At 42.9% G+C, this 144,179-nt stretch overlaps 6 protein-coding genes across 7 annotated transcripts; 2 read left to right on the top strand and 4 right to left on the bottom strand.

Moving 5' to 3' along the window:
- Window positions 1–16,717: 16,717 nt before the first annotated feature.
- On the bottom strand, window positions 16,718–28,777 carry cldn19 (claudin 19). The gene is made up of 5 exons (XM_076096888.1): window positions 28,555–28,777; window positions 23,093–23,257; window positions 22,665–22,749; window positions 21,412–21,558; window positions 16,718–17,241 (listed from the first exon to the last, which is right to left on the bottom strand). The coding sequence occupies exons 1-5, from the start codon at window positions 28,775–28,777 to the stop codon at window positions 17,193–17,195; spliced, it is 669 nt and encodes a 222-aa protein (XP_075953003.1). The 3' UTR covers window positions 16,718–17,192.
- A 21,119-nt stretch (window positions 28,778–49,896) lies between these two features.
- p3h1 (prolyl 3-hydroxylase 1) lies at window positions 49,897–62,801 on the bottom strand. Of its 2 annotated transcripts, none has more exons than XM_076096800.1 (15): window positions 62,276–62,801; window positions 60,034–60,186; window positions 59,094–59,283; window positions 58,873–59,004; window positions 57,337–57,476; window positions 55,838–55,927; window positions 55,701–55,753; window positions 55,470–55,597; window positions 54,678–54,805; window positions 54,435–54,530; window positions 54,182–54,332; window positions 52,445–52,562; window positions 52,278–52,353; window positions 51,222–51,362; window positions 49,897–50,740 (listed from the first exon to the last, which is right to left on the bottom strand). In XM_076096800.1, exons 1-15 carry the CDS (start codon window positions 62,714–62,716, stop codon window positions 50,237–50,239), a joined length of 2,541 nt encoding a protein of 846 aa, XP_075952915.1. In that variant the 5' UTR covers window positions 62,717–62,801; the 3' UTR covers window positions 49,897–50,236. The 2 variants fall into 2 exon arrangements, with proteins under 2 accessions (XP_075952915.1, XP_075952917.1); XM_076096802.1 differs by having other exon boundaries at window positions 61,917–62,408.
- Window positions 62,802–64,442: 1,641 nt separating this feature from the next.
- On the top strand, window positions 64,443–67,915 carry cunh1orf50 (chromosome unknown C1orf50 homolog). Its single transcript, XM_076096803.1, has 5 exons — window positions 64,443–64,693; window positions 65,018–65,133; window positions 65,224–65,310; window positions 65,722–65,853; window positions 66,592–67,915. Exons 1-5 carry the CDS (start codon window positions 64,645–64,647, stop codon window positions 66,775–66,777), a joined length of 570 nt encoding a protein of 189 aa, XP_075952918.1. The 5' UTR covers window positions 64,443–64,644; the 3' UTR covers window positions 66,778–67,915.
- Window positions 67,916–68,852: 937 nt separating this feature from the next.
- Window positions 68,853–73,166, bottom strand: ap5b1 (adaptor related protein complex 5 subunit beta 1). The gene is made up of 3 exons (XM_076096799.1): window positions 72,893–73,166; window positions 71,674–72,471; window positions 68,853–70,924 (listed from the first exon to the last, which is right to left on the bottom strand). The coding sequence occupies exons 1-3, from the start codon at window positions 73,028–73,030 to the stop codon at window positions 68,999–69,001; spliced, it is 2,862 nt and encodes a 953-aa protein (XP_075952914.1). The 5' UTR covers window positions 73,031–73,166; the 3' UTR covers window positions 68,853–68,998.
- Window positions 73,167–73,746: 580 nt separating this feature from the next.
- nuf2 (UF2 component of NDC80 kinetochore complex) lies at window positions 73,747–81,195 on the top strand. The gene is made up of 13 exons (XM_076096898.1): window positions 73,747–73,955; window positions 75,094–75,168; window positions 75,263–75,339; window positions 75,566–75,627; window positions 75,713–75,810; window positions 76,175–76,248; window positions 78,395–78,488; window positions 78,744–78,806; window positions 78,936–79,073; window positions 79,163–79,303; window positions 79,970–80,145; window positions 80,741–80,876; window positions 80,966–81,195. The coding sequence occupies exons 1-13, from the start codon at window positions 73,833–73,835 to the stop codon at window positions 81,071–81,073; spliced, it is 1,365 nt and encodes a 454-aa protein (XP_075953013.1). The 5' UTR covers window positions 73,747–73,832; the 3' UTR covers window positions 81,074–81,195.
- Window positions 81,196–93,571: 12,376 nt separating this feature from the next.
- On the bottom strand, window positions 93,572–112,478 carry cdk18 (cyclin dependent kinase 18). Its single transcript, XM_076096844.1, has 15 exons — window positions 112,361–112,478; window positions 106,390–106,526; window positions 103,877–104,008; window positions 103,314–103,370; window positions 101,992–102,106; window positions 101,104–101,198; window positions 100,927–100,989; window positions 100,023–100,146; window positions 98,431–98,551; window positions 97,049–97,146; window positions 96,827–96,932; window positions 95,942–95,984; window positions 95,746–95,836; window positions 94,397–94,474; window positions 93,572–93,606 (listed from the first exon to the last, which is right to left on the bottom strand). The coding sequence occupies exons 1-15, from the start codon at window positions 112,476–112,478 to the stop codon at window positions 93,572–93,574; spliced, it is 1,413 nt and encodes a 470-aa protein (XP_075952959.1).
- Between the last annotated feature and the right edge of the window lie 31,701 nt (window positions 112,479–144,179).

The following is a 144,179-nucleotide window of genomic DNA, read 5'->3' as shown; positions in this document are numbered from 1 at the left end:
GAAAGGAGGTTTGGGTAGTGCTGCAGAGATCAGAGAGCATCATTCTGTCTTAAATCAGGGTTATGTGGAGGTCAGGAAGCGTCAGCGGGCACTACTCCTCGCTCACCTCAGTTTGAAAGAGCATGTAAAAGGAAAGGGAGTTAAAGGTTGGACTCTCCCAATGATGATGACAGCAACCTGCTGCTTTATTAAACCAAGCAAGTCTCGGTTCCGCACTGCCTGTGTTCCAGTACCTATTTTGCGTGGATTTGGTACTTCTCGTGGTATAAAAACAATAATATCAACATCAAATTAAAAACTATATATTTTAATTTACACAGCAATTTTAAAAAAATGTCTTCATTATTTTTGATTTACCCTTGAACAGTCTGGAGATCTAACTGCTGGTGCAAGCAAGTGCGCTGAGTGAAAAGCTTGCTTGCCTACGTCACTCAGGCGGCAACATCCGTTTCTGCCGAGTGAAGCCAATGCTTTAATGTTTCAAATTTTCCAACGCTGAAGTCGAGACTTCAAAACGGCAGTCCACAAACCAATGGGTGACGTCACGATGACAAAGTCCACTTCTTATAAGCAGTCTATGGTCCACGGTTTCAGCCGCCTTCAAAGAATAAACAGGAAGTCACAGAAATAGTTACATGCTGTTAGATCTGATCTGTAGGCTACTTGTAGTGTAGCTGCTCGTTTTGATATATTATATGAATAATCTTTATTATTATCAACCACACAAGATGTTTTAGATTAAAGCTTTGTTGCACAACATGAGACTGATAGCCAACAATCTATCGTCAAATATTACAATTACACAGAAAAACAGGAATTTCTATTTGTTTGTTGTCAAATCTAAGAGCCAATTAGCTCTTTGATCGGTGCGACAGCCAGGCGTTTCCCATCATGCATTGGGTCATACAGTCGGTTGTGAGCAACTGTGGCACCTGGCTCTAAAATCTGCGGCCGCCTCGATCTCGTGAGGTTATCGTCGACCACGTGTTCATGACGTCAGAGCAAGTTGGGATCAAGTCGGACACAAATCTAACCGGCATGCATTGTGCGCTGATCGCCGCTGATCGATTCTGCGCAGGACTGGCTCATCTCAAACGAGCCTAATGCTAGCTAGCAGAAGTGGCTGCAAGGGGCTAACGTTACCGCGGCAGGAGCTAACCAGATTCTCCAACAGGAGAAGTATTTGAACATGCCCGGACCAAGGCACGCTTTCCTGATAAGGTGAGCGCAGACACCTTAGTACTGCAGGCTCAGTCTGAACAGATAGCCACTGGGCTACAGCTCAAGGATTTCACACAGCGTACAAGGAGGCTAAGCGCCACAGGGAGCAAATGGCTTTGAACATGAGATTGATTGCCAAGGGGTTAAATGGAGGTGATATGGGTAGAATTCCACATTCCAAAGTTGCAAACATGCAGGAACATATTTCAGAAAACTGTTTGGATGAATAGTAAAGTGTGCACCCAAACTCAGTCTAATGCTGGAGGAGTCTACCAGTTTAAACAACAAGTCCCTTGATCATATAATTAGTTTAAGATTTGAAGCATGGCTTGATCCAGGTAGCATCATTCTGATCAAGGAAATGTCATTTTTCATTTGAAGTTAATTGACCCTGATCCAGGACCGTCACACTGCATATCACGGTCAAGGTTTCTTCCTTTTTTTCTCCCCATTAAAGGATTTTTCGGGGAGTTTTTCCTGTTCCGATGTGAGGGTCCTGGGACAGAGGATGTCGCATGTGTACAGATTGTAAAGCCCTCTGAGGCAAATTTGTTATTTGTGATTTTGGGCTATACAAAATAAATGTAATTGAAAATTGAATGGATGGCTATCAGAGGTAGCCTCAGCGTTTCCTAAAAAATTGCTACGAACAGAATGTTGAAAATAGAACCCTACCCAGACCAGCACTAATCTTTGTTGTAATCCTTGTTTTTTCGCCCACATGGAGACAAACCTCCACATCGAATGGAACATCACACACCTTTTAAGATTTTTTGTTGACATGGCTAATGTGTTAACATTACAGTTCCAGCAAATGCAGAGCAACATTATCATTGCAAGTCCAATATTTACTCGTCTTTTAGCTCTGATTGGGGCTCCACCAACTCCCGAGAAAAGTATCTGGCTCTTCAAATGCCGATTGCTCCACTATGCTCCCTAGCTAGTCTCTTGCTTTGCCTGTCTGTTGTTTGGTGTTGGGCAGGTAGTGTACACTGAGGAGTGGGTAAAACATCTGCCAACAACTGGAGCTGGGAATTACTTTAGGAGACTGAGCCAAAACTGTAAAGTTGTGGGCCATAAACACAAAACAGTTAGCTGAAAGAAAAAATTGCCTTTTGAAGCTAAAACATAAGCACTTCGACCAAAACGTGTTGGGATTTGAATACATGAGGAACACCACTGGGAAGCTACATAATATATAAAAACCTCAAAAAGAAAGATAAAAAAATAATGGTCCGGCCTGTTAATCACACCCATAGACACATAGACCCATGTGCAGTTAATCTCTCTCCAACCCTTTCCCTTTTCTCTGTATCTGGCCACTATCCCATCGCACACTCCAAGAAACACCCATCAGCTCCAATGTCACTGCAGACGTGTCTTCGGTGGCGTCGATAGTCGCCAAAATGACGCACTGCCGTTGCATTCGGAGTGGGGCTGAAAAGGTTGTTTCGATGAATAAAAGCATCGAGCATTCCCGACACGTAGCTGACGGCTCTGTGTCTCTCGGAGAAAAAGAAAAGTGAGGAACCAGAGGGGGGGGGAAATACAGCACATCAATTGGTCGAAAAAAAAAGAGAAAGTTTGTCCCTGACGCCTCTGTCAGAATGAACGATTAAGATATCTAATATGATGTTTAAAAGCTGCGGGGCAGGCGAGCTGATAACGGCTCGATAAGGCCTTTCTCGTCCTCGTGTGCTAATTAGCTTCTTGCTTGCTTTCTTTTTTTTGGGGGGGGGGGGGGGTTATCTATTTAAAAAGCTTTGAAGGAAGAGAGAGGCACCTGCATCAATCATAATTATTTTACTCATACTAAAATTAGCCAAAGAGAGGAGGAACGAAGTCTCCTTGAGAAAGCATGCAGGAAGAATGAAGGGAGGCTGGTGCGAAGGAGAGAGAGAGATAGAGTGTGTGTGTGTGTGTGTGTGTGTGTGCGTATGTGCGTGTAAGAGAGAGAGAGAGAGAAAGAGGGATGAGTTGAATCGATAAATATCACTCCGGCTGATTGGACTTAATTAGAGACATAGAGAGGCATTCTGGACGGGACTGGCTGGAATTGAGTTGGCCAAGTTGTCAGAGCCAATTAGGCCGCTGTATTATTGCAGCAGACAAGAAAACACACAGATTAGATTAAGTTCTGCGCCTCTCTCTCTCTCTCTCTGTGTGTGTGTGTGTGTGTGTGTGTGTGTGTGTGTGTGTGTGTGTGTGTGTGTGCGTGTGTGTGTGTGTGTGTGTGTGTGTGTGTGTGTGCGTGTGTGTCTGCGTGTGCATATCAGAAAGACACTGCTTCCAGGAGAAACATGGCCAGGTGAGTGTCCTCCTGTGGTTTGATAAACTGATACAACAGCAATAATAATCACTCACCGCTCATCACACACTGTTCCCTGATCACACAATACTCCAGCTGTCAGCTGCTGGGCATGCAGCTGTGGAGACACACTTTTTTTTAAAACTGGATCTCTGACTTATCGTGGGTTCAACTGCGTTCGTCTCCCCCCCCCCCCCCCGCGTGCATCTGCGCATGAACGCGTGCCAACGTTTGATTGCGGCAGGATGCAATCACTCTTGCGCGGTCGATGCAGCGACGGGACTCCTCTGAGTCGGTACTAACGCCGCAATAGAACCTGCAGAGAAGCAGACCTGAGTTCAGCCGGGCTTTGCGGTGGAAGCGTCGCTCAGAGTGTTGGCATACGGAACAATATGGCTTCACTTTCAATCTGCGTAAAGTTGGAATGGAGACGGGCCTTGTCCGTGGTCCAGCATGACAAGTGGGGCAAAGATTTAGATAATTATTCCCAAATCCTCAGGCTGTTGTTGGATTGCGTATAGGTGCAGTGTAGCATGGTAGGCTCTGCTCTGCCTTCAGCCAGCTAGAAAAAACAAGACGTGAGGAAATTAGATCTCAGGAAAAGTATCAAAGCAAAAACAGGAGAATGATGAGAAGAAAAGAAAGAAAGAAAGAAACGGGCATGAATTTTCAGTGCCTCCGTCTCTCGACGGACAGACTTCAAAGATGGGCGAGACAACACAGAGCAGATGCAGAGATGGCTTTATTTGCGATGCTGCCCAAGGCAACACAGCCGCAAGCAGCGGCGACATATCCTGTTTTAATTGTTGAGAAGTTTAAAGGACTTCGTTATTTTTACCCTCCTCTGGGTGGTACAACTAGCTTTTACTGTCCAGGTTCCTCTGGAGCTGGACTGGATGGAGCTGCTGATGACAACAAATATTTCACTTGCTTCTGACACTCAGTTTCGGGGAAACGCAATGGTTTACTCATGTTTTTGTTTTTTGTCTTTTACATATTGACATTAAAAGGAGCAACGTGTAAGATCTGGCCAGAATTTAAAACATTGAAACAATGAACTGTTACATGTGGACTGTACATAAGAAATGGACGCAGTCGTTGAAGCCTCGAGTTCGGCATTTCTTGCAACCACTGAACGTAAGTGACTATACTTGGACTGTGGAGGATTGATGCTTTGGTAGCGTATACAGCTCTGGTACCAACCTGTCAATCCCAAGATAGCCCCGCCCTAAAGCATACCCTGCTTTATGGTCTGTTTGACTCTAAATGGACCATCATTTACTAAATGAACATCATGCTGTATTGAAGAAGACTTGAAACTAGAGATTGAGACCATAAACTCATGTTTACAATGTTTACTGAGGTAATAAATCAAGAGAGAAGTAGAGTCATTTTCTCATAGACTTCTATACAATCAGACTTCTTGTTGCAACCAGAGGATGGCTATCAGGAAGAATGCAGGTTTAAGGCAGTTCCGTATTGCATCCACCACCTGCTAACATTATCAATAGAATGTGAAGAGGTTACAGATTTTGACGTTATGTCAGAGATGTCTGTGTATTGTGTGGCAGAGATATCTACTGAAATGAGCATGGTAACAAGCTAGCCCAGGTCCGTCCTGTCTCGTAATACAACTCTGTCGTCAGCCCAACACGAGAGGACGAAAAAGTAGAGCTGCCCCGAGGGCTTGTGAGATGGACCCAACTCCCATTCAGCCACGACAAACACCTGCGCGGGAGTCATAGCGGGTAGTCCCACGGGATCAGACCCCTGTGCTTCGGTTTGCACTGGCTGAATTCGAGCTAACTGAAGGTCCGTCTCGCGGAGCTGACTCCGTTCTCCTTACCGGCGACAGATGGTCTTGTGGGTCTGCCACTTGTAATAAACAACATACAAACTATTACGTACACAGACTATACAGCGCCGTTAGTGTCACAGTAAACACAATAAAGAGCGACGCAACATGTTTTTGCCGTGCTCTTATTTTGTTGGCTTTTTTTTTCTTCTAAATTTCCAAACTGATGGTCGTAAATCTAGATTGTAATGAGCCAGTTGAGGTGAAACGCTGCCCCCTATCTGTTTGGAGCATGTGACCAGATCTTTCACATTGCACCTTCTGTCCCTATCTGTGTGATTTGTAAACCTCTGACTCTGGCGACTACCAGTGGTAATATGAACAAAACAAAAAAAGATGCACTGCAGGGACACTGGAAATGAAAAGCTTACTCCTTACCATACACAGTGCCTTTAAAATGAAAGTTTGACAAATCCTCAAAAGACTGAATGTATGGGAAACAGTTCTCAACTCTACAATAATACCAACAACCTGATATTGACGTGTAGTCTTTCACTGGCAGACCCCCTCTGGTCCAAGACGTTTGGACTGAGGAGAAGCCCCAGACTGGAAATTGTTGCTTCTCTTAGCGAGTCTCCGATCAAAGGAGGATCGATTCCTCTGACCTTGTTCGAATCAAAGGCAGTGGTGCGGTGGTCCCGTGCAGCTTTGCTCCAACCTCCCCCTCCCCCGTCCAAATGAGGCTCTACACAGCGCTAACTGTGGTAACGATGATGAGGAATCAATAGGCGATTATGAGCCTCTAAGCCGCGCCGTTAGGAGATGGGTGAGGAGGGAGGATTGGGATGAAGCGCGCACCAGATCATGCTAATAATCACAAAAAGATGCAACTGACATTCACGCATATAGAAGGACAAAAACTGCCAATATTCACAAGCACACACCCTGCTGACTACTTACATGTGATCTTGCACACCACACACACTCAAACACACTGCTGACTTGTCACTGTGGCTCCGTGTTCAACTCCCACTACTAATCACTGGCCCAGCAGAAACTTCAGCAACCAAATCCCTCTTTTTATTAAAGCACATTTATTTATTTATATGACCTGAACCAATCTTTGTAAATTAAAAAAAAATCACTTTTAATTATTGTGAAACCTATTAACGCTCAATATTAATACGCAGAGAGCTTTCTGGATTCAGTATACATCCCTGAAAGTAATTATGGATATGATTTTTTTTTTCTCTCTTACAACAAGTCTTCCCAGTGAGGTGTGTGCAGTACAGGAAGACAAACACTGCCCTCTTCAGCCTCCCGGCAGCAGCTCGCCGGCAGCTGGCGCCGAGCTGCTGGCATTACCAATAGCAATCCGTCTGACCGTCTCAATACGGCTCCACTCTCTCTGTCCCCTCCGTCTGTCTCTTTGTCTCTCGCGCTCCCTCCATTTCTTTTCTCCACTGTGATGCGTTTGAATGTTTCCTCTTTATCTCGTGTCATCTCGACACTCGCTATCTCTCCTCGCCGCATCCGAGCGGCCTTAAATGGCAGAAAATGTCTTCAGATGAAGCCGATTTACTTCAGTTGGAGGGGAGGAGGATGTTTTTCTTTCTTTTTTACTTTTAAGTCAAAGTTGAGACGGGGGTGAGACTTCTCAAAGGGTAAACAAGAGAGGGGAGCAGAATGGAAAGTCATGGTGCAGTTATGAAGGCCATGCGTGGATAATGGGTTTGGATTCTTAATTCCAGCCAAGAGCAGGCCTACCCCCCCCACACACACACACACACACACATACACACACTCTCTCACACACACACACACTGCATTCGTGCATGATCAAGGCCAAAGACACACACTCCCAAATTTTTCCCGCGTTCCTCTTTTTTGGGAAGTGAGCAGATCGGTTTGAGAGTCGGTCCTTGAAGTAAAACATTTCTTAAGAGGTAAGTGTGTTTGTTTTTTTCCCATAGTTCCACGGCGCTGTTCATTACCCAGCATGACAGCTGCAAGATTACTACTATGATGTTTCAAGTTAAAGAAAGGCTGTTTCACCACAGGAGGAGATCATTTTTAACAGTTGAAGAAGAAATGTTCCTCATTAAAAGATAATGTAACTTCTTTGAAAACATTTGCCTTTAATATGTTTTAGAATACAGTAACCGTCTGAAAGTTATGGAAGTTGTCTCGAGCTCAGGATCGTTTTAATACAATAAATCTGAGTTGGATATAGAATAGAATAGAAATATACTTTATTCATCATATTTTATTTATTTTTTTGGGCACTTCCTTTTGAGGTGTAAATGTTCTTTCTTGCGTCTGTTTAACCACAGACAGACGTCTGTCTCCTCTCTTGTCAAAATCCTTTTTCATCAACATGTAGGTAGGTATACTTTGACAAAATGAGCATTTGTTAAAACAATCGTTCTAAATCTTGTCACCATAACATTTGTATTTGTTTGTAAAAAGAGTGTACACATTATTTTGGTCCATTTTTGTTGGTTGGTCTTCATGGTGTTTCAATTTCTTTTCATTTCATTTCCAGAAAAATGAATTCTTGGGGTTAAAATGCTGAAGCCTTTATTTGTTATTTTGTTTGAAGTCAATCAGAAACCGTTCATTGCCAAGTACGTGACAGTTAAGTGCAATAGTATAAGACATAATTTAATAATAAAAATATGAAAATGTATAATCAAATATGATAAACTGTCAAGTGTATAGTTGAAGTAGGAATGAAGAGTTCAGCAGGAATGTAAAAATATCTTCAAGATATTGATTCTTAAGAAACTGGAATCAACTCTAAAAAAAGCTCACCATGTGTACGTTTTTAATTACAGAATGTAGAGTTCTGAACTAGACTAAAACTCACACATTCAGAGAAGAGGCCTTTACACAGTGTGTGTGTGGGGGGGGGGGGGGGGGTTTCGGTACGGTTAATGTGCACGTCAATATCATTTTTTGAGCTGTTATTTTTGTCACAAATACTTTCCCACAGATATTATGCTGCAAAAAAGCTTTTTAAACTTTTTTTTCAAAACGAGGTTCATTTTTCTGAGCTTTCGCACCGCAGTAAAAAGGCATCAACCAATCACGTTGTGAGCTTTATTTTATTGTATAGTTTTCAGAACATTTCCCTGGGTGCTCTTAGTGTCATCTAACATATTTTCTAATGCATTGTCTTTGGAGCAGCTCCAGGCTTTATACTTGATGACGTCACACATTTGAGTTTCAGCACTCCAGTTTTTGGATTCGAGAGAGAGTTGTTCATGCTCACTAATATTTTTGGACCGTCTTAGACCAAAGGAATGACATGTATGACTTTTGAAACCCCTTTCAGTACATTTTGCTGATAATTCTGTACTTTTCCTGAAGTAACAGATCTGAACACGTCTTCCACCGCTTGTGTCGACTCGGTGCCACGAGTGTACGGCTCATTATCTCCGTTTAAAAGTCATTAATTCAGAGACGCTCTGCGACTGAACTCAAACACAATCCTGTCTGGAAAAATCAGCTGCACTTGTTCAGCTTTTTTGCCAAAGTCACTTCTGATATTTTTCATGAACTAAAATAAGCCGCCAATTGTTCCAGCAGCAGCGGACTGAAAGGACAGGATGAACAGAGGACAGACTGAGGACCTGGAGCTGCTGATAGCGCTGACGGGCCCGCTGCTGCTAATCGCTGCTGCTGGAAAGGACTGTTGGAGGGTAGGAAACACGTCTGCACACACACACACACACACACACACTCACACACACACACACACACACAACTTCTCATCTGCAAACACTGCTAATCCTCGTATGGTGACAGCGTGTAGAGCAACCACTAGGCTGCACTACTGTGCAGTTAATCTGTAAATAGTGTATTTTAGACATTATTCATGTTTTTTTTTTTTTTTTTCAAATGCCTTATTATTACTACTGTGAGGAATTTAAGTTTTAAAGCGCTCCTAGCGATGGATATTATGTGTTACAATATGTTTACTTGTAGAAAAGTTTAAACTAAAGGGAGAGTTACTGAATTTGTTGTGCACTGTGAGAGAAACCAAAGAATTTATGACACCGCCATAAAGTCAGAGAGGTGGGGATGTTGCTAGTTTCTGAGCACAGCCTTCAAGAAGAGGGGAGGAATTGGTCAAGGAAGTGGCCGACTGAAGTCCGAAGGGTTCAGCCAATCACTGAGCTGATCGATGGGCTAAGGAATGTGTAATATGAGACATTTCAGAGACGTTGGGGAGACAAAGAAACTGTGAATCCCCGGAGATAATCAGACCTCATCTGGACCATGAGGCGGACACACCAGTCTGTCGTGTGGTGCGGATGGGGCCTCTATTTCATGAAATATTACTATTGATAGTTAATTCAGTTTGTAAGTGAACTTTGTGTAGTACATTAAATATTGTTTTTAATTTTGAACCGGATCCAGCTCATTTTTCTGATGCGCGTGCGCAGTAAGAAGCTCGCAGCAGAAAACTACCTGCGGCCTGCAGGCTCTCTCATCCTTTGTTTTTAAGACTCAACACTACTTAATCATGATTATGACAATAATAACAATGCTTTTTGACTTGCACTGGCATGCTTGGTGTTCAGGTGGCAACGTAAATAAGACAGCTTCACACAGCTGTTAGCCAGAACCTCACTGCACACCACGCACTGTGGCTTTGGGCAATCTGCATTGCCAATTCAAGTGAAGGCCAGGCCCAGATAATTTTCATCATATCTGATGTCTGATGCTCACTCTCGGTTCCTCTTGTTTCACCTTGACTCCGCCATGGGCCTATGTGCTCCCCATTTGTCTGTGCTATCCCTTCCTCCTTTTCGGTCTCCTCCGTCTCATCTTTCTCTGACTCCTGCTCGATTTCTTCTCCCGGTCTCTCCCCAACGCACCTCTCCGTTTCTCTCACCTCCGATTCCTCTCTCTCTCTCTGTCCCTCTCCTCTTTTATGACTGATAGCTTCAGATGTCCCACCTGACAGTTTCCCCGATTTCAGCCAGTTTTAGCATAGCTGACGTTAGCTGCACAAGCTAGGCTAGCTAGTGTGTAATAGACTGGCGGCAGGAGCTGAAGTGCATTTATTTATTAAATTGTAAGTTTTTAATTTTAAATTCAAATCTTACAAAGGGAATTTTTATAATTCATGTTTTTATTTTGTGAAAAATCCCACTTAAATTTTTTTAAATTATATTTAATATGAATTATTACACCATTAGACCCCCAGGGGTGCACGCACCACACTTTGGGAATCCCTGGACTAAAGAATAGATGAAAATAAGGTTTTGCCAGAACAATCTTTATAAGTTACTTAAAAAATGTAATGAGTGAAACAGGTAGGGAAAAAAAGTTTGAATCATTGTAACAGTTACATTGCCATTGGATCCAGTTCCTTTAAAAATAAATTGCCAGGTGAAAAGGTGTTTTTTGTTGTAATACTCATTTGGGCCACGACAGGCTGAAGTGCCCCATAATCTAAAAGCATTCATGTTTTCTTCCCGGTGAGCTTGAATTTCTCCATGCACAACCCAAGGCACATTGTGTGTTAGCATTAAGATATGTCAACGAAAACATCTGGAAGAAAACATGAACGCTTTCAGTCCTATTTAGAACAAGTGGTGCACTTCAGCCTCTTTGTGGCCCAAACGAGTACTACAACAACAAACATACACACAAAATTACTTGCCACAACTTTTTTTTCTGCCTGCTGACACAGATGATAAAACTTGGAAAATTGATCCTTGCAAAAAGACATTGATGGAAAAAGTTTTTTAAAGAACTTAGAAAGATTATTCTCACAAAAAAAAACGTTTCACCTCCTAAATCCTAAACACAGGATAGACAACAATTTAGATCAGACTTAGATCATTTTTTTCCTCACTTGCCTTTCAGGGCTTCCGTAGTTAATAGTTCTTTGAAGTTCTATACCCAGACAGAGAATGTACTGTAATGTGTGCTGCAATTGGAGACCCAGCTTTCAGTCTGGTGTGTTTTTCTTGTCCCTCCTTCCCACAGCTGATGTCCTGGCTATGAGAGCAGCGTCGGTGGGGATGTGTGTTCTGTCCGTGGTCTCCGTCCTGATCATGATACCCGGCCTGAGGGGCACCACGTTGGTCCGCAGCGCGCTGGCTCGGGGCAGGCTGCTGCAGGTCTCTGGCGCCCTCTGTCTGTGCGGAGGTCCGTACTGCGGCTCCTCACTCATGACAAAAACAGCCGTAATCAAATCCAGCCTGAAGCAGTTTGTTGGGTTTTGTGGTTCCTGCACAGTGGGTGACTGCTTCGGATTCATATCATTCTCTGGTTCAACACATGTCCGCACGACTTCATTATTTACACTTTAACAGATGTAACGCTGAACTTCTGACTCGTGTATCGGTTTGAAAATGTGTATATGTGTGTGTATATTTGTGTGTGTGTGTGTGTGTGTGGGCATTTTAGGTGCGTGTGGTGCAGCTGGCCTTCTGTGGTATGGGGTGGACACTTACACCAGATACAGACAAGAAGTAGGTGTCATTGCACAACACTTATATTATATGAGTTTTTTTTTTTTTTTAAATCCAGCCACACCATTTTTTTTTTTTTTTTGATCGAGCCACTACCAAACCCATTTTTGTCTTTCCATTTCCAAAAATTGTTTGCTAATGTTGTCTCAGCAAAAGTACAGCCAAATTAATTTCCTGTCCAGCAGCCATTAAGCTCACCTTTCTGTCGCACTCTTCTAATAAATAACTTTCATATTTCAATATTTTCACTGCACAGACAATTCTAATTGTATCAGCACTGCGAATCAATGAAATCTAATTTATTCTCTTTCAAGATGCTCGTTATCAACAGCGTGTTGTGGGCATGTTAATTTTCTGGCAACATTTTGATAACAATAAACCCTTTTATTTCATGTTTACTGTTCCTCGGCTCCTGAATCTGCTGTGTGTCTGTGTGTGTGTGTCTGTGTGTGTATGTGTGTGTGTGTCACTAACGGTGTGTTTCTTTCTGGTAGGAAGAAACTGACGCTTGATGTCCAGCTCAGAAACAAACCTGCCAAGTCAGGCTGAAATAAGTTGAAAGAGCTGCGGTCGAGTTAGAGACTAACTAGATAGCAGGCGGTGGAATTCACCGAGAAAAAAAAAAGGTCTCACAGAGCGAGAGGATACGAGCCTGCAGCACAGGTTTAATGGTGTTCACTACGTTTTTTTATAAAATCAAGGTAGAGGTTCTTTTGAAATCGCAAAATCCATTTTTCCTGAAGTTCTCATAAGAGAGAGAAGAAGATAGAAAAAAATCACAGATAGAAAGTTTTCATGCCTTCAAGGCGTAATGTGCTTGCTTCATTATTTCTGCATCTTTCTTTTTAACAGGTGACTCTGGGGATGCCAGGGATAACGTTTGAGTTTGGACTCTCCTACTGGTTGATGGTGGGAAGTGTGTTCTGCTCTCTTACCTCAGCTGTATTGGCGATCAGGAGTGCGTCTCATATCTGTGATGCCATCTGGACGCAACCGAGACTCGGTCCGGGCCAGGAAGCCGGGACCAATGCTGTCGTGTCACAGCAGTCTACGTCAAACTACAAAACTTACATTTAAAGCTTTTTCAATAAAGTAGCTCCATGAAGTGCTGAAGTCTGCTCTCACTTAACTTCTAAATATGCAGCCCAGCCGCCAGGTATAAATGTCGTCATTGTGCGCTTCTGCAAACCACGGATACGTTGTGATGTAGTATATCGAGCTATCGTTAATGACGTGTTTTAAGTGGTTAAGTTACATGGTATAATAACAAATTTAACTAGCAAGAAAGTTCACTAAGGGTGGATGGGTCAAACAGCACAGGACTTACACCCAGGAGACCACTGTTCGTGTCACATGTAAAACCAAAAGTAAACATTGACCTAGGCTAGCCAAGGGCGGTGGATATTTATTTATGCGAGTTACGTTACATAACTTTAAGTAAGAAAGTCAGCGAAGGCCATTTGTGTTTTATTAATGGTCGATATGTTGTTGCGTCGTTACGTTGTTGCGTCTTTACGCTGTTGCATCTTTATGTTGTTGCGTCGCTGCGTTGTTACGTTACCATATTACCATGATGTGTTTTATTAATGGTCGTTGCGTTACGTCGTTGCGTTACGTCGTTACGTTGTTACGTTACGTTGTTACGTTACGTTGTTACCATGATGTGTCTTCTAAGCTTAGCCAAGTAGTTTAGTTGGCTAAACCTAACTAATTGTTTCATCATATTTACCACGTTGCATTGTGCGTTTCTGCAAGTGTGATACGAGGCTAATATGAGCCGTATTCATGAAACATATCCCATGGTTTGCAGACACGTAGAATGTCAACTTTTCGTCCTGGCGGCTGGGTTGCAATAAGAATGCCGAGTTTCATTATGAAAACATTTTACTTTTTTGAAATGATGTTTACAGTTTAGCAATAAAATAAATTCCAGAGTTTCCAGTCTGACATTCCTAAATTACCATGATGTCCAAGTCCCAATCGAAGGCGTTTCTCACACATCATCCATCATTCAAAGTGCTGAGAGTGGGAAAACACATTCCTGTTTTTACTATAATGGTTTGGTTTCTGCTGCAAGCTTCGGTTCAACGGGTTCATTGTGCATGTAACATTGGCTCCGTGTTACCACATATTCATACAGTAATTACAGTGAATGTATATCTTATATCAGTAAACTGTTATCTCTGATAAGAAGAACAAAAATATCTCTCAAGGAGCTTGAGCAGGAAGAGACAGATGCTGATACTGTACATGTGTTTAATTAGAGTTGTATGAGTGTGCTAAAAATCACGGTTCATGTGACATGTTTTTGTATAGTTTACATATTGGAGCAGATGTCCTTGTGGGAGATGTGGGGTTTTTTGCATGACAGTTTTAAACGGTGTGAACGGTCAGCGTTGCTGAACAGACTGTATAGTCATGGGTAGTCTAGGCGCATCCGTACATGTCAGGTGTATGTGAGATTTCACATCCGTACACCGTTCCCACCACTGGTGTCTTCAGTGTGTGTTTTTCTCAAACTACCTTATTTAAACTCAGTATACAAACTCATGGATAGTCTGCCTCGGTTGGTAAAAAGACAGCGGCTTTGAAACGGACTGTATATTTGTACTAAAATAATGTGGCATTGATTTAAAGTTCTTCAAATCATCCACATATTCAAGATCTTCCAATGTTATTTGAAGCTGATTTTCTTAAAGACGTGGTTCATATTTATTCAACCCTATCTTACGACAAATATCCACATGTCCATATTGAAAGTTATTGGTCGCAGTAATAATTCCATCTCTCCGTACCGGCCGTGAAGAAATCCCTTCCTAACGGGACTCCAATTTAAACACCTGTTCACACATATGGACTTAAAGTAGCAGACTCTTGTTGTTGTTTCCTGCACAATGTTTTTCCATTGAACTTGGAAATCGGCTATCACATGTTGGGGAAATCAAAATTGACATGATTAGTTGTCCACAGGACATTTACATAAAGTTGAAACATACATAAACTGCCATGTGCAAATAATGTAGAAAACAAGAATTTTAAAACACTGGAACAGGACATAAATGTGTTCTGGAGTTTTGCTGTATGGTCAAACATTGACACTGTTGTCGGATGACTGGGTCGACAAAGACTGTAACTTTGGAAGATTTGTTTGATTTGGCTTACCGCTACTCAGACTGCTAGAGCCTCATATTAGCTTCGGCTGAACTTTGGAATGCATTTTTGCCCAGAATGAAAGTTGTGTATTTTGTCTCCCATCTCTTACCTTGGAATATCTTTGGGCAAGTATTTCTTCATGGCTAGTATAGACAGGTGGAATGATTGCAACAAGCAACTCTTACAATGTACATTTGGCCATGTGTATATTGCATTAAAGGGTAACTTTAAAACAATATTTTCCAACGTATTTCCCAATGTTTTTAAGTTTAAGTGACTAATAGGGACAAAGAACTGTGAAATTGGTCCAGTATTGAGGGACAACGCTGAAGACGGCAGCTAAACGTGCTGCAATATAATTGCTCAGGGCAACTCCTCACCGTCAATGTACCTCCACTAAAAGTGCTTGTGATCGATATGAAAAAGGCTCAGATTTATATTTTAAGTGTCTGGCAACATTATGAAAGCCCTCCAATCATGTTTCTCAACCTTCCGCTTTCTGTTTGTAATTGTGAATTGTGAATGTGAATGTGAATTGCTGGAAGACAATGGTAGAAACGTGAGTGAGAGTTGGAGACAGTAGTGGCGGTGTTGTCAGAGTTTGTAAGCATAGCTTAGTGTTATCTAAAAAAAAAAATGTAATGTTATGGCTGAAAAATGTAGAGGATATCCACAATGTGGATGCGCCTCGAGTTCACAGAACGCGACTTCTCCGAACAATAACATACAGACCGGATCAAGCTAAAGGTAAAGAAAAAGGTTTTGATTATTTGTAGGGTTCTTTCCATAATGTAGTCGGACACTCACAACAAGCACTTTTAGTGGACGGGTAAAGAGTTGTACCGAGAGATTGCTGCCCGTTTAGCGGCTGCCGTCTGCAGAGTTCTCCCTCAATACTGGACCAATTTAAATTTCGTTAGTGGTAAGACACAGAAATATGGGGAGAAGGTTGAAAAAGACCCAAGTAACCCTTTATATGGGTCTGTAGAAGCTAATCCTTAATTCCAAGCTCGTGATTTAATAAAAGTTTTGCGGCTGAAACTCAAAACAGAAGGAAAAATCAAGCCTTGTTATCAACTGTAGCAGTGCTGAGTCCACTTGAGAATGTGCCACAGTCCAGTGGAGCAGAAGTGGAATTCCACGTCTGCAATTATTGAACAACGGGGTGCAAAAGAAATATTTGAGCTGGAAAAACAGAGGGACGAGCAGAGGAAGGTGTGTGTGTGTGTGTGGGGGGGGGGGGGGGGGGGGCAAAAGTCAGTCGAGGGTGAAAAGTACATGACTCATGACTCAAATCTCTTGGTTTTTTCATCTCTGTTTGCTTTATTCTAAAAGAAACAGACAGGGGTATACCGTAAATGAGATGATACACAACATTGAGGGGGGTAAATATTAGAGAAATGAATGGCGTGGTAAATAAATGCAGGCTTGAACGCTCAGCCAACGGGCGTTCCTTAGTACAGGAGACAACACAAAGTACAGTACATCCTTTAGAGTCCATAAGGCAACGACTCTGTCATGGCATTCACACAAAATCATATTGGCACTTAACGAAACTAAATGAACGCACTGGGTATATCCTCAATCCAGGCTACAAGGAAACAGGCACACAGCTTTAATACAAACAGTGGCACACAAGGCACTATGCTTCAGATCTATCGTACGTATGTCTTTGTTGTTTCATAAGTGGTACTGCAGAGTAGCTTCACAGTCATTTCCAGAAGTCCGACAATAGATTTTTTTTTTAAAGGCACACAGAACTGCTGGCAGGGGGAACTATGGACACGCACGTCCTTCAAGATGGGACGGGAGACTATGAAGAATCCATGAAGTCAGAAACAAACGTGTGCTCAAACATGTGTTATAAGGCACTGTAGTAAAACATTATACTGTATATGTAGTAAAAAAAAAAGAAAGAGGAATAGGGTAGGTGGTATATACACCCGGGCATTTTAACATGTTATAGACAACATACCCTGAATGACTGTCTCTCCCAGAGTCAGCAAAACAGACAAACCAGGATATCTAAAAGAAATTCTAAAAACTCCCAAAAATTTATTTTTTCTTTCTTTTACAACAAAGACTCTAATTTATGTTGCTGCAATGTGCTTGCCGTTGATAAATTCTTTTTTGTCTGTGTGTCTGTTTTGAAGTCCTCGGGGAGAGGGTTTTGTCTGTAGATAGAATCTAAACCATGGTAAGGCCAGAAGACTCTCCCAAACTACAAGTACTGCTCCCTTTTCTCTGGTGGGGTACTTTTAACATTTGGTCTGCAATTCAAAAGGGAAAAAGAACACGTTTCAGTCAAGGCACAGTTACAGCGCACAAAAGTAAACCCAAAAGACACATATTACAAAAAACACCCAGAGGTCATAGGATATAAGAGAAATCATAATAAATCAGCGCAAAACAAAAACAGTTTCAACTCATTGTTAACGTTTGGCCAACAGTAAGACAAAGGAGGACGTGGGAGGTGTAGTAGAGGGTTCACATGGAAACGGAGGAGGCCACCTCATTTCTTAAATAGAAGGTCTTAATCATCGTCCTTTAGGAGTCCATATTTACAGAAAAGGCTCAGAAGGTAGGGGACAAAAATGGGAGAAGACAATGCATCTTGGTTCCCACTAAGGTGCAGATGTAGTAATGAAGAAAGGGGAGTATTCTACTGCAAGAGGTCCAAATTTAGGGTCAAAGAGAAAAACGGGGGGAGGGGAAAAAAGGGGGGAAGACAGACGTTGGACAGTCGGGACAGTCCTCGATAAAAGGGCGGGGGGCTGATCAGTCGGGGAAACTAGTTTCACTCAACAACTCTGCCCTGAATTAGAGGAGAGAAGAAGACAGTGAGAGGAGAACAGGAGGAACAGGAGGGGAAAGAAGAGACACATCAAGACTGCTCAAATTCTCACAGCAGCTATGAAGTGTTAGAAAGAAAGCAGAGGCGCTTGATGATTATACAGATGTTAGCAGAAGAAAAGGGGATGGGAAGTCAATGAGAAGGAGCACGGGAGGTGATGCTACATTAGGCTTATAATGATGGACTGGCTGATGCAGGGGACACTCTTGCTGAGAGTTAGATGAGAAGATTAATACCACTCTCTATATCTTTATGGTAAATATGAAGCTAGAGCCACCTGAGCAAACTAGCTAGTTTGGCTAGGTTAGCTTAGTTTAGCAAAAGCAGGGGAGAAAGCAACTAGCTTGGCTGTGTCCAAAAGTAACAAAATCTACCGGCCAGCGCTATAATATATAATAAATAATATAATGTCTCATTTGTTATGGTTTTGTTGTTGTTGTTGTCTTCAGACAGAGCCAGGCTAGCTGTTCCTGCTGTTTCCATTCTGAATGATATGCTAAGCTAACCGTCCCCCTGCTTTTAGCTTAATATCTAACAGACAGATAAGAGAGTGGCATCGATCTTCTCATCTAACTTCCGGCAAAAAAAAACAACAAATAAGCATACTTCCTGAAATTTCAAATCATTGCTTTAAATGTATATTTTCATTTCTTTGGACATAGCATTACAGGTAGTTTTCTTTTAATCAGACTTGTTGAGCAATCCCTATTCAAAGCGCAGCTGCTAATGACAAACAAGTAATGCCTGACATCCCCTATTATTTAAAGGGCACAAGGAATTTTCTATAGGCCCACCACCCCCCAACCCAATCTGTCAGAGCACTCCACAAACAAGTGTCTACTAAGAAGAGAGGCCGTATGACCGGGAAACGGGGGGACTGGGAGCGTTTCTAAGAAAAGTTAATGGCTTTATTATCTGGAACAGTGATGGACCGCCTCTTTTAGAAACTCAAGAGCCAATTTAGGCCGACTGTTGAGTTTTACAGCCTCTACTGTGGAGGCACATTTTTTAAAACGTTGCAGACATCTATTGTAATGCATCCTCGTGGAGTAGTCAGTGGTTTGCAATAACACGTATAGATCTACTGCAGTGAAGTTAAACATGACATTTATACTATTCATAAGTCTGTTTTAAACATGCTAGCTTATAGTCTATCGTAAAGTAATGAAACTGTGGTGTCTTATCGCTTATGATCCCCAGTGAGATTAATACCTGTGTGGGAAGTACATGAATTAACTTATATCTTAGACATTGATTGATTGATTGGTTATACAAGAGAATATGAGATGAAGGTGTGTGTGATTCTGGAATGATGGTGTTAGTAGATGGAGCATGGTGATGAGAGCCTCCACTTTCTCTTGGTGTAGAGTCAAATGGTGGAATGACCATTAACAGCATTCATTTCAGTCAAACTAAGAAGACAACTTTTTTACTAACAATTCACCTCCACTAATGCGTGCAGTTCAGGTTGTGTCTTCATGCACAGCCCTCATCAAGTGGTTGTTGTGTAAAACGGGACTACGTAAGAACTAGCTTCTTTTAAAGTGAGGAAGCTCGTCAGCAGTTGGCTGCCCGAGACTTACATGGGACGCTGAACACAGCTGCTTCTTTTTTGTCACTGTGGTTAGTTTATTCACATGTAGGTTTCTCTTTATCAGCCCGTAGCTACTGAGATCATTTCCTCTTGAGTAGTTCTGGAGTTCTGGAGTAGTTTAACAACCGGGGGGAGTTTACAGTCAATAATTAAAAACTTCTTTAACCTGTTCTCACTCCCAACTCTTCAAATACCAATGTTCGGGCAGTGCCCCCGGACATCTGATATTGACGCATCGAGGCACCCTTTAGTGTCCGTGAGACACTCGGCACTAGGCTTTCAACTTCGACGAAACTGACGTAGTATTGAGAGCAAGAAAGTCTGCGTTGGGCGAGTCGGAGGGGAGGTTTAATTGGTCAAACAAAACAGGACTTTCCCCCAAGGGACCGCTGTTTGCGTGCCGTGTGAAACCAAGTCAACTTGACTTATTTTATCAGGGTTTTGCCACGTAACTTAGGAACCAACGCCTGTTACGTGACAACCACAGTTTGTTTAGTAACAAACATAACCAGTGGGCAACCTCCAGTTCAGAAAAGTGATGCCAATGAGGAAGTGCCTTAAGCATTCTCTCTACTGACCATCAGGATACCACTCCCCTGGTTGCAAAAAGATTGTATAGAAGTCTATGAGAAAATGACTCTACTTCTCACTTGATTTATTACCTGAGTAAACATTGTAGAGATGAGTTTATGGTCTCAATCTCTAGTTTCAAGTCTTCATCAATACAGCATGTTTATTTAGTAAATGATGGTCCATTTAGAGTCAAACAGACCATAAAGCAGGGTATGCTTTAGGGCGTGGTTAGCTTGTGATTAACAGGTCGCTACCAGAGCCGTATACTACATCTCCGCGCCACTCCTCCACAGTCCAATCGTGGTCAAGTTCGCTCACTGGTTGCAAAAAAACAAAATGGCGAAGGCCAAAATATAAGATGGTGATGGCCCAAATCAAGATCTTTTCCTAAGCCTAACCAAGTAGTTATGTTGCGTAAGTAAACCTATGTTGGAAGTTTATTTTGAAAAGAGACCGTATGCATGTAACAAGCGGAAAACTACGTTTTCTGTGAACATGGGAGTTTATTTTGAAAACCTCCAAAACGTATGATAGAGGGGAACCTATAGAGCGTCCTAGTTTGAAGCGTAGGGCTACTGCTGAGCGTCAGTATTTGACGAGTTGGGACTGAGAACATGTTGACTTGGTGGATATTTTACAGGGCGATTCCAGACTTTTTTTAACTCAGTGAGGAGGGGCTTAGACCTCTGTATGTCTAAAATTCTGACTACGGGCCTGGTCCCCATAACTGGAGAGTTGCACCACAGTACAACAGCAGCTATGCTGATAGTTTGAGCAGGAGAAGCTTTAGTACAGTGAATTTGTGGGCTGTACCTTTACACAACATAACTGCACCAGTGGAGTGTGAATACACAAAGCAACATGGAGACAAAGCACAGATGCAGCTCCAGCCAGGAAGCATAGGACATGCTAATAAAGTTCACTTTTGCAGTATTTCTAGCTCCATGTCCATTGTCTCTGGGTATCTGCTGTGACACACTTTACATTATGCCTTTAGATGTTTTGATTAGTTTCCCTTTCATTTTTATTTTAAAGTGGGTGACTCATAGTGTTGTGATTTTGGGGGTCAGATTAAAGCTGCTGCACTAATTTCAAGTAGATTTAACAAATGACATTGAGGCATTTGAGAGGTTTCCATTCACAATTGCAAGCTTTGTATCATCATATAAGTAAGCTGGATGATTGCTCGCAAATGATTTATTAAAGTTTGTAGTTTTTTTAGCCACCAAAATACATCCTACCGGTGCTTGTGTGAGTACCTGTGTCTGCAGAGTGTAAGTACTACATGATTGCATGTGTGTTTGATAGTCTTTTTGTTTTGTTTTATAATTTGAGGAAAAAGGGAGGGGGGGCGGTGCCAAGCGTGTCCGATGCTCTCTGTTTGGGTGGCTGCTGGAAGGGGGTGGGGTTTACACGTACTCCCTGGTTGTGGAAGGCTGTGATTGGCGGTAATACTGCTGCCCTCGCATCTCCTCTTTAGAGCAGGAGCAGCACAGCAAGGAGCCGCCCAGGACCGTCAGACTGGCCGCCGCCCAGCCCACGAACAGGGCCGAGCCGAACTCATACCTGTGCAAATTAGAGAGAGAGAGGACAGGTGTACAGGATGGCTGCGAGTGTACAAGGTTTTACTGTTTTTACTTCTTTCCGAGATGTTACAATGATTAGCTCTGACTCATTGGAAAGTCAAAAGCAATCCAAGAAATATCAAAGAACATCAAGCACGGTATGTAAAAGAAATAATAATCAAAATAATCTTGTATATTAATTATTAGTTTTACTTATGAATGCACTTTTCTGATTCTTAAAATGCACATGATAACTATAGTGAGAGTATAATACTGCCCCAACCGCCAATCACTATTAGCTTGTCAATTCTAGGACAAGGGATGGATTTTAATGGGATTTATTTTAATGTAAAAACAACTGTTGCATATACAGCTTCAGACAAAATATGAGGCTACTTCAATGCTGTTACTGGATGTAAACACTCAACAGATCCGCATTACTTTGGAGGCAGACGTCTTCCCTTTCTGTCAGCGTCTCTAACCTCTGCACAGCCTCTTCTCAGCAGCGATTCAAACCGACATCACTCACTTTGTCCCGTGAGATGGGAAATTACTCTAATGAAGTGGTACGTGTTAATCTGTTTTTAGTCTAATGTGCCTCACACTTGGTTATTTAGAACGACAGTTTTTAATAAAGGGGTTTCTTTTTGTTCCTGGGCTCAATCGTTCCTGGGATTATTTCATATGAGATGAATTCAATGTTGTGTTTACATGATGGTATCCAGTATTCCATAGACTTAAATGGAGGTTAACGCAGTAGATTGTGTCACGTTAATCCTGTGACAAAAACCACCAAATAGATAGTTTGATGGTTTATTTAAAGATTATGTCAATAAACTGGCGACATTTGCCCACTGCCTCAAAATACACATACACAGTCGACTGTATGCACAAAAATGCCATTTTATACAATTCGATATACATAATAATGACGGTAAGAATTTGATATGGCACATTCATGCGTCCATCAATTTTGAAATGAATCATTAACAAGGTTGCAATGCTTTCCGAGAGCATTTTAGGGGCCACGACACAAAGGAAAGGACAACTAGAAGTATTTAATCTTGCATTTATGAAGTTGAGTTTGTCAGCAGTTCCTTCACATACCTGGCGTTGGGCGGTGTGTTTGGGTTGAAGAACAGATAGGACACCTGAGTGGCATACCAGGACACGGACACCAGTGTACATAGACCTGTGGAGGGAGAACAGATAAATAAGCCTGACAAGCATTCACTGAAGCTACAACAACTCACAAACGAACTGTGGGGAAACCTCATTTGGTTAATTACCCCCCCCTCCCCTGGGCTTGTGGTTTATGTCTGTGGTCAGCGACTAATGCCTCTAAAATGTTCCTGTTTACAGCAGGGACTCGTAATTACAGAGAAGACCCCCACCCCCCAGTGAGAGATTCAGGCTAGAAAAACACCACACCACTTTTGCTAAATGTGCTGGTTGTGGGAGATGCTGCTGTATTTCTATATCATTATTGGTTGTAAATCAAACAGAGCGTTAACAGAACACAGCAGAAGTCCCACCCGCGAGCAGGAAGAGAGCTCCTCCGATCACGGCGATGCGGGTCTTGGTGACCGGGTTGTTGTCCCCCACCTTGGTGCACTTCATGCCCACCACGCTGACGATGATGCCGATGAAGCCCAGCAGCACGGACACCACCATGAGGGCTCGACATGTCTGGATGTGGACTGGATAAAGAAGAGGGATGAGGGGGGAGGCAGAGGGGGGCACAGAGTGGCGATACAATTAGAAGATATGGAAGAAAGGGAGGGGAGAGGGGGAGAAAGTGGTGAGGGAAAATATATTTTTAGTCCATCGCTTGAAATAAAGTGCACATTTCTGGACATTAAAAGTGACGATTATGAGGGAATGAAGCTGCACACGCAATGTGGGGTTGATGGGAGACCACATGCTTCTCTGGCAGGAAGCTCATCCACCACTGTCCTGTTCAGCAGGGTCATTCCTGCCTTGTTCGTTTCCAGAGGTCACTTTCTCGGCCAAGCTCTGGGACCTATTTTTTTTTTTTTTTAAATGATCCTGTATATCTTCTGTATAATTCCACTGTGGTTTTGCCTTCTCAAACATCCAATGCGCCGCCCACAGGGGCCTCAGCACCCACATAACTCAGTGGGAGGAACATATTTACACATTATTTACACACACACACACACACATACATATGTGCAAATGCACGATATCTGCACACTCACACACAATATCTGTAGGTGGAATAGACACAGATGAAACACACAACTCTCTCTCTCTCTCTTTCACTCACACACACACACACACACACACACACAGAGGAGCTGTAGGAGGGCCTGCTTTACATGTTTCACACAGTGGGATTAGTGTGGCTTTGTCACAAAGCAAGATTGTTTTCACGGGGCTGTCGCCAGGGCGATCAGACTTTGCTGAGGCAACGCAAAGCGCTTAATGATACTGTCAAAATACCGGTGGAGTGTTGTCTCATTTGCAACAAGCGAGGGGATTGTTGATGCCCCAGCGGCGGAAGTAAACAAGCAAAGTCTCGTATATCCCGATTCTGATAGCCGACAAAGCTGACAAATAATTAAAAGGAAACACAACAGAGCCTTTCGTGCAGGTTTAACAGCCAAGGTCTTTGGCATTACCTCCGAATAACAATGACTTGAAGTGTAAGCCAGTGTTTGTACATCGCAGGAGAAAGGCAAGTTTCAAATTACACCAAAGCCACAAACACAACATCACTGAATAGACTTAAACAGATAAAGAAAACAATACAATAGTTTGAAGAAGAGAAAATATGTCCACTCATTTTTTTCCAGAGCTTTCAACTCCAGTTCATGTTCTTCAAAGCTTTGTTGAAAAAAGAGTGAAGCTTTAAGGTTGTTTTTTTGTTTTTGTTTTTTCATCAAACTATTGTTTCCAAAGTTAAGAAAGAACTTTCCCTTTCAATTAGATTGAGTCGATTAAAATCAATATAAATATTGCATTCATCCTGAGCTTTCAATCACATTTCACTGTGTTCAAAACTCTGGAAAATAGCCATTAAGAAGCTTGAGCAACAATTTTTTATTTTGTCAAAACTATTGTTTCCAAGGTCAAGAATGAACGTTTGTGCTCCACTGGAATAGAATTGTTTGACAAAGAAACAATCAAACACAAATGAAGCCTCACATTTAGCTAGTAAGTGACCCTTGAGTTAAGATTTTATATTTCAGACAACTATTTCAAAGGTCAAGAATTATTGTCACACTCAAATACAATAGTTTGAATTAAAAGGAAAACTTAACTCAAGGTCCATTTACTGACTTTTTTCAGAGCTTTCAACAGCATCTCAGTCTTCAAAGTTCTAGACAAACATTGTTTGCAACAGTAGAATGAGAATAGAATAGAGAAGAATACAATAGACTAGTCTGAAAATACTTCAGCTTTTCATCGTCCAAGCTTTTGGGGGGAAAAAGCTAGCAATCGGACCTGTTTGTGAAATGACTATTTCCAAAGTAAAGAATAGAAACTCATGCTGAATCAGAATATAACAGAATGTGGCTTTATGTGTGAGGAAAACAGTCACTTCAAAAAGAGCTCTAGGGCAACAGCCTGAGCAGGAACCTGAAGTCCTCGTTTGTCATTGTGACAGAAATACACACACCATCATTCATGGTGCAGCATTGAAGTAGCATTTCAGAAGCTGATCTGAAGGGACTTATAATTGTGGGGGGGCGGTGGAACAATCTTTGAAGTCTGATTTATGGCTCTAGAGCTCCTTTTGATGGACTCTCTGGATAGTCTTCAACAGAGAGAGGTTTGATTTTCTGTTCTTTCATCCACTCTTGAGCATTCCTCTTTTTATTTCTGAGGGCGTTCGTGGGGGGGGTTCAGGCCGGTGCGCTGACCGGTTTCAGTTGGTGACGAACCAGAGAGACGTTCGGGGGCCTTTGGGGTAAAGGAAAGGCTAAAAGCAGGGAGGGAGGGACGCTGGCTCACCCACTAGGCCATCTCTCTCTCTCTCCAGCGGCCAAGGTTAGCAGTGCCAGCTACAAGCTTTCAACGAGTATGTGTGCTTGCTGGTGTGTGTACGTGTAGGCACTGTAAGGTCCCATTGTGAGGTCACTTGTCACTCTGTTGTACGTAATATCAGTTTGCCCACTCACTACACAACTATGAAACTTTCACTCATATCTGACAACCGCAGTCCTATTTTACCTCAAGCGCATACCTTGATTAGATGTTTGAGTGTATTACCGCACTTTATTCTCTGTTCACAGACAGAACAATGTGTCACGGTAAGTATACATACATACATACATACATACATGGAAGAATCCTGTATGTGTATGCTGGCAAGTCGTACTGCTGTTGCTATCAGGTCAACAAAATGCACCACATAGTTTAACTTTGTAATCTGTGAACATGTTTTATATTTGGTCATTTAAAAAGGCCTTTCTGGGGACAGGCATTGGAAATTAGCATTAGCTATAAATGCTGTGATACGTTGAATTGGATAATTCTTGTGCAATTTTCTCTGTTGTATTTGTCCGCATCAAATAAAGATGAAATGAATTAAATAAGAGTGGAATAGACGGCTGTTCATCGTCCACTCTGTGGCCACAGACGCGTCACTCTCGCTCTTCTGGACTTGAAGACATCAACTTCACACAATATATTTGCCATTTGTTGACCTGTTCCCATCACAAGTACCTTCCCATGAAAAAATGAGTGCGTCCTACTAACAAGTATAATGTGTGTATCACAGCCTGGTGTATCTTCTTCCTCTGTGCCATAGAGCTCCATTGTTGTCCAAAAACGATTACTTTTTTTGCAAAAACTATCAAAAACACATCAATTAGCCACACTGTTGCACTGGGTGACATTTTGCTTCATCACAAGGAACCCTCACACTGTAGTTTGTTTCTGAATCAGTCCCACAAACGATCAAATGCTCGCTAGAGCACCAAATGTGTATTAATCAAAGAAAGATTTGCTAAAAACTACAGTGCCCAGCTGTTTTAGGGAAAGTGCTGGGCCTTTTTTAAATATTGGTGAATTTCTTTTATTTATTTATATTCTTTTGATTTAAGTCTTCTGTTGGAACGAATGCGCTTGGACCCACAGACAGCGTAGGAAAGTCAGAAAGTATTGGGAGGCGGACAAACACATTGTTGTTTTTGGTCTTTTTGTAGGATTTGTTGACCATAAAAAACATGCATTCAGAATGCATGAATAAATGACAATTCACGGGAAGTTGAGCTGACTTGGCTCTTGGGCAATATTTTGTTCACCCTAACACTAAAGCAAATTTTATTATGTTATTGTGTGTTTCCGGTTCTGAAGAGCTGTCCTTTCAGCACCACCACCATCCTCCGCACTCTTCTGAAAATTAAAAAAAACATCCTTCTATCAACCCGAAACATCATCTCCTTTTTTGAGCAAAACAAAACTCTGCAAACCCGCAGAGCAGATCCAACACTTTCTTCCGCCGCGGCTGCTTGGCCGCATCAGTGGAGCGCAGCCACAGTCTGGTGAACAATTACACCCTCCATCACATGCTGCCCCCGCTGAGAAAAGTAGCCAGGGAGGAGAGTTCCTTCAGAACTCAAACCAGCGCTAGTGTGGGATCAAACCAAACGCCCCCTCGGCACACATGATCTGCTCCATTTCATAATCTGTCTGAGGAAGCACCTGGATGACCCTGTGATCGATGGAGACTCGCTCGGTCACGACTTGTCTGTGCTGCGTTCACCCAGAGGTACACACAGTATGTTTCACCCCCTTTTAGAAGCATTTCTTCAGTGTTTTGTCTTCAGTCTGAATCTGCACTCACTGGGTGTGTTAGTGGACAGACGGAACAATGTGCGCGTGTGGGGAAGACGGAGTGCATTGTGGGAATATCTCTGGTGTTTTGGCTCAACAACCGGCCTTTTCTTCTCCAAACAACCCCTATTCATCGGTGGAGGACAATACGTCGTTCTTATCACCGCGATGAGCCAAAGGAGATGGGGGATCGGGTCATCACACAACACGACGCCACAGAGTGGTTTGTTTTTTTGTCCGACAGCTCACAAAAATGTTTGCAAAGCGCCTAATTTTGTGGCAAGCGTGCCACAGCGGGGAAGCGTAAGCACAGAGAAAAAAACAACAATTGTTTTATGAAAATGACTTGTGACCCAAGCCCCCCCCCCCCCCCCACACTGTAGTTTTTCATTAGAATCTCGAATAGGATGATTTAAGCAGACAGTAGATGGATGGGTTCCTGTAATCTGCGTGCCATTAATTATGAGTCTCTAAATCCTACTCACAGATTGGAGATGACAGGAAGCTCATATTCTGAGCTAATTTATGTCTGAACCCCACATTCCTGACCCCCCCCCCCCCCCCCCCCCCCCCTCCCTCCCACTCCCTCACAAATAACGCTTTGGAATTTTTAATTGAACTTGATGATGACTTCGCAAGATTTACAGCTTCTGAATTGTTAGTGTCCCGATCCAGGCGACGAGGGTTCAGGGACTTTTTTTCCTTATGTTTTTCTGCTGTTGATTAATAGCTGGAACAGCTGTTGTGATATATCAGTAATATAACACCGTGGATTTAGTTTTTTTCTTTTTTTATCCTCCACAAACTGAGGGGGTTCTCACTGGATCTTTATATTTTGTCATCCTGGCTGATGGTAAGAAAGTCACACAGAGCCGCCTTATTGAAATGTGATTTGTTAAAGAAAGCAACGTAAGAATGCAGTGTGAAGTACGATTAAAAGACACTGTTCTTGGTGATGCCTTGCGAGCAGACAATTGCATTTTAACCGTGCTTTTCCATCATCTAGCGAAAGTCACTCCTCAGTGCCCCATCAACACACTAAGATTATATGTATGATGATACTCAAAAACAATATGAGCCTCAGGGAGGAAGCTTTACCAAAAACCGTCTAGATGGGAGATCAGAGTGTCAGCCGGTGAAAGTTAGTCAGGTTTTTTTCGGTCGAGCCACAATCAAACATGGTACTTACTGTCCAGCGAGAGCATGGAGTCAAAGATCTTGCACTGCACCTGTCCTGTGCTCTGCGAGGCGCAGCTCATCCACAGACCCTCGTACAGACCCACGGCGGTGATGATGGCGTCGCCGGCATACGACGACTGCTTCCACTGGGGCAAGGCGGTGGTGGAGATGATGCCGATCCAGCCACCCAATGCCAGGAAGTAACCCAACAACTGGAGACCTGAGTTGGCCATCCTTTTTCTTTTTTAAATCTCTCTTTTAGCTATGTCCCTCTAACTTCTGTCTGTACCTCCCTGTTTTCTGCTGGCGTCAGCTCTTTGTTCCGGGGGTGACCCTGGCGTGTCGCCCTTTCTTTGAGCAGTCCTCGCGGACACACCTGTTGCGATCCTGTCACTCGTCTCACTTTTCTCTATCTGGTCACTCTGAGCATCTATGTTCTGCCTCTCGGCTTTAACTCTCATCTGTGGAACTCCCCCTCTTTCTCCTCGTCTCTTAACTCTTTTCTATCTATTTTTTTTTAGCTCTTGAGCTCTCCACGTCAGTTGGGGCGATTAGTCGAATGTCTTCCCTCGGGACTTTTCCTGTCGGATTCCTTGATGTCTCTGGGACTCGGTCAGAGTGGAAGAAAGCCTTTTCTGGTGGTCAGCGGTTCAGTTCATCAAGCATCGTCGCTGGGCTGCCTCACTCTCTGCATGGCTTCTCTCTCTCTCTCTCTCTCTCTCTCTCTCTCTCTCTCTCTCTCTCTCTCTCTCTCTCTTACTCTGTGCTGCTTGCTTACTTTCCCCCCACTACAATCTTTCCATCTGCTCCTGGCTCAAGTGGCTCAACGAGGGGTAGCTGGAGAAAAAAGAAGAAAAAGGAGAAAAAAAACATGAACACAAAAAGTCCTTAACAGGCTGACCACGGAGGGATGGGGTAGAGGGCTCGTCTGTGATTGGGCTCCTCTGTGCTGTAGGAACGCCCACTGGGAGGGAAGGGGGTGGGCTGGTCGGGAAAACAAACACTGTTTCAAACAGAGAGGGAAAGAAAAAGATGGGAAAAACAGCAAGTCACAATGACCAGTTAATTAATGGCATTTTCTTGCATAATTTGCTCACATCCGATTGACTTTCTATCTGTATCGCTATCATTTAATCAGAAACTTTGACGCCATGCTGTTCCTGGTCTCGAATGTGTTGATCCTTTAAAGGTTTTGCCACCCCCGCTGGAGGTGTGGACGAGGTGGTGGTAAAAGTGCAACAAACACACGTAAATCAGCATCCAAACAATGCCTGGCTGAAAAGGACGTGTCACAGCCAGACAGGCTCTCTGTGAATTATGTGCCTCCGAGGCAAGCCCCCCCCACACACACACACAAACACGCATCACCATGGTGACCGCGACAAATGAAGAGAGAGAAAGAGAGTGTGAGAGCTCACCCGATTGTACATCCTTATGAGCTGCAAATGCAGACACACTCCAGTGTTTGGCGTGTCTTTTGGAGAGCTTTCCCACAGTTTGCGCGCCCCCATCAGCTCTGCTTCAACTCAACTCATTACATTACCTTCAATTCCCTTCAGACTAACCACATCATTCTATTCTGCCAATTAGACTGTCCACACACTCGGTCCCGGAGACATGGCCGTTTTCTCACATCTGCAAGAGACATGTCTCACTCCCACCCTGCACACACACACACACACACACACACACACACACACATACACACAGCCTGTCTACACAACATGTTCTTGCCTATACTCTCAAGGTTGGTCTCAACAGACTTTGGATGTAAAAAAAAAGTATTGCTCACCGAAGAATAAACCGAAATATAAAGCAGGACAAAAAGGATGTTGTTGGTATTCTAACTGTTTTTTTCATTTAGGTTTTTCTCACTTGATGCCATGTGTTAGCCCAGTGGTTCCCAAACTTTTTCTGTCAAGACCCCCTTTGATGATATAGGAACATTGGACGACCCCCCCCCCCCCCCCGCAACCCGACCCCAAATTTGTCTTGGTTTTTAATGAATTGCATTATAATGCATGAACTGTATAAAATATTTTTGCGCTTTAGACCAGTCACAAATCTGTCCATCTTTGTACATACTTCCTTCTCTTATCTTTATCTTTCTCTGTCGCTCCGTATCTTTCTCGCTCTGTGTCGCTGTGTGTCTCTCTCTCGTTCGCGCTCCCTCACTCTCTCTCTCCCTCGCTCGTTCGCGCTCTCTCGCTCGGGCGCGCGCTCGCTCTCGCTCTCGCTGGTTTTGCCACAGTCGGTCTGTGACATGAGCCGCTCTGGTGGCGTGGTTGGAACACAGTGCATGTCACGTCGGTTATTTTATATTGTTTTACCGGTGTATGTGTGCGTCTGTGTGTGTGGGTTGGTGATGAAGCCGCGACCCCCCTGTAGTACCACCGCGCCCCCCCTAGGGGTCGCGACCCCCACTTTGGGAACCACTGTGTTAGCCGTTCACTCTTTTGTTTGCCCTTTCTCTCACCTCTCCTACCAATTGAACCATGAACTTGATCTACCATAACATCACAAAAACAACAGAACATGTGAACATGCATGTGACCGCACTTATCCGGCACTGAGCATGTCCTTGAAAACTCCTAACTACACGTACACATTCTCGAACATTCACACACACATATATGGGTAGAAAGGGCGAGACATGGAGCTCTGCACACGGTTCTATAGAAATAGAATAGAGGGTAAAAAGGACATTGAACTGCTTTCCTTGGTCATTTAACTGGTACAAAAGAAAATGCCAATTGTTGTTTCTTGTTATGGTGGCAACATGCTTCAGTGGGGCTGTAATGTGTGGTCGCAGCTCTGAAGATGGTTTGCTGCCTAGCTAACTAGGTAGCTTGTTCTTCTCCGGAGTGGTGGGAGTCAGGCAGAGGGACCATTAGACCCAGCCAGCTGTTTGGCTCATTTTCTGTATCTAGTGGAGCATTAAAGCATGGTGGAATTAGCAAGCTAGCTAGCTTACTAGCGGATAGCTAGCTTGCTAATTCCGTCATGCTTTAATGCTACACTGGTTACTTAATTTAAGTCAAACAAAGTTGTCACTCATCTGGAAAAAGCAATGTGCTTTCCAACGCTATGATAAGAGTGAGTGGATGAAGCATGAGCTTGTTAAATTGTACTCATTGACTCTGGCTTTCTACACTCTCTATACTCTACACTACTCGTTTTGGTTGTTAATGCAAAACCTCAGTGAGTCCGCAACTAGCCATAAGTCCGTTTAGCTTATACGAAGTTAGCCCGCAACAGCTGCCGAAATTTCAACGGTACACATAAAAATGGTCGCCGCTCTGACCGCCCTGCTACGTGGATTTGAACGGGAATGTCCCTTCTACTCCTATTCTATTTATATGGTCCAAAACAACCCCGGTTTATTATCCTCCAAGCCCTTCTCATCCACACTATTGTTATAGGTTTGCATATTCCTGGTGTATGTGTGACCGTAACCCCTATGTGCTCAGGTTTACAGTGTCTAATGAGGGGCTTGCCATATGGGGTGAGTTGTGGTCAGAGCACAGAGGTCAGCTGAGCACTAGAGGCGAGAAGAGATGAAAATGAGGGAAAACAAGTGCTCTGTACAGGTCAAGTGTGGTGGGTGGAGCGCTGGGGGCTTTCTGATTTTTAATCATAACAACACCCTGCCATTGGTGAGGTTACAACGGTACAAGTCCAAGTGGAAAAACTCTACTCAGCAATGTTTTGAGTGTCAAACACTCACTGCCTGTAGGCTTAGAGCAAACAACAACAAATAAAAGTTCAAATTACTTATAATTTATTCACATCTGCCACCTCCAAGGGTACTGTTGGGTTCAGTTTATGGCCACTAAATCTACTTTGTTACTGTTACAGAAAGATTGTTATCGGGGCTAATACAAATAAGCTTTTACTGTGATGTACATGTCCATGTCCCACATGACTGTGGGACATGGTCCAACCCATTCTCACTCCCAACTCGTGAAATACCGACGCTTCGTCAGTGGCTCTTGGCATCTGATACCAACGCACCGAGGCACCCTTTAGCGTCTGTATGAGACGCACTGGACTTTCAACAAACTCCAATGTAAACCCATAAGCTTCAGACAAACACAGACTTTCACCCAGGAGGACACAGTTTGTCTTGTGTGAAACCATGGATGTTTTGTTGCCTAAACCTAACCGAGTAAACCTAAAAACGAATTAAATCTATGGTGGAAGTTTATTTTGAAAAGACATTGTATGCACGTACAGCTAAAACGGACACGCCGTCCCTGACACATCCAAAGCTGACGCTAGAGGGGAACCTAGAGCGTCACAGTTTGAAACGTATAGCCACTGACCAAGTGTCTGTATTTGACGAGCTGGGAGTGAGAATTTGTTGAAATGTCACACACTTTTTTTCACCCCAGCCACGAGGTCACTTGTCAGGTAAAGGCAAATATACTGTACGTCCTTTAGGCATATGAACAATGCCTTGTTTGAAAGATGGCTCTGAAGGTTGTTCAGAGAGGACAGGTCACAAGAGCTAGCTTTTTGCTTTTGTTCCCCCAACTACATCTGCTCGCTTATTGGTTGTGAGAGACTCATCTCTGCTTGAGGCTACATTAGCTGCTACTAGCATAGCATAGTGGAATCTCAGATGAAGCTTTCAGTTGGTCGCATCTCGATGGTTACTCACAAGTTGTGAAAACATGCGAAAACTCTTGCGAGACTGCCCGACAACCTATCCTAATCTATTCAAGGTCAATATCTAACCTTAACCATTTGAGGTAAATGCTTAACTTTACCATTCAAGGTCAATGCCTAGCCTTAATCATTCAAGCACAGTGTCTAACCATAACTATTCAAGGTCAATGGCTAACCTTAACCATTGGAAGTCAATACCTAACTTAAATCAGTTGAGGTCAATGCCTAACCTTAACCATTCGAGGTCGATGCCTAACTTAAACCTGTTGAGGTCATAACTTCAACCATCAAACGAGAATTTTGCAACTTGCCGGTTATCGTCTAGGTGTGCCCTTTTGGTGTTCTAGTTGCATTGTGGATACCAAGATGTTATCTCTGGTTCTTTCTGGTTAACTTTTTTGGTTAACTGTCCATTGTGAGTCTGAATGTTATAGAAGTGCAATGCATGTGCTACAGTAAACGGTGTGATCCTAACATTGTTAGCGTAGTTTTTTTGTGATACAGTATCTCGTTCACCCCAACACAATAACTCTTTCCTAGAGTGTCCCGATCAGACTGCACTGCCAACAGTTTTCATAGTTCTTTAAGAAGTATCAGTAGGGCTAGCCAGCATCTTTATTTAAAATGTGGGTTAATGTTTTAAATGACTACTTTTCTGTTAAAATTCTCAGTAGAAAAGGTCTCTGAAACGTCATGTTTCTTTCACTTTCAACTTAAGTTACTTAAGTGTAAACCCTCTTTCTGAAATAACTGGATAAGAGTGAACTCACAATGATATTGGTGAACATGTTACAGTTCTGACAAAGTCCATCAGTCCATGTGACTTTACCCAAAGATCAGGGGCGTTTCTATGATACAAAGAAAGGGGGGCTTAGCCCCAAAGGAAGTGGCATGTTTGCATGGCAATTTCTTTTGGGGCCGCGGATATCCATTGTTTCAGACAGTTCATAGATTGGTTCAATCAGAAAGAGGGTGATTTTGCTCTGTAGTTTTACTTGCATTCAGTATATGATAACACAAGAGACAGAATTTCAGGGTCATAGTGAAATTTGACAACACAAAAAAATAATTTTCCTGCTTGTAAAGGAAAGACGGATAAACTAGCTTTCATATCTGCGTCACTCCCAAATCCTAATTCTTAAAGGGACCGCACACAATGGATGGAGAATGGACCTGACAGTGTCAACTTTATATCGTTCAGTATGATGATAGGCTAGTGGATTGTAATTTGAAGGGGGAGAAAACATACAAACCAGAACGCACGCACATATGTAGCATGTTAGAGTTATAAATAACTTGTCCATGTGAGAAACAATAGTTTAATTTAATGACATCACCAAAAAAAAAAATATATATTATTATTATTATTTGTTTTTAAAGCCAATAATGCCAAATTATTTGGGGGGGCTGAAGAACATTTTAGCGGGGCTTCAGCCTAATAGGCCTAACGACGCCCCTGCCAAAGATCCATGTAGTGTTGGTCTGTGTTCCAGCACCATTACCGATGTGAATGCAGCCCTTCTCTACTCTTATCTCTTTGAGTGGACTCTCCCCAAACAGGAAACCAGCAAATGAAGTTAGCAGAGTCTCATACCCATGCACACACAATTAAGACATCAGGGGCCTATCAGATTATCTGGTGTTGTCAGGGTTACGGTGAAACACATGTGGACATGTAAACAGTATTGGAGGAGTATTATGTAACACAACAGGTGGGTTGTGGATTAGTACTTTTTGAAGGAACGGATAGGGATTATTCAGTGAAGTAGCATCACTTTGATGTCACATGAGGGAAATTTGTACGCAGTCATACATCTGGAAGATACTACACATCGCTTGCTATGCAAGCTTGTACATGAGTTCGCAGTATTCCCAGAGACCTTGTAGGGTCCTCCAGTAATTACAGCACGTCAAGCCTTTCCTGTCGATGTTTTTCACCCTGGAGAGCCCACATGAGAAGGTGGCGTCTGAATGAATGCTAACTCAGCACAGAAATGTATAATGTATCTCTGTGCCCCAAAGGAGAGCTCCTCTGGCCGGGCTCAAGTGCCCCTGAAGAGACTGTTGGCTCTGCTCATTATGGAGTTGAACAGAGCATCTTCCCCCCCCCCCCCCAAATTACACAGCAGCATCAAGTGCCATGCTGGACAAAAAAAAAAACATCTTCAGAATGTGGAGGAGAAAAACAGTTTGAGAGTTGAAATGTTTGGCAAAGTTATTGTTGTTGACTGATGTCCTAATTGCTTCTGATTATGTAATTTTGGATACTTAATTCTGAAAGCTACTGCGAGAGGCTGGCGAGAGCACTTTCCATGAACACTCCATAGTCCTGTTCATCTAATGACATGCAGAGGCCGTGCGTCCTGCGAATTCTTTTCATCCCAGTGTTTCCTAAACTCACTGTGGTCAACCTTGCTTTCATGCCTGGCTTCAGGTCAGCCGTTGGGTCAGCGCCTTCTGGTGATGGCAGTAGTGAAGCGTGTGACTGTCAGGGGAGACCCCTCCTTTCCGTCCTCTTCAACCTGCTTATTCCCCATCACCTTCCTTGTCTTTTATCTCCTCCCTCTTCCCCTCCCTCCAACTCCTGGCCAGAGGATGCATGGTTCAGTGGGTGCCATCAGTCACTCCCTCTCTCCATCGTCCCTCCCCACCTTTTACCTCTCTCCCTCTCCCCAGATTTTCCAGACCCCTGCCGCACTAAGCTGAGCTTAAGAGTCAGCTGAGCTGATCAAAGAACCGTAGCCATGTAGTGGCTAACAAGAGGCGAGAGTTCCCAACGACACAGGACCTCCCAGGGGTTTCCACCGACATAGAGCTACTGTAACTAGAATGGACATGGAGGGACCCTGCTGATAGATGCGCTCCTTGCATGGCTCCATGAATAGCCGTGTGGTATACTTACACAAATGGCTGTCTGGTTTTCTAGGAGCAGGTATTTATTCTTGCCGAGGCCGAGCTCGGGACCATGGGGCATTTTGCCGGTTTGCTCGAGCGATTTTATGTCTGCCGAGAAAGCCACCCTCCATTACCTAGCATCCCCCTAGTGCGGGGAAGGCCCAGGTCTTGTTCCCACCACTGCCCTCCCTCTCACCGCATCGCCCCCTCCTTCTCCATCCACCACCCTGCCCGTCATGTCGACCCCTTCCAGTTTCCTCCGCATGTTCTGGCCCCCTATTATTGCTCTAATTAGCCCTAGCAGGCGTTCCCTCCTCTTCTTCCACCCTTTGTTCCCCATTCCCTCTTTTGTCCTTCGTGACCTTTTTTCCTTCTGTTCTCCTCCATACTGCTCTCAGACTGTATACCGTAGCCCTGCCGTAAGCCGCTGGTTGATGTAATTTTGTTTGCTCGTAAATCTTGGACTAGGGGTGTCACCTTGTGTTCAAAATATAGTCTATCGCTCAAAAGAGAGAAAAAGTTAAATAATCTGAAAAGATTTCTTAATAAAAAAATGACAGTGTGTGAGTGGGCATTCACAAAATGCAGTCAGTAAACTGCTGTTCTAGCGAGCAGTGCTAACAGATGATCATTACATTGATCCATCTGAGAAGTAATGTGAGGGGGCATTTTAAATCATGGATATAGGTAAGGGACTGCCGTACAGTAACATTACCACCAAGGAAAATGTGACGAGTCACTGTGAGGCAGTGGAGGCACTGCATGAGCAGAACATCAATTCTTCAACGTTGGGATAAATGTGTTGAAATCGATTTGAACAAATGACTTGTTTGATTCAATCTATCAATACTATGAAATCTGTTTGATTGAGTTTTTAGTTAATTTATTTAGTTAGTCAGTTCAAATCAAAGGATATAAAAATGACATGGAACACTGTGCGCAGGGAGAGGAATATATTCATTACTCATTACATCTGAATAAAAGATATAAAACAGGTTGTGTGTGAGAGTGTCTTTGGAAAAAGTATTTTAACAAAAAAGAAACCTAAAACTTAATGTCCAGTCACAAGCTTTCAACAGCATCTCAGTAGTGGTGGAGTTTACTCTGACAGAGCTAATGAGATAGAGCTACTTTTATCCACTGAGGAAGAGCATGACATGTGGATGAAAGCCCCACTAAAAGTTAGTGAGTGGAGTTAAGAATTCATCTTCTTCCAAAATATAAAATACAGTTGCTGGGCTTCGGGCGAGAGGTGCGGTACACCCTGGACAGGTCACACGGAAGGGCCTAATCCAGACGGCAGGTTCCCAGAGCCACGGCACCACCGTGCCACTCCGCTAATCACAATGTGGAAGACATGTGTTGATTATAAAGATTATTGCATTATGTGGATTAGCTGTGTGTTGTCTTCTCTCTTAAGTTGTCAGGACGATTGGATGAGATTCATGACCTGAATCTACCAAGTGTAAATTCCTCAATTAAAACAAACAAGACATGGTTTATCAGAGTGAGGGTTTGTGAATGTCCTAAATTTGACTCTTAATGAAAAATACTCTCTCCTTCTCCTCCATCGTTTCCTCCTCTTTATCCACAATATAAAAAGTAAATTACCCAGCCTGTGCTTTGTCTTTGTCTTCTGGCGTCATTCCCTTCCTGCCTTCTGCGCCTCTTAGCACCTTATTACCCCCCCCTGCATGTCCCGGCTCTATCCGGTTCCCCGAATTCCTGAAAGCACTGTGCTGATCTGATCCTCACAGAAAGTCAGGGACGTGAAGGGGAAAGGAGAAGGAGGAAAAAATAAAAAGAGGGGAGAGCAGGAAGCCTTTTAGTGGTGCTGCAGTGCTGGTGGTAAAGCGGGGAGGGCTCCTCTTATGGGTGCACATTTATCTGGAGGCGTAAAGAGCTTTATTATGGCCTAAGGTTAACCCAGGGCTCTGGAAAATGACTGCTTTTAATGGGGTTCCCAGAAAAAAAAAAAAGTCTTTCTGGTCTGGAGTGGGGCCTCTGGGTTCCTAGAAGTACTGCTTCCTCTCACCCTTGATGCATGCAGGAGCATATATGCTGGGTTTCAATCCAAGGATTCTGATGCCAATTTGAATTGCATCAGACGAGGAAAACTGAATGGCAACTGCTCATTTTTTATTTCTTTTGAAGAATTGATATGATACTGGCAAAATAAATGATAACGTGTATTTGGCATAATAAAATAAGTGAATGATCTGATCAAGAAAAAAATGTGGTCTAGGAGTAAAAAGTGCTGCCTGTGTATAACTGTCCATGTTCTTCGCAATGTTGATCACATCTTCAGTATATGGCACTCTGAGATATGCTAATTAGCTAATGATAATGACACGCTGACACTGGGGCACAATCACGACACACTTTGAGTTCAGAAAGTATCAAATTGTCCCCCGAATAATGTGTTCATTTCAACAGTTGTTTTGCTCCTACAATGTGCATAATAATTGGCACCAATTGGCATTAACTAAAATGAACTATGACCCTTTAAAGAATTTAACGAGAGCTGGGGTGAGCGGGATCTACAGATTTCCAGTCTCGTCAAAGCTAGTATCAGGTCTAGCCCCGACCCCAAATAACACATTTCAGCCGTTTTACCCGTGTTTGATGTCGTACCAATAACCATGAAAACTAGCAGTGACGTAAGGTTTTTTAATCCGAAACCTGTGAAACCCATGTTCACTTTTTTGAGCCACAACCAGACGTTTATTCTTGTTAGAAAGTGAGATAATAGCTGACACACGTCTTGTCTGATCCTACAGTTATTGAGGTACATTTTCTAATTATCAAAAAGCCCAATTTATTTACTTCAGCCCACTTCAAAACATTACATTTGCATGTTCTGTATCGTGACTTTGCCACACATTTAGCGGAATTATTTATGTTTGACAGAGATCAGTGGAGTTTGATCTCACACATGGTTTTGGAAGCTCACATTTCATCTGTGGACCCAAAATAAAAAGTCAAATGTGTGAGTGTCAAAAGTCCTAGAAAACAATCGACACAGTGAGGATGGAAGTACAGCCCTGCAAATGTTTGCTCGGAATGACTTTCAGTCCCAATCTGTGATCAAATTCTCTCAAGTGATGGGGTGCCTGTCTATGGTCATTCTGCACTGTGTGTGTGTGTGTGTGTGTGTGTGTGTGTGTGTGTGTGTGTGTGTGTACTCTATGTGAGCCCAACATCAACAGACAGGCAGTGGGAGGTAGAGGGGCAGTAGACCTGAGGGCAAACAGCTGAGTGGTGACTATAGAGAGATTAAAAAGGGAATGTGGGACTTAATCCACTGTTATACAGCAGTCCCTCCGAGTCTCCACTCGCCGAGAAAAAGAAAAGAAAAGAAGAGCATTCCTCCCCTCACTGCACAGCACACAGACCAGGGGCTACAGACGCCATTCTCCTGCCATCTGGCCTTAACCAAACACTGAACAGCCCCTCGTCCCCGATCCGACCCCGGCCCACCTTCCCCACGACCCTCCTCTACCTCCGCACCCTCTCCATCTTCACCCTCGACCCTCTGCAGCCTTTCACCTCCTCCTCAGCTCCCACTTCACCGCAATGCCACACGCACAGCATTACCGTTACCTATAATGAGTATAAAAGTCCCCCCCCCCCCCCCCCCAAGTGTTATATAAATAAACTTTATTGTCATTCATTTTCAATAATTTCCCTCTGAGACGACTGTGTTTAAAGTATAAGTGTACACTGACTGTGCCTCAAAATGGGTGCACAGGGAAGTAACCAGGTTCCTCCACCTGAAGGGCCTAATGTCATTTTCATGAAGAAAAAGTTTGGTGAAATGAGTTGTTAACATCTGAATGAATGGGTTAATGAATGTGGGTTTCCTCAAGGAGGATCATTTAACAGATCAGGTTAAAAAAGTTACAGAAATGATATAAAGTCACAAAAGAAGTTTGAAAATGTGGAAGGATGAATCTGAAAGTAGGGAAAGAAAGAAATAGTGTAAAAAGATGTCTAAAGTAGATAAACCAAATGAGAAAGAGGCAGATAAAGCTTCTCAGAAATCTTCTTCTCTCTATCCCTCACTGCACAGGGTGGATCCTGAACTCGACGCATGTCCTCCCCCGCCTCCACCATATGTGGCCCCTCCACCCGGTCCAGCAGCACAGCAAGGCCCGCCCACACCAAGATGGCCTGACTTCGACCCATCTCTAACCAGCACTCCTGCCAGCAACCTCACGAGCACGATCTCCTCCGTCGCCAACCTCATGCAGCAGGCCGCACACGCCATGTCCCAACTAGGCAGCCCAGACAAGTCACATGAAGACCTGGGAACAACTGGAGACGCAGTGAGAGGTTCCTACAACCACTCATGTGACACCAGAAGTGGACGAGGACCATGAACAGACGACGACGAGGAAAGACTTGAACTCTCATTCCCGTTGGTCCAAGTGGCAGGTCCAAATGGAGCAATGATGGTCCACAGACCCTGGACTGACAGAGACATGACCGACACCCTGGCACATCTGCCAGACCCCCAAGCATCAGGCACAAAGTTTGGTGATGAAGTTATCGTATTCTGCCGTGAGTTTAGCCCCACTGAAGGAGAACTCAGACGCCTCCTCATGAAGAAACTTTGCCCAGCCAACTATGCCAAGGTTCGAGCAGCCTGTCAAGGAAATGCCAGACAGGTACAAACCATCTGGGATCACGCTGACAACGGTGCATATAGAGACATGATTACCGTACTGGTTACAGCTTTGACAATTGCTTTCCCCCCCGAGAATCAACATGACAAAAATAACATCATGCAAGCAAAAGCCTGGTGAAACTGTAGCAGACTATTACGCCAGACTCCATGTTTTTTTTCAACGAGCACAGCGGTCTAAGGGATAAGAAGCACCTGTCTGAGAAATGGATATATAGTTATAAATAAATAATTATATATATATATATATATATGTCTGTGTGTTTTATATTATAGTGAGTATTATTATATGATATATATATTATTATATTATACAGAATATTATTATATGATATATATATATTATTATATTATACTGAATTGCTTGTGAGGGAGACAAAAATACGATGTCCTGATGTGTGAGGCATTTAGACCAAGCCCTTTAAACTCTGATATTCATAGGGACTGTTATATGTGTTGGGTAGACTATTTAGGTTTGCTTAAGCTTCTCATGTTTTGATGTTTATAAAGTGTTTAATACTGAAACGTAGGGCGGCTAACTAAGGCTAGCATCATTAGCTAAACGAGGCTATTCGCGCGCTAGCGGTTTAGCGCCATTGTAACGTCAGTAACCTGGCCTGATAATTGTATTGTTCCAATGTAAGGTTATATACAGATAAATGGTGTGTCCTGTGACAGATATAAGCAGTAGTTTGTTAGGCTGTATACTTCAGGTTGTGTGTTCACAATTCATGTAATTCTTGTCTAAGATAAGCGAGCTAAACCAGAAAGGAGAAGTCATCTGAGACTGTCTTGTTGTATCCACAGCACAATACATTAATCTGGAAAACTGAATGGACATCATCATCATTCAGTGTGTAACATTTGCACCAAATCAACGCAAGATAAACTGTTTTTCCACCACAAACTTGGCGTTTGTGGCCAAACGCCAAGGCTGGCGTTTGGCTTCTCCTCCTGCCTCTGTGCCTCCACACATTCTGGAGAGGACCGTTCAGTGGTTCCTGAGCATCTTCACTGGGATCCTAAAGGACCTGATTGAGTCCAGATAGACTTCTAAACATCCGGTGAGATACTGAAATTTGGAAGATTGACTCTTTTTTGTTTAATTAATGTCAAATTGGGATTTTAAAAGTGCGCTGATTTAGGAAATAGAATATTTTTGTCAATATTCATATTAGCATTTAACAGGCACGTGTGGATATTTGTTGACATCTCATATAAATGCTGTTCGTGAAAGGTTGGGTAGATACGGTAATATAGGATACTACTTTTAGGAGTGTTCGAAGAATATTGCTGAGTAAAGGAGGACGGGGAGAAAAGGGTGAGTGTTTGATTGTCATGTTAAATACCTTAAAGCAGAGGTCTTCAACGTTTTTCAGGCCAAAGACCCCCAAACTGATGGAGAGATGGAGCAGGGACCCCCGACTATATATATTGTATCCAATTGTGTTTTATATTAAACTGGGCCTAGTGCCATGTATAAACATACCTCTTTATTGTGCATTCAATACTGAACTATTAAAATAATAGACAGATTCATGTTAGGGAAAAAAAAAAATTGTCTAATCAACCAAAACTTTCGCGGACCCCCTGTTGAAGACCCCTGCCTTAAAGGTTGAATATCTTACAGGTAGACATTAAACACTGAAGTCCTTTAACCTAAGACGAAGAATCCGTAAGGAGACTGGAAAGAAAATGATTAGACTTAGACTTTGAATCTGTAAGGATAAATCTGTCTCGGTAACGGCTTAAAGGAAGTACTCAAGTAAAGAACCCGTTTATTTAGGTAGAGCACTATGTACTACCCCCTCAGTCTTGATCTCCACTTTCCTTCTTTTCACATTACAGGAGAGAAGTAGGATGAAATCCTCACCGCTCATGTTCAAATATGTGCCACTTACCTGAAACCAGCACGTTTTCCCACATCCACCCATCCTTGGTCAGTGACTCTGTGCTATGTGCTGGATGTAGACAGTCAAGGGTTAGCACTTCAATGGGATGGCCGTGGGCTGGATCCAATGTAAATATGGGGTAGTAGCAAAGTGGAACTTCCTAACACCTCTGAGTCCAGTTTGTTAAGCTTGCAAAAACTGCAAAAGAGAACAAGATATGTTTAGATTTGAGGGAATTTTAAGGAGATAAAAGGAAGAAAGAGTAGTAAGCTGTGGGGTGAACAATATAGTTGATGCATAAAATGTAATTGTTTTTTGCGCGGAGAAATGAAGCCAACGCAGAAGTGCCAAAAACAGTTCCTCAAACGGCCACTTGAGGCTGGCTACAAAAGCGTCTGAATCCCCATATACCCTCATGTTAAAATACCCAACTTTACAGCACAAAAAAACATGTTTACAGCCTGGTACAAAAACGGTATGGTCTCTATACCTAATTCCCCGTTCATGTCAACTGTAAGGGGGGCGAATTTTTTAACTTCTCTGCTGAGTCATCCTGGCGTTATGATAGTTCAAGAGAGTGTGCCCCACTGATTAGCTACCCCATCCTCTAGTTCTCCCTGACACAAACACTGAAGCCGATGCGGAAGTGTCTTGAAACTTGCATTCTCTCCACTGACCAGCAGAGGGAGACTCCTCTAGTTGCAGCAAGAAGTCTGATTGTATAGACGTCTATGAGAAAATGACTCTACTTCTCTCTTGATTTATTACCTCAGTAAACATTGTAAACATGAGTTTATGGTCTCAATCTCTAGTTTCAAGTCTTCTTCAACACAGCATGATGTTCATTTAGTAAGTTATGGTCCATTTAGAGTCAAACAGACCATAAATGCTTTAAGGCTTACTGTGATTGACAGGTCGCTGTCGCTACCAGAGCTGTATACGGCGTCTCTACGTCACTCCTCCGCATTCCAAATATGGTAACTTCCGTTCATCGGTTGCGAACGGCAGTACACAAACCAATGGGTGATGTCACGATGACTACGTTCACTTCTTATTTACAGTCTATGATTGAGAGGCAATCGAAATGATCTAGATCTTGTATACAGCACCTTCAACTCGTTGGTAAATGTAAGGCATAACTCTGTCTGGGAGCATTTAGCCCACTGTTTGGATACCCGTGTATACAGAACCTTTCTCACACTCTTTGCCACCTTTTTATCGACTGCTATTCCAAAAATGTGTCATGTACCTGCTGTCTCGTGAAGGAGAATCTCCCCCTCTCTGTCTCGTTAACTTCCTCTTTTTTTGGTCTTTCCCACCAAACGCATGCACCTTTTGTAACAAATACCTTTTTCCTCTTATGCGAAGTTCTGTTGTCGGTCCTCGGTGCTAACATATTTTCCTTAACCCCCAACCAACTCTATTCTCCGATCTGTCTCGCTGTAAGTGGATGGCAGTGAGCCAAGCACCAGCCCGGTCTGCCTTCACCGTAACAACCAGAGGAGACGTCTTCATTTTGATGGGACAAAAGGGCCTCCAAGAATCACAGCTGTTCTCCCGGGGGCTTATGGGTAATAGCCAGCTGCCTACAGGCTGAGAGCTAGAGATTTGGAGAGGAAGGAACAGGTAGGGAATGGGGAGTGGAGATGCCTGGAAGGACTAGCGCTATCTACATGGAGTTTAACCTCCCTGAAATACCTCCTAGCACTATCAACAGCAGTCTTCTCACGGGCCAACATTGCAAACACTTCGGTACTTAACATATTAACCCTCCACACTGTGACTGGAAGCAGGACCTCTACTGTGCATTAGGATCATTATTTCTACATCCTGTTTTATGAGGGCCAATAAAAATGTCATTCAGCCGTTAGTGCTGCAGTTTATTCAGGCCCATTAGCTCCTCCACACAGCGCTAACCTAACAGTCTTTGCCGAAACATAACTTTAACCAGATCCTCACGTGCACTGCTGTGTAACTCTTTCTCATGAAGGCACAATCCAGGATCCAAATGTACCAAACGATATAGTCACATATTAAAACAGCACTGTCACCTATCAACTAAAAAAAAGTGCAGATCTCCGCCAGGTGTGTTTGCAATCACAACTGCTGTAAAGTTTGATTACAAATGCAAACTTGTCTAGACTGCAAGCGTATCAGACGCATTTTTCACTCGCAGGTCTCACGCAACAGATACGCTCTCGAATTGTATCAATGCAGCTGTCTGGACCTACGTGTTGTATGCTCAACGCTTCCTCTGATCCAAAAACAGTCAGTCCTGCTGTGTGTTTAGTTCCATTAGCTGTTAGCTCTGTTAGCCAAACACACCGTAGGACTCCGAACGGCTGTTAACAGAATAGCTCTCCTACCGACATAAGAGGACCCGCTCCGTTGTTGTCAGAGCTCGGTTCAATTTGTCATTTGCTAATCTTTAGTTTTAGTTTACATACTTATATACATTAAATTGTTCTACCAAGGCGAGCAAATCCAGATAGAAACTATTTGTGATCCGTAGTGGAAACAAGAGTCTGAACTGAAACAGTTTGTCGATTGTGGCCCCTACCGGCCTGTGAAGAGCAGTGGGGAGTCAGCAGTCAATGACGGTATTAAACAGTCAATGAAATATGTTTTCACAAAGTGTTAATCACTGCAACCACGTGAGCTCCTAGAGCACACAGTCATAAATGAGCACAAAACATATTAGGCTTATGGATCCAGCAGTATGCAAGATTATCCGTGGACAGACACTGAGATGCACACATGCGCATACATACCTGGCGGTGATGATGAATCTATATCAGTAATGTTCGAAAGCACCAGGAAAACATTATACTTTTTTTTTTAATGAGCAACAGAAACATTCTCAAAATAGTAGCACATAATTATTTATACTTTTGCTTTAAAGGGTTTTCCGGTACAGAATACGACACTCTCAGCCCTTTGACATAATAGTGTAAACATAAAGTTACCAGTATAATAATTAAACAGTGTAAACTAGCAGCTGCCATGCAGGTAGGATGTCAATCCACAAAACTATGATGTGCTTTGTAAAATGATTGCCAGCAATGTAAATATAACTAATTTGTAAGAATTGTGTGTAAGCAATCAAAAGCTTTAATAAAAGTGAAATGGTAAAAAAAACCATTTTTTCCTGTAAGTCCCTATCTATAGATCTGGCTTTCCTCCGCAGCTATACATGCCCCGGACCTCTGCTTCCATCTCAGCTGTGGTCCCATGCCCAGGCCGGCACGGCTGTGATCCCGGTCCTATAGGAGAATAAGGAGACAGTTCATGGCGGAGCTGAAGTCATCGGCCAGGCATCCGTCAGAACAGCCACCAAAACAATGGACCCCTCTGTCCCACAAACACAAGGTTGGTTTTAGACAAGAGGCCGAACAGCGCTGCGATGGACCGGCAGCAGCAATGGAACTGACAGCTACAGTTTGACCTCGCCTTGTACTGTAAAGCCTCACAGTCCTCCGGAGGGAGAGGGAGCCTGTTTGATTAAAATTAGGGTCATCACCTCAAGTCAATCTGTTAAATATTCCAATTTAAACTGATTTATTCTGGCCCTGAAACATCTAATTTCAGTATTTTGTGTCTGCACATGACTTTTCAGTAACTGAACGGGATCACACGCAACTCCCAGAGCGCTTAGCAAGGGTCTACAGAGATAAGTGAAAGGCCGATCTTGAAAGTTTCAGCCAAAAGCATCGGACAATGAAAAGAAAGTTTCCTTTCTGGATGTGCTGCTGCCGGTAGTCCGAAGGAGCGCAGAGATGGAGGTCATGTCGGTCTTTGGTAGCCTGCTGTTTCATTCTCCTCTCTCCGGAGTCACAGTCACAGTTAATCTCGGCCCGGCGCCCCGCTGTGCCTGACCCCAACCTGCCACCTCCGTCTCCATGACCACTGCGTCGCCGTGGCAACAAGGGCCGACCATATATACACACACAGGCCCATAGCGATGCTCTCACGCGGTTTTGTGGTGTTTTAAAGAACTTTTAATATGAAAAATGTGTTTGAAATGCGATGCGGCTGTAGGCCGAACAGTCAGAGCCGGCTGTACCAATCGCGGATTAGACCTCCGTTGTCTACTGTACTCTCAACCCCCCTCCCCCCGTCTTTCTCCCACTCTCTTCTGGAGAAACAATGGTCAAATCCATAGGCCACAAACACACAGAAAAACAAAGCGCCCTGTGTGTGTTTTTCTCTCCCTCTTTCAATCAAACAAGAGTAAGATGATACAAAGAAGGCACTGACAGTACACCACACACACACACACACTGCAGCAGCAGAGCAGAGGGGTCCTGTTCATGTATTCTGGCGCTGTAGGAGGTTGGGAGTTGGTTTATGCATGACAGCTGAGTCCATCTGCCCGTCACATTAATCACACTACAAGCTCAATCGAACTTAAATTGCCCGTTTTCTGAGGGGGAATCAACATGGGACTTTTTGCAGGATCCCATGTGCTTGTATATATATGTATATATACGTGATTATCTGTATTTACATGGACATTGTATGCATGTATGCATGTGTGTTGGTGGATGAGTGGGTGTAGATTTGCATTGCACTGCATGTGTTGCAGAGTAAAAGGGTCCTGCGTCAGCTCTGACTGCGGTGTTTGAACAGCGAGTTGGAAGAGTTTTTCACTAAATATTTGACTCACTCACACACACGCACACACACACACTTGACACAGTCTGACAGTCCCACTGCTGCCCTACAAACTCCTCATCTACACTCCTCTCTGAAGGACTGGGCTACTATGTGTTGTGCTTATTATTTAGCCTGCCATAATTGCACCCTATGTGTGTGTGTGAGTGTGTGTGTGTCCAGATGGCCTCTCTGTGCTGGCATGACTTCATCCACATGCTAAACCTACGCAGACATCCCTTCACATACGTCATATCTGCCTACACCAACTCCAAAACAGCTAGAACAGGCATTTATAAAGGGACTGGTTTGACTAATGTAAATGCAGACATGAAAAGCTCAGATGGAGATGATAATGCATGCTTTTATTTATTTCCATCGATATGTAAATATACAACCCTATATTTATAACAATACAATTGTTCGTATAAGGGGTCTTTCGTGGTGGTGAACCTGAATCAGCAGCTCCCCCTTGTTTCAGCTCATCGTTTATCTGTCACAACTTTACTGTTTTACTCTCACAGCTCTCACAGCGTTTCCACCCGCAGTGGAGAAGCTGTAACAACCCACTGTGCACTACTCAGCAGCAAACAGCAGACACAGTTAGAGACTATCTGGTGAACATAGTGGAGCACTCAGCAGAGAGTTGGTAGAGACCAAAAATAGAGCAAAAAGGGCGTGAATATTAGACTAGAATTAAACCGGTGGACACAAAAACTCGACTTGTTTCCACTGCCTCCAAGCTATTGCCAGCTAAAGGAAACGGTGACACACGTGCGACATTAACATCGGCCAATATTTGCCTCCAACTCACTTCCATTCTGTGAGCGAAGGGGTGAAAAAACAACAACATTCGCTTCTGGTGGCAAAGCAAATTTGCATCTTCACATCAAGTGAAGTTCAGCTTCGGTGGACTTTGACCGGCGAAGTTGCCCGGGCCTCAGCCGTGGATGTATAAACAACTGGATACACGGTTGGAGGCGGGACACCGTTCATTTCTATGGAAGTTGCTCACATGAAACAAAAAACTTTCGACTTTCAAGTATGAAATTATCCGAATCTTCCGCATTCATTCGTTCTGGTGTTTCCTTTAACCCCGCCTCCAAGCTCTCCTTCTCAGGCTCATTCACATTAATGGAAGAAGGGAAATATCTCTGGATTCGGCTGTTAGGACCTAACGATTTAAATAAGATTTAATCAAGTGGTCAAACTGGGAAGTTGATTCACCTAAAAGAAGAAAAAAAGATCCGCTGGTTTACAGACGTCTCTTTCACAATGTAATTCTATGGGATTAAGTCGTTTTGGGTTCAATGGCTCCGCACGACGGAGCCGGAAGTTGTAATTCCACGGTTAGTCCACTACGTCAAATTAGCTTCTCAGCCCGCTGCTCTTCCTGGGGGGTTGGCCACAACAAATAGCAAAGACATGTGTGTGGTTGACCCCACTTGGCAATGCCCACATTCGACACTAATATCGCCTCTTTCGCAAATGTATGACCTTTGCCCTAAAGCCTCTTAACATCCTAACATCTAAATGGAACTGACCTGAACTGCTCACAATTCATGTCCACTCTAAGACCATAGCCTGTGACGACGGCTCACAAATAGACATTGCATTTTTGAAGGAGTCACAACAAGCCAATACATTTGGGAACAACTGATCTACTGGAGACTAATGTAGCTTCCTTTTCACCCACCTCGAAGGAATTGTTTTTTGAATTCGATCCTATTCAAGATTCTTGTGATCACTTTTACTCTGCATGGTCAGGCACCTGCTGGTATTAGAGGGCCACGGTGGCGCCGTCAGGGTTTGTTGATTGTACCTTGCTTCAGGCGTAACACTAAAGGAAAGTCACTCCCTCACTCCCCTTGGACCGAAGATTTGTAAACACGTAACCTTCCTGCTTCGACATGCTTTGTTTATCTGTATTTCATTTTAATATTTCATTGTCCCCGTGTTCTATCACATTTGTCTTATTATACGTAGAGTATAAGTATCTAAAGAAAATGTACACAAGTGCAGTCCTTGAGTAGACGTACCTTCTTACTTACCACCTCGGTGATACACCGTTGATGGTGTGCTTCCTATCGACTGAGGCTCTGTGGGGACAAGCTGAGGGCTGAGATTGAGAGAACTGTTAACTGGTATCTTTTGTGAAGAGCAAAAAATAAAAAAATAATCACAATTTAATGAACAGCAGCGTCCACAGAGAAAACAGATACATCAGTGAGGGCCTTAACTTCAAACTTTTCCCTTTTCCCAAGCAGGCCCCGAGATTTATAATGTGACAGTGCTGAAATGTGCTGAGCCTTCAAGGAAGTCAGAGAACAATGAGCACCGGGGCTTTGAATTATTCAGGTTGAAATCAAATCACAGCAGGACTTCCCCCCCGAAATCTTGAAGCTCGCCACCTGAGGATTTCTCTTCAAAAGTGAATTTGTTACGGTTTGTTAAAATGAGAGATTACCGAGCGGCGCTTCCACCCTGACACCCAGTGTCGGCTTGGAGTATCGCATTATGTTTTTGCTTCATTTAATGAAAACTCACCACAATGTAGAAAAACATCACTTTTATTTATTTGTCACACGGTTGATCTGAGTTTCTCTCAACAGAAACGTTCTGCTTCCCCCCCTTGCCTCTTTAACCTTGGCTTGGTTCCAGAACATCACGAATAAAAACAAAACACGGAGAATCCAAACGGAGATGAAAGAGGGTTCCATCTCTACAGACGCAAAACTTTTGGACGCCGAAACAAAGGTGGTTCTAGCAGATTGTCAGTTTGATTGTCAAGCACTCGTTTGATGATTTCAGTGACAACTCAACCTTTCACTCCGTTTTCATTCGACCACCCACAGAGAAGTAGAAAATAGACACAGTCACAGGTGCTTGTTTGATCACAGCTCCTCCTTGCCGTTCTGAGGGTCCGAGGCCGACGTGGCATCGGCTTTGTTTTTTTTTGAGTCCTTCTTGGCTGCAACTTTTACTGTCTTTTTCGCAGCCGGTTTTGCATCCTTTTTGACCGCCTGCTTGGCTTGCGTTTTAACCGTCTGTTTCCCATCTTTTTTAGCAGCAGGTTTGACTTTGTCCGCTGTCTTGGCCTTCGCTTTCGGAGCGGCTTTGACTTTGGCGCCTGTTTTCGTTTTGCTGACCGGCTTCGCCTCCGCTTTGTCCTCCGCCGGGTCGGCTGGTCCGTCGGCCTGTGCGTCTGCTGGCACGTCCGGCTTCTGCTCCGCTGGTTTGTCATCTTGCTTGCCGTCTGCGTTTCCCGGGTCAGCCTGTGCGGGAGGTTCGGGCGTTGTCGGTTGGGGCTCGGAGGAGCCGCTCGCCTCATTTTTGATGAACTCCGCATTTACAGGGGTGGCAAACATGTTCAGCATATCCTGAGCTTGGATTCTCTCCTACGGTACAGAAAAAAAGAAACATTTGAGGGATAACAAGAATGGAAAATTAGCCAATTAAGGATGAAAATGTAAAGACCAAAAACTCAATTCATACTAGATTAGATTCATGATGTTTGTAGAAAATGAGCCACTGGCTACTGGGGAAATGATTGTTCCATTAAGATATTAAGGTTGAAATGAGGGTGCACCCTATTACATTATTTATGAATTGCCTCTTTTAGTAATGAATGATGAAAAGAATAGTACAAACTCAATACTGTTTTATTACTGAGATATTAGGAGGGAGAGTTTTGCAGTTGTCACAATTTCACTTTCATGAGTTTTGTGTTTCTCTTACGTCACATAAGTACATTTCAAAAATGAATTTAACTGTTGTGCAAAACAATCCGTAAAATGAATTGATTTTATACACTAACGAATGCTGCTGTTAAAAGCTACTAGTAGTATGCTGATGTTAGTCCACAGAGATGGCCCGTACCTTTTCTTCGTGAGCAGGATCCAGGGTGAACCACAGCGCCACAGCGCACCTCTGGCCCATGGTGACGGCTCTGACGCCGTGGGGGTTTTCCTGCCCCGCTCCGAACCCGACCACGCGGCCGCACTGTGGACGCACCTCGGCCTGAAGTAATCCGAGAAGATAGACCAATGCGACATTTAACAGCAGTGAATCTTGAGATTTGTCATCTCCGCCAGGAGATTATGTGTTTGGTCCTGTGAGTGCGTGCATCTGTCTGTCTGTTTGTCTGTCTACGGCTAATCTTGCATATTACTGGACACACACAGTCATGTGATATTGGACCTCTTGTGGATGCGGTGATTCATACATTTTGGAAAAACATATATTATACAGAAACTGCTTCAGTTTGTTTCTGTTTCGGATTACAAATTGTTCTTCTCTTGATTTGCACCCCTACTTAAGACAATTTTTAAAATTGATATATGTATGTATGTATGTAACGATTACTTATCAAATGACAAACTGAATCCAAGCATTGATTACAACAGAGTTCGACTTGTCATGTCGATTGGAGGAGAGTAAGCTGTTCGCAGCCGGTGGGCAGCAGAGTCCTGCAGCGTGTTTGGCTGACAGAGCTAACGGCTAACTGGGCTAATACAGTTAACAGTGCTAACCGCTTACAGGTGTAATACAGCTAACTGGGTTAATACAGTTAACAGTACTAACCTCTTCCGGGTCCAATACAGCTAACAGAGCTAACAGCTTTACGGGGCTAACATAGCTAGTAACTAAACTAAACTAGTTTAGCTGCTCGGCGCCGGTGCAGACAGCAGCATAAATTTAAAACAAGAGCGCATCTGTTGTGTTAAAAAACGCGTCTGATGCACTTGCGGTGTATTCGGGCGGCAGATGTGGTTTTTATTCATTCAATCAAACATTACAGCAGTGGTAATTGCAAATACACCTGGTGGAGATTTGCACTCTTTTGAGTGCACTTTCCAAATTTGTATTTGTTAAATCTATACATGCAGCACAGGTTGAAAAAAAGATAATGGAAAAAAAAAGCTGAATAGTTACCGTGACTGTTTTAGCATCCAACTCAGTGAAAATGAATTCTCCTCCCTCAAAGTCATTGTTTAGATAAAGGATGGCACTGCAGGGGAGAGACATCAGGGTGTTACGTGGGGTTGTCTGGTCGATGGATAGACTTTGTAGTGTTCTCCTGTGTGTGTGTGTGTGCTCACCTGTAGTCTCTGTGTGTGTATGCAGGAGGTTCCTTTATACACTCGTTAAGCTCAGAGATCAGCAGACAGTTGTCCACGTGAACAGGGTGACTCAGGTCCTCGCGGTCCCCCTGCTTCTCTGAATAAACAGACAAGCAAAAAGAACATTTTAGACTGTGATCACACAACTCAAACCATCCAGATTCTTTTTAGCCAGCGTGGACTCCGCTCTCATCAACCTGTTTACCCTTTGCAGCAGCAGACAGCTGTTTTCAGCAAACTAGGTCTGATAAACCCACTCTACTCTACCTGACTGGCAACAAACAGCAGACAAAGTTAGAGACCAGCTGGTGAACATAACGGAGCATTTAGCAGCTTAAGAGCAAGATATTTTTCTCAGGAGTTGGTTAAGACCAAAAAACTAGAATAACCGGCTCCCCCGAACAATCAAGTTGCAGTTAATAGCCAAAAATGTAATGTAAAATTATTATTTTATCCTATTAGACATTTGTGTGAAAATGTCATATTTAGCATATGAGTTCTTGAGTTGTGGCCAAAAACATGTTTTGTGAGGTCACAGCGACCTTGACCTTTGACCACCAAATTCCAATTACTTCAGTCTAGAATCTAGAAGTGGACACTTGATCCAAATTGAAAGAAAATCCCGATAGGCGACGCCTAGTAGGCGTTCCTATCGGGTTCACGAGAATGAGACGTATGTATGGACAAACAGACGGACAGCCTGGAAACATAACGCCTGCGGCCACGGCTGTTCCCCTCACGTAGGCATAAAAAAGTAAAATAATCGATTTATTGGATATTCATCAGGTGGGCGGAGACATGACACAGTGCTATGTATTATACTAATGATATAAGCTAATGCTACATGGCTAATAGCCAGTGTTGGCTAGGTGTGTAAATAGGCAATTGTCACCACAGCACCTTTATGAGGTGCTGTCTGTGCTTTCTTCTGCTGCCCTCTAGTGGCCAGAAACCATCAATGCAGCTTTAACTTGTGAAGGGATCCAGCTTTAAGTCCATCATTTTCACCACTTTTTTCCAGCCAACTAGTCATCACAACAGAGGAGGCAGGTAACATCAGCAGCTGTTAGCCTCCAAAGCTGGTCAGTTTTTGATTTCAGTCAAAATATGCACACTCATACAAACTCATAGTGATTATCTATGGCGAGGTAATGTAATGTAAATCTATTTTACTCTAAGAAATACAACATAATTGCTACACGAATTTAGAGCTTGCTTTTGCAACAAAGTGCAAATACGTATATGTTCATGTCCTCTCTGGACCAATCAGGGACACCTACAGCACTGTGTGCCACTACGTTGTGACCTGTACCAGCCTCCATACCAACCATCACACAGCCTCATGGGGGGTGTAGTATTTGGAGCTATTTGCCATACAAAACTTGAAGAAATATCGTGATTACTTAAAACGGTTCTTAATTGAATGTAATTTGTTTGGGGATGGGTGGTGCATTAATGAAAGGAATTGGTCAATTTCCCGTCCATAAAAAATATTTAGAAAACTTAAAAAAGACTTATATACTTCCTAAATCCGACCCATTTTCCTATTTTTTTAAGACTGAACCTTCTGTTGAAGGATCTAACAGATGTGATAGATCATTTTATGAATCAACCAACAGAGAAAGACCGAGTCACAATGTCATCACTGGGGACAAAACCAGTGGATGAGTCTCTCCGACAGACACAACGCCAGCAAACTGTCCCTGGCTGACTTACCATCGATGGCGGAGCGACAGACCAGGTGTGAGTAGGCGAAGTAGAGCGGAGCGTCCAGACGGAAGTACGACTCCAGCGCCTTCTTCACCTTCTCGCTGAGGTCGAAGAACAGACGAGCGCTCTTCAGCGGAACCGTCCCCTCCTGTCCGAGCTGTGGGAGGTGGAAACACCGGTTAACAGCAGCCACAGGGACGAAACTGACTTTACTTACTGTTGCTATGCTTCAAAAGACGTTGGCCGGGGGACTACAGACCTTCACGGCCTTCAGGACAGTGACTCCCTGGAACATCTCACTGGGGGAGTGGGGGGAGGGGCTCCCCCTGTAGCCGTCACCTTTCAGAGCAGCTGACTGGGAAATATGCACAGCATCAACACTGATAAATGGTCCGCTACGCTCACCAGCTAGTTGCTAACTTGTGTAGTTTCCCATCTATTCATATGATGCTTTCACGAAGGAATAAAGCTAAACTCAGCACGCTGTGAGCGTATCACTCACATTGGAGAGGCGTTGCAGCTCCCTGCACTCGTCCTCGCTGATCACCCCGTCCAGCAGCACCCGCTGAGAGCCGTTCAGCTGATTGGCCGTCATGGTCACCTTGATGTCATCGTGCAACAGAGCACCACCTCGAGGAGAAAGGACGCAGGATCAAGGAGCGTAAGGAAGCGCTGTTTGTAGTTGAGAGTGTAAACGCTAACAAATATGGATTGAAGCAGAATATTTCGCGAGATAAATATGTGTTGTGAATTTTGAAAACGATTACATTGATTTATTTTTTTCAATATATTGTGACTTTAACGCTCTGGAGTTATTGGAAATGTTTGGATCACACCAGTCGGAAACAATCTTACGTAGCCACCGCTGGAATCTAACACTACAGATAGTATAATACTATTATTAATATACTAAGCATTGTGTACATTCCTAGAACATGTAGTTATATTGATGAGTTTCATATTGTGTTTATTGATCACTCTGCTTACTATTTGTCGCTGTCCGTTGTGTGCTGAATTCATGTCTTTTGTCTCCCAATCCTCTGTCCCCTCAACAACTCCTTTGGATTGCATATGAGCACATGAGCCCGTTGTGAGCGTCTGTGTAGGAGCATCTCACGATCTGAATAATGGGCCCTTTAAATAGCAGGAATATACTTTCTCCTCTGACTTAAGACCAGGTTTTTGGGCGAAGGTACGTTGGCGGAAATTTTAATTTCTCAGGTACTGTAGTTAACTTTCAACCGTAGTTTGTTTAAAATATGAAAGACATCGGGTTCTCTTGTGTAATATTCACCTTCCGTCGGCACTATAATCATGGCCATATCCGAAGAATCCTTCTTCTTCTCCTCGACCATCGTCTCAATCTCCTTCATGAGGTTTCCGATCTCCTCCGTGATCCTTGCCGCGGTCTCTTTGTCGGCCCTGAGACACACACACAGGTGGAAAGACAGAGGCCATGACATCGCTTCCACAGTATGTGTGTGTGTGTGTGTATGTGTGTGTGAGGCGTTCTCTTCTATCTTACTTCTGCTTGTCTCTCAGCTTCTTAGGCATGACATCTTCAGGGGTCCATGTGTCCTGAATGCCAAGTGACAGTAAAAGGCACCAGTCAGATACCAAATAGGCAAAATGTGATCGATAACGAATGACTTATTCACTCACTGGATCTACAAAGGTGATTCCGAAGGCTTCGTATCCAAAGTAGAGCAGCTCTTTCTCCAAAATGGACTGCTGAATGTGCAGTTTCACCACCTGCAGGTAAAAAAAAAATCAATTGAAACCAGTCTGCAAAACGGCTCCAGGAGATATATCCATAAGATACCATGTTCCATTGAAGGTTCAAGTGCAGAAAACTACAGGGCATTTACTGATCTCTGGTTGTGAGCGGCCTCTAGTGGTGACCAGTGGAACACAGCGCTCATAAAACATAAAGAGGCTGTTGACGTATGGTGGCCTGTGCATGGACTTTAAATAGCACATGAGAGGTCTGTATGAACAGAACACAGATGAAGAAGGTTAGAACAGGAACATCCAGTGGAGGAAAACACATGTTTAAGCCTTTATTTGATAGCTAACCATAAATACTATCAAAAGGCAGGTTTGATATTCTAAATTTAGGTATCGGAGGCCTCATTGCACAAAAATATTTCTAAGTCTGAATCTCAGTTTGGCTTTATGGAATTGTAGAAGCATGTTTCCCAACTGCATTCAGGGGGAAAGAAATCGTACTTACCTTAGAATAGTAATGTAGCTATTACAGAACCGTCCTCGTTTAGGGATTGCCCGAGTTAGGATCCCTTTGTTAAGAACCCTTTGTTAGGATGGCTTAGAGCCTGTTCTGAACTCACAATAACCATGTGTGGCCATGACAACCAAGATGGGGAACAACATGAACAATGAAATACAACGGTTGAAAGGCTACTCAGACCGTAGGATGACGTTTTTAATTTTCTGGACCACCAAGACAATTAAGTTAAGTAATTAATAAATGAATCACAAAAAGGCGGGGCTCCTTCGAGGGTTTAGGAGTCACTTCTGTAATAGGAAGCATCTTTAAAACTTAAGAGCCGTTAGAATATCCTCTCTGTGATGAGCCTCCTGGTCCCTACAAATTAAAGTAAATATGTTTTGGTTGGTGAATTCATAATAAAGTATATTGCTTTGCATTTCCGATTAACTTGCTACCTTTTGTTATTGTGGAAAGCACAGCAACCAATAACTATGAGGGAAACACTACTCAATTGGTTTTAGGTTTTTTTCAGCATCTCCCACACCGACTCCCTTGGGAGTGTTTTTATTCCCAAACCGAGCAATGGGCTGGAGAGCCATGAATCTCAGCACCCTGCATGATTGTTGGTATCGATCAACCACCCTATTAACCCGCTATAAATAGTGTAGAGTATGGACGTTCGGAGCCTGGGGCAGTAAAGGAATATCACTTATTGCTTCTTTTAAAGGCAGCAAACAGTTTATGTGCTTTAGATCACCATCAGTGCTTTTTTTAATGTCCCTCTTGTGCCCTTGAGTGCGTTTGAGTGCTAATCTTTCTCTCACCGCGTGTAGTCTGGGCTGATTTACTGCCGGTCATTATAGATTAAGAAAAAAAAACACGCACTCGCAAGGCTCTTCGCACAAAAGCCTCTGGGTCGTGTGAGTCGTACCTGTCTGGCCTTTATAGGTCGCGCCTTGTCTTCGCCCAGCACGGCAGAATAATAGGCCAGGTTCTGGTTCATCACCTCGTCGTCGGGGTGGAACAACAGGAAGGTCTTGGCGCACTCTATGGCCCGCTCGTACTTCTCACCTGGAGAGAGGGGACAGAAGGGGGAGGGGTTTGTAGAGTTATTCTACAGACATGCTCTCCTAGCGTTGCATTGTGGGAAGCGTGGGATCGAATGTTTATGGAGTTTGATTAGGGCTCTGTTTCAAAATGGCAACATGCTATTCATATAATTATGATGTAAAATTGAGTATGTCTTGAGTTCCGACTGCATAGTCCGTGGAATGAATGTACGGGATAAATGCTGGATCAATGCTGCATTAGCAAGAATTTGAGCTTACTGGACCAACTCACCCGCCCCAAAATGCATTGCGACTCTTCTCACCGTGCATTGGCGGACTGCAATGACTACGAATGATGGCGCGTGACGTTAAGGTACAGTTAAGAGGAAAAACCATCACATACATACAGAAGCCCTGAGAAAATGAACTTCTGGTGATACATTTTGTCTGATCTAAAATATGTTCTCATTAGTTTCTAATTCGTTTCTGACTTAAGTACACATGGAAAACAAATTCCAGGACAATCTTTGTATGTTCTTGAATTTTTGTAATCTGTAAACTTTTTTTTTCTTTCTCCGAAGTTACTTTAATGTTCCATCTGACATACTTCAGCCTCTGCTGCTTCAGTTTTGACTATTCTTTTTCAAGTCTGGCTCAACTTTATTTTATTTTATTTATTTGGTCCCAGTAAGAAATGCAAGATGTCAGGGAGATTTAAAAAATGTAATAGCTGAGATAATTGAATACATTTTATGTAACATGTTTTCAGAATAAATAGCTACCAAAGTCTGACATTTTCTATACAGAACTAGTCTCCACCTTCTTCCTTGTTCCAATGCTCGATGCTGATTGGCTGTTATGTAAATAACAGATGCATTGCCAGTTATTGCCAGGGGAGGGGTCACTTGTCTGTACGCTATTTAAGTGTCATCCGTACAGCATAATTGTAACACTGATGAAGGCCAGAATGACATCTGATTATTCCTTCTTCAAAAACACATATAGGTTGGAACTATTTTTGCTGGTCATGTCTATGAGAGGGCAAACCAATACGAGGGGCGTAACTAGATGTATAAATATATGTATTTCAACATAAACATGCTTTTTAAAAGATCTACAACCTAACGAAATAACGTTCTACACCGTAAAACTTAATTTAAAGGCTGTAGACTTCACAATCCAATATTAATTTACATAATCGAACACCGAATCGAAATGGAAGCCTTACTGTAAATAGAGCGACCCTCTGTCATCATCAGTCAATACAATAAGGAAGCGTGCCAGTAACTCTACAGGGAATCATTTTTTTAAATGTTATTTTCACAATATTCAACAAAGATATGAGGCCACTTCCATGGCGGTCGAGGACATTGGATAAATTGTAGGCTGACAAAGACAAGTGTTGTTGTCGGACTCACTGTTGTAGTAGGAGAACTGCAGGTAGTTGAAATGCGATGGGAGGAAGTCCTCAAAGGGCTTGTCTTTGCCGGCGGTTGAGGCCAACTCCACCGCGCAGTGCTGCTTACAGTTCAGCACCTGCATGTAGTGGTCTGACAAAAGGACAAGGGTCAGCAAATTATCAACTTTCATATGAGTCATTTCTGCACAAACCCCGCCCCCAAAGGACGTACTGTCTCACCTGTCATGGTCTGGAAGAGGTCGGCGCTGTACTCCATGTAGTTGTACCCGTCGTAGTTGTAGGCCCCCTCGCACAGCACTCTGCACTCCTTGTCGGCGGTGAAGTGCTCCTCTACGGCCACCTCGAAGTGATCCGCCGCCAGGCCGAAGGAGTCGTCGCTGTAGTAGCTCTTCCCCAGCAGGAACTCGGCCTGAGGAGAGACAGATTGTCACCATGACGGGGGGGGGCAGGGACAGTTGATCAAAATGACTAGTGCTGTGACCTATAAAAGCATCCTTTTCTAGGTAATAGCAAGGCAATAACAAAGTGCACACAGAGTTATTACAAGGACTGCTCTGGGTTTTGTATTTAGCCTTTAGTTTGAATCTGAATCAGATTATTGCCACGTAGGTTTTCACCTACAAGGGATTTGCTTTGGTGCTTTGGTTCATAGATAAGAAACATACATATACTGTATAATAAGTATAATCATACTATAATAATAAATAATAATAGAAATAAATAATACTAATAAAAGTACAGTCAAAATACATTTTTTTGAAAGTACATTTTGAAAAATGGTATAATATAACAGTTAAAAAGCTTGGCAGGAATGGGCAAAATATATATTACAGGGGATGTACAAAGGTTCACAGTATTAAGAATAAAAAGAATGTGCAGTGTACAGAGATAACTGTCCAAAACACTTTTATTTTCCACCATATTCTACACTTCTTTACAGCTATCGTCCCATTTGTGTAGGTATTTGTAAAACCTCTGTGACAGTTTTACTCTAGAGAATGGACTATATTTCTGAACTGTGCTCAACCACAAAGTGCTGGAACGTGAGCGCAATAGATAAACGCTACAGACAAGCAGACTCCCTCAAAAGACTGGCCTTGAGGCGAAAAAGGCCCAACAAAAAGGCCATAAACTCATCAGAGGAGGTGTCTGCTCTCACCATATGTGGCTTGGCCTCCAGATCTTTGAAGTCCTCCAGCTGTACTCCTGCCATCATCCTGTAGTAGTCCAGGTTCTGCTTCATCTCCGTGTGATCCGGGTTGGCCAGGAAGAATGTGTTGGCAGCTGCTACTGCCTTGTCCAGCTTATTGATCTGGAAAATAAACGTAATACCCACACAGGCGTTCAGGTCCTCCCCTCTGGTGTGTTAGTCAGCAAAACCACCTCAAAAAACCTACAGACCCTTTTTGACAGGACTGTTCTCTGTTGCCGTGGGACGGCGTCTCTATGTGCCTCCCAAACAGGGTTTAGTCTATCCAACCTTCTACAAAGCATGGATGCTAATTTTGCTTTATATGCAGCTCTTTGCTAACACGTTAGCCATAACAACCTCATACAGTGAAGCAGCAATACATTCTTTTTTTTGACCACTCGGGGCACCGGAGCAAACTATGAACGCAACATAGATATATTATCACTGTATGAGGTTGTTATGGCTAACATGTTAGCAAACTGTAGCTTATTCACACATCCAGCAAGCACAGATTAACATTAGCATCCATGTTGAGTCATGTTTTTGTCCTCCTGCCGAATGTAACTCCATTGTTCACTCTCTTTTAACTCTGTTTTGGTCTCCACCAACTCCTGAGTGAAATGTCTGGCTCTTTAGCTGCTAATTGCTCCACTGTGCTCACCGGCTAAGCTAGTCAACTTTGTTGCTGGCAGCCGTTTGTGGCTACTAGCTAGCATACAGTGGTTGTATCAGAGCTGTGAGAGGAAACCATAACAGTAAAGTTGAGGGTAAAGCAATGAGCAGAAAATGCTTCTTTTCACATTGCATCATTTGTCCCATTCTTCATAGAAAAATGTGCATATTATGTCTCAGTTGTACTTGACTAAACTGACCAAACTTATTCAATCCGGCACGAAAAATAGATTCTAAGTTTAAACCAGTCCCCAACAATGAGATAAGTTGCATAGAGCTAATTGTTAAAGAGGCATTAAGTAATTTGTAGTTTATATTGACCTCTAACATCGACCTGCAGGACTTGTAACCACTTATTTCTAGGCCTGTGTATTGGCAAGATTCTGGCAATAAGATACGTATACAGGGGTTACGATTCAATAGATTGCGATACTGTCAGCGAGGCGATATACATCGCGATGTTTTAAAATCTCACTATCATTGTATCATGGCATAGTATAAAGACACGGCTCCATTCACCACACTACGGAAGCCTTCATTCTCTACGGCTGAAAATAGATGACAACACTGTTATCTAGCGGCCAGGTGTTTGAACGCAACACAAAATGAACCACTGTCTGCCACGCATCTTAGGATGTAAACTATTTATCCAAGACCGATAGTGTATTTGAGAATCGATACAGTGTCACAAGTATCGCAATATTGAAGTCTATCATTATTATCTTACTCCCATATTTATTGCCTTCTACATAATCCACATCAACACCCCCCACACCTCTCAGTAGCCTGTATTTAAAATAAACAATGAAGTATCATTTTCAGCTCTAAAGCACTGGCTCAAACGGAACTTTTGGCTCCCGACCATGTAATTATCAAAGTTGTGAAAGTCTGAAACCCCAGCAATCAGTTTGGTTTGAAGGTTGAGTTTTGTGCTTTTTTATTTTTTGCTGAATAATGCATTGTAGGCTCATTTATGTTAAGAAATATTATAGCAATACGCTGTAATTATATTTGAATAATTTTCTCCCACTCCCACATATTTCAGTGACAACTAAAAATTCTGCAACAACCTTTTACATTACGGTGCTGCTTTCAAGTTCCGTGTGAGGGTAGTATTTTTCGATTAAACGCAATCCAAGAAAACTGTGAATATGAAGAAAAAAATAACAATATCGTACATCATATAGCTTTCCATGTTTGTCCATCTCACTTTGCATCTAAAGGTACTCCGACGTGCCAACGCGGCATCATTTACCACCTCGTCTTTTGGCCAGTTTGTGTTTGTAAGTAGCATTTGAAAGCAGCACGTTAGGCCTTTAAACAGCTGGATCCCAAAAACTCTCAACGGCAAGACTCCACAGAAGCTGACTCCACCTTAAGACGTGGCACGGTTTCTCTCGGTTTTGGGGGGGTTGGGGCTTCTTTTTTTTTTTTTTTACTTACACTGGAAAACATGTCTGCAATGTGTGATGCGTTTTTACAACGGGACAGCCCTGACTGGAGCTCAATAGCTGCATCACTTAGCTAACTTGTATACCTTAAAATATGCGACTTGCAGGTAATTATACGGGGTCCTCTTCCTGAACTCCAGCTCCAGTTCTTCGGTGACCTCATGCATAGTCGGGGTACCCAGTTTGTCAGTCTCGCAGGAGTTCACGCAGTCCGCCCTTTTGAGGACTTTCTGGAAGAAGCCCAGGTCCTCCACGGAGCCGGCGCCCGGCACGGCGACTTCCATGCCGGACAGGCGGTCGCCGAAGGCGGTCTGGTTGGCGCAGCTCAGCCGGCACCGAGCCTTCACGCTGCGGACCGTAGCTTTGTTCATGAGCGCCTTCTCCATGTTCAGGATCACAGTCAGCCAGTCCCCCTTGTAGTAGGCTTCCACCGCCGTGTCGAAGAGGAAGTCGTAGGGCTCCAGAATGTGCGAAGCGCACAGTGGAGCAGTGAGGCAGACAAATAGCAGCGCATAACGGAGCTCCATGGTGCTAAAAGTGTCTGGGCTCTGCAGCCCGATCCAGGAGACTAGAAGCCGGTCAGAGAGAAGAGGTGTTAACTTCGCTCTCCGGCAGGGACTTGTTTGGAGGCGGGGCTTTAGCACAGTTGAGCCCCCCTACACACACACACACACACACACACACACACACACACACACACACACACACACACACACACACACACACACACACACACACACACACACTCACACACACACACACACACACACACGTAGTTATAATAATGTAATATAGAGCGTCACTACTGGGGGAAAATGCAAGTTAGTACTGACTTAAGTGTAAAATACTTCTTATATACAGAGTATATAGTAGAATTGTGTAAAATGTTTATATCAGCTAAAAAAAAGTAAAAATAAGAGCAATACATTTCACTTCTTGTTCTGAAATGGGCAAAATCTGCAAAAGCAGCCGGAGAAAACAAAAGAGCACATTTGGCACCGTATGAACGTGATATTCTCATTTAATTATATTTTTCACAGTATTAAAACACATTGACTTAGCGTAATTTTGGTGAAAGAAGAAGCCGTTGTTATAATATAGACAAGCAGATCTTGTTATTAAAACGATATTTTATTGTTCTGTGGAGCACAAACAAGCTACAAGTAAAAAGCTATATAATATGTAACCTATTAACATGTAAAAGAAAATTCATCAAAATGTCATACTCATCAGACCTGGTCAGAATTTACTTTACAAAGAAATCTTATTTCAAAACAGCATATGAAAACGTGTTATCGTAACATAACATTGATCTAACAAGAAAAAGTTCTATTGTTTTTTATTAGATACGTTGTTATAAATAGTTACTTCTTTTGTTATGATGAAATAAGCAGGTATGTAATATCATTGCTAAAAATAGAAGTGTTTTGTTATTAAGAAAATTAATGTTATAAGACATTTTCTTATCACAGGAAACCTGCAGATGCATTTTCTCAATACATCGGAGCAATTTATACACAGACCAGTAGTGGTAACTAAGTACATTTACTCTAATCTACTTAAGTATACATTTGAGGTACTTGTTGTTAACTTGAGTATTTCCATTGTCTGTTACTTCTAACCCATTACATATCAGAAGCATATGTAGCGGAGTAAAAAGTACAATATTTGTTTGACAGCTGTAGTTACTAGTTACCTGTGAGATCAAATTGTCACAAAGGTGAAAACAGGACTGTCTTTCAAGCTAATGAAAAAGTTGACATTGATCTTGTAAAATCAGCACAATTTAAAACACCACCCATTGACTGTATATTGTCAAAAGCAAAACTTGTGTAAGTGTGACCGCAATGGATCATGGGGGAAACCATGCCAGGAAATGGCAAGAAACCCCAAGTCAAGACTATTACAAGTCTAGTACATCAGAACACCCGTGAGTATCTCCGATGCCTCTGTGGTTTAATGCAGTGTTAAGCTGTTGATGTGACACATGTATCCCAACAACTGTTACGCGGCGATATCGCGACTTTTCTTATTTGATTTCTCAACAGTGACAACTCTTCCCTATTTTAAATGTTCTGTAGCGAGACTGGGCTTGTTTTCATACGCCCGAAACCCCATCCAAGTAATAATGGCCATATAATATGAAATATACTACAGGATTTATTTTTATTGGGATGGAATTTGGAATGGAAGCTGCACGTTGAAAACGTGAATTTATTATAATCAAAAAAGACCCGATAAAGTTTTTTATTTCATGTATTTTTCACAGGCACAAATTAGGACTACCATTTGGGCAAAATGGGGCGGAGATTTAGGACCCCGTGAAACTGCCGGTATTTTGCATGGCATTTCTGGTCAAATATTAGCTGGTTACAAAACCAGTAGTTGGACCGGTAGGTTATATATGAGTATCACCCGAGAGACGTGTTCGTAGTAAAAACTGACAGAAGACAACATGGAGAGGACGGTCAGCCTTCCCAACCAGCCCGACAAAACCACCACGGGTAACAGAAACTGAGTGTCTTGCTGTAACGTTAAACCTGATGTCAACCCTTCCCACCGTTCAGAGCACTCTCGAAATAGTTTTTACGGAGTCTCACAAAGCTTCATTGTCATTGAGAATGCGGTTATATTTGTTTAGCTTAATCGTTTGTAATCGTAGTAGCAGCTGTTGTGATGGTACAGTAGCAGCTACAGTAGTGACATCACTGGCAGTGATACAGTAATTGTAGTTGCATTATGAACAACGTTTCTCCTGATGATTCGGTTACCGCATTATATAATAGTGATGTAACTCTACTTGTGTGTGTGTGTGTTGTTTTTTACAGTGACTCTGGTGGAGAGCAGCAGCAACCCCAGCGGGGTGCAACTGGTCAGTTCCTATCAGACCAACAGAGTAGGAGACCCCACGGACCTCGTGGCCCTGGCAACACAAGTACAGAGGGTATGGACAAAATAAACGTCCAAACTTTCCAGTTATACACGGCCATAACTGTTAGTGAGGTACTAATATTTTTTGTTTTTGTTTTTGTAGGGAGATGATTTCACTAAAGCCAACGCTTGCAGCAAACTGATGGTCATTTCTGACCAGATCAGATACTTGCAGGAACAGGCGAGGAAGGTGAGCAGCAAAAACACGAGTGCACACAATGAATGGGCTGGTGTTATGAATGCGTTGGTAAAATAGAAATGCTGCAGTTACTTCTTCTTTTAATGCCACTGTAGCTAGTTTGTGGCTGATCGTGCCAGGACGTGTAAACTGTGGCAAGTTTTCAAACAATCCAATATGGATTCTTGTGGATTGTGATCCGTTCAGCAAGTTTCCTTCCTGATATTAATGCACATTTTAACAAGAAAACGGACTACAGATGAAGGTGAGATTTTAGCTTTATCTGGTACAATATATTTGCTGTGCCTTGGCCCTCCAACATGAACAATAAAATAGATAAATGGAAAAAATGCCGCTCGTATTTGATTATGAGACAAGAGACGTGCTTTCGGTCCAGTGCTCTTATCTTTTCTCTCTTTCCAGGTTTTAGAAGACGCTAAAAGAGATGCCGACCTCCACCACGCTGCCTGTAACATTGTGAAAAAAGCAGGCAACATGTATTACCTCTACCAGCGGCCATCTGGACAGAAGTACTTCTCCATCATCTCCCCTAAGGTCGGCATTCTACCGATACATACAGCAACCCAACACATGTTGATAAGCTGCCTTTAATGGTATGTCCCCACACGTGGACGCAGAGTGTTACGACATGTCAGCACAGAGCCTGTTGCTTAACGTCCCCTCAGGGAGAGTTCCCCCAGCAGCACGTGAATACCCAACCAAAACGTGTGTGCGTGCGTGCGCGCGCGTGTGTGTGCGTAGCACCAGGAGCTGACGGCTCAGTATGAGAAGAAGCGGGGCTAAGAAGCTAAGAGGGGGGCTGATACTGAGCAGGTGGACAGAGACACAGGCGGGTTAGTTTGGATTTGACGGGTTATAGTTTTGTCCGTGCTTGTTTGTCGTCATGGAATTTGTGGAAAGCTGGAGAACTTTGACAGTAAAACAGATCCTTTGAAACCAAGGATTTTGTAATTTGGAAACACAAAAAACATATGGGTTTCAACTACATATTCTTTCGTGATTGTTTTCATCAATTCTGCCGTTAACCTTTCTTGATTAGTAATAAAAAATATCAGAAACTGGTGGGAAAATGGCCGTGGTGAGACCAAATAACTTGTTTTCCATGAGCAACAGTCTAAAACTCCAAATTTATCATTTTACTTTGACTTAAGACCAAAAGAAATCCCAAAAATTCTGAAGCTGGAACTAGATAATTGTTTTTTGAGTCTTTGACTTCTGACTAATGTCTGCACATCTCACCTTTGCCCACTGTCTTCGTCCTCCCCTCTGAAGGAATGGGGTCCCAGCTGCCCGCACACATTTGTCGGCGCGTTCAAACTCCAACACGACATGTCCTGGACCCCCGTGGACCAGGTGATGAAGAGGGACGCCGAGATCGCCATCATGGACAAACTTCTCCGCCAGCAGACGGCCCTGCCGCCGTACACAGAACCCAACTTCAGGGGCCTCTCCGAGTGAAGCACGGCCAGACGGGAGCGCCTGAAGGACGGGGGTTTTAAACTGCAGTCTTAATGGACAGAAATCCGTACATGGATCGCTGATCTCAAAGCAGCTGTTACAGTGTGTTGGTCACTTTCATACACTGACTCAAGGAGAGACGCTACAGGTGAATAGGATAACATCTGAACTGATGATGTTATCAGTTGGTTGCTGACATTTGTTGTATTACAAGCTGTCTGAAATTGTATTTTTAAATATGCAAATAGAGCATTATCTAATTAAAAATGTGTTAATTTGCATACTTTTTACAGAACAGAAATGTGAACATTGGATAAAGACAGTTTCAAAATTCCTGTTTGAGTCAAAGGTTTTTATGAAGGGACTTCTCTACATCTCTCCTGTATCACTCCATGAATCAGAAAATACTCTCAACAGACATTCAAAAAAACATTTTTAGTAATAAATGTGTAATTCAGGCTCAGAACATGGAGAGGAATGAAAGTTGTAATGGGAAAATATGTCATAGTCTAATGTGAAGGTTTAAGGAATGTAAGTCCTAAAAGAGCAGACACCAAACTGTAGTTTCAGTAGATGACTTTAATTAGTTTAGTATCCAGGTGTCTTGTTATCTGTTATCTTGTGCACTGTTTGTTTACTCTTCGTAAGACAGAGACACAGAGAGGCCTTGATTAACAGAGATCCTCTGTTTTAAATACTTTTGAAGTCATTTGTGACGCGTTATCTGAAGTTGTAAAGGCGTAAACCTTTGCATGCAGATGGGATGGGTGAGGGTAAAGAATGTCTGTTCTGTCTCTGCAAATGGTCATTTTTATGTTGTCACAGTGACTTCAAAAGAAGCATCTGTTGTGAGTTTAAACTGATTAGTGTAAGGCAAACTGAACAAAAGGGATTTGTAAACAGGAGATAAAAGCATCTTCCTGACTGTCTTAAATGATATACTAAGGCTCGAAGGATGACCTGCCTTTTGTTGTGTTCTTTGTGTATTCTTGTTAGCTAAGCAGATAACAGGAAGCTGTCTGAGCATAAAAGTCCATGCATTCTGACTGTTAAGTAGAGCACTCTCCTAGATGACGGCGATGTGTCTGTGAGACTGTTCTCTTTGCTTGCAAGCAAATAAATTGACTTTATAAACCTTGATCGTTCATCAAAACTCTGTTTTACTTTATATTGATAGAAAACCTCAACTTTCTTCTCCCGACTAGTCATAAGAAATATTCCACAACAAAGTGTAAAGTTTGGTGTTTGGCTCAGAGTCTGAGGAAAAACTAATTTTGAGGAAAGCGCCTTTAAAGATGTTTTGTAAACTTAGACATTTTACTATTGAATTAACATATCATGGAACCTCCAGTTGATTTTTGTTTTGTGAGATTTTATGACAATGAGGCATTATCTGATAACTTTCAGTTCATTTAGGAAAAATCTACAGACGCAAATAAACAAAGTAAAATAAAAACACTTTCATGCGTTTTCTTTCCACGAGTCTGAAAGAAGACGTGATGGAAGCAAAACACCCCAAAATTCTAAACTGACCAGATGTTTTTGTCTGTACTGTCACACAGTGTGCAATGTATTACTACAAGTTTACATTTTTATACACAGTGATTGGTGAAGTTGAATGCATTGTGTCAACTTCAGGGTTCGTTCTCTATAAATATAAATACTAAATGGAGCTACGCTGGCAGGCCTGTGCATGGACACTAGTGAAGAAATAATAAAGATTTGAAACCTTTTAGCCTCGTTTATTGGTTATCTGACGAACACGTCATGTAAAGCTGCACTGTGGAGTTTAAATTCAGTGTTCGTCACCAGAACGCTGAGGATGCTCAACCAACATGATAAAAGCATGTCCAGCTCAGCTATGTTTGCTCTTTAAATGAATTGTTCATTGTTTACACCTCTGTGCTTCATGTTACCACCAACAACTGTAGACCAGCAGAACAGCGTGAACCCAACCGCAGGAAGTGAGTCGTGTGTATGATGAAAGAAAATCAATTAAGTCTTTTGTCTGCAACCAATGAGCTTCTTCTGACTTAACATATTTCACACATTTGTTTAATTTTGGGTCAAGACAATTAAAATGCAATAACTTTATTTTGAGCAATTTAATTTCAAGTGCAATTGGAGTTAATAAAGCGTGACAAAAAAGTTAATGATTTTGTTATTTAAAAATGTGCTTTTAAAATAATTTATTTTTTAAAAGGTGAGCGAGTCGGCTGCATCACAGTCCGGTCTGTTCCTGTGAGGACGTGATTGTCAGGAGATAAGAGTTTAGGTGACGCAGAAGCTGCCAGTTATCTGTGGCGATGTTGAAGTGCACGGGGTCCCCCGGTCTGATCTTCAGCAGCACGTGAGACCGCGGCGGGAGGAAGAACAGCACTTTGAACTCCTCTTCGTCGGTCAGGTCTGATATGAGGTACGGGAGGAAGTGTTTCTCCACCAAGGCGGTGAGAGCCACCTCCTTCAGCTGGCAGCACAACAGGCTGGTAGCACAGTCATCCTGTTCCTCTGCGCTCATTTCATCCCACAGACCCTGGAACAGGCCCAGTCTGCCGCCGCGCCCCCAGCCCGGGGGAGCGGGAAGGGGCGCGAAGGCCTGCCGGAAGGCCACGTGGACGTGCGGCAGGACGGTGAACCAGGAGAGGCCGTCCTGTGTGGTGAAGACGGCGCTGGTGTGGAGCGTCGTGGGGTAGGGCCGCCTGGGCTTCAGTGTCAGCCGGACCTCGGGCGACGGCCTGCCTCTGAGCAGACGCGGGACGCTGATGTCGCCCAGCTCCTCGTAGTGGTCGTCCGTGAGGCTGAAGTGGAGGCGGATGCTGAAGAGCTGATCGAAGCGGGAGTCGCCGTCGATGTGAGTCAGCTGGTAGTTTAGAGTGACTTCTGAGGCGAAGCCGGGGACGTCGAACTGAGCTCTGTATTCTTCCAGAGCTGCGTTCGCCTCTGCCGGGAAAGTCTCATTCGGGTTTAGGTCGCTCACTTCGTCAGTTTGTGTTTCTCCCTGAGGCTCAGAACGGGCCTCGATCAGCCGGAATATCAACTTCTCCGTCTGGTGGATGGTCAGCGCGCTCGCCAAGCCCTCGCTCTCCGCCATGATGCAGGACAGCGATCGCTTCTTGACCTGCCGCCCTCCCTCGGCGGAACCCTGCGCCAGAACCCCGGCCAGCTTCTCCCGGGACAGAGTGGTCAGGAGGGTGTAGTAGAGGCGGGCGTGGTCCCGGATGTCCGTGTCGCCGTAGCGGCGGGTGAGATGCTGCAGGACGTCGGCCAGAGGGATGAGCAGCGAGTCCAGGCTGGGGTGGACGAGGAGGCGGCGGCAAACCCCCAGCAGGCCGTTCCCCAGGCGCCAGTCGCCGCCGGCGCACGGAGAGGAGGGAGACGGAGCGGTGACACTGGACAGGAAGCGGACGGTGCTGTGCTGGGGGATCTCTCCCTCCTCCGCCACGCGGGCCAGAGTCTTGAGGTGCCAGCTCAGGTCCCGCAAGGTGAGACGAGCGGGCGGGGCTTCGGCGATGACCCCCTGGAGGGCCCTCAGGATCCCCACCGCCCAGTCGGACTCGGCGAGCTTGTCCTGGACCTGGTCGGCCAGGTTGATGACGTGCGGGGCCAGGTGGGTGTGGCGGAGGTAGAGCTCGCACAGCTCCTCCGTCAGGCTGCGACAGTAGCGCTCCACATGGCAGAAGTAGGACAGGAAGAGGAAGGCGGCTCTGAAGAAGGTGACGACGACCTGCCGGCTGCCCCCGTTGGCCACGACGCGCAGCAGCGCGACGAGGTGCTGGTAGAGGTAGGCCAGCCCCCTGCTCTCCTCCCCCTCGCCCTCCTCCGCCTCCTCCAGGTAGACCAGAGACAGCAGGTTGAAGCGGGCCAGCCCCGTGGCACTGTCGTTGAACACGGTGGGCGCCAGGGCCGAGGCCAGCCGCGGGGTCAGCAGCACGGGGAGGCTTTCGTCGCCGTCGCCGCCGCAGCCGATGGGCCGGTTCTCGGGGAAGTGCAGGAGGCAGTCCGTGTAGAAGAGCTTCTCGGGCGCACTCAGCAGCGGGTGCTGGGAGAGCACGACCAGCCGCTGGAGGATGAAAGCTTCGTCCTCGGCGCTGAACAGGCTGTCAGTGAACGCAGACTTCAACAGCAGCGTGCTGTGAAGGAGGCACACCTGGAAGGAGGGGAACAAAGAGTTACTGTGGAGGTCAACCGAAAGCTGCTTATGTGGAGACTTTCTTTTGGATAATTAAAAACATAGAGAAATACACGCGTATATCCCAGCATTAGTATTTATCACCTCATTAACAGACCCCATCCTGCTTACAGGCTACAGCTGGATCAGAGTACTGCTACTGCAAACCCCACATCTCCTACAGCAACGTGCTTCAAATTAAAAGCCTTCAACTGGCAAAACGAAAGGTGGCTTTTATTGTGAAGCAACCACAGGGACATTGTCTTCTATAAATTAGACAGACAATACACCATTTTAGCAGACAATATGAATCAGTTAATGTTTTTGTTTTTTTAAATTGTAGCTGACAGGGGCAGTTCACCCAAATGGCTAAAAAATAATGTATTTTGTAAGTCAAGTTAAAAAAACACTTAAATTAACAGTAAACAAATCACCAGCAATGTGTCTTAGTTTGTCTTGGGCGATGTCATGGTTACTTAGGATAATCCACAGAGCTCACTGTGGACAGTTTTCAGTGGAACTACTTTCTACTGAAGAAATAGTCCCTCTGAGAACTGTTGACAGTGTGTACTGTGGATTATCTGGAGTAACCATTGCAGTAGGTAGGAGAAAGAAATCTAAATACCTGAAATAAGTGTTTTTGTTTTGAATTAAAACAGAAACTGCTGGTAAACATCAACAGCTGAGTGAAACACGTAGGAGACTAGTTCGGTCCATTTGACACAAACCTCGCTCGTGCCCAGCAGTCGCAGCAGCTGAGCTCTGAATACGGCCGGAGGGACACCAGGCACCATGGCAACCACCTCCGTCAGTCTGTGCAGCAGTGCAGCCTGGCACAGAGGAGTGAGGAGGTAGGACTCCTCCAGGAGGGAGGACAGGACCGAACGCAGCTCCTTACAGTCCGGCCCGGTCTGGAGGGTCGGCACGGTGCCCATGGGTCCCAGGACAAGAGACGACAGTATGGCTGAGGAGTCTTTGTCGCTCATCGGGCCCGAGTCCAGCTCTGCCTCCCACGCCACTGATGTGTGTCCTCCCAGGAGAGCCTTGAGGTGCTCAGCACCAGCTCCCGCGTCCTGGGTGAGCCGATACACGGCGTTCCTCAACACCAGAGCGTGGAGTCCCGCGTAGGCCTGGTGGAGCCGGGAGGTCTCTCGCTGCCGGAGCCCACCCAAGAGCTCGAGGCGCTGGGAGAGAAGGCCCGGAGAGCAGGCCTCCAGCTCCCGCAGGCAGTTGCAAGCTGTGGCCCGGAGAGAGCGAAGAGCGCTGTCCCCTTGGAGGTCCCCAGTGTCCTGGGCCATCTGAAGGAGCAGGTCCAGGAAGTCCTGGAACGCACGGGAGCGGAGGCTCACGCAGGAGGTGCAGACCAGCACGGCGGTGAGGGCCAGGAGGAGGTGACAGCGGAACTGGACGGACTTGGGAGGACACTGGTCCAACACCGACATGAGGTCCAGGGCCGTCTCCTCGCCCACAGAGTCCGAGGGACACAGCAGAGTCGGGTGCTCACACAGCGGGGACAACAGGAGGACCTGAGGATGGATGAAATGTAAGAAAAAGAAAAACACCACAGATAATACAGGTAATTAGTATTCACATGTGTCGCAGCTGTCAAGTACTCAATTTATAGTAGTAATTATAAAAAAAAACTGTGAAAATGCCCACATCTTCAAATTGTTTATTTTGTCCGAACAAACCGTCCAAATATATTCCGTTTATGAACATAGAGTAACAAGAAAACCATATATATGATATATATAACATCGTTTAGCATTGTGTTGAGACTGGACACATGCCAAACTCCGTTTAAAAATCTGTCAATGAAGTGTTGGCTGCTGCACCCACGTCGTACAACGTTAATATGAGCTCTGCTCGTGACTCTAACGGCGGCAACACAGTGATGAAGCACGGGGGTTTAACTTCGTGTACATTTCACTTTATATTGTTTGTTACCTTGACACAGTAACTGGCTCTGTCATCTCGGAGCTCGCGGAGCAGCTCTGCGAGGAAAGCCTCGGCTGTCGTCCCGGAGAGGAAGCGAGACGGACTGTGGGAGAAAGCAGAGATCCTCTCGGCCCAGTTCTCCGCCATTCTTCGCTCAAATCCCAAACCTTCGCGACGTACAAACTATCCGGTCAATAACTCTTTCCAAAGTCATTGCACACAGTAAGCTTTGACTTTAAAAATGTGAAACCTCAGCATCCAGGAACACAGCAGTGAGTTCCGTGTTTTGTCACGTGCAAATGTAACAATCGCGGTGTCACATCAGCGCCCCCTGCTGGTTCGGAGTGTCGACCAGGAGGATGAAATACAACCTGTAGAGCAGATAACAGAAGTTAAAAAAACTTTTTATATTCCAACATTTTCTTGAAAGGGATTTTGTTATTACCCGCCGCAACAATATAATATATTAATACAAAAAGGTTTCAAATAACTAAATAATTATATCCCTCTAGTCACAATCCTACAAACTGCATTAAGAATAGATTATACTTGTACCATTGCATTTGTTATTTGCATAACTGTAAAATAGCTGCTGTTTTATATTTTGGCTTTATACTATTTATTATTGTGCACTTCTTAAATTTGTTCTTAAATTATAACGGAATGTGCTCAGTAAGACACCCAAACATTACACATTTAATTCAATCCTTCAGCATGAGGTTAAAGTTAAGGTGGGGACAGCTCAAGAGTTGTACACGGGTAGTGCGGCAGAGGGCGCTGGTGAGTCATGTATAATCTCCCTCGTAACAGAAGAAGTATGAAATGACCAATCAGATTCGCCGTGTAGAAATCAACAAGGAAGCCATTTTTAAGGCGCCAATTTTGTGTCGCCGCTGAAAAGTTCCTCTGTGTTTTTTTTCGGTGTTTAGCTCGCACTGAAACCGCCACTATGTCTGATAACACCTTCCCTGTCTATAATGCGGATGCGATAGTGAATTTTTACCGAACTGAAGTTCTCACAGGTCAAGAGGCGAAACACTTCACGAAGGGCGACCTGACTCCAGCTCCAAAGGTAACGTCCGCTCACCGCCGCTACGGTCCATGAGATCAGAAGAGAGCCGTCTGATAACAGCGACGTAATGAGCAGCTGTGCACGGTTCGTGAGAAAGTAGCGTTACATAAAACGGACTCAGATATATATTATAACGCAAATGGTGCAAGAAACTGAACGGAGTATTTTTTTTATTTTTTAATATGAGCATCACACCACAACATTGTAGCGCTACAGGATGTTCATCATCAAGTTAGATGGCCATTACCTGTTGAATGATTTCAAACAATAACCAATTATCTTGAAAACACAGGTACTTTTTCTCAAAGATAGGTTTTCATCAATAAACCACACAAAGTACAGTGCATTTATACTGTAAGTTATGAAAGCATGACACAGTAAACCCCAGTCACTATAGTACCAAGAACAGTGACGGTAAACAAAAGAAAACTATTGAAGTTCAGTTATTAGTAATGATGAATTTATTTAACATCTCTGCTCTGTGTCATTTAATGTTTTGTGCTTTGTATGAACAAGCAGCATTTTTTGTTCTGTAAGCTAGTTCAGCTATTCATATTACAAGTTTTCATATTGAAAGTGTTGTGAAAACTGAGCCAAAGCAGTCTGTAGACACGTAATACAACATGCTCATATTTATATGAGCATGTTGCAAGAAAATCACGGTCCAGGTTTCTACCAAGAAGTCCAGATGTCGAAGATATCCACTGGATCTGACAAAGAGACAAGAGCAGCAACAATCAGTCAATCCACAGAATATGAATGATTTTGATAATCCATTAATAGTTTAAAATGAGTAAAAGACAATGAAAATCCAGCGGCTCTATTGTGAGGGTTTACGGCTTTTCTTATCATATGAAAGTAAAATAACACCTTCTGGATCTTAAAGATTATTTACATTATTGATTAATCTGATCATTATTTTCTTGATGAATCGGAGCTCTCTTGTCTATAACATGTCTGAAAGTTATTAAAGTTGCCAGCTGTGATTTCCCGATGCCCAACGTGAGGTACCAGCTTCTGGTTTTAATACGATCCACGATCCAAAACCCCCAAAATATTCAGTTTACAATCAGTTTCCACCATCTCTGGTCAGATACACCACACGTGGTTTAACGTGGCGCTCGCTTCTCTCTTCCAGCCGGAGGCGGTTCAGACGCTCTACATGAGGGTGTTGCATCTCCTGTATCGCTTCAGACCCGAGTGTCACTCCATGGTGAGTACCGGGGTCACACTGAGCCGTCTGATGAACAGAATCTTTTCTTTCCCATGTTTAAGAGCTCAATTTTTATTTTATTTTTCCCCCACAGGTTCCACTTCTGGAGAACATTCAGAACCCGGTATATCATGAGGGGACCACTGCTATCACCAGCGTCTACATACGCATGTGAGTGTTCCAACTTCCTCTCCTCGATATATAACACAATATGAACCAACCACACCATGAAGGACTGCTGATAATAAACACTGTGTTTAGATGGATGTAAACAAGCCAAGCAGACTCAAGTGAAGAGAACTCGTGGATGTTTTTCTTATTCTCAGTGCAGCACTTGGAAGGCTGCAGCTCTGAGTTATGGTTTCATTGTGTTTTCATGTGTGCGATCCTTTCACAGGCAGCAGTTTCTGCCGATGTGCTTGGTGTACGATTTTTCACTGAACGACCTTCTAGCTCCAAGTAAGTACATGTTGTTTTCTTCAGGTCCATCCGTCCACAGTTTCCTCCTGAAAGCACATCACTGGTGTTGTTCTCCCTCTTCCAGAGAAACAGAAGACTCTGACTATTCTGAGCGCCATCATGAACTTCCTCCACTTCAGGAAGCAGAGGATGGACATCATCTTCGAGAAGCAGGCCAAGTTTGTATGTGATGTTGGTCCACGCAGGTGTAGCGATGGGTGGGGGGGTTAGTGGTGGAGGCTAAAACCTGAGGCAAAGGTCCTGAAAGATACATACATACGGTTTCTTTCATGTTCTCTCTGTGTGCTCTTATGAATACGTATTAATGTAATGAATGTGTTTTGCACTCGGCGGCTCACGTACGACAGTGTTTAGCGGTGGCGACGTGGTTCCTTGACAAAAATACTTATGATAATACTTCAAATTGATATCTTTATAATCTCAGAGCATGAGATGAGTTTCTATAGGTGATACAGTTTTAAACCTGGTGCTGGTCTCAGTGTGTGTGTGTGTGTGTGTGTGTAACAGCTCCTCTCCCTGTTGTCAGAGGGCAGACATGGACCGGCTGCAGGCTTACACCAAAGGCAACAAAGAAGCAGAGAAGAAGATTGAGACGCTCACGTAAGTAGACATGAGAGACCAGCTTCTTTAATATAATGTTTGGTGTTTTTGTTGCTGTATTATATCTTTTTAAAATGTGATGTTTCTGAAACAAGCACATTTGAAGACGCCACCCTGGGCTCTGTGAGCGTTTAATCTACAGGTTATAGGCCAGGGGTGGGCAAACTTTTTGGCTCGGGGGCCACATTGAGTTTTAAAATTTGACAGACGGGCCGGGCCAGTAGCAGATGAATGGAGTGTTTGTGTGAACTAATATAAATTACAAGTAAAAGCCATGACCTAAAAAGTAACTTGCATTTAATTTCAGTGGGAACAGTGTTGTTGGTCACCAACAGTTTTAACCAGTTTTAACCAGTGCGTCAACGTTTGGTGTCGGTTTGGTTGTGGCAATTCTCAGAACAGATCTGAGGTGTACATCAGTTAGCTGGGATCTTACACGGTATTTTTTTGTCGCATTAATGCATATTTTATCGTCATTTTTGACAGCGTTTTTAGTGTAAAGGTTAATGACTGTGGTCTTTTTAGCAGTTTGATTCTTTGACCGGATCATACAAATATTTGACTGTCACATCTAACATTATCAGAGTTCTGCTCTGTAATGTCTTTCCTTGTCTCTCCCCCCTGTGTCACGGTGTGGGTACATCTCACTGGCGTCAGGAAACGTATCAGAATACCTTTATTTTATTGGCTAAACTGCATCACGTGACGTGATTTACAACGCATTGGTCGGTGTTTTTCCTGCACTGCTGAACAAGTGCCGTAAATGCTGGAAAGGAGCGTGAATAACTCCGCTGCATAAAGCAAAGTCCCGCGACCCACTGAAAACGGGTCCGCGACGAACCACCAGTTGAGAATCACTGGTCTACAGGATCGTGACTAGCGGTGAACAGCTGTTTGTGTGGCGTGTCTTCCGTCTCTTCCTGTTTCCTTCACCTACATTCCCCTGGGCCCTAAGCCCCTCCCTGTACAGCTTCTTATCACCACTTTGTACCAATGTACATTTATAACAAATACCACACATATTACGGTAATCAGCGTTGCATATGTGTCAAACTCTGTCGGTGCATCTCCGGTCAGTCTTTGTTCATCCTGCATCGCTCTGTTCTGTTCTTTAATGTAACGTTACTGGAGCGACGGAGCCTCTCCCAGCTGTTAGCAGACTGTTGTGCTAGCGAGCAGGCTCGCACCCGAGCTGTACCCGGCATGCAGTTCGGCGGTGAAATTTTATAAATGTACAATTATTAGTGTTACAAATTGTGTCACAGACTGTTGTGTGCTGTTGTGTTTTTCTCTGTTAAAGAGCGTTAGTTGTGGGTTGTTAATTGTTGTGTTATAAAGTTATGACCATGACTAGGGTTCCCTCTCAATACATATAAGAGACCTAGCGCTGACCGGTGTGCAAAAGCGGCGAAAAATACATTTAGCTGCCTGTTGAAAGCAGACAGCAGTTGTTTCGGCAATGCACCGGTATAATGGTGTGTGAAGAATTCATATCATACGGGAAATTAAAACCGGTATACTGCCCAGCCCTAGTCTTTATTATAGTTTGGAGAATTTTGTACCAATATTTGACGGGCCGGATTAAAAAGCCCAACGGGCCATATCCGGCCCGCCAGCCGTAGTTTGCCCATGCCTGTTATAGACCAAAGATTCATTTCTTAAAGGGACAGTTCACCCCACCTCACCGCTGTTTTCTTTCTCTGAGATGTTCACGTCGATCCTCCTCGGCATAGCTGCAGTGTAACTAGCTCTGTTGTGCTAGGTGAGCTAGCGGTGTCGGGTAGCTTCCTCCTGCGCGGTGATACGGTTGGCGGGTGCAGTTCGATTGAAAGAAAGTAGTTCCTACATGAAATCTGTGGGTTCTCTTGAGTAACCGGGGGTCATCATTTCTGCAAAGAGACATTGCTGTTGAGTTTGTCAAATGTAAAATATAGTATTTTTTATTTTGGGGTGAACTGTCCCTTTAATTGAGTGGACATAACGGACAGATTACCTGACTGATTATTTTTATTTCTTTGCAAAATAATGGAATGATCTATTTGGTGAACATTTGAAAACAAATGTCATGTCAAGATCAGAAACTAATAACTTTATGAATAATTATGTAATGAGCTGCGTGTCCACTCCGCCTCTCATCCTCGTTCAGGACCATCCCACCAGAGCAGCAGGCCGAGGCCGACGAGCTGGCAGCCGCTCTCTCTGAGCTGCAGGCCACCAACATCCACGAATACCAGGAAGTGGTAGGTGGTGATGATGCTCAGTCACATGATAAGACGTGTGTGTGTGTGTGTGTGTGTGTGTGTGTGTGTGTGTGTGTGTGTGTGTGTGTGTGTGTGTGTGTGTGTGTGTGTGTGTGTGTGTGTGTGTGTGTGTGTGTGTGTGTGTGTGTGTGTGTGTGTGTGTGTGTGTGTGTGTGTGTGTGTGTGTGTGTGTGTGTGTGTGCGTGCGTGCGTGCGTGCGTGCGTGCCCTCAAGTGAAACAAAATCTCCTTTCAGGATGCAAAAAATGAAAGCATCGCAGAGTGGAAAGCCAAAATTGCGGAGAAGACTCAGAAACTGGTACGTGAACGTTTGATACGGACCATATACGTCCTCTGTGAACACGATCATGTGGTACTTTGGTCTGACGTCCCAGTAAGAGTTGAGGGAGTGGTTTAAACGAGCTGTGTGCTGTTTGGTGTGCCTCAGGCCCAGGTGAAGGTGGATGTCTGCAACCTGAAGGAGGACATCGGCAAACTCACGTCTCAGATCGTGGAGTCTCCAGAGGAGCTGAAGACTCAGATGGAGAAGATGAGGGAGAACGTCAAGAACATCAAGAACTCTACCGTGAGTAGATGAAGAAAGAACAAAAACCGGGGTCGTCTCCAAAAGTCTGCCGTTGTTTTAAAACGCAGACTTCCTGTCTTTGATTTCAGAAAGAGACGGACGAGCACATGGTGGAGCTGCAGAACATGGTGCAGAGTGTGACTCACACCGAGGCCGAGATCCAGCAGATGTTCAACCTGCTGCAGGACCTGGAGAGCAGCATGAACAACACCAAGCAGAGAGCGGAGGAGGTACGAGCAGAGCCCGTCCACATCCACTTCACCAGAGCATGAAATATCCAACATGAACACAAACCTTCTGAACATACAATACAAATTGACTCGTTGCTAGTAGTGAAGGACGCGATAGCAGAGAGTGATGAGGAATACTACTGCATAGAGTGTGCCAAGTTTAATGTAAATACAGCTAATTATTCTGTTCCAAAGGCCCAGTATTAGCCCATGACCTGCTGTTTGACAACTTCTGCCTTAAAGGGAGAGTTTGGATTTTTGAAGTTTATATGAAGTATTTATTATTCATAGTGTGTACTTATCTGGGGTCTGAAAAGTAAAGCCAATGATCAAGTGTCTTAAAGCTGCATTCTCTCTAATGTCCAGCAGGGGGCGACTCCTCTGGTTGTTTAGAGTCAAATAGACCATAAAGCAGGGTATGCTCTAGGGCCCCCTCAAAGCCCCCTCATGTTAGCAGTACGTGCTGCTAGATCTTCCTTTACAGCTCATCGTTGTGCAACTCTGCATCAGCATTGTGTGTGTGTGTGTGTGTGTGTGTGTGTGTGTGTGTGTGTGTGTGTGTGTGTGTGTGTGTGTGTGTGTGTGTGTGTGTGTGTGTGTGTGTGTGTGTGTGTGTGTGTGTGTGTGTGTGTGTGTGTGTGTGTGTGCGTGTGTGTGTGCGTGCAGCACCAGGAGCTGACGGCTCAGTATGAGAAGAAGCAGAAGGAGCTGAGGAACCTGTGTGTGGAGGAAGGCCAGCTGAGGAGAGCGCTGGCCATGAAGCTGGACAAAGAGTCCAAACAGAACATCCGCAGGCAGAAGAAGAGAGAGATGAAGGATCAGCATGTTCAGGACGTCATGGGGTATGTTCACAGCATCATGGACGTACCAGTGGTGTAACGGACCGCTGTTTATCTGTTTAACCGTCACAGTGTCAAACACAGTTTCACTGACCATCGGTATCTCTTATGTTCAGCATTAATGCTTTCTAGTCTGATAATGTTACACTGTGAAGAACAAAGTTTCCATGATGGGTTCAAATGTAATCTTGTAAAATGTAGCTTTGGTGAGGAACTTTTAGAACTTTACAGATTATAATACATCATTAAAACTACGAATGAGAAGACTTTTTGAATTCATAGAAATACAATATTTTATTTCCCTATCATCTGAATTTTGTGTTTTTAAAGCTAAAATGCAAAAGTTAGAGGATTTAGAAATGTTTATGGTTTACAGACTTCAGAGCGGTTGATATTATTTTTGGGACGGTGGCGTTATCAATGATCGGATCTCTAAAAGTTACATTTGCTCTCTTCTTTAATTTTGCTCCTGAGTTTTGTGATCCGTTGCTCCTCTGGAATTTACATATTAGTCAATATGATAAATATAATTGTTGTTGTTATAAATGTTTCTGTAAAGCCGAACGCTTTGAATAACCAACACTGCACGGTTCTCCAGGCAGTGCAACCAGATCCACCAGAAGCGCGAGGAGATGGCCGACAGGATCCAGGAGATCTCCAGAGAGACGCAGCAGCTGAAGGCCAAGATCCAGAGCCTGAGGGACGTGTGCAGCAAGGAGACGGCCAAAGCTCAGGTGTGTGCTCCTCCAACGCGTCCGCACGGGTCCGTTCTGTGTTTCCCTGGCGGCTCTCAGACTAACGCGCCGGTCCTCTCTGTGTCCAGGCTCTGTTCGACACGCTGTCGGCCTCGATGGACGAGCTGCACCGGAGGATCCAGACGCACATCGTGGACCTGAAACAAGACGTCACCAAGATGTCTGCTAGCTTCTGAACGGCTTCATCGTTCATTACTTCTCTGTGTGTTTTAACTCTTCTAACTTTGTGTTGCCTGTTTCACCGTTACTATTTAAAATGTTTGTATACCAGTTAATAAATCTGATCAGACCGACAGGAGCGGAATCTACTGTCGTTATATTCAGGAACCAATGTTAACATTGTTGCACCGGTGAGGCCCAGAGATCCTAAACCATTACTTTAATAATACTATATAATATTATAGTCCCAACACCATGAAGTACTGTTCAATTATAAACATGGTCATAGTTTCATCTGCAGGAAAAACACGATATTGAGCCAGTTCAAAAGATGAAGCACCTCTTAACCACAGTGTGTCACTTTCTGCAGCCAGGAGTTAAAACGGGGAATCATGGGCTTCTCCCGGTTCAGGAGGTTTTTAACCGCTCATTGTTTTTCTGTTTTAATTAGTTCTTTTTAAAGATCCATATATTTGGCTCTCCTTCATTTTCACCAGAAGTTGCCATTAGATAATGCCTCATTTGCATATTTAATCATGTCAGAACATTTTTAATAGAGAAAATATCGTCTTAATGTAAGTAATCAACCGGGGAAGTTTCATGGTGATATGTATTAGTTATTTACTGCATTCACCTGTAGTGTCTTCAAAATGTCTATAGTTTACTAAACGTCTCTTTAAAGGACGTTTTCTCTCAATGAGTTTGTTTCTCAGACTCAGAAATCTCCACTTCAGCAGCTCTTACATACTCCAAGCTTTACACTTTCATTCCTCTCTATGTCTGAAGGTTTCTACTGAGGGGTTAGTTCATGTATCATTCGACTCATTTATACAACATTTCAGTACTAAAACATGGGGAAAATGATTTAGTTATGGCTGTTGACAGTATTTATGGAGTGATGAAAACATATATCGAAAGTCCTCTCTTTAAAAACCTTTGACTCTAATATGTCAACAAAAGGAAACAAGAATTTTGAACCTGGCTTTATTCATTCATATTTTCTGTTGTGGAAATTATGCAAATTAGCACATATTTAATAAGATAATGCCTCCATTGCATATTTAAACATCATTTCAGAAAACTTGGAATGGAAGCAAACGGTTGCATACAATACTGGGCAAAAAGACATCCAAACCTCTACAGCGCTGATAACGTGCATTCTATGTGTTTGATGTTCCATCAGTATTACGTTCATGGTGATCATTCGTTGTTAGTGTTTATATTCTAGGTCTGTCTGTGTCTGACGGCAGGACACGACTCTACAAACAACCTTATTAATAAATGAATGTCTTCATGATGAATATGTCGTCCAATAAGGAGTTTGGGTTTCTTGTTGCAAAAAGAAAGTCCTTCAAAAGCATCCTAGAAAGTGTGTATTCAATTTGAGACCAACTAGTATTTTTGTAACGAAGGCATTGTGCAGCACCTCTATGTGTGGCAGAAAACACGGCTCCTTGTCCACCATCTTGTTTCTGATCTCTTAGTTGTCTCCTTGGTGCTCGGGCTCCTTTCAAGGGCCTTTAGGACGCTCTCCCATCAAAAACCATTTGTTCTCTTGTTCATGGCCCAACTTTGCACCGAATGTCATTGAAGTGTGTTATGTTGTTTTTGAGATATCCTGGTAAACAACAGACAAACAAACAAACAGGACCAAATAGCCTTCACACTGTCTGTGAAATAATAAATGATAAATTCAAGGCAACGCTTTGGTCTGTTTGCCACAATATGAAGAAAATAAATGAAAGTCTCTGATGTCAAATGAATATAATAATTAAATACAGGCTGAAGTTGGTTTAACAACTTATAAGAAAAGAGATAAAAGAAGAGGCAGATCTTAAGGAGCTTGTTGTAACTTCCATGTGATGTTCTGCTGATTTTCACTCAGACTCTGATATGAACTCACATAATGAACACTGACTTTTGACTTATCACAACATCGTTTTAATTTAGTGAAGACACTTTCTAATTTAAATGTTTGGTGAGACCGTATTTAATAGATGTAGGCTACACCTGCTGTTATTATTATTCTAATAAACTAAATTCTGTATTTGTCTTTAGTAAAGAAAAGAAATCCACCTAAAGCTCTTTTTAGACTTACATTAAAGCTGACTTGATTTTTTTATTTATCTTGTCTACATATTATTTAATGAGGTTTGGTAAAATAAGGTTGGTACTTGTCTTTACAAATCGTAAACTGGTGATTTGAATTATTGTTCTGTTGAAAATAATCTGTTGGTGACAGAAACCTGCAAATATGCCTTTTATTTTTAACCATATTGTGTTCCCAAACATTTAAAATGTATGACAGGATGAAGTTATTAATAATTATCAAAACTTCATAAACTGATTCAGAGTTACTTATATAGATGTAAAAGTCATCAGTTTGGCTCTTTGCATGAAGAAGTTCATAACTAAGACGAAAGCAATAATAAAATACTGTAATAAAAACACAAATATGCATACATAATATGTAAATAAATATACAACAAGTAATTATACGACGTGAACATGTGAGATTTAAACACTTTGAGTGGTGTTTATGTGTTTTAGTGTTTAAGCTAACGTTTTAAGCTAGCTAGCTAAGCTAACGTTTAGCTAGCTTAAAAGATAACTTTTAAGCTAGCTAAACTTCAATCGGCTCTGCCATGAACACTCCCTCACTGAAACAAAAAACTAATTCATATTATCATTAATATGATTCATATCATCATTATAAACATTGTAGACGGTGGTTTTCACTGTAATGATACACACTGTTTGGCTAATGGATCAGGTAGACTACTGTACTGTACCGACTCACTTCATCTAACTTAGTCATTATAAATACATTAAAATCACTGCCTGACTTATTATAATGTTTTATCATATTATTATGTCTTTTATCAAATAATTCTTATCACAAATTCATATCAACCAGCTCAGAGCTAACACATTGATATTGGATGTTTAAATATAGCCTATTAAAAGTAGGCTCTCTATAAAGTGCTTGAACTTTTTTATTTTTAATATATTATAATTATATTTTCCTACAGTATGGAAATACTATATATATATATCTATATATAATATATATATAGATATATATATATATATATATCCTCCTTATATATATATATATATATATATAAGGAGGATCCTGCTTTGTTATCAGACCTCGAAGTTCTGTCTTGAGGAGGTTTTAACTCTTTCACTCTTTCAGTTTTATGAGAACATGCTAAATATTCCTGTAATCATGTTTTTAATCAGGCTACCAGCAAATCTGAAACCAGCTCTAATAAAGCACAGAAATCCACACTGTGTAAGAGTGTGAGGATCAGGGGTCAATAGGGGGAGTAGCTCATTGTAGCCCTGGGGCCTCCTGCTAACTTAATCTGGCCTCCATGAACTCTTTCAGTGGACTGATAGGCTCATTATGTTTGTGACAATACATGTTATTATTCACTTTATCTATTGCCAGATGTTTCTTTGACTGTACTAGTGAAGCCTCATTCTAACATGAGTGTGTGTCGTTGCAGTGTGATGTTCCCGTCCACCTGCAGGGCAACCAGAGAGGAAGGAGAGTCTCCGCTCGCAGACACTGTCCATGCTGCAGGGACGAGCAGGTGACACATTTAGATCCTCATATTCAATATTGTGTGACCGATATTATGTGTTTTAAAATTTTTGTGTATAGCTTTCTTTTATATGATGATTTTAATGTAAAGTGTCTTTGAGAATCATGAAAAGCGCTCAATAAATAAAATGTATTATTATTATTATTATTAAATAAGTCACGGTGTAAACCCTCCAGAGAGTATGAGACAGGTTTTAGTTTGACATCCTCATGTGTTGCTCACCAGGTTCAGACTTTGACCCGCAAGCGCCGGCGCTCTGCTGCTACTGCAGACCGTCCCCAGAAGAGGAGGAGGAGCTCAGTTTTTCACTCAATTTATTCCATGAATACACTTTTTAATCTCATGTCTTCCTCTCCTCACAGGTTCAAGAATGGCAATCTGTGTCCGCCCACCTTAAATCTGGGACGTCGCATCAAACAGAAGCTCTGGGAGAGACTGGACCGTCCCACATTGAAAGAGACGGCAGACAAAGACGGACGGGTGCAAGTGGACATCTCATACGGGGTCGGTGTTCATCCTCCACATTATTTTGTGGACACTTCAGAAGAACCAGAGATGTAAGACCAGGCAGGTGCTGCCTCTGCCTGCAGATTCTGGCCGACAGCTGAGGTCAAACATCCACCTTCAGCCTCTGCCAGCAACCTCCACCTTCAACCTCCGCCTTAAGATTCTGGCCGACAGCTGTGGTCAAACCTCCACCTTCAGCCTCTGCCAGCAACCTCCACCTTCAACCTCCGCCTGCAGATTCTGGCCGACAGCTGAGGTCAAACCTCCACCTACAGCCTCTGCCAGCAACCTCCACCTTCAACCTCCGCCTGCAGATTCTGGCCGACAGCTGAGGTCAAACCTCCACCTACAGCCTCTGCCAGCAACCTCCACCTTCAACCTCCGCCTGCAGATTCTGGCCGACAGCTGAGGTCAAACCTCCACCTACAGCCTCTGCCAGCAACCTCCACCTTCAACCTCCGGCTTCAGATTCTGGCCGACAGCTGAGGTCAAACATCCAGCTTCAGCCTCTGCCAGCAACCTGAAGGTGCCGCCTCCGCCTGCAGATTCTGGCCGACAGCTGAGGTCAAACCTCCACCTACAGCCTCTGCCAGCAACCTCCACCTTCAACCTCCGCCTTCAGATTCTGGCCGACAGCTGAGGTCAAACCTCCACCTTCAGCCTCTGCCAGCAACCTGCATGTGCCGTCTCCGCCTGCAGATTCTGGCCGACAGCTGAGGTCAAACATCCAGCTTCAGCCTCTGCCAGCAACCTGAAGGTGCCGCCTCCGCCTGCAGATTCTGGCCGACAGCTGAGGTCAAACATCCACCTACAGCCTCTGCCAGCAACCTGCACGTGTCGCCTCCACCTGCAGATTCTGGCCGACAGCTGAGGTCAAACATCCACCTTCAGCCTCTGCCAGCAACCTGCACGTGTCGCCTCCACCTGCAGATTCTGGCCGACAGCTGAGGTCAAACCTCCACCTTCAGCCTCTGCCAGCAACCTGCACGTGTCGCCTCCACCTGCAGATTCTGGCCGACAGCTGAGGTCAAACCTCCACCTTCAGCCTCTGCCAGCAACCTGCATGTGCCGTCTCCGCCTGCAGATTCTGGCCGACAGCTGAGGTCAAACATCCAGCTTCAGCCTCTGCCAGCAACCTGAAGGTGCCGCCTCCGCCTGCAGATTCTGGCCGACAGCTGAGGTCAAACATCCACCTACAGCCTCTGCCAGCAACCTGCACGTGTCGCCTCCACCTGCAGATTCTGGCCGACAGCTGAGGTCAAACATCCACCTTCAGCCTCTGCCAGCAACCTGCACGTGTCGCCTCCACCTGCAGATTCTGGCCGACAGCTGAGGTCAAACCTCCACCTTCAGCCTCTGCCAGCAACCTGCACGTGTCGCCTCCACCTGCAGATTCTGGCCGACAGCTGAGGTCAAACATCCACCTTCAGCCTCTGCCAGCAAACTGCACGTGTCGCCTCCACCTGCAGATTGTGGCCGACAGCTGAGGTCAAACATCCACCCACAGCCGCCTCCGCCTGCAGATTCTGGCCAGCAGCTGAGTTTAAACGTCCACCTACATTGTTAATTTAACACTATTCTATTTCATTGTATATACTGTGTATTTTTGTTGTTTTATCTTATATATTCTATATTCTGATATTTAATTTGTCCTACTCCGTTATTCTATTGTATATATTGTGCATTTTTTAATACTTAATATTTTTGGTTACTCTGTTACTTTGCTTCTTGGTGTGTCTTGCTGCTGTAACATACAAATTTCCCCCTGGGGATGAATAAAGTACATATCTATCTTTCTATCTATTCTCTGCCAGCAAACTGCATGTGCTGCCTCCGCCTGCAGATTCTGGCCGACAGCTGAGGTCAAACCTCCACCTTCAGCCTCTGCCAGCAACCTGCATGTGCCACCTCTGCCTGCAGATTCCGGCCGACAGCTCCTGCTCTTCTCAAAGCTAAATAAAGTCCATCAATCTCTTCCGTCATCAGATCAGATCATTTGAGTCCACAACAATTAGCATCAAACTGATTCCTTCATATTTGAGATCTGTGATTTGTGGGATTTCTAACACAATTTTGTCATCAGACACTTTTCTCATTTTAATTATTTGTTTTGCAGTTTGCCAGCAGCTTTCTGTTATTCTTAGTTTAAATGAGGAATGCTAAAGGTTTAACATTGATAAAGATCACAACTTGTTCAACCTTCAGTTGTAGCAACAAACCAAGCCAGTCCTCATCCTTCACCGACAGTGAGCATTCCTCATATAAAACGTCTCGTTTTGATTCAGTACAAAGTGAGAAATAATTCTTGATACTAAAGCTGAACTAAACCTTTGTAGGTTTAACTTCATATCACACATTTTTCTACATTAATCTTCCAAGTCATGCACTGTTGATATATATATATCTTTAAAATATATAATATATATTTACAAAATATAGAAAAGTCTAGTTTTTATTCAGTACAAATTGAGAACAATTGTTCAGAAATCTGAACACTGAAAGATTGTGAGCTTGTTATCATTCTTCCCAGCATGCTTTGCAGTTGAGCTAAAAAAAAAAAAAAAGGTTCAAATAGTTTTAAAATATCGTGTAAATATCAAATAATCTTGTATTTCAAGACAAATAAAATATTACTAATTTGAACTGATCATTTGCCTGTTTGTGAGCGTTAATAAACAGTGTCGGGCATTTTGACACATAACATATTGAAGAAGCTTCAGCCCCCCTAAAATAGGCCTAACAACGCCCCTGCAATAGCCAAAAATTAGGTATCATCCGGGAAGAATTACAGATGATTTTAGGATATCAAGATGCAAGTCAGCTGAGCAATGTCACTGCCGTGACTCTAATGGGAATATGTTAGAAAACAAAAACAGCGCTTCAGATTGTTTTAGGAATTAAAATACGGTTTAATAACCAATTATTTATTATAAGATTTGTATTACTTTTAAAATAAAAAGCATCTTTTAGCCCAGCTTAACTTAAGTGCTCAGTAAAGTTTGAAGTTAACAACAAGCACTAAACTTTGTTTATTGAGATCTGGTTTGGTTCTGGTTTTAAATTCAATTCACGAAGGTGTTGTTGCAAATTAATGAACAGCCTTGACAGTTAGCCTATGCTTCCAGTTTATTATTGTGTAAAAAAAGATAATATAATATTGATACAAATATTCAAATATCATTCTTATATTCTTCTCTTGATTCACTATTATTTTATATTATTATTTTTTTTACCCCTGATCACCAATTCCGATACAGATCAGATTTCTAAAGCCAACAGTCTTGTTCACTATCGTGTTATGTGTGATTCGGCTGACGTTCAATTTCCATTTTTGTTTTTCTTTTGTATTTACGGGGATATAACTATTTACACGTCCATGTGATATCACTGTAGCGTACATATTCTGATAGAACCATACACTGAGAACGACTGGAGAGTATGAAAATGAGAATAACAAAACAATAATTTCAAAAATGTGTATAAAAGTTGTGGTGACAGTGTCAATTCTAGTGGAGCTTGGAGAGTTTAAATTGTAGGAGGAGATACATTTGGAAATCTTGAGCTTCAGGTTTCATAGAGTTCAAGTTTTGATATATTTCCAAAAGTATGAAAGCATTTTATTTCATATTAACTTGAAAAAAAAAGCATTTTCACCCCACACATTTAGTTTTACTACGGTCACTTATTGTTTTTGCACAAAGCTTCTTAATCAATGTGATGGCCTGAACATATACCATCATGTGTTATCTTCAGTAAAAGATAACACATTTTACTTTCTTTTTTAAAAGATGTCTGTGAAATTCCCGCCTATGCAAACGTATTTAAAAGCCACTTGGCTCTAGTTTAATAATAACTACATATTTTTGATATTCATATTGCTTTCTATTAGTACAAATTCTAACTTAATCCAAACCATAGCAATGGTCGTCTGATTGTGTCTGAAAAACAGCAAGTTTAAGGATTTGTACCTGTACTAATATATGTGTTCAACTTCTTTATGTATGCTCTTTTAAAAATATATTACAAAAGTAAGTCCTATTCTGCCCTATCACTGTCTTCTAAAGATCAGGATCATCATGTTTAGAACTATTGGTGTTGCTATACATTTGGTACTGCAGCGGCCTCCAATCACCAGACGTGCATCAATATTAAAAACTAAGGTGACATCCTGTTCTGACACGCAGTTGACCGACAGCACCATCTGGTGTCCATCTATGCCACTGTACATCTGCCATTGTACTGTGTCCTTCAAGGACTAAATCCTATCATCATGATTATCTACATAAGAAAAGAAAATGCATTGACCAGGCAAGTGAGTGCCAGAATTTCAATAGTTTATTTATTCATTGATGAATCAATTATTCAATGAGTTATATGCCTGTTGGCTGTCACATTACATTCAATTTCTCATTTCGTAACAGTGTAGACAAATCACACAAAATATCACATCTTATACAAAATCTAAACTTCTCTTTTATAAAACATTTAGACATCTGCAGGTTTTTTTTCCCTTTATTTAATCTTAAATACAGTGTTTTATTGTTTTTTTAACGGCATAAAACTCACTGAGAAAGAGGAAAACATCTGTTAAAATACACATATATATATATATATATATATTATTTCTTTTTCAGTCCAGTATTTAAAATAGCGTCATTTACCACAACTAAACACACAGTAATACTTCTGCCACTGAGGGAAGGTAGGGGGAGGTTGGAAATGTAACGTCCACAGCTAATACACCCCTCTGAGGTCCCAGCAGGTTTTTCCTAAATGTCTCTTCCCGTTGCGTTCACCTTTGCTTCCACTCACTGACAGGTGAACAGAGGTTCGGATGGTCACAACATATTTTTCCATCAGCTTTAGTCACTTTAAGAGGTAGAAAAATCTTTCAGGCATTGTGTCTCTTCACTCGTACACGAACATAACCTCCCCTGACCTGCACAAACACGGCTCTGGAGTGCTTCAGGGGTTCAAAGCTTAGCTTACGGGCTAATTTAAACACACTCTGCTTTTGAGGGTCAAACCAACTCTGGTTACTCTGCCTGCCTGGTCTTAATTCCCAAGGCGTCAAATACCGCCACTTGGTCAGTAGGCTTTGTAGTCTTGATACCATCCAGCCTTTAGCGTCTGTATGAGATGCACCGGGCTTTCAACTAACTCCAATGTAAACCCATCCTCGTGATTATTAGCCGCTCGGACCAACGGTCGTAGCATTACGAGTGAATACTCCGCTAAAGGTGTGAGGGAGGGGGAGTGGATGGGTCAAACAAACACAGGACTTTTACTCAGGGGACCTTTGTCGAATGTTAAGATATTTTTACGAACAATGTTGTGTCACTAGATGTTACGTCTGAATCTTAAGTGACGTAACAGACATTTCTAACCCTAATGATGCATAAACCTAACCCTAACCGTTTCACAACATGAAGTATTTTTGTTGCCTGAACCTCAACGCGTCCTTTTCACAACGTTAAGTATTTTTATTTCCTACACCTAACCCTGATCATTTGGCAAACGTTGACCACGTGTTAAACTGTTGCAAACCTTCTGCAAAAGGCTGCCGGGGCTTCTGCCCAAGCAGCCTGATATAATGTAGAGAGGACTTCACGTTAGATTACTAGTTAGGATCTCTACCTCTGTCTTCCCTGAACAGTCTCAAAGCATCATTCATTTGCTCTTACTTGATGTACTATTCTGTGGATCCAATCAATCTAGAAGTTCTAAATCAAAGGCAAGTGGAGACTTGCAGCAGATTTCTTCAAGACAGTTTAGAGAGGGAGTAAGGGCAGAGGAGAGTGCAGCTTAGCTACGATCCTCCATCACTTTTGTCTCTGCAGATCAATTCATCTCCTATGGCATACAGTATGCATCACCTCTGTGCTCAGTTACATGGAAACTGTGAAGGACATTACATAAGGAAGATTTGAAGTTTCCCTTCTGCAGACACCTAGACGTTCTATTTCTAAGTTATACTGTGTGTATGTCCTTTTATACACTGCCTATTATGGTCCTACAGCCAAAAGATGCTCCCTTGCAATAGGTGCAATAGAGCTGTGCAAAATATAAGCGGTAGCGGTGAGTACTGCTGAGAGAAATTTGCTACTAGAAAGTACTTGTAAGACATACTTTCTCAGTTTACTGGTTCCAGGGTTTAGAGGTTTTGGTACGATCATATTTTGAAACCATATGAGGTAAGACACAAAGGGAAGGGAGCAGAGGACACTTCTGGTTTGTGCAAATAGGAGACTAAGAAATACACACACTCATGGTGAGTACTTTACACACAAAGCAAATGCCTCATTGGCTGCACTAGATCAAATATAGAATCTTCACAAAGCCAAAATTTCATGCACAGTCTACTAAGGCAACTTCAAAAACTGGAGTGAATGTCAGCTCCTAACACTGTATGGAACACAAAGCCACACTGAGTTGAAACACGGGGGCGCTGTAGCAAGGCAAGTCTGTCAACATGAATCCATTTTACGTTTTATATCCATGATGAAGTCAGATGTCATGGTAGGTGCAATGTACAGTGTACTACTACTTCAGTGTTTGTAGTGCTTGTGTATATACAACTTCAAACTGCCCCCATAGCTGCCATATTGGTCTTTGATAGGGAAATTATCATTTAATCACAGATAAATTGTTTAAATTATGCTAGCATCTTAGCTAGCTGGCATATCCTGGTTGCTAACCATCATTAGCTCCTTATATTATGCATTAGCTAATGTGCTGTATGAGGTTGACACTTCATTATACAACCATTTCAGAGGCTGGAAGCCTCTTGGTAACAGTTTGCTGCTTAGTTATCCTGTTAGCTCATTCATAGCTAACAAACTCTTTGTTATTAAGCAAGTGCCTGTTAGCATGGAAGGCCTTAGCTACTATTGCCAGGTTCTTTCAGCAAATTTGGAGGTTTCAGCCACCTGGAGTAACTTTGAGGCCCTTTATAAACTGTTATTTTTAGATTTAAATTTGACTTCTTGTCGGCCAAAATAAGAAATTAAATCTTCAACATTTCTCTTCCATAATTGCTGGAAATTCTAACAAGGCTTTGAATCCTCAGATTTCATGTTAGGAAATAAAATTGACATAAATGCAAATAACGGTGTACTCAAAAGGAATTATAGAATGGTTTCTGGTCTTAATTTTGGATGGGTGCTTTTGAAATGTTGCAATTTGGAAAGGTCACTGGACGTTAAAACCAAATCAGAGAGTGTAAGCTATATTTTGGTGTAGCAGCCCAATCGCCAGGAAAATGTTTTGGTGTGAATGTATCTGCAAACCACAGATATGTTGAATGTGGATGTTTTTGCATTCGGTCAGAGCAAGTAACAAAGTACAGCGAACAACATGCAGCGCAAATGAAGAATACCAATCAGTATATCAAGCTAGAACAACAAGCAAAGTTACGTAACAAAGTCTGCTAAGAGCGGTCATTATATCTTTACGGTAGTTATGTTGTTAAGGTTGTTACGTTACGTCATTACGTCGTTACGTTGCTAGCTTACGTTGTTACGTTTCGTTGTTACAACATTACATTATTATTTTAACCCATGATCTTTTTCTATCCTTAACCAAGTAGTTTTGTTGCCTGAACCTAACCAATCATTTCACAACGTGAACAACGTGGCATTATGCGTTTCTGCAAGCGTGATATGAGGCTGATATGAAACAAATTTATGAAATGTATTTTTGGTCTCGTAACGTATCCCCTGGTTTGTAGAAATGTACAGTGCCAACATATTTCTCTGGCAATTTGGTTGTGTAGAAACAAGCCTAAACTTTAGTACAACAAACATTTAGCAAATTTTGGAAACAACCTGACCCCATTAGTCTTCACTTTTAACTGAACTGACCTCCACTTGCACCACAACCCTCCTGTCTGTACAACTGAGACTGGATGATGGTTCCAGATGTGGTAGCTACGTTAAATGGCTAGAGCCCTGGGTGTGCTCTGGATGGGAATTACACAAGCCTGCGTATATGTGTATGCAGAGCGGCTTTATTTAGGGCCCTAATCGTTGACATCTGGGGCTGAAATGCATGTGTGTGGGTCAGCAGGGTAAATAAATCTCTGGTGTGTGCAACTAAGTAATGGCAGCATGTTCAGTGTCGCTGATTGTGCAAATATGTGCAAATATGTACTGTAGGCTATGTGTGTGGAGGGAGAGTGTATCTCAGCTCAGTCAAATGCAGTACAAGTATATTTCCAGAAACCATGTGTGTCTCCATGGTCAGCTGCCTTGGAAATGAGTGAGTGCACATGACTTTGTGTGTACATGCAGGTGAGCATGCTCGCGAATGTGCTGAGCTGTGTTGGCCTTTGCGCTGTGGTCTGAAAAAGGCAGCTTCCCGTCACTGCGCGGCTCTGATCCTCCTCTGTGACTTCTAGAAGATGCTTTGCCTTCGGTTCTTTCCTCGACCTGCAGAGGGGCACATTTGAGTTGAAACACTTAAATGATGATTACTCAGTGTTAACAGGCACCAATTGAAACAGATAATACGATATATTTTTCTGGAAAGCAATGACTCATGCTTCTATCTTAAAATACCCTTTTCCCATGTCATTTTTATTAGTTAGGTGTTAAAGCTTTACATGAGATAAAAATAAAGACATAGCTAGAATCATTAGGTATATGAAGGGATAGTAGAGTATATAAATGGGTGATAGTAATTTGCATTGAGACAACTCCTTGTTTACTTTTCTTTTCAGTTCCTCAGAGACTCTTATCTGTGGTATTGTGTCACAGTAAACAAAGTCAGCATGCCAGCTTCTTGCAGAGCGTTGCTAATTAGCAAAGTACATCTGCAGACTCGTCAACATTTCAGATGTTGTGGTCCGGAAACAAAACAGAGCTGCTTTGAAATCTGTTACATCCCAGGCAGTTCAGCACACTTACAAAGTTTGTATCCCATAATTATCATTAAAGACTCAAAACCTTCAATTTGTCAGGCTTCTCATGTGTAATATGAAACTATCGACTATGATAACATAAGGAAAAACAAACGTGAATGCATTAGCATGCACCCATGATGCATTTTGTGCACCACATTCTCATTACCAAGTCGAATGCTGGACCCCAATTTATGCACAGAACATAGTGCACAGAGCTGTTACAGTTGCCCACTATGTGAAGAAATGAGCGGCTTGGAATAACGGTGACTCGTAGTAAGGTCATACCATGTCTTGCGATCGCGTGGCAGGAACCTTACCTAGAGGCTGAAACACTGAGCTGCGGTGGCCTGGGTCCTTCTGGAGCTGGAGCTCTCTGAGGGAAAACACTGAAGCGGCTAAAACAAAGAGGGGACAGAGAATGACTTAGGAGCATGAAAAAAAAGACAGTACCTCCACGTAAATTAGGTTTCCCACTCCTGTTTGTACCAATTATGTAATATCACCAAAATCAAAACGGTTTGTGTCATTCCTTGATCTGGAGAAGGTTGTTCACAGGTTTATCTCACCACGTCTCAAGGTTTGTTCTTGGGGTTGTGTGTCGGACACGTCAAAGTATCAGGCTTGGAGATTGAGCCGTTGAGTGCAGGGATATTCCTGGCTGTTTTACTGGGTGTGGGGAGTCAGCCAAGACTTTTGTCTTGTCTCGATTGATGTTGCCTTATTAGCCTGCTTCTAGTTATTTCATATTTTGTTGCCCTGCTTTTAGCTGCAGTTTGCTCATTATTTTTTTTGCCATTTGTCTGCCTTTCACTGCAGTTTGGTCTTGTCTGTGGCCGCTTCAGCAAGCTGTCCTCTGCTGTGCTCTGCTCCATTCTGGTTATTTTAAGCATTGTAGTTGTAATTGCCGTTGTATATATTTAGTGGAGTATTGTAAGGAGTGGTGGTGGGGCAGTGTTACTATCTGGAATATTGTACAGCAAGTTAGTATTTTCTGTCAACTCTTGTGCGTTCCCTCCCCTAGCGTGTTTTTGCTCATTTGTTACTATCATAGAGTTTGCAAGCTGCGTGTCCCACTGTACCCCCTGCAGCATTCAGCTGAAGCCTCTCCCTTATTAAGTGGTGTACATTTTAGTGAAGATTTCTGTTTTGCCAAAGTTGGCAAAAAACATCTATTTTCAAGATGTTGAATAATAAAGAGCACTGTGTTTTAAGAACAGATTAAAACTGTCTTTATATTTGTATATTCTCCTCTATATTCATGTATGGGCTTACCTGTGTTACAACAAGGAACCCTCTTGTGGGGAGGAGAGGAGGAGAAAATAGGTCGAAAACTTTGTATACCGACTACAACCCAGAGCTTTTTAAACAAACCTTGTCAGACCTTTATTGACCATTGCTGTGTTAGCAATGTGCACTTTCTGTGCAATTTTTGGTCAGAATATGCAAATTGACCTAACAAAACACGGTTCAACTATGGCTTTTAGAAAGGCCACAGCTGAAATGGAAAAGTAGCACATTTTCAGTAAAAGGAAAGTTCGCTGTTCACAGCCAGAGTTGCCAAAAGCTTTTGGACTTCAAATCCACCCAAGAGGCTTTAAAGATGTGTTCACATTGTGTGTGTGTGTGTGTGTGTGTGTGTGTGTGTGTGTGTGTGTTTATGTCTTACTGTCTGCCAAATTAAGTATGTTATTCCCCAGACTCAGGAAGTAGGAGTGTCGTAGAGAGTCTTCAGAGGAGATTCTCCTTCTGGTGTCATACTGCAATCACAATACAAAAGTGGCTGATTAGACCGTCTCTGAAATCACAGTTCAGTTCTGCCCCGTATCCGGGGGAGAGAAGGTCATTGTGCTCTCGCCTCATACCATGAGCAGAGCAGACAGCAGGTCGATCCCCTCTGTGTCCAACCTGACGGAGACAAAGAAAAAGGTTCAGTTATCACTATTCGGGGAACGATTACACGCTGAAAATAGCCCAAAATGACGCCCAAAATGCTCTGGCTGATTTATTTTAATTAAAAGCAACATCAGTTTCATGATGAAGCTAAATGAAGAAATTAATACCCTTCTCCCTTCTCAGCTCTTTAGAATATATCTTAATTATCCACCAGAATAGAAATTTGTCTTTAGCTCACCAACACATAAACAAAACACCACAGATAGTATAAAAACAGTACACTTGCCAAAAATACAAAATAAATATGACCAAACTAAATATGCAACGTATCCTCATACGTTTCATGAAAAGTTACTCCTCATTTTTCATGCGTTTCCTACTTAGTTAGGTTTAGCAACAAAACTATTTGGTTAGGTTTAAGATTAGATTGTGAAATGACTTAGTTAGGTTTAGGCAACAAACCGACTTAGTTCGGTTGAGGAAAAGATCGTCGCTGACTTCTCGTTTCATGGGGAACTAACAGTGGTCTCCTGGCTGTATGATCGTTGATTGGACCCATCCACCTCCAATCCAGCCCGTCCAGTTTGTGCTTTAACTGTCATTTTACTTCCTTTTTCAAGATTACGGGATATCCCACGAAATGTATCTACGGATTGCGGCGCATTATCTTTTAAGGTATTGCTACGAATGCTGGATGAGACCAGCCTGAAGCACAAGACATTAAATAATAAGATAAAGTGCTGTTTCACCGGAACTGCTTAGTAGGTGTCCTTTATCAGGAATCAATGGACACCCTGCAGCCAATCAGAATCGAGTATTCACCCAGACCATGGTATAAAACCTGTTTGTGTTACCTGGGCACATGGTTGATGAGAGCTTGAGGTCTGTATTGAGGAAAGAGATAAGACCTAAACTCCTCATTACTACTGATCCCAGGCCAGGTCTCTTCTGTTGGAGTGCCTGGAAGACAAAGAAATGTACAATTGTCTGCTGTCATTGACACTGTCATTTTTACCACTTGTTCTTACTCTATAGCCAGGCCTGTAGAATACTATCATAATGTGCTGCCATCTTACCCATGAGCCTAAAAACTAAGTGGAGCTCTTCCTTCACTGTTGCACCAGGAAACATGGGACGACCCGTTGCCATCTCGAACATGATACAGCCCACGCCCCTGAAAGAGGAGGGAGGAGGTGAACATGCAGGGAGGAGGACCAAAACAACAGGAGCACACACAGAACACACACACACACACACACACACACTTCAAAGAGCGCTGATCATAAGTGCAAACATGTGCGGCGTGAGTGGGCAGCCTTTTGTTCCATGCAGGACGGCGTGTTGAAAAGGCGCCCTGTGGTCTGATAAGAGGACGTGTAGCTAGGTGAGCTCATAAAGGGCCGTCGTGCTGCTAGAGAGACACATTTAATCCTCGGTGGTTCGCCAGAGCTGTGCGAGTTTCTAGCCACGGCGGACTGCTAATGAGCATAAATACATAGGGGGAGATTCGAATGAGATAGGCTCCATTGTACGACTACTGACTCACCTCCCTGCTAATAACCTGTGAGATTTTGCATGAATGATTCATGAGCGTCCTGGATGATTCTCAAGTTGTAAGACATTCATCTGATTTACCAAGTAAAACCCAACCTGTTTCCCCAGGTCAGATGAGAGGGTTAAAACTACCAGTAGGCTAATCAGAGATGTCAAACTTCTGCACAGACAGATTTGTAGATATTAGTTCTTAACTTGCAAATTAATATGCTTGTACAAAAACAGCAATATGACATGGTATGGCTAACAAAAAATGATATAGCCTACATCGCAAACAATTAGCCACATACCACGTATCACAGGGCTGCAAAAAAACACGTCCCGTAATTTAGAAATGTTAAAAATATTAAAATGATAAACTCAGCAGACTTTAAAAATGATACTCTCCAACCAACAGAGTTCTCTTCCATTAAAGTAAACCATGTTATATCAAAGATGGCAAGGTTGTTTCCTCACTCCTGACTGAAGTGCTGCTCAACAATACGCTCAGTGATGCCAAAGTTGGGAAAGAAATGGTGGGGCAGCAACCGCTTTGAGCAGGAAATTACACAATTAATAACCGTAATTTACATGATTTTTACATTTGCAAAACAAGTTTAACACTGGTGATTATTCTGACTGGGTCAATACCTTTATTTTTGCACAATTTGCTGTTATACTACTTAATTCCCTGTTTGTATGCATTGTATTGTTTGATTAGTTGTAGAGTTTCCTGCAGCTTTCATGTTTGGTAATAATCTCAGAAAGATGCGATCCATCTTACCGAGTTGGATACCTGATGCTAACAAATATCATCTATCCATTCATCCACAAGGCCGGAGTTATCATTTGCTGGTGGCACTGTGTTGGTAGGCAAGTACATGTTTGACTACTAATCATCAAATATCCGTATTGATGTACTCACCACATGTCAATGGGTGTGGAGTATTCTGTAGAGCCCAGCAACACGTCAGGGGGTCGATACCATAGAGTCACTACCTCATTGGAGTAGGTCTTGGTGGGGACGGACTTGGCCCTCGCCAAACCTGGAAAACACAACTTGGTTAGGATTTGAAGGCGCAATGTGTAAGACCAGAACTTTAATTTAAAACATTCAAAAATGAACATTACCAACTGCATGGGAAGAGGTGACAGTGTTATGTCAAAGACGTTAATGCATTGTGCTGCAGAGATATATACTGAAATGGCTATGACTACTAAGCTAGTCCCAGCTTGTCCTGTCTTGTGATACCACTTGTACCTTAAGAGACGATAGCGAGTAACTGTAGCGTCCTGTCTGTCCTCGGTCCTACATGGAAACAACTAGTATTTTTGTGTCATCCTCTCCGCCACCAGGATAACACTTCCCCGGTGGGAGAGCAGGTGGCAGCTCCAGTAGACGGCCCTTCAGTTAGCTGTAGCAACTAGCATTCCACCAGTGTAAACCCCAGCACCGGGAGTCACAGCAGGTCAAGCCTGTGTCTGGTCCCAGGGCAGTCCCCTTGGGATCAGGCCCCCTAGCACTGGGAATTGCGTCTGAATTTGTGTTGCTACAGCACCACTAACTGAAGGTCCGTCTCCTTGAGCTGCTGCATGCTCTCCTTCCAGCAAAGTAGTCTTCTGATGGCGGGGAGGGAAAAAAATAAATACTTATAATTTTCTCGTTTCTTTGGATTCAGTCCAATAAACAAACTACCAACAAGCACATGGATCCTACGGCCCCCTGGTTAGTGGCACAATAAACATTATATTGGCAGACGCCACACATTTCCTGCAGTTTGGTTAAATTTGGTGTGTTCTTGCCCTGCTGTTAGTCAGTAGTAGCTTTTATTTTTCTCTTTTTAATAACGGACGACTGAAAATTTAGATTGCATGGACCCAGTGGTAGAGGTGAAATGCTGACCCCTATTTCTTTGGAGTATGTGGCCAGATTTTACCGGTGCACATTTCCCGGCGAGACGTCAGTAACAGCAGAGTGGCTTTCGTCAGCTATTTCAGCAAGCCAGCTTTTTGTGCAAACAGCCATTGTTACTCACTTTGGTACTACCTTTGTACCAAAATTCCTTCGCAATGACAAACATTGTGTGTCTCCACGTCTCTCATATAGTGGGGTAACACTGTGACAGAGCATGATAACACTCATGAGGTGTGGTCAGTAACAGCTCATATACTAATCGCCAACAAATGTACACATTGTGTTAATCATGAAAAATGTTGGATTAGTCCCTCTATCAGCTCATATCACTTAAATAGTCAGGGAATGCTGGTGGGTTTATCTCCCCACTTCCTGCACACAATTGAGAAAACTCAGAGAGAGGGGCACAGTTGCTAGGATACAGCAAGTAAGGGTGCAAAAGAAGTGGGGACAGAAGATTGGCGAGCGGCAGCGAAATATAATAGAAAAGCGACTGTGGCATGAAACCTGCTATCTCATTACCAAGTGTCTGCGTCTTTACAACCACCTTTGCATTTAGTGATGTTCGTGTATGCTTTATGTGAATGGGCGGTTTGTCCTACCAAAGTCGGCCAGTTTGAGCTCGCCCTTGTCGTTGATGAGCAGGTTCTGAGGCTTTAGGTCTCTGTGGAGGATTTTCCTCTTGTGACAGTAGGACAGACCACGCTGCAGCTGGTACATAAAGATCTGTCGGGAAAATGATGAAGATCAAAAATTAAACATCTTTGTGATTACAATGGAATATGGATTTTAAAAATACAAGTCTACCCTCATCTGCTTTAACTCCTTCTGCAGTGTGAACGCCTGTAACTGAATCTGAAACCCAAAGTAAATCTTCTAAAAATGTAATTCCAGCCCTCTGTCGTTACGATACAAAATGCCATGAAAAGAATTCTGCTTAAATATTTGCGTTTTGGCCAGGTGGCAACCTCCGGTTCTGCCAAGTGAAGCCAATGCAGAAGTGTCTTAGAACTTGCATTACCTCCAGTTGCAGTAGTAATTATGACGGGAGCAAAGGAGGAAGTGAGGGGACGTAGTATAAAGAGCGACAAAGTCCACAGAAGGAAGAGGTCGGAGTGGTAGGATGGGTCAAAGAAACACAGGTCTTTTACCCAGCAGACCGCTGTTCCTGTCCCGTGTGAAACCAAAATGTACTTAACATCGTTAGAATGTAACCATAACATGAACTATGTAGTATACTTATTTAAACCCAAAGCACGCTCTTTTTCGTAAACTTAACCTCGTACCTCCGTTCAACAACTTTAACCACGTGTTTAAAACGTTAAATAGAGCGGTCTTAGACGTTGTTTTGGGAGTCATTGGCTAACAACCTTTTCTGTCCTTATGGTCCTTTAGGTATGAAGATGTGTTGGGTTGATGTATTTGCAGAGATGTAAACCAATACACGTCAATTTCTCTGGTACACAGTCAGTAGTGTTTGACACCTGAATCATGCGGGTGGCTCACCTTGACATTATGCATGCTCATGAGATTCCCGCAGTTGTCCAAGTACTGCTTCAGGTCGCTGTCCTGGAAGACACAACAGCCACAGTGTCCACACTCAAAATCTACCCATAGTCCATTTATGTATGGTCAACACCTTTTCCAAACACCTGCGTGCTGAGCTGCCGATGCTGTACTCACAAGATACTCGAACACCAGAGTGAGGCAGCGGTCGGTGTGGATGATGTCGTGCAGCGTGACAATGTTGGCGTGTTTCAGGTTCTTCAGTAGGGACACTGGGTGGACAGGAAGAGAGATAAGTTGAGTTGTGGTTTAGTCTAAACTCGGCTGCTGCATCCTGTGAATGCCTCTAGAAGTCATCGTATCTGGGGTTGAACTTAAACCTACTGCAGAAATGTTCCAATTCCGTACTACATTCTAATTCATTACAGTGTACTGATCTTTATAGTTTACTGTTGCAGTAAGTATCATAATCAATCATGACTCATCATGGACCCTATTTTCCCATGTTGACTAATTGGGGAATTGGGGAAGCGTTCTCACTTAGTACTGGACCCATTTCAAATATTGTTGTTCTTCGTAGTCATTTAGACACAAAACATGGGAAAGTAGGGTCCAGGTTGAAAAATCCTGAAGTTACCCTTTAACTTTTAATAAAGACGACTTAATAAAGATACAGCAAAATGATTTGTCCGAAAATCTAATATTTAGTTGTTTGTTGTTTTATGAGCTGTTCCTGGAGCTGTTTCACCACCATCTACATTTACTTTTAAATATTCCCAGCTGATTAGTTATTCCATTTCATTTGCGCATTGCATTGTGGGACAAAAGTGTCCATCAGCAGTGTTTTGTTTTGCACACTGACTGTTTGGAGTATACTTCATTTTGTCACTATGAGGTATGGATTTCGGATACAGGTCGGAATAAGGGGAGATTTCTACAACTCAGAATAATTCATTCTGAGTTGTAGAATAATTCATTTCCAAAAGGTAAAATCTTTCACTATGTACTTTATGATGAATGATTACATGGGCAATACTAGCTTGCAGTAAGTGAGTGTGTGTGTACCCTCTCTGATAGCAGTGCAAGGTGCTCCCTCCTCGTGCTCCAGCCGGATCTCCTTTAATGCCACCACGTTCTCTGTTAGCTTGCTTCGCCCTTTGAACACTGTGGCATACGTCCCCTATGAACACACACACACACACACACACACACACACACACACACACACACACACACACACACACACACACACACACACACACACACACACACACACACACACACACACACACACAGGTGACATTCTGATAATAATATATTCTAACAAGCTGCTGATCGAATACCCGCAGGTATGTAATTTCTTTCTATTAATAGCCACAGAATAATCAAGTTCATTTGATTTAAATCCTCTCATCATCCATAGCAAATAAGCATAAATGGCAACAGATCATTTATTTCCAGCTGACTGAATGAGGTTTGAAGCTTTGACCTCTGCGATACACAAGTAGCCTCAAAACATTACATAATGCAAGCTTCTCAAACAGGCTTGGATTTAATCCATTCATTTAATGCTTGTTTATTTCCTCAGGGATTATTTCTGATTATCGATTTATCACAGCTCATGATTATCCTTTATTTATCCTAGTATTGAACTGCTGACAGTTCCTCATGTCATTATGTTGATTGTAGGTGTTGCAAGATGAAAATAGAGGAAAAACCCTCCGGGTATTAATAAAAGGAGCAGTAGTAAACAAGGTACTTTTACAATGGCCACATGTGTAAAACACTGTCTTCCACTATTAACCATACTGTGCCTTTGTGAACCATTCGTGACAATCGACTACAAAAGCAGCTCTATTCTCTCTTTTTCCACTCGCCACCGCTGTTATCAGCTGCTGAGCCTTGTGACTGGGACTAAGGCACACAGCTTCCGTCACTAATCCTTCCTCTCTCCTTGAGGCAACAGCTGTTCTCAGATAAAACCTGTGGGTTTTTAGGTGCTGTGTCGTGCAATCTTTAAAGCCCTCGAAGGACCGATAATTCTGTGCAGAGTAAAACATGTAAAAGCACACGGTGTGAATGCAGTATTTTTATTCATGTTGCATCCCAACTAACGCAAGACCCATGGGTATACTGTTGTTAGTCTTGTTTTGGCATGTAAACAAACCCAAATGTGTCTTGACTCACAATAAGCCTCATGAGTATAACAAAGACTGGCAAACAACTTGCTGACCACAAGTTGTCTGCGAGTCTTTATTATACGGTCGGCATTATGCACCAGGGAGATGCCTTAGCCGTGCCCGATGAAGTGGCCTCTATCTTCAAGTTACCATCGGCATCGACCGCGTGTTAAAAGGTGAATGTGTGAGTAATCGGTGGAGACGTACCTCACCCAGTTTGCCGAGCTTCACGTATGTCTCCAGTTTCCCAAAGCCTATGTCGGACTAGAGACATGGAGAAAAAAAGCAGATCGATTTGTTACGATTCTCTCCTCTGGTTAAACCATGGAACAGTCATATATATATATATATATATATATATATATATATATATATGTCATATATAGTCAAGCATCATATTGGCAAACATTAGATGATTGCGCAAAGCCTCCTTCACTGAATCAACCTGATTGATGCCTCATAATAATATTAATACAGGAGGACAAAACATATAATAATAGCAGGAAGGCAAGATAAGAACACTAGTAATTTGCGGAGAGGAAATTTGCTCTGTAATATGAGCCGGGATATTCACTGGTTGAAGGGTAATCTATCAAATGCATTGTGAAACAAACAAGAAGCCAATAATGGTTGCTGCAACAAGATTTATATTCAGTAAGATTAGATAAACAAACCAGCCTTACAGAGGTGAATACGAGATGAAATATAATCACTGTCAACATGATTATATATGATGGCTATGCAAATACGTAGTGATGTAAGGCACTTACCAGGGAAGCACGGCGAGACATGCGGCTGGGAGGTTTGCAGAGCGGTGGGTCCTCACTCTCCAGCTGCAGCTTCTTGAGAAACTCCGGAGGCAGGCGGATGTCCATGGGCAGAGACATGCGTTTACTGACGTCCTGTAGGTTGGTGGGGGAAGAGTTCAGCCGACGTTTACAGATCCTGAATCTTTTAGTACAAACAGTCGGACCTTGTGACATATGGCCGCCGGCTATCTTAAGCTGACCTTGCGCTATCATGAATACCCTTTCTGTACGTGGTACCACATTCTTACTGGGCATACTTTATGGAAGGTGTAAATAATGGCTTTAAATGATACGTACATTATCACGTACATTCAAACATGTCAGTTATAACATGAATGAAAAAGGAGGGCAATTGTTATATGCAGAGAAGGAAGAAGAGGATTTTCTCAGGATGTGCACACATACAAACTGGCATTTTGTCTACAGAGGAGATGGTACAGGTGCCATCTGTGTAAATGTGTGTCAATGTGTGTGTGTGTGGTCACGTCCAGCCATTCCCCATTCTCACATCCCCTTTGTTCAACCCATCTCCATTAACAATAGGCCTAATCATTGCAATAACCTTCATCTGCATCCTGGCATGTGTCCTGCATTTGTGTCCTCCTACTAACAAACCAAAACGGTGGACATACGCCGTGTCCAGCAAACAAACGGAAAGACGTGGCTGTACCCGAAACGGTCCGATTGGGGCGGGTTCGCTCCAAGCGCCCAGGAAGATTGCCGGGCTTTAAAGCAAATTTGACAAAGTGGCCTAACAGTGGAGTTAGAACTTCCAGAATTGTCACTTAATGCCATTGGGCCCAAAAGACTTCTTCCCATAGACTGATATTGAAAGAGTTCGGGATTGGAAATGAGATCTGGAAATGAGCGGATAGTTTATTTTGAGGTAAATCAACTTCCCTGGTAGCATCACTTGAATAGCCCTTATTTCAATTATTAGGTCCGTAAGGTTGTAAAATACACTACTAGCCGAATCTAGAGTTATTTACTTCCTCTTTTCATGAGAACGAGGCTGGACCGAGGGCTGGGAGGCGGAGTTAAAAGGAATCACTAGTGCGCTTGCTCTATGGGCTCCATGGATGTGGACGATTGCCTGAAGGGGGATTTTTTACTTCGAAGACTTTTTTGGCTTCATGCACCACTGAGCAACTTTCATAGGAACTGAACTGGTCCCCACCTCTAACGCTGTATCCAGTTCTCTTTATACGCCAATGGTTTGCTCCGGTCCGTGGGCGGTTCTTGGGTTTGGCTCGTCCGTGGACGGGTCACATCCCTCCCTATAACTGCAAACGCAATGTCTTTCTAGAAAGTGATGAAGTGCCATGGCATTCTCATTTGATAAGCCATCACGTCTGCACTAATAAAGGCCCAGAATACCTCCAACACAGTTATTTTTCATCGTTTGATTGATTGGACCTTTGCTTAGGGTGAAGGTGAGCGGCGCAATGCTGAGAACTGCATGTCGCAGTCTGTTCTCACCTACTTAGTCGTAAGAAGAGGCTAATCGGTCAGAAGTGATATCACCTGCGTGGGTGTGCCATGGATGTGCAAGGCCTTTAAATGTTAAGAAGTCATTAATTAATGAGGGGCTCTTCCACTACAGCAATAAGTCAAGTCTGGGCTTGTAAATGTTAACGTGTTATTAAATCAATTTAGCTATGTAGCCCTTTTCCAGAGGGTAAGCGGTTGAACTGTCCACTGGAAAGGTCGTCCTGATCAATTAGGAAAAGCGATAGCTAAGAAGATGTTATACACCATCTAAAGAGTTTTTTCCCAACTTCGCCACCATAAAATTGCCCTAACTGATCTATAATGCATTAATTAACCATTAACCAGCCATTAGTTATAACTTGTAAACCCTTTGCTTAGAAAGAGGAACTTAATGTTTCCTATGCTTGTTGATGGAAGCCATCCAGATTGTCTAACCTCCCCTGTTACTGTCGCAACATTATTTCTGTCTGTCTCGAGTCCCTCCCGAGCACTCACTCCCCTCTGGCATCGCTTCGCTCCACTGTCTGCTGTGGAGCATGAGACAGACTCCAAGTGAATCACACTCGCTCCACGGGGACTTTTTATGAAAAGGTGGAACTGTGAACTCTCTCACATTTCCAATAAAGAAAAAGTCTGGTCCTTTGGGGAGGGATAACATCTTCGAGGTGACTCATCCAAATTGAGCTGGCAGAGGTGGAAATGAAAATAACGACTCCCGGGGAAGAGTTTCAACAGGAGAACAAACTGCATGCGCCACTGTTGGTATCTATGTCGGGCTGATTTTTAATGCTTTTAACGTGCACTTGAACCTTGACAGTTTCCAATCAGTGCTCGATGGGCAACACATAAATCCAGAATCACTGTGGCGGCATGTGACTAAAGCATGACGGGAAACCAAATTAAACACTTCGCCTGTTAACCCCTCATCCGCCATATTAACCTGTGTCCTCCTACAGTGGCCCCTTTGAGCCTTTGCTACCTACCTCCATGGAGAAACGTCTGAGCTGGTCCTTGTCGTGGAAGTGGTGATGTGACGGAGACTCGGCCCCCGGTGTTGTTGGTTCTGGACTCAAAGGACTGGCATCATAAGATGGAGGACCCAGCCTGTCCGGAGTCAGGCCTGACAGAGGAGAGACGTAAGCACTCGACATTTGCAGATGTACAGATGGATAACAAAGGACAGAAAGAACAATGGTGCGTCAGGCCACTGCAAGCTTCTCTGGAAGCAAACGCGTCATTCAGCTGCGTTTAGAACCGTTTACATATGAAAGCAATCGATTGAATTATTATTTAGAGGTGACCGCAAATCGAATGTTTTAGGAGCTTGCTTCAGCTGCCAATCTCACAGTTGAACCATCGCAGTGGCGGGAAAATCTGCTTATGAAGCAAAGGATCATTCAATTCTGGCTATATGGGGGTGCTGAATGTCTTACTTTGCATATAGTAGTAGAGGAACTAAGGCCCCAAAAAGTTGAGTAACCCCACACACTGGTGGTTTCAGGTTGGGCGACCTCCCCTATGGGGCTTCGAAAGAAACGCAGCAAAAGTTCCCTCTAGGATGCATGCATCACATGTACCTATGGAAATAATGATGTCAAGGAATATGTTCACAGACAAAGCAAAGATTGCATCAATACCTTTGTTCAATAAAACACACAATAATTATATATTGAAAATCCAAAAGGTATGTCTGTCATTATTAAAGTAAGGAGACAAATCACCAAAAAATGTAAATTATATGTATACCAAAGACTGTTTTCTTATCTTGAAAATAGGTTTTATGACTATTAACTTCACCCTCTGATGTCTATATAAATACATATACAGTAAGCTGTACATCTGACCCTGACATCCCAGTAGAGATAAAGCGAAAAATGTCAACTACATTTTTCAATGAAATCAACTCTTCCAAATATCTTTCTCTCCTGGGCAACTTCAATATTTCATTTTACATCTTTTTTACAGATCAAACAAACAAGACATAACATGTGAATCAGAGAGCTTTTTTAGAAGTGCTGGTTGGTGAGTTGTGTTACCTTTGTACAGAGCTGTTTCCAGTATTTATGCTAAGATAAGCTAAGCTAACTGGCTACTGGCTCCAACTTCATCTTACTCTTGGTCAACTCTGCAGTCCTTCAGCTGTACAGAGCATTTTAGCCTCTTTCTTATCAATCCTCAAAGACCATGATATAAGTGTGACTTTTTACAGGTGAAGTGTTCTCTGGTGGGTAATAGTGCCACTGTTTCTGAAGTGCCTCAAACATAAGAAAGATTTATAGTTCTGTGTTAAGGGTTAGCCTCCGTTGCTACGTCATAGCTAACATGCCGTGTGTCAGAAATGCAACTGCAGACCACAAAATGCTGCTTGAGATGGCTGATCGTTGAAATGGACTCTCAGCCTCTTGTTTTCAAAGACGAGTCTCATCAAGACTACAGAGGAGGCAGCTGAGGCGAACGATATACTTGGAGCACACCAGCACTGCAGTGTTACAGCTCTCCAGCCACCGTGGTGGGAAGAATGGCCTTTTGATCCACACCACTCAACACTGTGTGTGCGATGTGTGCGTTTGATGCCTGGTCGGTGTCTTTTGAATACTACGCCGTGATGGTTTCAGCTGCCGTTTGATCTGCCGTTTCAATAGCGAGCGACGGCCGGCCTCACCGGTACGGCAAGCGTGGGTTGTGAAATGAACATGAGTCTCTATTTCATCGGGTATCTTCTGGGCGTTCCCTATTAGGGTGAGGCACCAAGCACTTTAACCCCTTGTTTTCATGGGGATAATGGCTAACAAGGGAAGCAGGAGTCGATGTGAAGGAGAAAGTCTCATATGTCTCCTTACATCCTCCCCCTCAACACACACAGATTTATATGTACACACACACAAACATTTATATAACGTGCATGACATACTCTCTCATACTAGAGGAAATTCAACAGAGTTGTGTTAATTAAACACACACACACACACACACACACACATCTAATAAAACAAGCTGCTGGTGTATCAATGACAATACGACGTCTTTGTCAGATTGATTGACAGTCTCAATGGGCTGGGGGGATGAAATGACAACCTGTTTGCTAGTCCTTTGAATATCACAGCTACACCGCTCCTTTGATCTCCCGATGCCAATTAGAGTCAGTGAAGGCGACGCTGACATGACACACTGTGCCTGATTGCTGAGAGATACAGACCGATGCCTGCCAGACATCTTAGGGAAAACACAATCCAAATATGGTACCGCCACATGATGATTTTGTAGCGTTTCCATCTGAAACTGCGGTTACAGTGAGCGGGAATGGTGGCTCACGGTGCTTTTCCTGTAAAAGCCATGTGGCAGTGTGTTTTGGACAACAGCCAGTCAACTTAACCAAGATAAGAAAATCTCACCTGCTTGGCAATAAAAGCTTTGTGACTTTGTGCAACTGTGTGCAAGAGGGTTTGATATTTTTCCTCAAAACAAGTATATTTCTCAGACTCTGAGCCAGAAATCTTCACTTCAGTAACAAACACAAAACTTTACAGTTTCATTCCTCTCTATATTCTGAAGGTTTTTACAGAGGGGTTAGTTCATACAACATTGTATTACTACAAACATGGTGTAGTTTGAATTTTTTGTATAGCTGTTGACAGTATTTTCTGATATATAAAGTGATACAAAGAGATATCCACATTTCTCTCTGTAAAAAACTTTGACTCTAATATGTCAACAAAATGCTAACTAGCACAAATTTAAATATTCTCACATTTGCATATTTAAAATTCTTAATCTCAATACTGAGTAACTGGGTAAGTTTCATGGTGAGACCTATATTAACCTATTCACCTGTTGTGTCACCCAGCAATAGCATTAACATATTATCATATTATCATATAGTATTCACATAATATATCATTGTATTCAGTGGTTCACGTATTTCCTCTTTTGAAAACTAAAACGCATGCTGTTCACCCAGATGGACATGTGGAAAAACCCCTTAAAAGTATATAATGAATAAAAACATAAATAAAAACACTGTCATTATGTCTGAGGTTGTCATAATTCAATCTTGTATTAAATCAACTGACTTCAGGACTTGTTTCGTGCAGCACATTCTCTGCAGGGACACTTTGTCTTCAACTGTGTCGAGGAAGAAGCTCTCACGGGGGCTCATGTGATTACTCTCTCGTTAGCATGGGAGCTCGGCAAGTCAGGCAGTAAGTCCTGGCTACCACTAATGACACCGACTCAAACACAGACACACGCACGCAGACTTTTGAAGCTCTGAAGAGTACACCTGTGTTTGTATGAATAAAACAATCACGTCTGACTCGATCAGCGGTTGTGAAATTGTACGTGTGTGTTTTTGTGTTCATGTGTTGCCGTATCTTATGTGTGTATGTGCAGCCTTAGGGGGATGCTAATCAGTTCATCAAGCTCACTGATCTGAGACTTATTGACTTTCGTTGTCAGTTTGATCCAGCCGCTCTTGTTTTTTCAATATTAGAAATGATATGAGAGAATCCAATAATCCGCTAAGACTGAAGGACTTCAACTCACTTGAGCATGAGCTGCATATTTATAAGATTTGCATACGCAAATGATGCATTATGTACAGTTTCCTCCGTACATGGTTAGCATGAGGAGAGCCTACTCAGGCTAAAAACCTTGATCAAAGCAAAGTCTGCTTAAGACTTTACATATCAAATCTGATTACTCAAGTCTTGCCTATCGTCGACCGATTTGCTCATTGACGCCCCTTTGTTTATTAAGCTGTATGTTGCTATAAAATCGATAGAAAATAGTAAAAACCACACATCTATCGGCCGAGATACATGTGACTATCGCTTAGCTTTAGTTACAGAATAATGGAAAACACTGTTTGTTGTGTGTAAGGTGTGTGAGGTGTGTGTGAGGTGTGTGTAGGTGTGGTGCTGTCCAAAGTACTGAAGCAGAGCGACAGACACGGTTTCTTAGCTCACTTGCTTCTTTGTTGTAACTTTCCATTTCGACAGGAGGAAAACAACGTGAAGTCAGTGAAGGGACAGTCAACGAGAGAGAGAACGAGAGACGGGGACGCGAGCCGCTATTACGCGCCTCCCCTCAGCTGATTTTAAAGAATCGTTCATGAGCTCAAAATCCATTTAGCACTCCGATAGCTATGTTCAACGGCGACGAAACTAAATGGGAAATGGACTGTACTTTTACAGCGCTTTTCTAGTCCGACCACTCAAAGCGCTTTAACACATATCATCATTCACCCATTCATACACTGATGGCAGGAGCTACCATGCAAGGTGCCACCTGGCCATCACGACTATCTAACATTCATACACCAGTCACACACCGTAGGCACACCTACGGGAGCAACTTTGGGTTAAGTGTCTTGGCTCCTTCTACTACGTTACATGAGACTTCCTCGCCATCCATGGTTGTATACAAATTACAGTGCATTGCTTTTCGTAGACTAACAGTGAGCAATGCCTGTAACATACACTGCATTACCCTCTATGTTCGCTGAAATACAGTGTATCTTTGTCAGGCGATGTCCAAACAGCAGCATATGCAGCGCATTACGCTGAGGGAGCACGATAGAATCCCTCACGTGGGGAGAGAGGACGGAGAGATAGAAGAGAGGAGAGTTAAACGTCTGCTCTCTCTTTGTGGCGCCTTTCTTCTTCACTCACTTCTTTATCTCCATGTCTTTGTCTTCGTCCTCTCTCTCTTCTCTTTCCGTCTGGTTACCTCTTTACTGACCTTCAGGAGCAGACAGTGATGCAGGCAGATGTTCTCTGGGGGGGGGGGTAACTACATATCCAGCTGCTTCTCTCTGCCAGGCAGTCGGATCGGCATCAGGTCTGATGAGATCGCTTGATCACAGTACATCATGCGTACATTCACACGCCTGTGCACTTCAACAATTTCAACAGACCTAGAGTGACCTCGCATCCCGCACCAACAACTTCTCTTCTTCTATTGACGTTATATTTTTTGCATTAAATATAAATATGAAGCAACAAACCTACACGCTTTATTCCCATCCTCAAACAATCATAAACAACACTGCACATCGTGTAGAATGAAAGTCTTAACCATCCTACTAGCCCTGTGTATTCACGCAACTCATCTTATTCCATCTCTTTGTGTAATACAAACTGCAAAAACCTCATACTGGATGCATCATCTACCCCCCTACTCACCACCACAACCCTCGTTCTCCTTTGAAGTGTTACCAGTCGTGTAGCCAGAACCCCCCCCCCCCCCCCACACACACACACCACCACCAAAAAAACAGGTTAATCTGTGAGGGTCCGTTACAGACACGGGGACGAAAGAAAGGCTTTTGTGTTTGGTATTAAAACCCAGAGTGAGATTGCAGTTTGCGCTCTATTATTAGACACAAGCTGTTCATTCGCACGCGGAGAGTAAAAGACACAAGGAAGTAGAGGAGCTCAGGCTTCAGGACTTTAAACGCGCTTAATTAACCCACGGTTTATTGGCTGTAAAATGGTTTTGTCGGCCAACTGTTGCCAGCGTGTAAAAAAAAGAAACTGAAATCCCTCAGATAAGAGTGGAGTTACAAAAAGACATCTTTGTGTGGCAACCCACACAACCAACACACAAAGTAGAGAGATTTGGCTGGTGACGATTCTCTAAAGTTAGACTCCCCGAGTTTATTGTACAGAATATTAGCCCACAATTCCCACAATTATGCGTCGACGATGTCACGGGGCAGAATTTAAATCCAATGTCAACTCTCAGAATTCACAAAGAATGGATTGCAGCCGCTGATACCACCATAAATTAAACCAAAAGACATTGCACTAAAGAAAAAACAAGAACAATATATTGCGTTTGATTGCAATTATCTATGTGGCAAAGTCCAAATGTTCCACTTTCATCCAAACCTCCTGAAGGCAATGAAGAGAGAGGAAAGGGTCAGAAAAGTGAGGGGAATGGGGGGGTTCTTACCTTGGGTGTGGCATATGTTGAGCTGGTTTATCTGCTCTGTGAACTCGTTCTCCTCAATGGTCTCGGTTCGAGGAACAGAAAGGGAGAAACGCCTCTTAAAGTTCTTCATCTTGTTCATGGTGCTGGGGAGGACCGACTCTTGGAGAAGAAATAGACACACAGAGAGAGAGGTTGAGATGTGCAACCAATACTCCAATCCATCAATGAATACGGATGCTTTTCTCAGAAAAAAAACATTTAGGAAAAACAAATGCGGGCTATTTTTTACTATGTACAGAACAACATACAGTACAGCATAAATCAAAGAAACTAAAGTGTAAACATTCCCTGGTGCCGTGCCTTCACGACACAGAGCAGCTGTGAAGGATCTTTATGTGCAAGCTTGACCAAAGACAGTCGTCTGAGTCATCTGACAATGAGGCAGAAAACAGCTGATCAATATACTGTCTCCTATCCAGTAGGTTACACAACCACAGCCAGCCCTATCAGTTAGTTACTCTCTCCCTTTTTCTTTTTTTCCACTACTCATGTTTGCGTCCGCTTCTTTTTCTCTGCGTTTGTGTGCTGCAGAGATTGGTGTCATGGGGTCTTCATGACTCCTTTACTGACATGGATTTGTTGCTCATTACTGTGGAAGGCTAAGAGATGTGTGTTGGGAGGCTCCACGAGACTCCACATTCGCTCCTGGTATTTTTAGGCCTCAATTACGATACGGCTATATGTGTGAGCGATCCCAGGGTCGTGACAGATGACCCCCGCCTACTGCAATACCTGCACTGTCCTATCAGGAGCCAGCCACACACACACACACACACACACACACACACACACACACACACACACACACACACACACAAAGTATAAACAAATACAGAACAGATGTAATACAATATACACACACAGTGCCTGGGTGAATCCAGCAGCAACTAGCAGACACTAGCAGACAAGGTGGAAGAAATGCACAAAGGCCCGGGAGTTCAATGGAAATGCCAGAGCCATTGTCAGAGCCAGAGAAGTGTGGGTGGCAGCCATAAATTGAACAGCGTGTGAAGGAAGCAGCTAAAAAGGCGACCGTGGAAGCAAATAATCCCCAGATCAGTACAGAGGAAAGGAGTTGAAATGGAGAAGCCTTCAGAAATCAATCACATTCGGCACATGTGACTCCTCAGATGGATGGGGAACATGCTCTTGGTAGAACAAAAGGTCAAAAGCAAACGTTGCAAAAAGCAGCATTGTTGACCTTTTTATGTTGTTAACACACAATCATGTTCAATGAGCAGCTGAAGCAGCCACAGAGTCCTCAGCTTCATATTTCAAGACCTGGAAAACACTTCTGGCCCAGTAGCGCACAATTCCATCCATCAAGACGGTAAAGGTGCACTTAACATCGATTTCAAACCGACCTTAGCAGCAGTAATTTACTGCAGGGTGGCAGGAGTCTTCCTCCAGCTCACGGTGGATCTTCTGACAGTGATACTACATGATACAAATAGGCTAGAATGAACATAAAAACCTGACAATCAGTTAAATGTCAGAGGAAATACACGACATTAGAGGAGGCTATACGTTTAGGAAACTGGCATAATAAAAAGAGATCACATATATCAGATTAAGGGGAGGAAAGAGGCTTACTGTGCTGACAGAAATCAATACAACTAGGCTGGCCAAAGTGCCGGCATGTTCGTGGTTGTGGCTGTTTTTCCCGTTGAGAATTGGTCAGGCGGCCTTTATGAAGGCAGACTTCCCCTGTGTCTCAGCAGGGTAGAGCTATATACTGAAGGAAGGGGGTACCTCACACACACACACACACAAGAGTTTAAATGAACAAAAGTACACTGTAGTTGGCACTGTGGTCTGAAACAGACATGTCATCCACTCAAGCAAATTGACATCTGCATTGAAAAACAACAGTACAAAGACATCTTTGTGTCATGAGCTGAGTAACAGTGGTGGGTCTTTATACTAATTTGGTTTGCTGTGAACTTTCTGAAGAGGAGGAGGACTGTGTTTATTGATAAGATGTGGATTAAAAAGACCTTTGCTCTTCTGCTGCTGCATCTCTTCACTGGTGTTGTATGAAGTGCTCCCAGTCAAATACATGTTATTTTATCTAGACATAGACGGTTGTAGATGTTTCAATTGCCACACCATGCTCTCAATCTATTTCATGATTTGATCATTCTAATCCTAGAAACATGTCCACACTACTACGTTTCCATTTGAAAACGTATACGTTTTGCTACGTTTACACTGAGCGTCCACACTACGCCGGAGTTTTCGAGCACCGAAAACGGAGGAGTTTGGAAACGCTCCCGAGGACGGATAAGTTTAAAAACTCCGGGGTTGCCTCTTCGTGTGGACAATCATAAACGCATAAGTTTGGAAATGATGACACCCACACCCGCGTACGCTACTTGATTGGTTCCTAGCAGTCACAACGTGTCCTTCCCTGATTCGTCACACTCCTATCACGTGAGCCTTTCCCGGAAAATCACAAACAACAGCCTTGATTACCGATCAACTACCAGGTTAATTCAACATGGACGACTGATTACAGGTGTTGCTGACCTTGTTGTCTTTACTAGCAGCTGTTGTCCAGTTAAAGTCTGCATTTTTGCGGAAGAAGCAGCTATTAATGGACCGATTAGCCAGCGGCGTTATCAGCCCTACGGAGCGGATGTTTAAAAGGTTCACGGTTTGCGGACTTAAGTGCGGACGGAGAGCGTTTTCGTTTTAAAAAAGCGGAGTATTAGTGTGGATGTAGCCTCAGTTTATTCTGCATTTTCTGAGCTTGAACCCTCTCAAACTTTAGAGTGCTCCTAAGCACTCTTGCGTGAGCCTTAAACTCTGCTTTGTCTTTCAGCTGCACCCTCAGATAATATATGTTTGTCTATAACGACTGTACCAGAGTCTTTTTCAGCACGTAGCTTTAACTTGATTCCCGTCACCCTGTTTTGATGGGTTGCCTTCATCTGCTCCAATTGACTTGCAGATCTTTGATTGTTTTTGAAATCTGTTGCTAGAGATCGTTCTTTGCTTTTCGCAGCATTGGGCAGATCTGTCCTATGGAGCCATTTTCCTATCTGTGTTCCAGAGCGTGGGCTTTCACTTTGAGAGCGGGACTTATTGATTCCACGTTCAGATTTTGTAATGCTTTCCCTCAAAACCATGTCCTTACACTCAAATAGCCCCATGCTTGCGTTTGTATGCTTGCCCGCAGATATATTGTTGCTTGCACAGATTTCCTGCTTTTCAGCTTCAGCCCTTCTCCTCAGTGTGCTTGTGAAACGTCTGTTCTCTGATTTCTCCTCTGCTCTCGGATTGTTTTTGTGCAACAACCCCATCAAATTCCAAAAATCTGTTCATGCTGTTGGGGAGGGGCACCAGTCAATGCAACACAAGCTGTTGTATGTCGTTTATGACCACAGCAGTATGCTACTTCAATAGTCAACAGGAATACCACTGACCAAATAACGTTATATACTGCGGCACCCAGTCTCTCACTCACAAAAACAAAACAGAGCTCTCCAGAACTAACGTTAACTAAGACTGACAATTCAACACTTTCAACATGAGTATGTTCAGTTTAAGTTTGAAAGGGAACTAAATTACAGAAGGGGCTGACCGCGGTGGTTACCACCTCAAGTTTAGCAAACATTAGTACCTAATGGCTTGTTCTCTGTATGCAGCTGTCTACAAGTGTGTTGAAGTGGTTGATTCACAGCATCCTTGTCAGCGTAGGGTAAAAATAAAAAAGTTGGTTCCAGTAATAGTAGCCGGTGTAGTTATTATAGTAATAGAAAAGGTATGGGCGCTGGTATGCTATCATTTTATTGCAAAAGATGTACAGAAAGCAAAGAAAGCACCATAGTTAAAGACTAACCGCCCGTCCAGAACGCTCTAAGAAGTAAAGCGAACCGACCCGCAACAAGGCAGCGATCATTTCATTGGTCAACACTACATCTGGCGTTCTATTAGTTGGGGAATTTTGTTGCAAAAAACAATCCAAGATCAGAGGAGAAATCTGTGAGCAGATGTTTCACGAGCACATAGAAGGAGCCCGGGGGTGAGGAGAAGGGCTGAAGCTGGAGAGTAGGAAATCTGTGCAAGCAACAACAAATTGGAGTACAAGCATAGAGTTTGAGCAGAAATTGAATTGAATTTGAGTGTGAGGGCAGCGTTTTGAGGAATAGCGTAATACAATCTGAAGGGAAATCAACAAATCATGCTCTCAAATTGAAATACCATGCTCTTGAATAAAGATAGGAACAAAGCTCTATATGAAAGATCTGCCCGATGCTGCGGAAAGCACAGAAAGATCAGCAGACAAAAAGAGAATCAAGTTAGAGCTCCGTGCTAAAAAGGACTCCGCTGCAGGGGTTCTAGACAGCCTGGAGACGACTATCTATTACCTGAGGGGGTTTAGCCTGAACCTCATCCAGCTGGGCTTTCAGGTCACATATCTTCCTCTCAGTGGTGGGCCGTCAGGGCCTGCAAGGCCTTCTCTGCTGGCTTAAAAAGAATCACAAAGTTATAGCTATTTTATAATTTAATAATTTTTCATAAATACACTACATGTATTGTAATTATTAGCTTACTGCCTTCCTCAGTTGCTCTGCTTCCAGTGCAGCTTGTTTTAAGTAGAGCTTTTATCCAATCAGATTTCACCTCTGTGTCTCTAGGTAAGAACAGAGGCCCGAGGCCTGTTAGGTAGACTTTGCAGTTTAAGTGAATGGGGACGATATTGTTGATTGTCATAGTCTTCAACCAATCCGATTTTTAGTTTGACATGTTGGGCATATTCTTGTCAGAGCATCCTAGGTAGCCTGCTACAAGTACGTCAGCATTAACGTGCAGCTCAGCATTAACGTGCGCCGTGATTGGTCAGTGGGCTAGTGTGACTGTTGTGAAGCAGAAAGCTAGCTAGCAGAAGTCAATAGTAGTAGTAAGAGTTCAGGTTGAAAGATATGTAAGAAGTTATGACATTTTTAGCATTTTGCTAGATGTAGATCTTTTTATTTTACCTAGCTTTGTTTTTTTTTGGATACCAGTTTGATTATAATCAAATATATCAATGTAAAGATTTTTAATGAATCCTAAACTATGGCAGATAAAGTACACCCTAAATAATTAAACATGGATGCTCATGAACATGATTATGTGCCAGTTGGGACACCATCTTCTCAAACTCCTGTAACCATGTGCACTCAGCGATCACCTATTATTTAGGACGGTGCATTTACCCCAACAGACAATAAAGAAAATGATGGAATTGCTGTTAGCGGTAACACAATATTTTACGAAGCTCATTGAGGCAGCAAAATAAGAAGCTGTATCTGTAGCAGTTTGAATAGTGATGTACTTTTAGCTTTATTTGGTATCAATAGCTAACGTTAAGTGGACACATTCATTTATAAAATTGAACTTCTTAAACAAAAACTGTTAACATTTTGTGCCATTTTGTGCCAAACATTGAAAAGATACAGAAAAGACTTTATGCATCTTGAGTGGAAAAAATGAAGAAAACTAAAGATGAGAAATAAACAAAACGACAAAAGGTATAACATATATGATAATAATAATGTCTTCTTTCTTTTCTTATAGAGCAGCCCAACTGTACTCACAGGCTGAAAATCACTAACATGGTCTTGGACAAAAAAAAAACGCACTCGTTTCTGTTCAGACAGCCGCAAGTGGGCATGCAACATGTTTGCTGTTTGTAGAGTCTCACACAGGAGAGAGCCTGAACTCTCTTTATACACTGACCATGTTCCCCACTCGCTTTCTTTTCTCTCCTCGCCTCTCATCTGTTGCTCTGCTCTGGTGTGTGAAATAGAATCTGTAAAGGGTTTCTTATCTAACGGATGAATGCAACTGCCCCCCATTCTGATTGGGAGCCCCTCTTTATTCCCTTTGCTCTCTTGTTTGCCCTCTCGAACAACTTAATTGCACGGGTCGTGAGTGAGAAAATTCCTGATTGCGATGGACGCTGTGTGTCAAACTCGTGGTTGCGCCTCATTTATTTTGTAGACAACAGACTCCTCTGTTTGGAGAAGGGTACCATTTTAGAATCAGAACGCTTGCAGCCAATCAGGAGTATTTGGCATCATTCTCAGAGCTACTCTGTCAAATGGAGGAAGTTGTACATTGTGTGGCACCGGCTCATACATCATCATAAGGGTTTGCATCTTTTCTGCTTGTGGTTTTGGATGCAACTTTCATTATTTTTCTCGTAACTTTCAGATGACAACCCTTTCAAAGTACAGCCAAGTCGACGATGGGCCGTTCATAAGCCAGCGTCTGTAACATTACAGATGGGAGAAGTAATTCGATGCGTTTATTGAAATCGAACAGACTCCCAGCACTGAATAATGACATTATAGAGGGCAAAGCAGCTGATGATATCAATATCCATTCTAATTACGTCCACCGGCATCAAAACAGGAAGTCAGTGGTAAAGGGGGTTGGGGGAGGTTGAGGACGAGTGTGTTTTATTCAGCAAAAAAGCCCTATGTCAGCGGTCCAGTGAGCCATCCGTGCCGGCTAAATGCATATACACAAGTCCCCTCGTGTGTACTCATTTACAATGGGGCCAGCTGATGGGAAGAGATGCAGGGCTTGTTTACATGGGCTTCATTGTTGTATACAGGTCAATGGGCACCGTCATCAGCAAAACATGACACACATCCAACAATCTATCTACATGTAAGGCACGGAGATACACAACTGTGACTCACTCTGGGCGATGACGAAAACCTCAGGCAAATATATTTCTGACTCTCTTTCACTTTGTTTTCTCAGTCCAGCTTGTTGAAACTGAGTAAATGAATGAATGAGAGGCCGTCAGGGCAGACCATTAGCCCGACCGCTTCCTGCTTCTGACAGGGCTGCCAACACAAGCTGTGATCTCTGGGAGAGGCAAGAGGTTGGAGGGGGGGGGGCAGCGAGGGAGACAGAGAAGAAGACTCGCTCAGACTCTCTCTGTGTCTGTCTGAAACGGTTACCAAACTTCTGATATCTTGCTTTCAAAGTCACATTAATGGTGGTAACCACTTATGTCGATAAAACGACACCTATAGAATCACAGCAACACAAACTATGAAGTAACATTTTCACAAGAGAAATGGATCGGCTACACTGTACCTACAGCCAGGAGGCAATGTATCTGAATGGATGCAAAGCGTTTCAGAATTCCAATAAGAAGAGAAGATGTGCTTCTCAGCACTCCATGAACGAGGTCAAACACCCGACTGACGACGCAAACATTGCTTCAGTTATATCGCTCAGAAGATAAATTCAGTAACAAATGATGGGAAGAAATTTCCCCAAACGTTGCTTTGTTCTCATACACTTCTTCTTTTTCCATGTTGTTAAGTCATTGTGTGTGTGTGTGTGCAAGAGAGCACATCTGTCTGTGTAATCTGTGTATGTGTTGGGTCATATGCGCTAGAACTGACCTTGGGCCTGAGGTGACATTACTGTGTGCTCCAGTAGTTCATACGGACTGAAAGTACAGCTTTTCTTGTACAACTGCGAGAGAGTGGTGCCTCACTGAAACCAGAGTGTTAAGAGAGAATCACTGTTAAACAGCTGGTGTGTTCAGTCCTTAATGCAACTAATCCAATTTGCGGTGCCGATATCCAGCCGTCCGACTACAAGACACACAGATAATTGAAATAAAGCATGTTTTTGCAGCAGGGCAGTGTTTGGTGAAATCAACTGCGTATGAGGAACGTAAATCAACACGGCCTGAATTCATACACACAATATGACAGCAGGGGAACTAGAACGACCGTCCAGCAGTGTCTGTAGGTAACAGAAATAAAGTCCAGTAGCTGTTTGAGTCGTGAACAAAGGGGAAACCTCCAGGCACGAAAAGTGAACCCAATAGGAAAGTGTGTTAAACCTGCATTCCGTTTGAAGACCACCTGAGGCGAGTCTTCTGGTTGCAAAAAGAAGTCAGATTGTATAGAAGTCTATGAGAAAAAGACTCTAGTTTCAAGTCTTCTTCAATACAGCATGATGTTCATTTAGTAAATTATGGTCCATTTAAGGGAACATAAACCATACAGCAGGGTATGCTTTAGGGCGGGGCTACCTTGTGATTGACAGGTCGCTACCACGGCGTTGCCCAGTTTGGGTGTTGTCCATGTTTTCATCTCACACCTTTTTAACCCTTTCACTGTATGTTTTCAGTTTATGACTGACAGTTAATTACAACAATGTGGTCGCATAACAATGTAGTTTCAGGCCTACTTAGCTCCATCCTCTCGTGTCACTTCTGGTTCCAACAAACCAAGATGGTGGCAGCCAAAAACCAAGATGTCAACGGTCAAAAAGCCGACCTCGAGGCTTCAAAACCGTAGTCCACACGAACCAATGGGTGACGTAGCGGTTACTACGTCCACTTCTTACATACAATCTATTGTCGTACAGTACAAGGTTGAGTTTGGGGTTTTCTTTGTGACCCGGCCGCCATGTTGAAAACAGTCATGCCAAAAACCAAGCAAACTTTCTCATTTCACAGCTAAACAGTACTCTAATAATGTTGCGAAAAACATTTGAGAAGAGAAATAGTCAATGCAGTAATAGAATCTTCATTCATATTTGATCAGAGTTGCCTGAGTTCTCAAGTTTAACCAGCAGTGATTGACAGCTGCATTAGAGACTCCTCGGCTCCGATTGGTTGTTTTTCTTTGGATATGTGAAATCTTACAGTCCATTATGAGCACTAAAAGGAGGCAGAGGAACCAGATTTTTTTCTCATGTTCTGCTGTCATAATATAGTGACAGTTTTAGCAAATATGATATATATAATTTATTTTATAAAAATGAACTGCAGCTTTGAAACTTAACAGTTATAAGTGTTTTATCAACACAACATTTCCCTTTTGTTTAACAAAACATGAATAAGTGATTCACAGACAAACTTCAGCAAGTCGCGCTGGAAACAGGCAAGCAGAACAAGTAGAGGCTGTAGTAAGGATGTTGGTTTACGCTTGTGTAATCTAGGAGAAGAGTTTGAGAAGAGTTTGAAAACAAAAGTTGTAGCTGCGTTGATTGATGCTTTGGCCACAAGGTGAAAACACGACATTGGCTTATTCACTAAAATTGTATGACTAACATGTGAGGAAACTATTCAACCTCTAACAGACTTGAAACACACGTTAGCAGCCTAATCATATGGTGTGTGGCCACCTGATGAATTCAAGTCCGCTCATGCTATACAAAGTGTCTTTTCAAAATAAATGTTCTTGTTTACATGAAACGTGACATGCATTTGGTTTCTTTTCAAAATAAACTTTCAAAGTAGGTTTACATAGTTTTTGGGTTCGCTAAAGCAACAGAACTACAGTACTTGTTTAGGTTTAGGCACCAAAGTACTTGGTTAGACTTTGGAAAAGACCATAGTTTGGGTTAAGATAAGTAGGTTTGTTACGTAAAATAAGGGGCCTACGTTTGTTACGTAACTGGCTTGACTTAAGTTTGTAAGTCGTGTAACGAAACCACGATAAAATAAGTAAACATTTCACACGGTACACAAACATTGGTCTCCTGGGAGAAAGTCCTGTGTTTGTTTGACCCACCCGCCCTACGCAGACTTTCTCGCCCTTTATACGCTACATCAGTTGCTCTGACCGTCTAATAAGGATGCGGATGGGTTAATATTGGAGTTATTTGAAAGCCCGGGGTGCGTCTTACACTGACGTTAAAGGGTGCCTTGGTGCATGTCCACATCATCTGTATTTGACAGGTTTGCAGTGAGAACGGGTCGGTTCAGACTACTTTTAGCTCGGTTTTGGTCTCCACCAACCTTGAGAAAAACATCTCCCATCTATTTCAGGTGCTGAATGCCCCACTGTGTTCACTAGCTAGTCTCTAACTACACTCGTCTGCTGTTTTTAGTGCTAAGATGGTAGTGTACAGTGAGTTCATCAGAGCATTTTTCCTCTGATAATAGCTGCCTGCTGCTGGAGACAAGCTTGACGAGAACACGGTTGGTAAAACAATAATAATATAATAATATTCTCATGAACTCCAAACACAGCATGATCGTTGCCTTAAACAACACTGTCTGACTAAATAGGAAGTTGGCATGGACTAAGGCCAGTTTTGAACTCCTGCCCTTCACTTCCTCCAGGCTGCAGTGAACGCTATTTTCACCCCGAACGCTATTCTTAAATGGGCACGTTAGAGAGACTTGGCTTGAGTCCTGTCTGCGAAAAGGGTGATCCTTTAAGAGATAGAAGAAAAACTTAGAGGGTTTTCTTCCAGTCTCGTCCCACAGTGATAATCAATCCTGCCAGACATCCCCCTGTGCAGTGTTGTGGAGAAAAACTTTAAGCCATAGACCTTGAGCCCATATCCTTCTTATCTATTATGAAACATCCAGCATACTCTTGTCTGACATCTTTATGATCGTTAAGCAAAGCACATGGTCAAACACGTCACATTCTCCTCTTGTTCTCTTTGTGTCTGTAGATGTAATAAAGATGACCTTTTGTTTCCTTCCATCCCATCTTCTGGAGTTGGGCCTCACAGGACAACAATCGCTGCCTTATTTGCTCTGGTATATGGCCGTACAACAGATTCTCCATTTCTCTGCTTGACACAGTTATCTTTTTTCTTCACTTGTTTATCTCTCACTGCCTTTGGCTCCTCATCAATCTCACTTTTCAGGATTTTGCTCAGAATAGTTGTAGAAAAAGTAGAGAAAAAAGTTAACAACAGTTAACAATTAAACCCTCTGTTGTCCTCTCCCGTGTCTGTCTACATGTCACCCCCCCTGTCCCCATGTGAACAGTTGGCCTACTGTGTCCAGTGGCTGTGAGTGGACAACAACAGTGCTGGAGGTCAACATCAGACTGGCCTATTGTGTCACAGGGCACCAGCATGGTTTGCGCAGTAGGCCACACATGTCGTGGTGTTTTTGTTTGTTTGGAGATTCACAGGGATTTGTATGTGACAGTGTTAGGAGTTGAATCCAAAACGCAGATGGATTGATTGAGGTAGCAAAGCGTGAAATGTTCAATGATTTATTGAGGAGATGACTCGCAGGGTCCAAAAGCAGGCAAGTAAAAGCAGTAAACAGAAAACAAACAAGCCCTGGAACGCTGGAAGGACAGGAGGGTAATAACGAGGGGCAGGTGACAGCAGAGCCAAATAAGGATATTGTGAAAACAATTAGGGGGCGGGGCAGCCACACAAAGGCAGGAAGTAAAGTAGTCTGCAGCGAAAGAGAAGGCGAGTATCAAAATAAAATACTCAACATAAATGACACACCAAACCCAGATAACAAAATTCTCTAGATAACTGATAATCCTCAAAAGACACAACGCAGTCCAGTCTTCACAAAAAGTCTGACTGTAACATTTGATACATAATAATCATAACCCTAACCCACACATATTTTCACCTGTTGCTTCTACACACACACTCTTGCACGTAGGTCCACATAGGTCCATGTTCGCATGTTAAATTCATGATGTCCCAGCCTTAGCCTCAGGTATGCTGGTCACAGTTGAAGCCATCTTACAGTAGAGCACCTGCAAAAGGTCAAAGCTCCATGATGACGAAGCTGATCTGACTATTACATGTTCAGGCAGTCCCATATTAACAGGATGAGTGGTCTAATCGTTTTAGAGAGAAAGAACATGCAGTGTGTTTGACTGTTTGACGAGGCTTTGGTTTACTCCTTCCGACAGTGTCTCTTCTCTCTCTGTAGGCTGTCAACACCTGAACCCAACCCTTCCAAAACATGCACATGGACACAGATTGCCGACATCAGAGCAGCATCAGAGATGAGACGGAATGCAGACGCTGAGATAAGTTGCCACGCAATGTGTCTCAAATTAAAAAATGTCTCTGCGGATGATTTAGCTGCCACAGATAAAACTGAAAACAAAACAGCGTATTATGCTCATGGGGATGAGGACAGCAGGGAGGGAAAAAGGTCCAGGGGTAAAGAAGAAAAGAAGAAAGAGAATCCAAAAGGAAGAGTAGGGAGATGGAAAGATAAAGAGGAGATAGCAGTGACGCAGACAGTTATAATCCCCAGACGGCCTCAGTCTAATCGGCGTCTGTTGTGACTGAAAGCATGAGATGAATTCAGCGAGGCCAACATGGCAAACTGTAAAATTGTATTGGTAAACTTCCTGCTGACAGGAAGAAATAACAAGTTCAGCTGGAGCTTTCTGAAATGTGACGTGTCCACATCTTATTCTACAGAAGTTTTCAGTCTTGTAAACACTGAATTCAGGAAGCATCCGTGTTTGTGGACATAACTAAGGGCTTAGCAGTCAGACTTAGCTCCGCTCCCCCATCAGTGACTTCCATAACAACCAGGTCTCGCTCCTAACTCGTTAAATGCCGCGCTCAGTCTGTGTTTGATATCGATGTACCGAGGCACCTCTTCAGCATCTGTAACCAACTAATCAATTGACCCGGACCTAAACCCATCCATGTCAGTATTAGAAGTACCAGAGCATTTGACTTAGTAGAAAGAACAAGAAAGTCCACCTAAGGATGATGTTGGAATTGGTGCTTGGGTCAAACACATATGGACATCTAGGAGACCACTGTTTGTGTCCCGTTTGAAGCCATGACAGCGTTGACTTATTTCAACTTGCTTATGTTATGAAACTAATGCTGCATATGTGAGTTATGTAACGATTACTTATTTTCCAGATGACAATCTTCTCCAAACCTAAACCTATGTTGGAAGTTTATTTTGAAAAGACACTGTATGCATGTAACGAGGGCAAAACTGACACGCCGTTGCTGACATGTCCAAAACTGACGGGAGTATTGTGCGTCATAGTTCCCAACATCGGGCCTCTGACCAAACAACAGTATTTGACGAGTTGGGAGTGATAATAAGTTAAAGTGGTATTTTAAACAACTCTAAATGGTTACATTTCCTCGTAAATAAACCATCTCAAGGCCTCAGTTATTGCCTTTCGCTGGTTGGACTTTGGGCTTTGGAAGAGGTGTTAGCAGCTACTGTTAGCATTACTTACCGATTGTTCCTGCCAGTAACTTTACCATCAGCGAGCACTTCAGCTTCTTAAACTAGAAGCAAGATTGTGTGGTTATTTTGCAGATTGTAAATACAATACACATAATAGAGTGGGTCATTTCTCATAGTGTAGTCATTTCGTTAGTAGGTGGGTGGCTTGAATCAGGTGGTTGTGTATTGATATAGACTTAGTGGTAGATCGGAGCTGAATATACCAGTGAAGTATTCATCGCCTGTCCGGCTGCTGACACATTTTATCTTTATTTGCCAAACCCATTGGTGATCATTAGGTCTGTCTTACATTGTTATGTACTTCAGAATTACTTTTGAGTTGTTTGACGAAGCAGACAAATAAACCATGACCATTGAATTAGTTACACATGACTTTAGATAGAAATCTATTTCAGTTTAATGTCAAAAACGTGCATCAGAGTTTTAGACCTTTACATCCGTCAGATGGCTTTACGTCACATTATGTGTATGTGATTTTTCTGATGTGTTGGCTGTTGGGACGTTTTCCCTCGGGTTCTGGCTTATGGTCTGACAGGAGCGGCTCCATGACTCACAGCTTTCCTCACACCACTCGCACACAACACATTATTTAGATTTCCCAAGGTGGCGTCTGTCTCTGTCGGTGTGCGAGCCAACCTCTAATAAGCTATCACAGCTGCAGCACTATACGAGCAACTTGGGAGACAGAAGCCTGCAATTATGCAAAGCGCAAAGAACACACTGGCTATACCCTCCTGCCCAGAGGAGCGATCCCTGGACGCCAGGATGCCCAACCGCTCATCAATCAGCTTCTCTTCACCAGACAGTGCTGAACACAATTTTTGTTTGTCCAGTGTTCCCTGAAAACAACATAGTTCATTCTAAAGCGTTGGCAGCCACAGATAGGGTGGACATTTTTAAATGAGCTGGATGCCTCGTCTGTGAATGCACCACCTGTGAAGAGCTTTTCAAGCATATTGGGCGTGAGTGAGGAAAGCATGCCCAGCAACACTTGGGTCCTTTCGGTCTTTTTTTCGTAAGTCAATGCGACCCTGGCAGCTCGTGCACACAAAGACAGCATCCAATCACGTTGCAGTGCAGGAGCTGAAACATACAAACAATATATTAAATGTACCAATGGTGATTCCTTATGATCATTTCTTTATGCGGTAATCCTCATGCTATTTAGCTGATCAACAGTTGGCTGTTGCAATGTGCAAATAAGTACAGAAATATGCCAAGAGAGACAGGGAGAAGAAGACTCCAAGCTAGTGATCCAACTGTAAAGAAAGAACTCTCTGCCTGTCTGTGTGTTCTTCCGATATCTCGAGAACCTTTCATCCGATCTGCTTTACACTTAGCGGATATATTGCCGGGGACCCAAGGCCGCACAGTGTCGAAGCTGGTGCAGTTTGGACACGCAACATGTTCGATATATTAGCGCTGTTCACTTGTTTCATATTAATGAAACAAGTGAACAGCGCTTTGTGCAGCAGCGGGGGCGGGGCTTCGGGGCTCGAGCATGTGATTCGCAGCGGGCCTTTCCAGGCTCATTGACTGTGGTTCACTTTTGCTGCTGGATGCTGGAAATACAAGGTTACAACCGAACTCCTCTTCGTCAACGAGTGATAAGCTGCATGTGGCAATACCTTGAGCCAAGCGGCCCGCCCCAAACGTCCACACGCATCAAACGAGGACTTGCGCTACTATTAACAAACACACCATCAAAGATCGGCTTAGCAATTGTTTTATGAGAAAGGAAGTGCATTCACACATTGGGTTTTGGAGAGTAACACTGAATATAAACACAATTTTTGTATATTTACAAGAATACTCAGTAGAGCATTCCTGTAAGGAGTGAGCGAACAAAAGAGTAGAGAATGGAAAGTAACAAGAAGACACAGGAACACAATGTTCCTCAGTGCTACTGGCAATTTTGCATAGCATCTCCAAATGGCAACAATAAGAGGTAAACTGCTTTACCTAGTAATTATGTAGTGTCACTGACCTACATAAAACACACTGCCCACACAGTTCCCTCTTCACGCAGAAACACTGACGATATCGTGTGTTAGTTGTCTTTGTGTTGTTGGGGAAACAGGCTCCACCACTAGAATACAGCCATCGCAGTGTAATTTAGACACACAAAGAGAACGCATTGGAGTCTCAGGTTGTGAAATGATGGTTTTATTTTCACAAAAGACGCTTGCTTGCCGAAGCATTTAACCTGTCAGTGTTTCATCACAGTAGCCAGTAGACTCGGCGCTGTGTAAACCACAAACTGCTTTCCATTTGCTGCGTTTGACCAAATGTTTGCATGTGTTTGTTCATCTGTGAGAGGGGGCTCGTTAAAAATGGCAGGGTCTATTTTTGCGTTATCATGGCTGAGTGGGCCCAGGGCCGTGCGAGGAATCCGGTCTGCAATAATAATCTGTTTGCGTAAACATTGCAATTGTGCTTCAGCCGGGAGCGTGTCAAGGTAAAAGATTGCAACTTTGGACTCTAAATGACAGTGTCAGGCTGTTCAAAAAGGTAATTGTGCTGTTATCATGTGAGGCAGGTATACATGGGCTCTGCAAGTGGCATAAGGATAACTGGAATTAAGATTAGGACCACTTTGAAAAGCAAACTAAAGACTGAAAGCTGGCAAAGACAGAATACTAAAAAAAGGACAGAAAGAATGACATGTTCATTATTATGATGGCTATGTTTGGCACCACTCAGTGTAGTTGGGGTCTAAATTCAGTGCTCTATATTTAACTTGTGGCGTACAACACTGTTGCCAGTCACGCTTTTATTTTTGAAACTCCAACATTCAGTTTGTCTAATTTCATTTGATTTATTAACAAATTATGCTTTATTACATGTAATTAATTCAACCTATAAGCAAGATTCCAATTACTATCACTATAACTGTAAAACTATGCATCTTGAACATTTTTTACATAGTGCGTATGATTTTAGACGGAGTAGACAAAAACTGTTTTTTCTATTTTGCAGCTGACAACTGTCGCTGGTTGATTAAATCAACTCTAGCTAGTGAGCTAATCAACGTTTACTTTTCTTTTTACTGACTCTTTTCCAAATACACTCATGATATCAAGCCAAAAGACTGAGGCTAAAGGTTGGCGTTAGAGCAAAACCTTCACAAACCCAATAAAGAGCAGGACAGAGCTACTGACGTTAGCTTAAACTTTGATGTAGTTGCAGCAATACTAGTAAACCACGCGGTAAACGTGTTGCTCTTAAATGGGAATTTTTTTTTTTGAACGTCACTCGTGATTACACAAAACAATAGTTAGCTAATGATATAGAACTCTGTGGCTCTGGACATAACAAAAATGTAGGTGGTAAGCTAGTTAGCAAGGCTAATGCCAACGGCTTACGCCAGAGCAGATACAACACACTGATTAATCCATTCCTGATACCTTTGCTCTTGTGTTTTGACTATTTAAAAAAAAGAAAAAATTGCACAACCTTGTGACCCCTTGGGTTGTACTGGACATTACTCCTATAAAGCTCCATGCATGCACACTGCTACAGCATGTTGATAAAAGCTGAAGCTGGACGAACTGCCATGTCTAGTTACTTATGCTTCGCCATCATTGGACGAATGCTGTTTGGAAGAGAGGTTTATCACGTTGTCAGTTTAAGAATCTGCCTATGTTATTATCAAATGTCATAGCTGCATGATAAAAAAAACCTAATTCAAAACAAACATACATGCTGTAACATGGATAAGAAAAATCTCTAATGGGGCATTTTGATGCTTTTGAAGACCCTTAAACATCATTATAGTAATGACTTAATACATTACCTCAGAGTTCTTAGTGTGTTCAACATGCAACACATGAGCAACTTCTCACTAACTGGCTGTTTATTTTGGTGATGACGTCAGCAACGCTGCAGTCTGAACTCTGCATGATTCAGCAACGCATGACCGTGATATGAAAAGGGAACTAGTTGTGTGCACACACACACACACACACACACACACACACACACACACACACACACACACACACACACACATTTACACCCGCAGGCCCTTATAGGTAAACAGCGCTGTGTGTACAGTGGCTATGGACAGACCTCTGTGTATTTGAGTGGACCTTCCTGCATTACTACTGGCCCAGTGTCAGTTTACATGAGAGTACTAATGCATGAGGCTTATCAGAGAGGAGAGAGGTGGACGAGTGAGTGGGCTCGTGGGTGTTGTGCTTTCACATATCTTAAGATGTTCTTATGGCAGCGGGGGACACAGAAGCAACATACACTTCCAAATTAAGACAGAAAACAGAGGCCTCATCTATTCCCATAATGTATCACATTGTTATCATAAGTAACAGCATGACTTTATCTTGGTGATTCCCATCAGTCACAGAACTAATGTGGCCAATAGTTTGGTATGGAACAATATGTGCTTTTCTCCCATTATCAGGTTACAGTGTAATCCAATTTACACCCGTTTCATATTTTGCACCGCGATGTAACATCAGAATTTCATTACATGCAGAGCGCCATTAAAGATCTTCAGGCCAATAAAAGAGAGTAAAGCAACCAATGGAGCGCAGGAAGCCCCCGAGGAATCCTGAAAAAGAAAATAATGAAGATAGTACAAATAATAAATAAAGTACAGCACTATGTACCCCCCGTCTCTGACTCCCCTGCCGATCCCTGATCCCATGCTCTTAGGTCTTCATGACAACGTGTGAGTGGATGTGGCTGCAGCAGAGCTACTTACAGAGGAGAAGAGGTCATCCAGGAGGGCCAGAGGATGGGGAATGGGGTGGGGGGGGCAGCACCGGGGAGCAGACTCCGGGGCCTCTCCACTCAGGTTTCCCTCTCCTGCAGGTGTCACTCACGCTGAGGTAAAATCCACAAGATGGGGGGGGGGGGGGGGGGGATGTCCACGAGTCCCTGCGACGGCTCACCCTCTGTCCTCTGTAGCAGAAGCACTGCGAGCTGCCTCACTGGCCAGATGACGGGGAAGAGTAAACAGTGGGGACCACTCCGGAGAGGAGAAACTGCTGCTCACAAGTGTTTTATAATCAGCCCCTGGCTCCTCCCCCTACCAGGCCCTCCCTCGTTGGTATGGCAACGGCCAATCACCACTCGGCATGGCTCAAGCCTCCTCCGCCTCTGACAGGATTGTCACACACCAGCAAGAACTATGAAATCGTGTGTATATATATATAGGAAAAGCATGTAAGCAAAAGTGTTAATGTGTGTGTGTGTGGAGCCTGAAGCCATGTACTGTGTATGCGCATACAAACAGTATATTTGTATTCATGCACATATGTGAATGTGTGAACCATGCACATGTGTAACTGTGAGTAGATGCATGTACATTTATGTGTTTGCTTGCATGCATTTGTGCGAAAACACCAGCGCATGTGTCGAGTTTGTGTTTTGTCTTTGCGCGCCCTATCAGCAATAAAGCATTTCTGTGTTTTTTTTTGTTTGTTTTTTTTAAATCTATGAGTGTTCCTGTCATTTCATTAGCACAAGTAGCCCAAGCACAACAGTGTGCCAGTTAGAAAGCAAAAGAGAGCAGCCACTGATAGCATGAATAATGAAATAAGTCAAATTTGCAAGGTTAAGATGCGCAGCCGATTTCACGTCCGGCTGGTTGTTGAGTCGTACAAAAAGGTTCCTGGAGTTCAAATGCACTTAAAGGGTGTTTTATCGCATGCGTTCCAAGGCGCGAGTATAACCAGCCATACTGTACCTGTCTTTGTGGGTGCAGAACACTTGTGAGGTCGACCTCGTGCAACCTCACAGCAACTGGAATTCTTTTTGCATCGCAAGTTGACACATTTGAGCCGTTCTTTGCTTTTATTGGTATGAGGTGACAGCGAGGGCTCTGCAGTTTGAGCATCATGGCAAAGACATGAGAGGAGGCGCATAATGTATGGATAGTCACCATAAACAAATGGAATTAAAGAGGTGTATGTGTTTCATAAAGCAGGGCCCATCAGTTATGCTCGGCTTACTTCAGTTTAATTATGATTTATTGTCAAGAAGATTTTTTGGTTTTATTCTTTCATAAAACATGCTTGAAAAAAAGTGCCTCTTTTAAATAAGGCACCCTCTATAACGGGATTATAAATTGTACCTATTGCTACTATCAATAATTGATTTACTAATGAGGCCAAGTCAAGACCTCAGGATTTTTTCTGCTACCTTTCTCTCTCACAAGTGTTTCTGGTTAGCCTATACCTTGGGCCATCACAATTTGATAACGCGTACCCCAAACTCAGGGCCGTTTGGTCTCAGGGGGTCCAAAACCTTCAAAGCCTTCAAAGTTCTGATTAGTTCAGTTGTCCAACCACAGACACATATGTCAGCGAGGACAACACCGTTAGATACCGACTCTTCTGGTTGCATTAAGAGGTCTGATTGTATAGAAGTCTTCAATTCAATACGATGTTCATTTAGTAAATTATGGTCCCATTTAGAGTCAAATAGACCATAAAGCAGGGTGTGCTTTAGGGGCGTGGCTACCTTGTGATTAACAAGTCGCTTCCAGAGCTGTATCTCGCCGTCCAAATATGGTCACTTACGTTCACTGGTTGTAAAAAGCCAAGTTGGCGGTGGCCAAAATGCCAAACTCGAGGCTTCAATAGTGCAATTTTGTTGAACGTGGCTGCACTCAAAGATCTTTTTTTTTTCAAAACCCTCTTTCGCTGTCACAAAGACAGAGTCTATCTCTGACAGTTTCGAGGCCCTCTTGCAGCATGTGAGTCATCAACTATCACAGTCCATTTCAAATAGACTGGGTTACATAAATAGTAGTTGTGACAGGTCACTGAACGTGTGTTCAGTAAAGTAATGATTAATGGCAGCACTACCATGAGAAAATGACCTATTGTGCAGCAACAGTGATACAGGCTCTCTTGTGGTTCCGTACAACACACACACACACACACACACACACACACACTCACGCATGCACACTAGAATGAGAGCAGGAAGGGGGGGAAAAAAGATTAAACCGATTAGTTGGCGTGCTACAGAATTAAGAGAAATCCCTTTGGTGCTCTTTGCTGCGACCTACGTTCAACATTTTTCACTTGCTTCACTTCTCTCTCCTCCTCATCTCTGTCAACATGAAATGATGTAATGCAGTTTTCATGGTCATGCAGATTGCTTATGGGTGTGTGCATATTTGCCGTGTGTTCACATGCTGTGCTTTGTGTATGTCCCCTTACATTGTTACGTAATCCAAACAAGATCAAACAAGGAAACAAATCCATTAAAAAGAAATAACAAAATGTCTAGTTCGTCCCATAATTTGGATTTGTTTGTCAGATGCATACAACTCTGTGTATGTTTTAAAGAGCAGGTTGGGAGTAAAGGTAAGAAAAAAAGCTGTTTGGCAATTTAGTACATCTGCTGAATCAAACATTAGGAGTCCATTGAGGTCACATGTATGCCTATTACAGTAGAGATACTAAATAAGATGAGACATCTTATTTAGTCTTATTCACTAATGAACAGATGTGTTGCTGTCACAACAGCAGGGCTGCTGTTACCATAAATCATTACACCTGTCAGTCTACGGTAACCAGACGTCCCAGTTTGTCTCACGGTCTCAAAGTGTCAGTATGCTAACGGTTATAAAAAATGATATTTGTCTCATCAGATAATCAGATATCCCATAGCAATATACCATAGATAGGGGTGTAACGGTTCACAGAATTCTCGGTTCAATTCAATACGATACAGTGGTGCCACAGTTCGGTACGGCACGGTTCAATACAGCAAAAAAGCAGAAATGCAAAGTATGTTCTTTTGTTACTTTGTTACAATGATGGATTCATTTGTGTACAGGAAGCTGCAGCAACTCCTGTTTTGTCTTTAACACGTGGGCTGCTGTTGTGCTTCTGTGAAAGAAGGTCACTCTCTCTGATCTCTGGAGGAGGTGAGAGATCCGCTGCACTGCCGTTGCTTTCTGAGACGCTGGATTAATGACATCGGCCTATTTGTGTCGTACACAGTGGTGTATAGTAACGAAGTAGAAATACTTCGTTACTGTACTGAAGTCGTTTTTTTGGATATCTGTACTTTACTTTACTATTTATATTTCTGTTGACTTTTACTTTTACTTCACTACATTTTGCAAAGAAAACTGATACTTTTACTCCGATACATTTCCCCTGAAACCTTCGTTACTCGCTACAAAATCAAATCTATCTTTAGAAAAAAAATGAATCATGAGACCAATGTCGGGGACTGTGGTGGAACAGAGACTGCAAGCAAGCAGGTTTGGTGAATCAGTGGTCCAAGCTTGCAAGTTAAATCATTGGTTAATCACGTTAATGCGCAATTGCAAACAAGTGCTCTCAAAGCCGCGGTGTTGTGATTCCCAGTGATGCCCAGGATGCTATATGCTATAGCTAGCGAGCGACTACGAGTATAATTCCACTCTACGATGACTGATTTCATGATGGAAGCAGAAATGGAAGCACCTGCTACTCCCGCAACAAACTACGGTGGTGATGAAGACCAACACCCGTGGATCGCTAGCGAGTTAGTGAGCTGAGGAAGTGTTGTGCAGCACTAGTTGGCTAACGTTAGCTAACTTAACGTTAGCTAACGTCAGACAGCACGTTGGCTCTTACGTCGGGAGGGTTGTCATGTTGAGTGCAGTGGCTCCACCAAGAGAACATTATATTTCCCACAATTTAAGCTTTATCATAAATGCAATAGCATTATTCAAGGTATTGTTCGGTTCTTAATGCGTACCGAACTGTGAGCCTCGTACCGAATGGTTCAATACAAATACGTGTATTGTTACACCCCTAACCATAGACCCCCACCAAATACTGTATATAATGAGTGGATGTTGTCGTCGTGATGTCACCAATTGTTTTGCAGACTACGGTTTTGAAGTCTCGATGGCATTTTGGCCATCACTATCTTAGATTTGGGCCGTCGTCCTCTTGGCTTTTGCAACCAGTAAATAGAAGGGACCATATTTGGACGGCAGAGGAGTGATGCCGTTGTTGATGTCAATCACAAGGTAGCCACGCCCTAAAGCATCCTCCAATTTAAGGTCTATTTTACTCTAAATGGGACCATTATTTATTAAGTGAACATCATGCTGTATTGAAGAAGACTTGAAACTAGAGATTGAGACCATAAACTCATGTTTACAATGTTTACTGAGGTAATAGATCAAGAGAGAAGTAGAGTCATTTTCTCATTGACTTCTATACAATCAGACTTATTTTAGCAACTAGAGGAGTCGCCCCCTGATGGCCATTAGAAAGATTGCAGGTTTAAGACACTTGGTTTCACTTTTCATAAGAAGTTGCCGCCCTCAATATACAATAGCCGGTGGCCACAGTCGGCCTGCGCGTGTGCACACTGACCTTGTGTTTAGATTTAGATCTGACAGTCAATAAATATGTTATATTACAGCAACGCAATCCTTGTGTTCGGTGCTGACTAGTGTTATACAGTTTTAAAAATAAACTGGTTTTGCGGGACAAAACATATTGTGTTGTCTGCCGAGTTGCTGTCCATGGTGTCGAAAGGTGCACTTGGTATGTGTGCTAAGCGCTGAAATAATTATTTTCATGAAAACACCAACATGTAAGGGTCCTGATTTGGTAACCCTCTGTCAGTCAAAAAATATAGGCAAGTAAAAGCGAAAGGAAGTATTACTTTACCTTTTTCAGTATGTTCTAAGTCTAATACAACAACCCTACCTTCATGAAAGCAGAAAGTGTTGCCTTCGATCTGTTGGCTGGTTTTACGGTTGGTTTATGGTTAGACTGCTAATCTGATAAAGCGTGTCCACAGTGGCCACGACAAGACTAGATCATAACTTTGTATGTGGCTGGACCATGTATGGTTATGGTCAATGTGCTAAATTGTGGCTGTAAAAACCTCCCGAGGACGTAATTGAAAACCGTTCATGACTATCCATTTTGAAAGAGCAACGGCCAATGGGGAACATCCCACCATCACCGCTCACTCAGTGGCCACGCTTCTGCACCCCCGCCATAGACTGTATATAAGAAGTGGACGTAGTCATCGTGACGTCACCCATTGGTTTGTGGACTGCCGTTATGAAGCCTTGAGTTCTGCGATTTCGCCGTCTACATCTTGGATTACGACCGTCGCCATGTTGTTTTTTTGCAACCGATAAACGGAAGTGACCATATTTGGAATGTGGAGGAGTGATGTAGGGACACCGTTTACGGCTCTGGTAGCGACAGCGACCTGTCAATCACAGTAAGCCCGCCCTAAAGCATACTCCACTTTATGGTCTGTTTGACTGTAAAAGGATCATTTACTAAATGAACATCATGCTGGAACTGGAGGTTGCCGCCTGGGCCCCCGCTAAAAAACACCGCAGGCAGAGTTGATGAGGGTAATGGGAGCAGGTGTGCAGGTGGACACAAAGCTCGAGGTAAGGGGGGGGGGTTTGAGTTGACCTGGCCATCCTGCATCATGCTGCACAAACGCACAGGAAAAAAAATCTCATTTGTCCCCAAAAGTAAGGCAAGCACCCCACAGTGTGACTGTCCAAACAGATTTATGTCCCTACAAAATGAGTAATACTAGCCCACACACACACCTACACACACACACCACTTAATACACAACAATGAACAGGGTACAGCCTGGCCAAGAACATTCTTCAGTGTGATTAGATTGCCCTTGTCCTTCTCCAGTACACCGCAAGTCTCTCTCTCTCTCTCTCTCTCTCTCACACAGACGTAGCCTTAACGAAAATTCAAATCTATCCAGGGGAGCTGCTGGCACCAAGGAGACTGTTTCATATTTGATGAGCAAACATGGAGCGCTCTCTCTCTACCTCTCTAATTCCTTTTCCTTCCGTCCAAAGCTGCTTGAACCCTCACAGTTCCAGGCACACAGTGGTAATAAACATAGTGGTAATAAACATCACATCGTTGAGAATGAGATGAAATCACTGGGAACTGGGTGTATAGAATGCAGAAACAGTTGACTATAACTGCTACTCTGAAACTCTGATCCGACTAATTCTTGTTTCAAAATGATTTTATAAACAGCAGGTTACTAACATCCTGATATCGGAGAATCATGTGCCTCAGGTTCAACTTATGGCGATGATTATTTATTACTGGTAGTAATTGGTGTGTTTGTCATTCATTTAATTATGTTGGTGGAGAAGCCAACCTTTAGGGACTGGAAAAATAAATAAATATGAAATATATAAATACTAGTGACATATATGTTTACGCAATAGACAAATTAGAGCTATATTTACATATGTTTATCATTTTATAAATGTATATAATGATTTAAAAAATCTAACTCAAATGGAAGGAGTCTCTGTCTGCCTCTATGTATGTAAATGGACTTATGTATGTAGGTGTGTGTGTATATGTACATATGTATATGTATAAGGGATGGAACGATGCCGATATAAGGCCGATACTGACTCAAATACCTGGATCAATGAAAATTGGGCAGATCTATTCTTAAATGATATAGTTATTATAGTTATAGTTATATATAATTAGTATAATTTTAACAACATTTATTTAAAGTTGATTCTTTCAAATTCGTTAAAAGTTCTTTTTTTGCTTCATTAAAAAGGTCTACAATGGGATTGTAGATCCTGTTAAGACTTTTTTTTACCAAGTTGCTCGTGTATTTATTATCGTTATAACAGCAATTCAGCAAATTTATATCTATGTATTTATTTGCTACATTTTGTTTTACAAAGTCTGTGAAAGCTTGATTTTTGAAAACAGAAGTTAAAGAACGTTCAAGATCATCAGAGCGTTTGTACCGGATTCAACATCAGTTAAACTGCACTAAATAATTGATCACCAAATATTCCAGACATATTAATTATTCAATGCAGCAAAAGTGATGGTGATGAGATTGGTGAAAAATGACTGTATGGATACGAATGGAGTGTGGTGGTGAAGCGGGTCTTCAGCTCACCTTATCGCAAATTCACAAGCAAGTCGGAGAACTATACGGTGGCCTCCAGGTAACGTGAAAACGCAAATGGCCCTCTCTAGATCTAGTGTTTGTTGTTTCCGTTCTGGACTACTGTAAAAACATGGTGGACTCCGTGAAGAGGACCTGCTCCTCATCTAGATATGAAAGACTCTAAGCTAACAAAAACACAACAACTCTTAGTTCCAGGTGACACTTATGAAACAATGATGCTGCACTTTAAGGTTTGAGCAAACATTACTTAAAACAGGAGTAAATACTTCTGTTGATGTACTTTTTCAGTCGGGGATAACAGTGTGTTAAATCATTTGACTGACCTAAATATCACAGTACAAGCACAAGAAATAACTTAACATGATCAAATAAAAAGGTACTGTCCAAACAGCATTTCACATATTATACCATTCTGTCAACACATGGATAAATGCACTTAGTATGCAACCTAACAGAGACTCTCTCTGTCTGTGGCCAACAATGAAGATTTTGAGTTTGAGTCAAAATGTACTTGGATGTCTTTAATCTGAAGTCCTAACACATAAGGTCTTAAAGAGTGCAACACAAGCACGGGTGTTGGTGTTTAACACAGAACCTGTGTTATGATGAGTTGAGGCTCAACCTCTGACTGAAGCCCTTACCGATGGAAGCCCTGCCGCCAATAAACCGATCAGGTATACGCTTTATTTTCAAGAAAAGTAACTTCAAAGTAAGAATACATACAAAGGGGTTGGATATCCCAGCCAAAAACAACAAAAGTCAGACGCTACACCCTAACCCATGTTGAAAGGAGACAGAAGTCCTCTAACACTGTGCTGCCGGCTGACCGGCCTGTGTGTCTTTCCCCCACACACTGCTTCTCTTTGATGAGCCATTGATTTCAGGTGCTCCAGTCCTATAGAAGAAGGCAGGTCGAGGAGGGGGGGGAGAGCACCAGAAAGAGAGAGGGGGAAGAGAGAACAAAAGCACACCCACAAACAGCGTGCAACATGGCGTAACGGAGGTCCTCAAGCAAAGCTAGGATTTGGTAATGGTGAGCATGTCGCCCTTAAACATTGTTACAGTCGTCATAAAAGATGTGACCTCTGCATTTAACCCATCCGAAGCATTTAAAGGAAGCGGCGACTTTTGGGTTCAGCGTCTCGTTCAAGGACACTTCACCATGCAGACCAAACCGACAACCTTAAAGGACAACCCACTTCATCTACTGAGCCACAGACGCCCCCCCCAAAAACATAGATGTATTCCAAAGAAAGAATGTCCTGTGCTGCAACCAATCGGCTACCGAGGCGCTCCATCCATGTGCAACAAAAGGTTTTAGAAAACAATGAAGGTCAACAAATCTATATTCGGCTACAGAGACAATACTTGGTAGATTCATTTTCTTTTGTCGTTGATTTTGAATGGGATTTGTTGACGATAATAAGACGGATTATTACCTGCCTTATTCTTTAGAGACTGGCCACTGCTAATGACACCAAACACACACACACACACACACAATTCACATAGTAGAAATCTAGCAGTTGTCAGAATCTTCCCATCGGCTTGCTTCTGCATGGGCAGAGTTTGTGCCTTTCATGGTTTTTACACAACCGTCTCTATGAGGGGGCAAACACACACAGACCAAAATATACCCACCACCATCACACAGGAGCTCACAGGCTTGCAGGATCACCGTGGGTGTCTCGATAGGCCAAATGAGATTTTCCCTGCGGCGAGACAGATGGGGGGGGGGTTGCCCCTCTGGATTGAGAGGCGCAGTGAGAGGTTGAGCGGCGCAGAACAGCTCGGCTCTCAGCCGGAGGATATATTCACCTCCTCCTGCCTCTCAGCACTGAGACCTTTATTCTCTCTCAGCAGCTGCACCACCTCCGACACAGACCAGCAGGGATATTTTCAGTAACAGCGGCTCTCTCTCCTGTATCTCTGGTATTTGCTTTGGCTCGAGATATCTGATGAAGTGGCAAATGTGTGGGTTACTCTTTGAACCGCTGTGTATTTATCTCCTGTATTTACTACTGCAATAAAATCATCCGCACGATGTTCGCCGACTATTAAATCATGCATATGGACCTCGGATCAGTTTTGTTTCACAATAGAGCACAGATCACATTTGTGATCACAGCCTAATGTTTGGCAACATAACCTCAGTCCAAACATCGGAATCCTTGTGAACCAACATTTAGCCTCACGGAAAACGAGCAGTGGCGCTACATCACGCAGCAAAGGGCCACCTGTTTAGTAAGTGGTGCCATTATGTAAGTCTAGGAACTAAACTGATCACAAGTCAGCTCAGTGGGGGAAAATTATTGATTGATCGATCACATTGCAGTTTTGCTTGACTGCCATTAATCAGAGCAGCACGACACAATGACTACATTTACCTGCACACTAATATTCCACTAAAATCCATAATATTTCAAATTTGAAACAGGTCATATTAACAGCATATACCAATCAGATATCCTGAATTAGGCCTTATTCTGAATGTAGCATTTTCTGATTAAGACATGTAGAGTATGTTGGTATTATTCAGGTTTTAGGAGCATTGGTTGGACATGTGTACAGTGACTTCAGAATATGCGTCTCGATTGGGGTTTTCAGCGCAGTTTGCGACATCGGGCCTCTTGCCCGTTTACGACCAGTCTGTGCGTTGTAGCCTACAGTAGTTATACACAAACCAACAACCAACCACGAGTGAAAAACTCAAATTTCTGGTTGGGAGGAGCAACACACCTTTTAAATATTATGAAGACTTGGATACAGGATTTTGGACAATGCCCAAATACGCCAACCTTTCCAAGAATTAGATTGAAGGAATGAAAGCAGAAGTCCGCAACCGGTTAATCGGAGTGAGCAAAGCTGCATTTTAACAGGTAATATTCATTTATCCATTAGCCATGTAAACAGTTTAGTCGGAATATTTTCTTTTTTAGAATAAGTGGAAAAAACTGTAAATGATTTATCTCTACCTTGTAAAATCTCAAAAGGGTTTTTTGTTTTCTCCATATACATCTACATGCACCATGTGCGGTAAAAGAAACACTGCTAACTGCAACATTGTGTGTGAATCAGTTACTGTATGTAGGTGTGTGAATCAGTTACTGTATGTAGGTGTGTGAATCAGTTACTGTATGTAGGTGTGTGAATCAGTTACTGTATGTAGGTGTGTGAATCAGTTACTGTATGTAGTAGCAGTTGTGTGCGAGGATAAAGAGTTAATAAGCTGAAAACTAACAGCTGGACTGGATACTTCCTGAAGCGGGAGACCTTGGGTCTTGATTCCTTTTGTAAATCCTTGATTCCTTTTGTCGCGGAGGGGTAGGAGACGCAAGGAGGGAGGAGTCAAGGCAACAGGCGAGTGAGACATACTCGCCCTCGGAGCTGTCATTTAAAGAGACGTCAACTAAATATGACGTGTCACAGCTGCATCAGCTGTCCATTGATTTGTTATACTGCTTTATTTGATGTTCTCTGTCAGATGAGCAGAACAGTGTTCATGACAATACATATAAATATTTACTTTTTGTTCAATTCACAACGTGGATACAACGTATATATATATATATATATATAAATATATATATATACACACACAAACATAGTCCTGTCTATATGAAAACATGAATGACAGCAAATTAGTGCTGAATGCGAGATAATGTTTTTATTGATATAATAATTTGATGACAGCAGCTGTTTGGGGGCGACTGTCAATAATAATATCAGCTGTCGAAAACACTTCCGCAATGGATACACCGGAGTATCCTCGCATTTAGTTCCTCTGGTTAGTCTCCTCGGTCCTCAAGATGGATTTTAGGAATTGGTGCGTCCTACGGACCAGCTGTAGTTACAGTTGCTATGATCGGACAATTGATGTTCAAGTAGGGATTGGGCAAGTAGTTAATGCTTCTCTCTGAGATCTTAACATGAGAAAATGTTACAAACTTGATGACTTTTATTGGTTATTTATGTTGTTAATTTACCGTATGTACTTGCTATTCCCTTTGCTATAATCAGTGTCATCTTACAGTTGGACCAACACAAGATTCTGTATTATCCCGCAAAATGTAAAAATGTCACCGTCCTTGAAATGTTGCTCTCGTTCCTTCAGCAAAGGATTTGTAATCACTCTCTAATTGGGCAGTTTTGTGTATGTCTGTTTTTCCTGGCTGCGGAGATACAGAGATGAAAGAAGACTTGAGTGTTGGGGCTCAGCCAGATGGTTGCAAAGAGAGACAGAAAAAAGAGTGGTTAATAAATAGCTAAAAGAAGGCGAGTGGCTTGTTTTCACTGTCGTACACTGTTTTCATATGTTAACAGTTTCAGTACACTGAGTTAGGGATCAGAGTTTGGCAACAGTTTGATTGCAGCAATGTCTGCCTCAGTGAATTCCAGACGGACTGACAGACGAATAGATAGATAGAGGCAAGAATGCCACACAGCACACCAAGCATTCATGTACTTCACCCACTAGTTTGAGCTCTTGGGGCGTGGTCACCACACAGACGACATGAAGCTAAAAAGTCGCTGTATTGTGAAATAAAATGCAATAAAAAAATCTTTTTTGAGGAGAATAATCTCACAGCTCCATGAAAGGGGAGAAACAGACAGAAGGTGGGACGCCAGTCAGAGAGACGGACAGACAGCCAGAAAAGCCAACTCGTTCTCACTCCCGACTCGTCAAATACCGATGCTTGGTCAGTGGCCCTTCCAATCTGATTTGTAATATGTGAAATTGGCCGTGACCTCTTAATCGGCGCACTACGCGTTGGTGTTAAAATTAAGTTTCAGCAGCACAGAAACAATTTAACGTCAGGTATAGGCAACAAACCGAATGTTAGGTACGGGAATAAAGTCACAAACTTCACAATAACACTTTGGGACACGAACACCGGTCTCGTGGTTGAAAGTCCTGTGTTTGTTTGACCCATTCTTCTCCCCTCCTGTCAGATGTTGTCTTTCTCATTGTCTACATCACGTGGGTGCTTTTAATTTGTGTGTCCACCACGTAAACAGATATTTAATGTCTTCCCATTGCCATTGCTTACGTGGCGGCGACTCGTCATTTTAACACATTGCGTGCATGCTGGACGGCAGCTTCTGAAGTTTGATCCCTATGTTGATCTGTTCTCTCCCAGGTGGTTGTTCAGAGACGGCCTCCTCCCTGAGCAGACCTATTTCGTGGGCTTTGCTCGCTCTGACCTGACAGTTGATGCCATTCGGACTTCTTGCATGCCATACCTGAAGGTAAAACTGCACTTTTGAGATAGATCTCAAGGAGGATAGAGAAATTTAGAGCAGACAGTAGCAAAAATAATGTACAACTATGTAAATAAAAACCTTTCAAAGCAAGAAAATAATGTCCTTAGGTCTATCTGCCATTCCTCCCTCCATTGGCCTAATCCTTAAAGCGATGATGGACCTACAGAGATTTATCACCTTATTGTCAAGAGGAAGTTGAGAGACATCAGACCCAACAATGCAGACGAGCTGAAGGCCCCTATCAAAGCAACCTGGGCTTCCATAACACCTCAGCAGGGCCACAGTCTCATCTCCTCCGTGCCACGCTGCATTGATGCAGTAATTCATGCAAAAGGAGCCCCGACCAAGTGTTGAGTGCATACTGTATACTGTACATGGACATACTTTTCAGTAGGCCAACATTTCTGTATGAAAAATCCTTTTTTTAATCGGTATGTATTATTCAAATTTTCTGAGATACTGAATCTTGGGTTTTCATTAGCTGTAAGCCATAATCATCAAAATTAAAATAAATAAACGCTTGAAATATATCACCCTGTGTGTAATGAATCTATATAATGTATGAATTTCACTTTTTGAATTGAATTACTGAAATAAATTAACTTTTCGATGATATTCTAATTCATTGAGATGCACCTGTATGTTATAATCAGCAAGATGTACTTGAGGGAAAAAAAGGGGGTTGTGGGAAACCTGAGTTCCAGGAGAAAAACCCACACAGATATGAAGGCAAATCACTGTCAGTCGTTTCTTTTTCTTTAATTACATCTTGCTGATTATAACATAATTGACTAAGGTTTTGAATGCAGGACTTTTACTCGTCGTGGATTGTGTCATCAGTATGGTATTAGTACTTTTACTGCAGTGAAGGATCTGAATAATTCTTCGTGTGAGGCGGAGCAGCTCTCGGCCCGTATCTCTGCTCCAAGGAGATAAACTACAGCAACAAGGGCTCACATGCCCTCTCATCACACTGCCAGACAGAAGGTGTTCACTGTAATGACCACACCGAGTGTACTTCCAGTCCCAACAGTCCCAAGTGCAGTTGCTCCAAAGGGTCCTGAAGTAATGAGAGTGTTAAGGTGCCTGTACCTTCATTTCAGCGGGTTGCTAATGCAGAGGTGTGTATAGATCACAGCTATTATTTTACTCTTGATAAGTTACTTTAGCCAGAGTAGATTATCATTTTCATTTTAATAATTGAACTGGATTGAATGCATATTAATTGCAAATAGAAGACAGGCCACAATTCTAACAGCTTCACAGTAACAGTGGAAGTTAATATGAAGCCATACAGTAACAGGGTTCAATGAAAACTAATCATTCATTCATTCATTTGTACTGTAATTCATTTGTACAGGCGATGGTTTTCGCTACTCTTGTTATCTGTGTTTTTATATGACTAAAACTTTTGAAAATGAGACCTTGGTCTCAATGGATTTTGTCTAAATTAAGGTTAATAATAATAATGATTGAAAAAAATAAAAAAGCGAACTAGTCAGCTGTTCAACTAGAGCTGAAATACTGATTAATTACTGAATAATAAATTAGTTTTTTGCTTAAATTAAATGTCTTATC

Source organism: Anarhichas minor, unplaced genomic scaffold (genome assembly GCF_050575085.1).
Source record: "Anarhichas minor isolate MPS153535 unplaced genomic scaffold, ASM5057508v1 ptg000023l, whole genome shotgun sequence".
In the NCBI taxonomy this organism is placed as follows: Eukaryota; Metazoa; Chordata; class Actinopteri; order Perciformes; family Anarhichadidae; genus Anarhichas; species Anarhichas minor.
Note: the sequence above shows the minus strand (reverse complement) of the source record. Positions and strands in the feature narration are given on the sequence as shown.

What these genes read in the sequence shown, in the direction of transcription:
- nuf2 (XM_076096898.1), top strand. Translation starts at nt 73,833, where the DNA reads ATGTCTGATAACACCTTCCCTGTCTATAATGCGGATGCGATAGTGAAT. An exon ending in GACCCGAGTGTCACTCCATG is followed by an intron (nt 75,169 to 75,262) that starts GTGAGTACCGGG and finishes TTTCCCCCACAG; the next exon opens with GTTCCACTTCTGGAGAACAT. An exon ending in CCAAGCAGAGAGCGGAGGAG is followed by an intron (nt 79,304 to 79,969) that starts GTACGAGCAGAG and finishes GTGTGCGTGCAG; the next exon opens with CACCAGGAGCTGACGGCTCA.
- p3h1 (XM_076096800.1), bottom strand. Translation starts at nt 62,716, where the DNA reads ATGGAGCTCCGTTATGCGCTGCTATTTGTCTGCCTCACTGCTCCACTG. An exon ending in CCTCTTCCAGACCATGACAG is followed by an intron (nt 59,005 to 59,093) that starts GTGAGACAGTAC and finishes TCCTTTTGTCAG; the next exon opens with ACCACTACATGCAGGTGCTG. An exon ending in CTGTCCTGAAGGCCGTGAAG is followed by an intron (nt 54,333 to 54,434) that starts GTCTGTAGTCCC and finishes CACCTCCCACAG; the next exon opens with CTCGGACAGGAGGGGACGGT.
- cunh1orf50 (XM_076096803.1), top strand. Translation starts at nt 64,645, where the DNA reads ATGGAGAGGACGGTCAGCCTTCCCAACCAGCCCGACAAAACCACCACG. An exon ending in GCCCGACAAAACCACCACGG is followed by an intron (nt 64,694 to 65,017) that starts GTAACAGAAACT and finishes TGTTTTTTACAG; the next exon opens with TGACTCTGGTGGAGAGCAGC. An exon ending in TGCAGGAACAGGCGAGGAAG is followed by an intron (nt 65,311 to 65,721) that starts GTGAGCAGCAAA and finishes CTCTCTTTCCAG; the next exon opens with GTTTTAGAAGACGCTAAAAG.
- ap5b1 (XM_076096799.1), bottom strand. Translation starts at nt 73,030, where the DNA reads ATGGCGGAGAACTGGGCCGAGAGGATCTCTGCTTTCTCCCACAGTCCG. An exon ending in GAGCCAGTTACTGTGTCAAG is followed by an intron (nt 72,472 to 72,892) that starts GTAACAAACAAT and finishes ATCCATCCTCAG; the next exon opens with GTCCTCCTGTTGTCCCCGCT. An exon ending in GACTGCTGGGCACGAGCGAG is followed by an intron (nt 70,925 to 71,673) that starts GTTTGTGTCAAA and finishes CCCTCCTTCCAG; the next exon opens with GTGTGCCTCCTTCACAGCAC.
- cldn19 (XM_076096888.1), bottom strand. Translation starts at nt 28,777, where the DNA reads ATGGCCAACTCAGGTCTCCAGTTGTTGGGTTACTTCCTGGCATTGGGT. An exon ending in CTCCATGCTCTCGCTGGACA is followed by an intron (nt 23,258 to 28,554) that starts GTAAGTACCATG and finishes TTCTTTATCCAG; the next exon opens with TCCACATCCAGACATGTCGA. An exon ending in CAGCCTTCCACAACCAGGGA is followed by an intron (nt 17,242 to 21,411) that starts GTACGTGTAAAC and finishes TTTGAATTGCAG; the next exon opens with ACCAAATGTTAAAAGTACCC.
- cdk18 (XM_076096844.1), bottom strand. Translation starts at nt 112,478, where the DNA reads ATGAACAAGATGAAGAACTTTAAGAGGCGTTTCTCCCTTTCTGTTCCT. An exon ending in TTGCACTGCTATCAGAGAGG is followed by an intron (nt 101,199 to 101,991) that starts GTACACACACAC and finishes CTGTCCACCCAG; the next exon opens with TGTCCCTACTGAAGAACCTG. An exon ending in TGAGCATGCATAATGTCAAG is followed by an intron (nt 100,147 to 100,926) that starts GTGAGCCACCCG and finishes TTTTCCCGACAG; the next exon opens with ATCTTTATGTACCAGCTGCA.